The 128,324-nt window shown below is 51.7% G+C and overlaps 4 protein-coding genes across 15 annotated transcripts; 2 read left to right on the top strand and 2 right to left on the bottom strand.

Annotated features, from left to right (window-relative positions):
- TYK2 (tyrosine kinase 2) lies at positions 241-29,504 on the bottom strand. Of its 7 annotated transcripts, none has more exons than XM_018051041.1 (26): positions 29,315-29,504; positions 28,171-28,288; positions 27,966-28,032; positions 27,439-27,654; positions 23,528-23,651; positions 23,263-23,410; positions 22,779-22,942; positions 17,873-18,239; positions 16,960-17,169; positions 16,705-16,862; positions 11,897-12,005; positions 11,611-11,806; positions 11,418-11,521; positions 11,058-11,240; positions 10,895-10,982; positions 9,839-9,966; positions 8,520-8,655; positions 8,286-8,440; positions 6,797-6,947; positions 5,903-6,000; positions 5,438-5,630; positions 4,948-5,066; positions 4,388-4,560; positions 4,041-4,158; positions 2,451-2,561; positions 241-2,266 (listed from the first exon to the last, which is right to left on the bottom strand). In XM_018051041.1, exons 4-26 carry the CDS (start codon positions 27,632-27,634, stop codon positions 2,132-2,134), a joined length of 3,564 nt encoding a protein of 1,187 aa, XP_017906530.1. In that variant the 5' UTR covers positions 27,635-27,654; positions 27,966-28,032; positions 28,171-28,288; positions 29,315-29,504; the 3' UTR covers positions 241-2,131. The 7 variants fall into 7 exon arrangements, with proteins under 7 accessions (XP_017906530.1, XP_017906526.1, XP_017906529.1 ...); XM_018051037.1 differs by having other exon boundaries at positions 27,934-28,032; XM_018051040.1 differs by having other exon boundaries at positions 27,966-28,046.
- Positions 46,434-46,941, top strand: LOC102182120 (60S ribosomal protein L23a). The gene has a single exon (XM_005682357.3). The coding sequence runs from the start codon at positions 46,436-46,438 to the stop codon at positions 46,910-46,912; it is 477 nt and encodes a 158-aa protein (XP_005682414.2). The 5' UTR covers positions 46,434-46,435; the 3' UTR covers positions 46,913-46,941.
- CDC37 (cell division cycle 37) lies at positions 49,517-60,877 on the bottom strand. The gene is made up of 8 exons (XM_018051044.1): positions 60,644-60,877; positions 53,867-54,148; positions 53,409-53,517; positions 53,189-53,304; positions 52,724-52,846; positions 51,944-52,126; positions 51,782-51,853; positions 49,517-50,090 (listed from the first exon to the last, which is right to left on the bottom strand). Exons 1-8 carry the CDS (start codon positions 60,743-60,745, stop codon positions 49,935-49,937), a joined length of 1,143 nt encoding a protein of 380 aa, XP_017906533.1. The 5' UTR covers positions 60,746-60,877; the 3' UTR covers positions 49,517-49,934.
- On the top strand, positions 72,332-111,822 carry PDE4A (phosphodiesterase 4A). Of its 6 annotated transcripts, XM_018051046.1 has the most exons (16): positions 83,964-84,661; positions 94,809-95,000; positions 96,023-96,059; positions 96,183-96,253; positions 97,037-97,086; positions 97,246-97,358; positions 100,785-100,878; positions 102,377-102,600; positions 104,589-104,687; positions 104,799-104,963; positions 105,195-105,294; positions 105,424-105,578; positions 105,936-106,058; positions 106,921-107,103; positions 109,219-109,606; positions 109,704-109,932. In XM_018051046.1, the coding sequence occupies exons 1-16, from the start codon at positions 84,525-84,527 to the stop codon at positions 109,721-109,723; spliced, it is 2,151 nt and encodes a 716-aa protein (XP_017906535.1). In that variant the 5' UTR covers positions 83,964-84,524; the 3' UTR covers positions 109,724-109,932. The 6 variants fall into 6 exon arrangements, with proteins under 6 accessions (XP_017906536.1, XP_017906537.1, XP_017906538.1 ...); XM_018051047.1 differs by lacking the exon at positions 83,964-84,661 and adding an exon at positions 72,332-72,857 and having other exon boundaries at positions 109,219-111,822; XM_018051048.1 differs by lacking the exon at positions 83,964-84,661 and adding an exon at positions 82,997-83,279 and having other exon boundaries at positions 109,219-111,822.

The following is a 128,324-nucleotide window of genomic DNA, read 5'->3' on the forward strand; positions in this document are numbered from 1 at the left end:
GCTGGTAAAGAATCCACCTGCAATGTGGGAGAGCTGGGTTCAATCCCTGGGTTGGGAAGGTCCCCTAGAGAAGGGAAACGCTACTCACACCAGTATTCTGGCCTGGAGAATTCCATGGACTATATGACTATATAGTCCACAGGGTCGAAAAGAGTCAGACATGACTGACTTTCATTTCACAATGTAACTGACCCACCTCAAGAACACCTATTAAGTAGGAACAGGTTGGCAAACACCAGATTAATAATAATATCAAATGTTTATTAAGCACTTGTTTGCATATCTCTCTGCTAAGCATTTGATGACCTTACTAGCTCTTTACAGTCCTACAAGGCAGCATGATCTCCATACTGTCCAAGGGACTCTCAAGAGTCTTCTCTAGCACAATTTAAAAGCATCAATTCTTCGGTACTCAGCTTTCTTTATGGTCCAGCTCTCACACGGACATCATGCTCCTTAAAGGAAATCAACCCTGAATATTCATTGGAAGAACTGATGTTGAAGCTCCAATACTTCGGCCACCTGATGCGAGGAACTGACTCACTGGAAAAGACCCTGATGCTGGGAAAGACTGAAGGCAGGAGAAGGAGGTGACAGAGGATGACATGGTTGGATGGCATCACCGACTCAATGGACATGTTTGAGCAACCTCTGGAATATGGTAAAAGACAGGGAAGCCTGGCATGCTGCAGTCCATGGGGTTGCAAAGAGTTGAACTGAACAATAGTAACTGAACAACGAGGCAGCAAGCAGGAACATCCCAAGTTTATAGTTGAGAGCTCAGGCTCAAAAATGGGAAGCCATGTGCCTGAGGTCACACAGTGAGAAAAGGGTGAACTAGCAATCTTATCTACATGGCATGTGGTCCCCCAGTCCTTCGTTGATATATTTAACATATATCTTGAGGGCCTTCTGTGTTCTAGACACTGGTCTAATTGCTGGCTGGTTATTTAGAGGTGAGCAAAGGCTGAAGATTTGAATCTCGCTTCTTCTGCTGTGAGTGTCTGGCCCTAGCTGCATTCCTCAGGGGAGCAGATCCTTGCTGAAAAAGGGCCCAGGGACCACGGCTCTAGCAGAGGAAATACCAGTTTATACCCTGTTAGGGGAGATAGTGGGCTCAAAGGGCAGGAGCTGGGGAGGGCAGAAAGATCAGCTTCAGGACTGCCATGGTGGTCCAGTGGCTGAGACTCCACACTTCCACTGCAGGAGGCATGGGTTTGATCCCCGGTTGGGGAACTAAAGTCCCACATGCTTTGAGTGGCATGGCCGAAAAAGAATCAAATTCAAGGGCCTGGTCAGCTCCTTGCTTATCCTGGGCCCCTCAGGGGTCTGTGTCAAGCTCATGACTTTGGAAGGGTCCATGATTTGAATGTTTGTGTCCCTTTAAAATTCCTATGTGGAAATTCTAAATTCCAAAAATGGGGCTTCCCAGGTGGCTCAGTGGTAAAGAATCCGCCTGCCAATGCAGAAGACATAGGAGATGCAGGCTCGATTCCTGGGTCAAGAAGATACCCTGGCGTAGGAAATGGCAACCCATTCAGTACACTTGCCTGGAAAATTCCATTGACAGAAAAGCCTGGTGGGCTACAGTCTATAGGACTGCAGAGAGTTGGACATGACTGAGCATACACATGCATGTGTGTGCACGTGCACACACACACACACACACACACACAAAGTGATGGTATTAGGAAGTGCATAGGTCATGAGGGTGGTGCCTTCACGACTGTGATTAGTGCCCTTATAAAAGAGGCTCCAGAAAGATGCCTTGCCCCCTTCCACCTTGCAAGGACACAGTGAGAATGCATAGGCTATGAACCAGGAAGAGGGCCTTTACCAAAATTCAACCATGTTGGTGCCTTGATCTTGGACTTCCTAGCCTCCAGAACCATGAGAAATAAATTTCTGTTGTTTATAAACCACTCTGTCTGCAGTATTTTGTTATAGCAGTCCAAACGGAGAAAGTCTAGGAAAGTCTGTTCACTGGGGTGGGGTCTCCCGATGGCGGTAAGGCACAGGGAGCTGGTGAGGCTGGCCTCCCATCTCGAGCTCCACTTAGGTTAAGGACCAGGAGTTGCTCTCAGTGGGTACTGTCTGCTCCAATCCCCTCAAACAGAGCTGCTGGTGGGCTTCAGCAGACACTGAACACCGAGGGGGCCTGGCCTTGGTATTTCTCGTGGTATGATCTGAGGACGGGTACGAGGTTCTGGAAGGTGGGGCGGAGTGAGGCCTCTGCCTTCCAGCAGTCCTTCATGAGGCAATAGATCTGGGGAAAGGAGAAAGTTTGTTATAGCAGTCCAAACAGAGTAAGCCTAGGAAAGTCAGTTCACTGGGGCGGGGGCTCGGGATAGCGGCAGGGCACAGGGAGTCGGGGAGGCTGGCTTTGCCAGGTTGTGAACTCCATTCTCTCCCTGGTCCCATAGTGGGGAAGGGGAAAGGGAGGATCTCACCTCAGAGGGGCATCTCTCTGGTTGTGGCAGCCTCTCCCCTCGTTCCAGCAGCTCCATGAGCCTCAGCACAGTCATCTGCCCTTGGGTGAGGCCTATGAGCTCGATGAATTTCTACAGAAGAAACAAGAGTAGCTGTTTTTTAAGAGATAGAGCTGCCTCAATAGAGGTCAGGAGCCAGGAGCTGGATGGCAGGGATTCTAAGGGACCCTCAGGGGCTGATAAGAGGATGAGATGGTTGGATGGTATCACCGATTCAATGGACATGAACTTGGGCAAACTTCAGGAGATGGTAAGGGACAGGGAAGCTTGGCGTGCTTCAGTTCATGGAGTTGCAAGAATTCAGACATGTCTTGGCAAATGAACCACAACCATTTCTCAGCTGTATAACTTCAGACTTATGACTTCACCTCTTTGCGCCTTGGTTCTCTCATCTGTAAAATGGGTGATAAAATCTACCACCTGGGGTTATTGTGAAGTTGGATAAAACTTTTTTTTTGGCTACACCATGTGGCATCTGGGATCTTAGATCCCCCACCAGGGATTGAACCTGCACGCCCTACATTGGAAGCAAGGAAGTCCCTAGATAAACTAATATTCATAGTGTAAGTCTGGATTGGATTAGAGGTTTGGTGTTACTACTAAGCCTCCCAGCTAGCTGTTTTTGCCTGTTGAGAATCTTATTTCCTCTTCTCCAATATACGCACTCTGATTGGCTTTGGGCATAAAGCCCTCACACACTGCAGGCTCTGCCTCTCGGTCCAGAACTACACAGTGATTGGCTCCCCTGAGGGCACGTGAACCAAGCTGGACCAGTCAGAGAGTCCTGAATCATGCTGGAAAGAGAAAAATCCTCCTCCTCTCAGCTAGGTCCACCGTGGCCAAAGCAGAGGGCGGGCTTGCTTTGCTTTTTTTTTTTTTAAAGGGAAGATCCACTTGAGAAATGTTGTGCTGTGCTGTGCTTAGTCGCCCAGTCGTTTCCGACTCTTTGCCACCCCATAGGCTGTAGCCTGCCAGACTCCTCTGTCCATGGAATCCTCCGGGTAAGAATATTGGAGTGGGTTGTCAAGCTCTCCTTCAGGGGATCTTCCCAACCCAGGGATCAAACCCAGGTCTGCCGCATTGCAGGCAGATTCTTTACCGTCTGAGCCACCAGGGAAGCCCATGAATACTTGAGTGGGTAGCCTATTTCCAGGAATCGAACTGGAGTCTCCTGCATTGCAGGCAGATTCTTTTTACCAGCTGAGCTTCTTGGAAAGCCGTGAGAAACGCTAACAGTGGTTAAGACTCCAGGTCCCACTGCAGGGGGCACAGGTTCAGTCCCTGTCAGGGAACTAAGATCCTTCTTGCTGCATGGTGTGTGTGGGGGGGGTGGAGAAGCTACTACAGAGAACAGCAGAGTTAAGAGATGGAGAAAACTCGGTTCCTAATGACATCTGAGGATCTAGATCAAGCCATGTTCTCACTGTCCCCCTGGGGTTTGCAAATGACAGAATTAACTGTTCCTATTTGAATGAGTTTCTGTCACAGTGGCCAACTTTACAGAATAGGACTGTGAGGCACATGGGGTTGGTGTGCAGGCCTGGCTCTCACCGAGGGAGGGCTCTGGCTGGAGTCACAGTAGGTCAGCAGCTCATACATGAGGACCCCAAAGGACCAGACGTCTGATGCATAGTAGAACTTACAATCCTTCAGGCACTCCGGGGCATACCTGGGGAGAAAGGGCACTCAAGCCATGGGCCAGGCCAGACTGGAGTCCTTATCTGAGGCTTAGGAGCCCTGTGGCCCCAGTTAGGGCCCCCACTTAAGAGTGGAGGGGCAGGGTCACTGAACCCAGGCTTTGTTGTCTGAGGCCCCAGCATCCATCTACTCCACCCTGTCTACTCCGGGTGACCGTGGCACCGCCCACCCACCCCTTCCACTGGGTCCCGCCTACTTACCAGAACACAGGACTGTCCCCATCCTCGCGCACGCAGTAATACTCGTGGCCTTCGGGCACGGCCTTGGTGAGGCCGAAGTCCCCGATCTTGACCAGCCTGTTGTTGTCCAGCAGCACGTTCCGCGCGGCCAGGTCTCGATGCACGTAGTGCTGTGTATGCAGGTAGGCCATACCCTGGGGGCGGGGCGAGTCTGGATCAGTGGGGGCAGGGCCCGGCCTGAGGAGGCGTGACCAGGATGGCGGAGAAGCGGGCAGGACAGCAGATAGGGCGGGAGCAGAGCCGGCCGGCAGAGGAGGGGCCGCAAGGGGGCGCTCCCGGGCTGGGGGCGAGAGAGTTAGGAGGAGCCAGGCGCTGGGCGGGACCACGTCAGCGGTGAGAATTACGTGGGTTGGGGATCTGGGCCGGCGGGGGTGTGGCCCGATGATGGATGATCGGCTGGATGGACAAGGATGGAGGAGAGCCCGCCCAGGGATTGTGCGTCGAGGCCAGCAGAGGAGATCGGAAGCTCAGGCCAGGTCAAAGAGGGGGCAGGTTCTGGGAGTAGGGGCGGGCCGGCCCACCTCGCAGATCTGCAGGGAGAAGAGCAGCAGCTGGACCAGCCCGACATTGTGCCGGGGCAAGTAGTCTCGGAGGCTGCCCAGGGGCATGTATTCCATGACCAGCTGTACCGACTTCTCGCCTGACACCAGAGAGGGGCAGCTCATAAGGGCGGTGGAGGCTAGGACCACTGTCCACCCTCCACTCCCTAATCCCAAGGTGAGGAGGGAAAGCCAAGACCTGTCCACACTAGCACCTGTCCTCAGGGGGGACCATCAAATCTCGACTCGTCCCCTGGCAAGGGAGCTGACATGGCTCCCACCCATCCTGATCTCAGAAAAGTATCTCAGAATGGAAAGAAGGCAGCCCCGCCTCGCCCACCTCGGTGTCCACAAACTGCATCCTCCGCCTGGGACTGAGAGGCGGAGGTCATCACCAGATCGTGCTGGCCCCGCCCACAAAGCCCCACCCAAGCGCTAGTCCCGCCCCGTTACATTTGTGGGCCCCGCCCACCTTGGTCCTCGCAGCAGCCCTTGTACTTGACGATGTGCTTGTGGTAGAGCGCGCGTAGGATGTCGATTTCTCGCCTCCAGCCCGTCCGGAGCTGGGGACCGCAGCCTGCCTTGAGAGCCTTCACGGCTACCATCTCACCAGTGCCGTCGTTGGTGGGGTCGTAGCAATACAGGCTGACCTTTCCGAAGTGACCCTGGCCGGAGTGTGCAGGAGGGTCAGCCCCACCCCAGCTCCCCAAGCCCACTTTTCAGGCAGGTCTATTTGGAAAATCCTAGGCCCCGCCTGCTCCTTGTTGATGGGGGCCCCTGGGAGCCGAGGCCTCCCTTTCAATTTCCCAGGGCCTCCCTTGATGCTGAGGGTCTTTAAGGCCAAAGCTTTCTTACAGCCTAGGCCCTGCCCCCGGTCTTCCAGGCCCCACCCTGGGCATCCAGGCCCCGCCCCCAGCCCTCAAGGCTCCGCCCTCACCTCACCCAGATCCCGGATCTTTTTCAAGTATCGCTTGTGGAAAACCGTGGGATCTGAAGCCAGTGAATCCGGGCTCACAGACAGGACATCAGCGAGATCTGGAAGAGCCACAGTGGGTGAGTCCAGACGACCGCTCTCTCCCCCAAACAGCCCATACTTGCGGGCAGAGAGCCGATGACCGCTACCCCCCCCAGCTCTGATCCTCCAGACAAGGAAACTTTTTTTGCAAGGGCTGAAAAATTCCATTTGTCCAAAATGCATAGTTGACTGGACCAAAATCGACACCTGGGATGTTTCGAGATTGGGTTAAGGGCACAAACTTTTCATTAACAACCAAAACATTTGCCAGGGTCTAATTCATCCAAAGAAGTTGTCTCCCCAAGCAAAACACTGAGAGTGGGGGCGGGACGGGGAGGGGCTTTCCTGGTGGTCCAGAGGTTAAGAATCTGCCTTGCAATGTAAGGGACACTGGTTTGATCCCTGGTCCAGGAAGATCTCATGTGCTGCGGGTCAGTTAAGCCCCAAGTGCCACAACTACTGAGCCCACACGCTGCAACTCCTGAAGCCCATGCACCTAGAATCAGTGTTCTGCAACAAGAGAAGCCACCGCAATGAGAAGCCCAAGCACCACATCTGGAGAATAGCCCCTGTTCACCACAACTAGAGAAAGCCCACACACGCAGCATCAAAACCCACCACAGTCAAACAATTAAAAAATATATTTTTTCTTTAAACGGAGAGCTTGGATATCCCCTCCCCCCTGCTTAAGTGAATTAGAAACCCACACACACTCTAAGCCACTGTACCAAGACTTGGGGACACCATTCCTGTGTCAGCAGGGATCCCAGCCCCTCCCTCCCTCCTCCAGGGTCCCTGCCCTGGCGTGGTGCTTACTCTGGGGCTGTAGCTGAGTGAAGTCACGCAGGATGGTGCGGAAGGATGGCCGCTGGGCTGGCTCGTAGGTCAGGCACTGGCTGGTGAGTGTGGCCAGCTCTGGGCACGAGGGCTCGGGCAGTTTGTGCTGCTTCTGGTAGAAGCGCTCTTTCTGGTGGGGAGGAGACTAGGAGTCAGTGTACGCCCTCAGTCCTGGTCCCACAGGAGGCAGAGTCAAGTCCTCAGAGGGACAGGGTAGACCAGCTGGCTCCTTGTTCTTGTCACCCCCATTTTACAGATGAGGCCACTGAGCCTCCACAAAGGGATGCAGAGCTGGCCATCACTGCAGAGTCTGGACTGGAACCCAAGTCCAGCTGACTGCTGCACTGGAGCATCTCAACCTTGGCCTTTTCTGCTTGGATTTCCACCTGCCTCTGAGGATGGAAAGGAGGCAGCCAGGCCTTGCTCACCTTGGTGTCTACAAACAGTATCCTCCACCTGGGACTGAGAGCCTCTAATTGGCCAGGTCCTGCTGGCCCCACCCACCAACTCCCAGGAAGTTCCTACGGTCTTCAGCTCCCTGAATGCACTAAAGCCTCCCAGCCTTTGCACAAGCTGTGTCCACCACCTAGGCTGCCCTTCCCAGCCTGGGACATTGTGGTACTTCTGCACTTGAATTAAAAGTTCCTCTGGGAAGTCTTGTCCCAATCCTCAGCTGGGTCAGGGGCATCCTCTGGGAACCTCTCCTCTCGACAGCCTGTTTGATGGACTGGACACTGCCTAAAAGTAAAGCATGTGACCTGGGACGTCCCTGGTGGTCCAGGGGTTAAGAATCCGCCTTCCAGTGCAGGGTGTGTGGGTTCAACCCCTAGGTGGGGAACTAAAGATGCCACACGCCACTGGGCAACTAAGCCCTTGCGCCGCAACCAGGGAAGTCTGTGTGCTGCAACTACTGAGCCTGTGTACTCTAGAGCTCAAGTGCCAAACCAGAGAGCTGGCACATCACAGCGAAGACCCAGAGCACCCAAAATTAGAAAACAATAATAATAAATAAATACATTAAAAACTATCACTTTATAAAAATAAATGAAGTATGTGACTATCTGCTGTGACCATGACCTTATGCAGCTTCCCAGGTGGCGCTAGTGGCAAAGACCCAGCCTGCCAATTCAGGAGATGTAAGAGACATGGGTTCGACCCCTGGATCGGGAAGATTCCCCTGGAAGAGGGCATTCTCCCCTGGAAAATCCCATGGAGAGAAGAGCCTGGTGCGCTACAATCTGTAGGGTTGCACAGAGTCACACACGACTGAAGTGACTGAACATGCACAGCCTTATGAGGTCGGGACTGCAGTTCACTGCAGCTGACAGATGAAACTGATGGAGCCCCAGCAAGATGAGGCTGCACAGCCAGAGGGGAGGCAGCTCTGAACCCTGAAACGTGCCCTTTGGATTCCTTGGGGGGTGCCAGCCCTCTTTGTGGGAAGTGCCCAGGGCTGCTCCGGCCATACCTCAGAGGGACTGCGGCCCTGCAGGGGGGCCTCACCGTCGAAGCAGATCTCCAGGAGGGTGGCACCAAAGCCCCACTTGTCGGCTGCGGTGCTCAGGCTGTTGGCTCCACCAGATAGGCACTCAGGGGCTGTCCAGGGGATCCGCTCCACCCGCTCTGGGGGCCAGGGTCAGAGTTCAGCAAGGTAAAGGAGCGGGGCAGCCCCTCCCATGTCCAGCACCTCTTGGGTCCTCACCCTCCCTGGAGAGGGCACTCAGGCCCACACCGGGGTCACTCAGCTTGATGAAGGGGCTGGTGCCCTCCGCCAGCCCCAGCCGTGCCAGCAGGACGTTCCGGCCACACACGTTGCCATGAACCAGGCTTTTGTCTTCCTGGAGTGGGGTGGAAAAAGGGGGTGTGGTCACTGGGGGCTGTAGATCCTACCCCTACCCATCCCACATGGCCCATGTGAAAAAGACAATTGTGGTTATTATGGATATGGCAGTACGCTGTCACAGTGACGAGGCAGTCCAGGGTCCCCAGTGAGTCCTTCTTGTTTTCCCACCACTGGAGGCCAAGGCTCTCAGGGCAAAAGGCCAGAGGACCTCACTGTGGTCCTCAGCCCATGTCAGGCACACTCCTGCCCCAGGGCCTTCGCATTGTCTGCTCCCCCTGCCTGGAACGCACTGCCCCTAGAGGTCCGCATTCCCCCCACCCCTGCCCCACATCACCTCCAGGTGCCGTTAGTGAGACCTTCCCCGACCACCTATTCTAAGGCTTCACCTCTTCCCCAAACTGCAGCAAATCCTCATCTCCACCTCTGCTTTTTTTCCCCACATTTCTTGCTACTTTCTGACACATCATGTCATATACTTAATTATTACTGGGCTGGGCAAAAAGTCCATTCAGTTTTTTCTGTAAGAGGCTATGGAAAAGCCAGAACAGACTTTTTGACCAGCTGAATGTTTCTTGTTTATCTCTCCCAAGTAAAATGCCAGCTTCCCCCAAGAACAGAGACGTCTGCCTATTTTCTTCTCTCCTGGGTCCCCAGGGCCTAGGACAGAGCCTGGCACACAGAGGGTGTTCTGGAAATGGGTGACTGGACCTAAGGGGGCTGAGGATGAATGGCAAGAAAGAGCAAACAGAAACAACTCCCTTAGGGTCTTGGATATCAAGCTGGGGAGTCAGGGGGACATGGTAGCCACAGGGGTGTGTGAGCAGAGGAGGTTCATGGAAAGATCTAGGGGGTAGAGGGATGTGTTGAGGCCTCCATACCCAATGCGGGGGCTTCCCAGGTGGCACTAGTGGTAAAGAACCCACCTTTCAATACAAGAGACATCAGGGATGTGGGTTCGATCCCTGGGTCAGGAAGATCCCCTGGAGGAGGTCATGGCAACCCACTCCAGTATTCTTGCCTAGAAAATCTCATGGATGGAGGAGCCTGGCAGGCTACAGTCCACACAGGGTTGCAAAGAGTCAGAGACAACTGAAGGGACTTAGCAAGCATGCTCCCCTGAATGCAGGGGCTGCCCTGGCCCTCACCACCCACCCAGGCCCGGCCGGCAGGCCACGCACCAGGTAGCTGAGGGCGCTGGCCAGCTGCTGGGCCACTGCCAACTTCCAGGCCAGGGGCACGCGGCCCCTCTCCCGCCGCAGCCATACGTCCAGGGGCCCGTGCTCCACATACTCGGTCACCATGATGTCTGCAAAGGCCCAGTCACTTTAGATGCTGCACACCCGCACCCTCCTGCCGGGAGCAGGACCCAGGGGCTGAGGCTCCCCTGGGGCAGGGTGCCAGGGGAGACGTGGAGTGACTTCAGGGAGAAGAGAAACATGGGCTGGAGTGCTGGCTGAGGTGGGGGCAGGGTGAGGCCAAGGTGCAAGGTGGCACTGGGGTCCAGGGTAGGGCTGCGGCAGAGAGGAGGCTGAGAGTAAGTGATGGAGGTCAGGAGGAGCCTGAGGGGAGGCGTAGATGATTGGCTGAGAGTAAGTGATGCAGGTCAGGAGGGGCCTGGGGGGAGGCGTAGATGATTGGAGGGAGAGGAGCTGGAGGTTGGAGCCTGAGTGACACTTGTATCCCCCAGGGCTGGGGTGCCTGGGCACTGGGAGAGGTGCCGGGACAGCATGCGGGCCAGTACTGGGGAGAAAGCAGGAGATGGAGCTTTGGGTCTGGGGGCTGCCCGTGGCCGCCCTATACAATGAAGAACATGCAGAGGAGGCAGGGTGGAGGAACAGGGGCTGAGATCTGGGAAGACAAGGGGGCCAGTAAGGCTGGGGTTTGCATGGTGCCACGGCATAGAAGGGGTCAGAAGGTATACAAGGGTGGGGCTGTAGAGGTGTCTGGTGGTAAAGGGAGTTTGGGATGCAGTCTAGAGTCAGAGTGGAGGGGGAGGGTTGGGGAGTAGCCAGGGATCACGGTGCAGGTAAGGGTTAAAGTGTAGACAGGGTTCAGGGTGCAGGTGAGAGTCGAACAGGCACAGACGGGTGTGGTCAGGGCTTGCAGTGTAGTCAAGAGGTCAGTGGACAGTCAGGGATGAGGATGAAGGTCAAGAGTCTAAGTGGGGCTGGGCTGTCAACGGGGCAGGCATGTTGGGGGTCTGTGTGTCAGGGGCAGGGGACAGGGACACTCACTCTCGGAGCCGTGCACGAAGACGCCGTGCACGAAGGCCAGGTGCACGTGGGAGACCTGGCTCATGAGGCTGGCTGTCTCGTAGAAGGCCTGAGGGAACGGAGCGGGTTAGGGGGCCGCAGACCCCTCCACCTTGCCCCCTGCCCCTGGGCTGCGCTCACTCACCAGGGCGATGTCGTGGTGACTGGGGTCTAGGACCTTGAGCACCACACGCAGCTCCTGCCCACAGTCCCCAGCGGGCATGGGGGGTTCCTCGCCATCTGCCTTGTCCTCCTCGGGGCCTCCGCCCCCTACTCGCAAGAGGCCCTCATACACGTTGGTCCTTGTGCCCTGGCCCAAGTGGGACAGCTGGGGGAATGTGGAGGGGAAGCTCTCCATGACAACGGCGTAAGGCTGCCTCTCTGGTGCCCCATACCTGCAGGGTTCCTTCCCCCTCCCCCCATCCTACCCCCCATCCCCTATCCCAGTCTTATCCCCCCTTCCAGCCCTCCCAACCCCCCTCCCACCCCCACCCCTGCCACGCACCTGGGTGATGTCTTCCTGGCGGACTCGGTAGAAGCTGAGATGACTGAGGTTGAGCTGTCTGGTGCTGGCCTGAGGCCCCCGTGTGACAATGAGGTTGGAGATCTCTGAGGGTGGGAGTAGTCCCTGAGGGCTGTCACAGATGGGAGAGGCCTCCCCCGACCCCAATTCCCTCGAGGCGCCCCCATCTGTGTACCTCCCGGCCGGGGCAGGCAGCAGCGACGCAGGGAAAAGCAGTCGTCGCCAGCCCGCAGCGAGCAGTCCTGCAGGGCGGCCCGCAGGTCCCGCACGCTGGGGAAAGACCGGCCCCAGCCCTCCAGCATGACTGTCCCTGCTCGGAGCTCGATGGGGAACTTCCGCAGGCGCAAGCCCTTGGTGTCGGGAGCCTGCAGCTGGCGGCAGCAGGGGTGGCGGCGGTGAGCAGGGGTCCAGGCAGGGAGCGCGCCCAGCCCCGGCCCAGGACCCCCCGCCCCCACGCCCACCTGGTCGCGCTGGGCCACTGTGAGGATGAGGTGGTGGAGGTGGCTGGTGCTCCACTGGATAAGGTAGAGGCCAGCCTCAGGCTTCAGCTTGGCCAGCACGAATGGATCCCTAGGTGGGTGGTGGGTAGGGAGCGGGGGACCATTAGGGCACCTGGGGGCACTGCTGGACCCACGCCTGGCAACAAAAACACATAAAACCTGCCCAGCAGGCACTCCCAGCTGGGAGAAATGTCAGACACTGTGTCTGAACACACACATGAAATGTCACACTATCTCATGCATGAAAACTCACACACAGACACGGAGCAGACACTCATGCATAATAACTGTCAGACACCGTGGCAAACAAGGCGACACACACAAGCACAGAGGAAACAGCTGTCAGATGGCAGCTGGACCCACGCCCAGCCACAGGCCCCACCACTCCCAGTTCAGTTCAATTCAGTTCAGTTGCTCAGTTGTGTTTGACTCTTTGCGACCCCATGGACTGCAGCACACCAGGCCTCCCTGTCCATCACCAACTCCCAGAATTTACCCAAACTCACGTCCACTGAGTCGGTGATGCCATCCAGCCATCTCATCCTCTGTCATCCTCTTCTCCTCCCGCCTTCAATCTTTCCTAACGTCGGGGCCCTTTCAAATGAGTCAGTTCTTCGCATTAGGTGGCCAAAGTATTGGAGTTTCAGCTTCAGCATCAGTCCACTGAATATTCAGCAATATCCCAATGAATATTCAGGACTGATTTCCTTTAGGATGGACTGGTTGGCTCTCCTTGCAGTCCAAGGGACTCTCAAGAGTCTTCCCTAACACCATAGTTCAAAAGCATCAATTCTTCAGCGCTCAGTTTTCTTTATGGCCCAACTCTCACATCCATACATGACTACTGGAAAAACCATAGTTTTGACTAGATGGACATTTGTTGGCAAAGTAATGTCTCTGCTTTTTAATATGTTGTCTAGGTTGGTTATAACTTTTATTCCAAGGAGTAAGTGTCTTTTAATTTCATGGCTGCAGTCACAATCTGCAGTGATTTTGGAGCCCCCCAAAATAAAGTCTGTCACTGTTTCCACTGTTTCTCCATCTACTTGCCATGAAGTGATGGGACCAGATGCCATGATCTTCGTTTTCTGAATGTTGAGCTTTAAGCCAACTTTTTCACTCTCCTCTTTCACTTTCATCAAGAGGCTTTTGAGTTCCTCTTCACTTTCTGCCATAAGGATGGTGCCATCTGCATAACTGAGGTTATTGATATTTCTCCCAGCAATCTGATTCCAGCTTGTGCTTCCTCCAGCCCAGCATTTCTCATGATGTACTCTGCATATACGTTAAGCAGGGTGACAATATACAGCCGTGATGTACTCCTTTCCCTATTTGGAACCAGTCTGTTGTTCCATGTCCAGTTCTAAGTGTTGCTTCCTGACCTGCATACAGATTTCTCATGAGGCAGGTCAGGTGGTCTGGTATTCCCATCTCTTTAAAAATTGTCCACAGTTTGTGGTGATCCACACAGTCAAAGGCTTTGGCATTGTCAATATAGCAGAAATAAATGTTTCTCTGGAACTCTCTTGCTTTTTCGATGGTCCAACGGATATTGGCAATTTGATCTCTGGTTTCTCTGCCTTTTCTAAATCTAGCTTGAACATCTGGAAGTTCATGGTTCATGTACTGTTGAAACCTCATTTGGAGAATTTTGAGCATTACTTTACTAGCGTGTGAGATGAATGCAATTGTGTGGCAATTTGAGCATTCTTTGGCATTGCCTTTCTTTGGGATTGGAATGAAAACTGACCTTTTCCAGTCCTGTGGCCACTGCTGAGTTTTCCAAATTTGCTGGCATATTGAGTGCAGCCAGCACTTTCATAGCATCATCTTTTACAATCTGAAACAGCTCCACTGGAATTCCATCAAATCCTTTGTTCTTAGTGATGCTTCCTAGGCCCACCTGACCTCGCATTCCAGGATGTCGGGTTCTAGGTGAATGACCATACTATCATGATTATCTGGGTCATGATGATCTTTTTTGTATAGTTCTTCTGTGTATTTTTGCCACCTCTTCTTAATACCTTTTGCTTCTGTTAGGTCCATACCATTTCTGTTCTTTATTGAGCCCATCTTTGCATGAAGTGTTTCCTTGGTATCTCTAATTTTCTTGAAGAGAACTCTCGTCTTTCCAATTCTATTGTTTTGGTCTATTTCTTTGCACTGATCACCGAGGAAGGCTTTCTCATCTCTCCTTGCTATTCTTTGGAACTCTCCATTCAAATGGGTGTATCTTTCCTTTTCTCCTTTGCTTTTCACTTCCCTTCTTTTCACAGCTATTTGTAAGGCCTCCTCAGACAGCCATTTTGCTTTCCTGCATTTCTTTTCCATGGGGATGGTCTTGATCCCTGTCTCCTGTACAATGTCATGAACCTCGGTCCATAGTTCTGCAGGCACTCTATCAGATCTAATCCCTTGAATCTATTTCTCACTTCCACTGTATAATCATAAGGGATTTGATTTAGGTCATACCTGAATGGCCTAGTGGTTTTCCCTACTTTCTTCAATTTAAGTCTGAATTTGGCAATAAGGAGCTCAGGATCTGAGCCATAGTCAGCTCCCAGCCTTGTTTTTGCTGACTGTATAGAGCTTCTCCATCTTTGGCTGCAAAGAATATAATCAATCTGATTTTGGTATTGACCATCTGATGATGTCCATGTGTAGAGTCTTCTCTTGTGTTGTTGGAAGAGGGTGTGTGCTATAATCAATGTGTTCTCTTGGCAAAACTCTATTAGCTTTTGCCCTGCTTCATTCCATATTCCAAGGCCAAATTTGCCTGTTACTCCAGGTATTTCCTGACTTCCTACCTCCTACTTGTATCGCCACTCCCAGGGTGACACAGTATACAGTCTAGCACACACACAAAGGTCAAAGGTCACAGACACAGCTGCTCCCCCAGTGTAACATGACAGCCCAGGGGCTGGCATCCCAGACCCAGAGGTGAGCACGGTCATAAACACAAACAGGTACTGCAAGGTGACATAGCCCCAAGGGCCCCTGCAGCTACACAGACTGGATGTTTGCCTCCCCTAAAATTCCTGTGTTGGACTTCCCTGGTGGCTCAGCAGATAAGGATCCACCTGTCAACGCAGGGGACACGGGTTTGATCCCTGCTCTGGGAGAATTCCACGTGCTGTGGAGCAGCTAAGCCCACAAGCCCCAACCACTGAACCCCGCTAGCCCTAGGGCCTATGCTCCAGAACAAGAGAAGCCCCGGCTATGAGAAGCCCACACACCACAACTAGAGAGCAACCCCTGCTCGCTGCAACTAGAGAAAAGCCTGAGTGAAGCAACGGAGACCCAGCACAGCCAAAACTAACTAAACAAAGAGAAGTTTAAAAAAGAATACAATCAGTTCCTATGTTGAAGCTCTAACCCCCAAGTGATGGCGTTAGGAGGTGGGCCAGGGGGTAGGTGATGAGTCCTGAGGGTAGAGCCCTCACGAATGGGATTAGTGACTTACAAAAAAAGGACCCCAGAGCTCTCACTCACCCCTTCCACCATATGAGGACACAGCCAGAAGACTGAGCTTGCGGTTATGAAACAGGAAGTGGGGCTCTCACAGACATCGGATCTGTTAACATCTTGCACTTGGACTTCAGAACTTGAGAAATATCTGTGGTTTCTAAGCCACTCAGCCATTGGTATTCTATTTGAATGGACTAAGAGATGCTGACATGGCCCACAGACTTCCATGAGACCCCAGCCCCTTGAGAGGTGAGGAGGCCTCACCCTCCTCTGGTGTGCAGACTAGGCACCCACCCCCCCACCCCCCCACTGGGAGCTAGTCCCAGCGTCACAGGTAGGACAAGCGATACCCAAGGCCAGAGGAGCTGACAGTCACAAACCCCAACCTGGCAGCAAACAGGACGGCCACACACACACATCAATGACCTTATAAGCCCTGACACTCAACCTTCTCAGCCACACATGTCCAGGCAGGCATGCGCAGTGCCTCCCTGTGACCAGGGGTGAGTCACTTTACAACTCCAGGGGTGGAAACGCCCACGTGCATATCTCAATGGCCGCCAGCATCTGAGAAATGCACAGCCGCGCAGAAGTCACCAGTCAGGTGTGAAAACATACGCTGACAATTTAAAATGCAGTTGGGGGACTTCCCTGGGGGTCCGGCTGTTAAACTCTGTGCTTCCACTGCAGGGTGCATGGGTTCAAGGTTCAGTCCCTGGTCGGGGGGATTGAGTTCCCACAACCTCATGGCGATGTCAAAAAATACAGCAAGAGAAACAAAACAAAATCAAATGCAGTCACCAAAGCAGTGACACAGCTGTTAAACATCCAGACAGGCATGGGGACCCAGTCCCGAAGCCAGGCACTCTCAGGATGGCACACCACCCACGCCATTACAGGTGCCCTCTCTCCCTGCACACATGCATGGGTCACACGCGCACCCACGTGAGCACTCACTGATATGAACACATGTAAAACGTGGTATGAGTAAATCCTTACACAGTACACGCAGGCCCATACAGACATGTGTACACACTAGACGCACATGCTCCCACACACATGCATGTACTCAGGACACACACACTGATACGTACTCACTGAGACTTGAATGTCTGCACACAAGTGTGCACTCATACAGGTGGGTGGACACACAGGCCTTCACCCCAAGATGCACAGGCATACATTAAGACATCAATGTGCAGACACTTCGTTTAAACTCCACAGTCCCTAGAGCTCACTGTCCAGCTGGCAGCTGCCCCTCCTGCCCTGTCCCCACCCCCCACCACCCCCGAGGCACTCACAGCAGGGGGCCATGGATACCATCCTGGATACTCATCACCAGCCGTGGAGGAGCCACCTCGTGGCACAGGTAGTGGTTTGAGTCGGCGGTCAGGCGAAAGTAGCCATCCACCAGCGACACCAAGGACAGGGCCGCAGCCCGGGAAGGCAGGGTCAGCTCCTGCAGGTCGGGGGTGGGGGCGGGGGATCATCAGGCAGGCATCACAGGCCAGAGGCATCTCCCCCCGTCAGCCCAGCTCCACAGCCCCAGGCCCCACCAGGCACTTGTTGTCCTGACAATGGATGCTGACGTGGCATTCCTTCAGCACCATGTGGGTGATGTCCTGGAAGTCACAAAAGTAGGACCAGGGGGTCTCCCGAGGCCTGTCCACTGGCTCGCCGCCCGCCTCCTTGGCCTTCATTCTCTTCCCAGATGGGTCAGCATCAGGCATCGTACTGCTGCCACCACCACCACCATCAGCAGGCCCCTGGAAGCCAGCATGCGGGGCAGGTGAACAGAGCAGGGTTGTGCCTGTTCAGTCCTCCCGCTCTTCCCTCCCTGGGGAGAGGCAGAAGCCAGAAGGGCCAGGTTACCTATTCGGGCACCTATCCTTGAGTGCAGTGTCACAGGCTGGACGGGGGACCCATCCAGAGAGATAGTCACCAGAAGATGGAACTTTGGGGAGGGCAGAAAGGGGGCTCCTAGCCCTCTTGGCTCCAGAGGTCAAAGGTGCTCTCCAGAAGCAGAGACCCTAGCCATCAGCTCCCCAGGGGGAGCAGGCAGAGGATTTATCACCATAGGGTTGAGACAGCTGCTGTCCCTCTACTGAGGGCCGAGCTGAAGGAAATGGGCTTGGCCTGGAGCTGATCCAGGCTGACCAGGTAACCAAATATGGGGCACAGACTTTTAATTCCACTGCAAACTAGAAGAATGTTGTCTTATTGGAAGGGTTCTGGAACCAGCATGCATTGGAAATGCTTAGGCAGAACATTAAGACTGAAATTAATTATTGATTGCAGGCCTTATTAGAGCCTTTAAAACACTATCCAAGAAACAGACCCCCACACACAGACAAACATATCCCAGAGCCATGTAGGGAAAACCACCTTTGCCACAGCCACCTTCTGAAAGTGGTGGCTGAGCAGGAGCCCACACCCTCCACTGTTAGATGGTAGAGGCACCTCACTCACCTCTGCCGTTACCAGCCGCCACCGGATGCCTTTCGTGCCTGACACCAGCACCTCGTGGGTGGGGGGTCCGGCAGCAGACTCAGACCCGGGATCGGCAGGGGGCTGCCCACCGTCCCGGAGGTAGCAGGGCTCCCCCTCAGCCTGGGACAGCAACTCCAGGTGGCACACGGGCACACGCTCTGTGCCAAAGCGGGGTGCCAGTCGCTCGAGCGTGGCCAGGTACTTCACCATGACGACCTGCTGGGAGAGGCAGCCCGGCTGGAAGGCCTGCAGGAACTTGCGGAAGATGCTCCGTTGGCGCACCCGTGTCAGAACGTTGTGCTGCCGGATCTGCCGCCGGAAGGAGCGTGGGATGCAATCCTTGAAGCTGTGGGGATGACCAAGAGGGGCAGTTCAGGGGCCCTGGCTAGGCCATGACAGGGAAGTGGTTTAACCTCTCTGAATCTCAGCTGCCTCGTCTAGAAAACAGGCAACCTAAACGCCATCGACAGATGAGCTGATAAAGATGTGGTATACATATATAACGGAATACTAGGCAGCATGAGAAATAATGAAATCATGTCAGCAGCAGCAACATGGATGCAACTAGAAATCATCATACTGAGTGAAGTAAGTCAGAAGAGAAAGAGAAATACCATACAATATCACTTATATGTGGAATCTAAAACCCAACAGGGACTTCCCTGTTGGTCCAGTTGATAAGACTCTGTATTCCCAGCATAGGGGGCCTGAGTTTGGTCCCTGGTTGGAGAACTAAGATCCCACATACCACAACTAAGCTTGTGTGCCACAGCTACTGAGCCCCGTGCATTCTAGAGACTATGTACCACAACTAGAAAGGCCTACACAACACAAAGAAGAAAACAGTGCAGCCAGAAATTTTAAAAATTAATAATTCAAAAAAAATATGACACAGATGAACTTCTCTCCCAAACAGAAGCAGAATTATGGACATAGAGAACAGGCCGGTGGTAGCCAAGGGGGAGGGAGTTGGGGGAGGGACGGAGTGGGAGGCTGGGGTTAGCAGATGAAAGCTTTAGTATGGATAGACAAGATCCTACTATTCAATATCCTGTGATAAACTATAATTGAAAATAGTATTTTTTAAAAATATATAACTGAATCACCTTGCTGTACAGCAGAAATTAACACATGATAAATCAACTGTATGTCAATCAAAAAATATTAAACCTAAAAAAATATTAAAATTGAATAAAAGTACAAACAATAAAAAGCAAGCAGGCTGTCATGAAAGTGGAAAGAGAATGTGATAAAGCGCAAACATAGCAAGGACAAATGGTGTCAGGGCCAGGGCCCAGGACTCTGGAGGGGACTATGTGGCTGAAATTCCAGATATTGGGTGAATTCCTTAAGCTTTGAGGAGCTCCGTCTTTTCATCTGTAAAATGGAATCAGTACCCACATCTAGGGCTGACAAGAGAATTAGGACTATTGATTGGCACAAAATAAAGACTATATGAGGGTTGGCTATTGTTATTACTAGAGAAGTCACTATTGTTTTGATCATTAATATGATTACCAATGAAAGGACAGCTCTGGGAAGCCCCTCTGCTCCTCACAAAGCTGTACTCTTCACCTCTTCTGCCTGCACCACCTACCAGCAGAGCCCATTTATTTTATCATGTATGTATATATGTATTTTTTTATTTTTCGATTGTGCTGGGGGAATACAGGATCTACAAAGAAGACTCAGTAGTTCTGGCACAGGGGTGGCATGTGGGATCTTCCCAAACCAGAGATCAAACCCAAGTTCCCTGCACTGGCACGTAGGTTCCTAGACTAGCAAAGTCCCCATCATAGCCCATTCAGACTACAGGTTTCTACACCCCATCCTGGGTCTCCCCAGTGGCTCAGTGTGGTAAAGAATCCCCCTGCCAATGCAGGAGACGCGAATTCCATCCCTGGTTAGGAAGAGTCCCCTGGAGAAGGAAATGGCAACCCACTTCAGTATTGTTGCCTAGGAAATCCCATGGACAGAGGGGCCTGGGGGACTATAGTCCATGAGCTTGCAAAGAGTCGGACATGACTGAGCAATTAAACACACACACACACACACACACACATACACGCCTTATCTTCCATGTCCCAAGACATTTTTTCCATCCCTTGAATAGAGGGATCCTAAAGCTCAAGGTTCTAGTTGTCTTCTGCCCCTATTCCCAAGCTTTCCAGGGCCCCCTAAAGACCTGGAGGGAAAAAGACCCCCAGTTAGTGCCTGGCTGAGTCCAACACTTGGGCAATTGCATTCCAAGTTCAATTCCCCTGGAAACAGGCCTTTGCCGCCTGCTGCCTCTGGGCGTCTGTATATGCTGTTCCCTCTGCCTCCAATGTTTTGCCAAAGCAGTCCACGTCTGGATAAAGCCAACTCAACCTTCAGGTCTTAGCAGAAATGTCACCCCAGGAGCATCATCTGATCGCCAGGCTGGATAGGGTGCTTCCTCTGTGCTCCTCAGCATCCTGGCTTCATGGTCACGGCCCTGGTCCTCCACGGTGATAATACGACAAGGATTGAAAAATATGTGCTTTAAGAGTTGCAGAGACATGGGTATATACCTATGGCTGATTTGTAGAACACTGTAAGGCAATTCAGTTCAGTTCAGTCGCTCAGTCGTATCCGACTCTTTGCGACCCCGTGAATCACAGCATGCCAGGCATCCCTGTCCATCACCAACTCCAAGTTTACCCACACTCATGTCCATCAAGTCGGTGATGCCATCCAGCCATCTCATCCTCTGTCATCCCCTTCTCCTGCCCCCAATCCCTCCCAGCATCAGGGTCTTTTCCAATGAGTCAACTCTTCGCATGAGGTAGCCAAAGTATTGGAGTTTCAGCCTCAGCATCAGTCTTTCCAGTGAACACCCAGGACTGATCTCCTTTAGGATGGACTGGTTGGATCTCCTTGCAGTCCAAGGGACTCTCAAGAGTCCAACACCACAACAGTTCAAATGCATCAATTCTTCGGTGCTTAGCTTTCTTCACAATCCAACTCTCACATCCATACATGACCACTGGAAAAACCATACCCTTGACTAGACGGACCTTTGTTAGCAAAGCAATGTCTCTGCTTTTTAATATGCTATCTTGGTCGGTCATACATAACTTTTCTTCCAAGGAGTAAGCGTCTTTTAATTTCATGGCTGCAGTCACCACCTGCAGTGATTTTGGAGCCCCCCAAAATAAAGTCTGACACTGTTTTCACTGTTTCCCCATCTATTTGCCATGAAGTGATTATCCTCCAATTAAAAATAAATTTTTTTTTAAAAAAAGTAATTGCGGTCCTAGGATTTCCCTGGTGGTTCAGAGATAAAGAATCCACCTGTCAATGCAGGGGACAGGGGTTCAATCCCTGATCTGGGACGATTCCATATGCTGCAGAGCAACTAAGCCCATACGCCACAACTATTGAGCCTGTGCTTGGCAACAAATCACTGCAATGAGAAGCCGCTGCACTGCAGCTAGAGAGTAGCCTCTGATCGCCACAGCTAGAGAAAAGCCTACGCAGCAACAAAGACCCAGCGTAACCAAAAATAAGTAAATAAATAATTTCAAAAAGAACTGCAGATCCTAGGACTTCCCTGGTGGTCTAGTCATTAAGAATATGCCTTTCAGTGCAGGGGACGCAGGCTCGATCCTTGGTTGGGGAACTAAGACCCCATATGACTTGAGGCAACTTAGCCCACATGCTGCACCTAGAGAGAAGATCCTGAAGATTCCATATACCTCAACTAAGACTCGATGCAGCCAAAAATAAAATAAATAATTTTTGTTTTTTTTAAATGCAGGTCCTAGGACATTCCCTGGCTGTTTTCAGTGGTTAGGATTTGGCGCTTTCACTGCTGTAGCCTTGGTTTCACACCCTGATGGGGGAACTAAGATCCCACAAGCCACATAGCACAACCAAAAAAAGAAAAACAAAAAACTGCAGGGCTGCCTCCTCCAGGCAGTATGCCCCGATTGCTCCAGTCGTCACCTCAGTGGAGGTGAGTAACTCCCCAGACTTCTGCCTTCTCCCTTCCCTTGAATTCTAGGGAGTCATCCAAGCTCACTCTACTCCAGACATACTTCCTCCAACACATCAGGCACAGCCCGGGCTCAGGGCTTTTGTACTGGCTGATACCTCTGGAAAATTCTTTTCTCACAAATACCCACCTGGCTCCCTCCTTACTTCCTTCAAATCTCTGAAAGTGAATGTCACCTTTTCAGTGAGAAACTGATGACCCAGTTTTAAACTGTACACCCCTCATTCTCTGATACCCTCTTCCTCTTTTCCAGTTTAATTTTTCCCCATTGCATTCGTCACCATCAAAAACACTATATACATTTTACCATTTTACTTTTGTATTTTGTTTATTGCCTGTCTTCTCCATCAAATATGAGCTCCAGGGACTTCCCTGGTGTCCTAGTGGCTAAGACTCTGTGTTCCCAATGCAGGGGGCCCCGGGCTCGATCCCTGGTCAGGGATCGATGGAGTGATCGGTGGAGTGATGCCTGCACAGGGGAGAAATGAGTCAGGAAGTTGATGTCTGCTGCCATTAGCCTCGTGGACTCCCAGACCTGCTGTCTCCCTTCACAGCTAGATCCCATGTGCCACAACTAAGAGTTTGTACGCCACAACTGAAGATCCTGCATACTGCAGCTAAGACCAAGCACAGCCAAAATAAATACCCAATTTTTTTCTTAAGTGAGCTCTAAGAAGTCACAGATTTCATCTACTTGGTCTACTGTTGTGTGTCCAACACCCAAAACTAGTGCCAGCACACAGTAGGTGCTCGATAAATGTTTGTTGAATGAATGAAGGCATGGCAGTACGCAAGGTCTACCCTAGCCTTCAGATACCCGGGCATGTCCACCCACCTATGCAATGTCCCCACCCCATTCCCAGATACCTGGTCTTCTTGGCCACCTTTTCAAGGGGGACACCACTGCGGAGAGCGAGGTGGCAGAGGTGCAAAAGGGCCATGCCCAGGCTCTCATTCTGAAAGTGGTGGATCTCCTCCTCGCTGGATAGCTCGCATAGTGATGCCACGTCATTTACAAACTCATGCTTGCCCTGGGGATGGGGAATCAGGCAGAAAGGGAGGTGTGAGAACTTGTTCACTCCCCAGCTTCCGGTCACTTTCAGGAAGGGAGGGACCCCATATGTATGCCTCATCTGCCCAACCCTATGCCTGTGATAGACATCACTAATCAACCACAGTACTCTTACCCCTGCAGCCCTAAGAGTCCAAAACCCTTTTGTTCAGGCAGCCGAAGGATCCCAGATGGCATGACTGAAACCCACTAGCTATAGCAAATTGGGAGGGAAGTGGGGGCTCCTCAATTGCCCAAGGTCCCTCACAAATAGTCACGCCTCCCCAGCCCTGCTCACACCTGCTCAAAGAGGTACTCAAAGGAGGCAGGGTCCAGGAGTTGCACCCCCTGCTCTGCCTGTTCTGACGAAGTCTCGGGCCCTGGGGGCCCGCAGCGGTACACAGCCGGCTCCTGAGGATTCGTGCCATGCCAGTTTCGGAAATAAAACCTGCAGGAAAGGAGAGGGTGCAGTTGAGGGTTAGCATGGATTCAGGCCAAGTCTTGGCAGGTGGGGACTGGGGAGGGAGGGGAGAGGACAAAAGCCTTCTAAGGGGACTTTGCCCACCTCATGCGGAAGTACAGCGTCAGGCTGGAGTCCCTGGAGGTATCCAGGATGTGATTTGGAGGTAGCCAGACCTGGGCCTGGGCATCGAAGAGGGCAAAAAGATTGAAGCAGGGTGGAGTGATGCCTGCACAGGGGAGAAATGAGTCAGGAAGTTGATGTCTGCTGCCATTAGCCTCGTGGACTCCCAGACCTGCTGTCTCCCTTCACAACCTCTCCCTGGCCTCCTCCCCTGCCAAAAGAAGACAATGCAATATGTAGACCATGCTGTGGCCACACAGAAAAACTACATTTCCCAGTCTCCCTTGCAGCTAGGATGAGGGCATTGGACAGTTTTTTGACCAATGGGATGTGGGCAGAAGGAATATACATTTTCCAGGTCTAGAAATAAACTCTCCTGTCCTCTTCCCTACCCTAGGGATGTTGGAGACCCTTCATGCCTCGTGGTGAAACTACAAGATAGAGGGGAACCATTTGACCAGCACTAAATGCTAGGGCATCAGCATTAAATGCTTATATCTGGTGGCTCAGATGGTAAAGACTCTGACTGCAATGTGGAAAACCCAGGTTTGATCCCTGGCTCGGGAAAATGCCCTGGAGAAGGGAATGGCTACCCACTTCAGCACTCTTGCCTGGAGAATTCCATGGGCAGAGGGCCCTGGTGGACTACAGTCCATGGGGTTGCGAAGAGTCAGACATGTTTAAGCAACTAACACTTTCACTATCAGACTTACGGTAAATTTTCATTGTCTTAACCCAGGAGAATTTGGGGGATGCTACTTGTTACTAGAGCGAACCTAGCATAGACTGACTAACACAGCTCTTCAGACTGCTGGCACTTTGCCTGTCTCTCTCTGAACTCCAGCCCCAGAGAAATATCCAACTACCCTTGGCCGTCACACTGTGGATATCTCTGGCCCCCTGTGATGTGCTTTGTTCCAAACAGATCTCATCTGAGGTCCCCAGACCTGCCCCCTGTCAGCATAGTTCTCTAAGCCAGGATTTCATCTTTGTCCTTAACTCATCCCACCCCCTCAAAATCAGATTGGTCACAAGTCCTGTTCTTTCTGCACCCTTCATTCTCTCTAGGATCCACCCACTTCCTTCAAATACAAAACCCAGTCCCAGCTCAGCCTCCGGATTTATTGTCATTCCCCATACCGGCCACCTAAGCATCTTTTTTCATACGTATCACTTAAAAACTGTATATAAAATAGTTTTTTTGGAATAATTTATAATCACCTAAGTACCAGCCATTAAAGAAATAAAACTTGGCAAATCCGACTGAAACCCCCACCTACATCTACCTCCTCTGCCCTATCGCAAAGAGATAACCATACTCCTGAACTAGAGTTTATCATTTTCATATTTTCTATGACCTAGTTTTAAATGCTATAAACTTGAGTGTGGTATTATATCATAGGTATCCTTCAGCAATTTGTTTTTTCAGGCTATGATAGCTTTTAAGCTTCACACGTGATACATGTAACTTTGGTTGAATTTCTTTTTACTGGCTGCATAGTATTTCAGTGTTCAACCACACTGCAACTGATCTGTGCATTCTCCTCTACAAAGACTTTGAGATGGCCTCTTATTTCTCAGTGAAATAAATGAGGCTGCTCTGAACATTCTCGTGTGTGTCTCCTGGAACACATGAGCTGCGTGTTTGTAGAGTACGTATCTAGGAGTGGAACTGTGTGCCCTCAGGGAATGTATTCAGGTTATATGATGCCAAATTGCTCTACAAAAATCACTGCATCCAGGAATTCCCCAGAAGTCCAATGGTTAGGACTTGGTACTTTCACTGCTGAGAATCCAGATTGAACCCCTGGTTGGGGAACTAAGATCCCACAAGCCACATGGCACAGCCAAAAAAAAAGAAAAAAAAATTGTTACATCCAAGTGTACTGCACCCCAAAGAAGGAGCACGCCTCCCTGTGAGACAGCTTCCTAAAGAACCAATCTGTGGGCCTTCCCTGGTGGTCCAGGGGTTGAGAATCCATTTTCCAATGCAGGGGATGCAGGTTCAATCTCTGGTCTGGGAACCATGGTCCCAAATGCTATAGGGCAACTAAGCCCATAAGCCACAAGTGACGAGTTCCTACACTGCAGCAAAGATCTGATGCAGCCAATAAATAAATATTTAAAATAAAAACAAAAGACAAATATTAGAGGAAGATATTCTTTGAAAAAAAAGAACCAATCTATTTCACTCTCTGGCTTAAACCTTCCACGGCTCCCTCTTTGCCCCATAAGAAAGCTCAACCCCCTCAGCAGTGAACAACCATGACCTGGATCCAGACAGTCATGCTCGCTTTCAATTTCTAGTTTCCCTTCTAAATTCTTGAAACTGATTCTCCAGTTACTCTTAAGATCTTTTCCTTCCTCAAACAGATTAGGTTCTCGGGACCTTGACTAGGCATGATTCACACACTAGCAAACCTGTCTGACTTCTTTATGGTCAGAGACTTCCCTGGTGGTCAGGTGGCTAAGACTCTGTGCTCCCAGTGCAGGGGGCCCACGTTCTATCCCTGGTCAGAGAACTAGATCGAACATGTCACAACTAAAGATCTCAAGTGCCACAACTAAGATCTGATGCAGTCAATAATAAATTAATCAATTAAAAAAAAAAAGAATCAGCCATCAGTGGAAAAGTATGAAGTGTTATAGAAATCTACCAGACAGCCCCCATTCAGCTATGGGGCAGGGGGGCTGAGAGGGTGTCCTGGAGGAAGGGGAAGGTAAGTCCCCTTGAAGATGCCCTCTCCTCCTCTGGCAGAAGACATTAGACTTCTAAGCACATCCAATGCAAGCTCTCATGACCATCCATGTTTCCTTACTGCTCCTGGGAAAAAGTCTAAACTCTAGACTCTCCCTCTGGGGTTTAAGGCCCTTAAGCTTTAAGACCTGACTCTGGCTGACCTCTCACCCATCATCTCCCTTCCTGGAGTTCCTTGCTCCTAACCTCACCCACCACACTCTGCTTCCACCACAAGAGCCAGAGCATCTTTGACCCTTGAGTTCAACCATGTTCCTCCTTTGCTCACAGTCCTCCATGGCTCCCATCTCACTTGCAGTAAAATTTGAAGTCTTCCCTGAGGCTCAAAAGGCTCTGCACAACCGGCACCATCACCTGTTCACCCTCACCTATCCCTGTAGCCACGTGAGTGAAGGGAATGCCACGTGAGCGAAGGGAACACATGAGCTGAGTGTTTGTAGAGTATGTATCTAACTGTGTGGCCTCCTCACAGTTACCAGCAAGTTCCCACCTCAGGGTCTTTGCACTTGCTGTTCTCGCTGCCAGATGTCCCTGTGGCTTGCTCCCTTATCTCCTCAAGTTTTAAATCTTTTTTTTTGGCTGCACCATGCGGCTTGTGGCATCTTAGTTCCCAATCAGGGATCGAACCCTGGCTCCCATCCCCACAGTGGAAGTTCAGAGTATTAACCTTTGGACCACCAAGCAAGTCCCCAAGTGTGAAATCTTTTACCATCATCTCTCACCTCCTATTCAGTTTCCTTATTTATTGCGTTTCTTGCTGAGCCCTATAAGAATTCAGCTGCAATGCAAGAGACCTAGGTTTGATCTCTGGGTTGGGATGATCCCTTGGAGAAGGGAATGGCAATCCACTGAAGTATTCTTGCCTGAGAAATCCCATGGACAGAGGAGCCCGGCGGGCTACAGTCCATGGGGTTGCAAAGAGTTGAACACAACGGAGCAACGAACACTTTCACTTTCATTAGAATATCAGCTTTTTACAAGACTGATTGCAAATTACACACGCAGTAATTGGGGGCTGGCACACAGAAGGTGCTCACTCAACACGGGAGGCATGAATGGGCAGACAACTGGATAAACAGGGCCCAGTGGCTGCTGGCACCTCCACCTCACCATGGGGCTGATGGCCAGGACTCACCGACTTTGTGTGCGATGTGGATGCAGACATCCTCCGCGGTCAGTGTGGGCTCAGTGAAGGTGACCCAGGGCTCCCCACCACTGGGGCCAGCCCAGTGCAGAAGTACTTTCAGGCCTTCTCTGGTGGCCATGGGCTGAGCTCTGTCCCCATTGGGCTTCCTGCCCCTGGTGGTGGTCCTCCATTGGCACAGAGGCATGTTCTTGACAGCTGGCCTGCCTGTGGAGGAACATCCTATCAACCCCCCAGGCCTCAGCCTTGAGGGCCCTTTTTAGTACCTCAACCTTCCTACCTCCAAACTGAAGGGAAAGATTTGGGACCCCTCACTGTGCAAACTTAGGCACCCAATTCCCTTCCACGGGCCTCAGTTTCCACATCTGTTTGATGGAGCTGGGGTTTGCGACACCCTCCCCCCATGCTACATCAGTCATGAACAGCACCACCACCAACCCCTTTAGTGGACAAATTCACCAATACATAAGTCTGCCCAGAACCCACCTTTCCAAAATAACCTGGATGGTCAGACAGACCTGGGGGTGAATCCTGTGTCGACTCAAGCGCAAGTCATTTAGTCATGTTGGGCCTCAGTCTCCCCATCTGGAAAACACATGCTGAGCGTGTTGCCATGAAGAGACAGTTGTGACATTTCTACATTCCTTTTAAAGAAACTTTTATATAGAGTTGTAAGGGAATTATGCACTGCTGTTACCATATTGTGGGCAGGTAAAGACTTACTATTGCCATTTTGTTGTTTTCTGGTTGTTTTGTAGACGGGTTCTTCCCTGTTTCTTATCCTGCTGTCTGTCTTTGTGTTTGGATGAAATTACTACAGGGTTTTTCCCTTGTGGTTACCCTAAGTTTAATAAGTTAAAGATGTGTTATGAGACTTACAAAACCTACCTCACACTGACAATACCCTCTTTTAAGCTAACAGCTTCCCTTTAGCAGAACTTGTAAACTTTACATTTGTAATTCTCCACCTCACATTTTGATTACTGCTGTTACACTTCACATTTTTTATATATTGTAGTTATGGTTATTGTTTTCTACGTTTTTTAAAAACTAGAGTTATAAATCAATTAGGTTGTGATGGTTCAACACAGTTCTGTATGTTACACATTAAGAATCTTGATACAGGCATGACCAAATAACAAATATGATAAAATCAAGCATGAAGTCATTATCATTAATTTTATAATCACAATCGTTTCTCTCTTTCAGCCAATATTCCTGCTTCCCACATTTACCCCTACTAGTGACCCTGGTCCCTTGCTGGCTCCCTGAGCGGCGGAGGGGTTCTGTTCAGCTCTTTTCCTAACAACCTGGAACTTTTTGAGAGGCAGACCCAGGGTCCAGGCTTCCTGAGGTCTCCAAGTATTTCCGGAGAAGGACTGTCAGCAATTAGAGTGACGTTACTCATTTAAGACCGTGATGAGGGAAAAACAGAATACCGCAATTGCATAATGCCGGATTTGTCAGGAATCAACTTCTCTCAGAGTCTGTTTCCTCATTTGGAAAACAGGCATAAAACAGTCTCTCTCTCAAAGGGTTGTTGGGAGGATTCAATGAGCTTGAAGCAGAGAAAAGGCTCCGCGAGGGGCCTGGCAAACGCTTGGTAAGTGTTCGCAAAGTCGGACACGACTGACCTACTGAACAACAAGAAATGATTTTCTTTGAGATAAGACCCTAGGGATCGGGCTTTTGTAGTGGCCATCTCCTCCTTCCTCATCCCCTCTGGGCACAGATCTAGCTTTGAAGATGAGGTCGAAGATGAGGTCTAAGCGAGGTCCGCAGCCCCCAACCCCCTAAGCATCCCCACCTCCCCGCCAGAAACCTCCAAACCCTGCTGGCAGGGGCAGGAACCGTGCTGTGTACCCACCCGGCATCGATCAGTCACAAGGCAGTGTGGGGGCTTCTAACCACCTCCTGCAAAGGGCAGTTCCGCCAGCTGCATCCTTCCCAATGATCTCCAGGGCGTGCTCCCTCGCGCCCCCTTCCAGACTCACCCTTTCCCCGGAACTCGCTGCAACCCTGGACCCCACCCCGACGCCCGGGGCAGCCGCCTCTTGATCGCCCCTGGAACAGCACCTCCCATTGGTCGCCTGAAACGGGCACATTCATTGGTCGCTGTCCTGCTCCGCCCCTTCACTACTACGGTGGCTCCCCTATTGGTTCAGGCTTCAAGTTTCGTTCAGCCTCGGGCGGGAGAGCGTAAACTCTCTGCGGCTCCGCGACTTCAATTACCCACGCAGGAGTGGATCCAAGCAAGTCAGGCTTCCAGAGCTTATCCTGATGCAAGGTCAGATCGTCATCTCGGCGATCAAGGTTGCAGCTGGCTGCCATTCAGTCCTCTGACCCCGCTGCCATGTGGCCCTCCATTCCGTCCTGCCTCTCCTCCCTGTCTGCGTGGCCAGCCTTGCTTCTCAGAGCTGAGACACCCCACCAACCACCAACCACTCCCACCCCCGCCTTCTGGAGGAGGCATTCAGGGCCCACCCGCTCACATTCCTTTTCTGATCACCCATAGCCCTGACGCTGGGAAAGATTGAGGGCAAGAGGAGAAGGGGACGACAGGATGAGATGGTCGGATGGCATCATTGACTCAATAGACATGAGTTTGAGCAAACACTGCGAGATAGTCAAGGACAGGGAAGCCTGGCGTGCTTCAGTTCATGGGGTGGCAAAGAGTGACTGAAGAACAACAACAAAATCCTGTTCTCCGAGGCCTCTTTGCTCAAGGTAGCAGCTTGGGCGTCCCATCTGATCCAAGTTCTGATCCCTGCAAAACAAGTCGCTGCTATTTATATTTACAGAGAAGGCTGGGCACTCAGCGTTTCATACACATTATTTCATTTTGTTGCAGGAAGAGGGACCCCTTCCAGGGCCCGAGAGTGGGCTCTTGTCTAACACTTGGAAATGAATTACCAAGGAGACACATGTTCTGACAAAGCAAAAGACATTATTGGAAAGGGGCGCCCCGGGGGGGAAAGAGCAGCAGGGTAAGGGAACCCAGGAGAACTGCTCTGCTGCATGGCTGTCAGTCTCGGGTTTGATGGTGATGGGGTTAGTTTCTGGGTTGTCTCTGGCCAATCATTCTGACTCAAGAGTCCTTCCTGGTGGTGCATTCGTGGATCAGCCTAGATGAATTCTAGCAAGGATTCTGGGAGGTGGTCCGAGTATGTATTGGCATTTTCTCTCTCCTTTTGACCTTTCCCGAGTTCTTTCTGGTTGCTAGTAGTTTGTTAGTTCTCCATTCCTCCTGCTGTAAGATAACTCACTCAAGTAGTTACTATCAAGCCTGGCCAGGGCAGTCAGTGGGTTCCCCTAACAATCTGATGTTAGCAGTCTGGCATCTCATCCCCATTTCTCAGAGAAAGAAACCGCGGTACAGAAAGGTGACAAAGACTCTTTCCTTGCCCAAACTTTAGTCCTCTGAGCCTTCTTCTGTTTTTAAAAATAATTTTATTTATTTTTATTTTTGGCTGTCCTGAGTCTTCATTGCTGCATGGGCTGGCTTTTCCCTAGTTGCGGAGGGCAGGGGCTACTCTCTAGTTGTGGTGTGCGGGCTTCTCATTGCTGTGGCTTCTCTTGTTGTGGAACACAGGCTCTGGAGTGCTTGGACTTCAGTAGTCGCAGCACATGGGCTTCAGTAGTTGAGGCTCTTGGGCTGTAAAGCACTGACTTAGTAGTTGTGGCACACTGGCTTAGTTGCTTTTCGCCATTTGGGATCTTCCTGGACTGAGGATCAAACCAGTGTACCTTGCATTACATGGTGGATTCCACTGGACCACCAGGGAAGCTCCCCTCCCACCCTCCCCCATCACACCCTCATTCTGCTCTTTGCCTGGCGATCCCCAGATGTCTTTGCTGCATTCAGAGTTGAGCCCAGTGCTCTCCCCTTTTGCAGTCCCCCATTGCAGTTGTCCTGAATAGTCTCCCTTACCATTTTGTGAGTCAAAAATATTGCCTGCCATATCTGTAAACAAAGGATATTACAGTCATCCAGCCATCACATTGAATAGGAGCTAGATGGGCCTCAGGGTAAATGGCTGGTTTCTCCCCTGTGGATGGATACTCCAAATTAGCAGGAGACAGAAGAGCTAAGCTTTGCTCAGGTAAAAGATAGAGACCACATATTTCTCATTCTCCAAGTCATGGGTGGTGACTGCAGCCATGAAATTAAAAGACACTGCTTGGAAGAAAAGCTATGACAAACCTAGAGAGTGAATTAAAAATCAGAGACACCACTTTGCAGACAAAGTTCCTTATAGTCAAAGCTATGGTTTTTCCAGTAGTCATGTATGGATGTGAGGGTTGGACCATAAATAAGGCTGAGTGCTAAAGAACACATGCTTTTGAACTGTGGTGCTGGAGAAGACTCTTGAGAGTCCCTTGGACAGCAAGGAGATCAAATCAGTCAATCCTGAAGGAAATCAGACCTGAATATTCATTGGAAGAGCTGATGCTGAAGCTGAAGCTCCAATACTTTGGCCACCTGATGTGAAGAGACAACTCATTGGAAAAGACCCTCATGCTGGGAAAGAGTGGAGGCAGACTCATTGGAAAGACTGTCATGCTGAGAAAGACTGAGAGCAAGAGGAGAAGGGGCGACAGAGGATGAAACTGTTGGATGGCATCACCGACTCGATGGACATGAATTTGAGCAAACTCTTAGAGGGAGTGAAGGACAGGGAAGCATGGCATGCTGCAATTCATGGAGTCACAGAGAGTCAGATACGACCTGGTGACTGAACAACAAGCCAAGGAGACCCCAACTATACATGCACAGAAAGGCTCCTTGGAGGTCAAAAAGGAGGGGGTGTCACCTCATAGTAAGTGACGTCAGCCTACCCATAGGCCTCTTCACTGGAATCCATCTTGGCCACGACATGCATGCACACATGGGAGGACTGAGATAAACCAAATATGTACTCAGAAGCAGGCAAAGAAAGATGATTGGCCAAAGGAAACCTGGAAGACCTGCCCCATAAAAGTGATTCAACCTACCATAAGGGTGTGACTCTCTCTCTGAGCCTGCCTCTGTGTCTATCCACACATACTCTTTTTCCTTCCTAATAATCACTACTTGTTTCACTACTTCCAGTCTCTATGTGGAAATTAATTTCTGCACACTTGACAGGCCAGGGCCTGATGGTCTTAGTGGTGAGAATTCAGCGTTCTCACTGCCTCAGGCTGATTTCAATCTCTGGCTGGGGAACCGAAACCCTGCCTCAAACCGCTGCAGGTGGAGGCTACTAGAGATCAGCGTCACAGCCGCACAGATGGTGAGCCCTGAGGGAACTCAGGATAGAAACAGGATGCCCACCATCCACCCGTCAGTCACTGCAATGCATGGGTGCATGCTAGGTCACTTCAATCATGTCCAGCTCTTTGCGACCCTAAAGACTGCCTGTCCGTGGGTTTCTCGAGGCAAGAATACTGGAGTGAGTTACCATGCCCTCCTCCAGGGGATCTTCCTGACCTAGGAACCAAACGCGAACCTCTTACGAATCCTGCACAGGTAGGTTCTTTTCCACAAGCGCCACCTAGGAAGTCACTGCAGCCACCCTTGCAGAGATGCACCATGAGGAGACTCAGGATGAGAAAGCACAGGTCAGCTGAGGTCCTGTCAAAGGAATGATTTCAGTGAGCCCAGACTCTTGCATCTTCCCATACATAGAAAAGCACTAAACTCTTTAACTTGAGATATCTGATTTTCTTTTATTAACAATAACCTTGTTGTAAGAGCTTGAATATATCCTGGCTCCCCCCTCACCTCTGCAGAGCAATCTCTCAGAGTTATCTGAGATGCTGTGTCCCAGACTTCAGTCCTCAGTTTGTCTGCCAAATAAAATATAACTCTCAACTTTTAGGTTGTGCTTTTTTTTTTTTGTCCCAGTTGACAGTTTGTGTGTTTTTTTAATTGGAATAGAGTTGCTTGTCAGTGTTGTGTTAGTTTCTGCTGTACAGCAAAGTGAATGTTATGCATATACATATATTCCCTCTTTTTTAGACTTCCTTCCCGTTTAGGTCACCACAGAGCATTGAGTAATCTGTGCTCTACAGTAGGTTCTTATTAATTATCTAGCAATAACTAATCCCAGTTTCCCAATTCATCCTACCCTCTTTACCCACTTGGTATCGATAAGTTTATTTTCTATATCTGTGTCTCTATTTCTGCTTTGAAAATAAGTTCATCTGTACCATTTATGATAAGGGCAGAGTAAAGGGACAAAGTAGGTGATTAAATAGTTAATCCCACTAGGGGATTGTAAGTAGAAAAAATATGGGAGACCCCAGTAAGTTAATGGTCACTTAAGAAAACAGGTTTGCTTAACCACAAAACCAAGCAGGCTTGCTTAACCACAAAGCATGCAGTACAAACATGAGGCCAGCTTCAAAACAATGAAACAATGGCAGCATGAGACCCACAGCCTTCCCAGGGAGCTCAGCAAGGTCTAGGACATGCTTTCTGCACACATGAAAACAATAATTTATGGGAAAGTGACATTTCAAAGTAAATATCCTCATTGTACTGAAACCTGAAATAATTTTTCCATTATGTTATGACTTTCAGCTTAACCATGTGGGGACAAGAAAACACCTCTGCCCAGTCTGGAGGAGGAGCTGATGATCAAAGCACAGCACCTACTCAAGAATGAGGAAGTGGGACTTTGCTGGTGGTCCAGTGGGTAAGACTCTGCACTCCCAATGCTTTGGGCCCAGGTTCGATCCCTGGTTGGGGAACTAGATCCCGGGTGCTGCAACTAAGAGGGCCTGTGTGTGGCAGCTAAGACCAGGCACAGCCAAATAAATACATAAATTAAAAAATAATAAATAACAAATATATGACTTTAAAAAAGAATGAGGAAGAAAGCGGTCTTTCCCCTCTCCTCACTTTTCCTTTGATTATAAAACTGTAGCCCACTAAGTTGAGGGGCTCGGCACCCTCTCACCTGCCCACTGGTAAGCTTTACAAGCATCCTGTTCTAATAAATCACTTGGTATCCATCACTCTGACTTTTGCTGAATTCTTTTCTGCACCAAAACATAAAGGAGGACTGGTGATCTTCGGAACCGACCCCACCCCCCGAAACGCCACCTAAAAGTTTCGTTTAGTTAACGACTTTTAACAAGTGTCAGTATAAATTTTTCTTTAACAGAGGCTGAGGAAAGCTGAGCACAGAAGAATTGATGCTTTTGAACTGTGGTGTTAGAGAAGACTCTTGAGAGTCCCTTGGACTGCAAGGAGATCCAACCAGTCCATTCTGAAGGAAATCAGTCCTGGGTGCTCTTTGGAAGGACTGATGCTAAAGCTGAAACTCCAGTACTTTGGCCATCTCATTGACTCATTGGAAGACTCTGATGCTGGGAGGGATTGGGGGCAGGAGGAGAAGGGGACGACCGAGGATGAGATGGCTGGATGGCATCACCGACTCGATGGACGTGAGTCTGAGTGAACTCCAGGAGCTGGTGATGGACAGGGAGGCCTGGCGTGCTGCGATTCATGGGGTCGCAAAGAGTCGGACACGACTGAGTGACTAAACTGAACTGAGGAACTTTTCCAGGTCCCAAAGCACCAAAGGGCAGAGCCAGGTTTAATTCTGAAGTTGGAGCCATAACAGCTGTGGCCAAGAGCATGTGACTACTCTTCTCAGTCTGAGAAAATGGGGGAAAACAGACCCTTTTTCACAGGGCAGCTATGGAGATTTAATGTGAAGTTGTAAACAGAACTTAGCCTAGAGTCTGGAGGATAGTGAGTGCTGGGAACTTGGGGATTGGGGAATTAATAGTGATTCACCCTGACAAGAGAATCATTTGCAGCTGGGGAAAAAAAAAGCAGAATTCTGTGCTGGTATGGTGACATCTCCAGAGTGTCTGTATAGTTCCTAACAGAGAATGAAATATATAGAACATATAGAATAGGACTTTCCTGGTGATCCAGCGGTTAAGGCTCCCTGCCTTCAGGGGCCCTGGTTTGATCACTAGCCAGGGAACTAAGACCCCACATGCTGAGTGGCATGGCCAGAAAGAAAGTGTTAGGTAGTTAGAATAGGGAAAAGGAGTCCAGAATGGCGGTGGCTAAACGATAAGGAAGAGAAAAGCACGCGAAAATAGAACAAAGGGAGGTCTGAGGACCGGAGTGAGGACTTCAGGTTCAACAAACAGCACTCCTGGCTGGCCCGATTTACCCAGGGCAGGCCTGGGGGGTTGGGAGGACATAAAAAGAGGAGCCAAAGGGCTGGGGGGCAGAGAGCCCCCCACCCCACCCCCCCACCCCAACTCCGCGCATGCGCTGAGGCGCTCTTTGCTTCGCGACTTTGGGTCAACATGCCTTCACACCTGGAGGATGGATATTCCTGTTATTATCTAAATAAAATAGAGCTGTAACACTGATTTGTCTAAGAGCTATAACACGATCTGTCCAAGACCTGAGAACTGTGACACGCCGAGGGCTTTAACGTCGTCCGTCACTCCAAATCTTTGTTGTGATGAAACAAAACCCAGGAGCATACGCTCGCCTGACAAAAGAAAAAGAATATATACAATAAAAAGAATGTACTATATTTTCTTGTGTTTGCTCAGCCCATCTATGGAAGAACTCAAGAGAAATATAGAAATATTGGTTAGTTCAAGGGAAAAATTTTCAGAAAATCTCAGGAAGGACTTCCCTGGGGGTCCAGTGATTAGGACTCTGTGCTTCCATTGCTGGGGGTGCGGATCAGTCCCTGTGGAGAACTAGGATCCTACATGACCCGTGGTGCGGCAAAAACAAAACCAAAAAACCAACAGCAAAAATCAAAATGCAGAAAAGAAATCTCACGTTTCTCTCACACCCATCTTTGGTTCATCAGCAAAATCTCACCCCACTTGGTCCAGTCCCACCATCACTCTCCTGAACCAATGAAGTCGCTTCTATCAGGGTCTGAGGCTCCTCCCCCTGCCCCGCCCACCCCCACCTCAATCTGGCCTCCCTGCATGGCCCACAGTATTTGTGAGCATCTGAGCACAATCTCTTATCCTTTATAGATATGAGTGATCAGGCTCAGAGCCTGCTTGTATGGGTTACAGCACTGTAACACCATTTATGTGCTAACCTGGCAGCTCAGATGGTAAAAAATCTGCCTGTCATGCAGGAAACCCGGGTTTGATCCCTGGGTCGGGAAGATCCCCTGGAGAAGGGGATAGCTACCCACTCCATTATTCTGGCCTGGAAAATCCCGTGGACAGAGGAGCGTGGCGGGCTACAGTTCATGGGGTCGAAAAGAGTCGGACGTGACCGAGCGACTAACACTTTCACTTTAAATGCTAAGGATCTCTTATGCAAAGGTGAGAGCACTGACTGGGGAGGAGGGGGTCCTAGAGGTTTGGAATGAGAATATTGGGCAGACACAGATGGGCCTGAGAAGGGAACTTCCCTGGCGGTCCAGTGGTTAAAACTTCAAACTCCCAGTGCAGATGGCAAAGTTTCAGTCTGGTTGGGGAACTGAGATCCTGCATGCCGCACAAGGCAGCCAAAAAATTAAAATAAAATAAAAGATGAGCCTGAGAACTTTGACCCATCAGTACCCTTGTCTGAGGGAGTTGGCCCTTCCATGTGTGATACGGTGACATAAGAAGAAATATGCATTGATCTTCATCCCTAATTCCTGGCACAGAGCTTCGACAACTCTTGAAACTTCCTGAGCGAAAGAGGTGACAGCATCGTGATTCACTGTAGCATTTGGCTTTAGTCGCTGGCTCAGAGCTCCTAAAACCTTTCCAATATCTTGACTGATAGAGGTGAAGAGAACATCTTTTGTGTTTCATAATAAACCTGTGCAACCATACCTAAGTTTATGCTAATGAGGTGACATAGCTAAATCTGGAGATGATCATACTCAGCGAAGTAAGTCAGATAGAAAAAGACAGATATATGATATCCCTCATATGTGTGCCGTGCTTAGTCACTCAGTCGTGTCCAGCTCTTTGTGACCCCCATGGGCTGTAGCCCACTAGGTTCCTCTGCCCATGGGGAGTCTCCAGACAAGAATACTGGAGTAGGTTGACATGCTCTCCTCCAGGGGATCTTCCCAACCCAGGGGCTGAACCTAGGTCTCCCTCATTGCAGGGATATTCTTTACCATCTGAGCCACAGGGAAGCCCTTGGAAAATATGTGGAATATAGTTGGAATCTTAAAAAAAAAGAAGAAGAAAGATACAAATGAACATATTTACAAAACAGACACAGACTCACTGACTTAAGAGAAGGAATTTATGGTTCTAAGGGGAAGTGTTGAGGGGAGGGATAGACGGGGTGCTTGGAAATGATATGTACACACTGCTATATTGAAAACAGCACAGGCTCAGTAGCTGTGGCTCCTGGACTTAGTTGTTCTGCAGCACAAGGAATCTTCCCTGCCAGGGACTGAACCCGTGTCCCCTGCATTGGTAGGTGGGTTCTTAACCCCTGGACCACCAGGGAAATCCTAAAATTTAAAAAAAAAATTTTTTTTAAAGAAAACTTTGGGACCTCCATGGTGGTCCAGTGGTTAAGACTCTACACTCCCAAATGCACAAGCCACAATTAAAGATGTCACATTCCTTGACAAAGATCCTGCATGCAGCAACTAAGACCTGGTGCAGCCAAGAAAATAAATATTTTACAAAAGAAGAAGAAGAAAGAAAATTTTCATGAGCTTCACTATAGGCCCTGGAGAAGGAAATGGCAACCCATTCCAGTATTCTTGCCTGGGAAATCCCATGGACAGAGGAGCTTGGGGGCTACAGTCCACGGGGTCACAAAGAGTCAGACATGACTGAGTGACTAACACACACTGTAGGCCCAGTGTTTAAATGAGAACAACAACAAACCAAATACCCAGGCCCAGAACCCTCAGCCCTCCCAGAAGCTACTCATTCAGAATCTGCAAGCCTGTTTTCCTGTTTCCTTCACCAGCTACATTTGCTTAGCAGCCTTTATGATAGTCTACTTCACTGGAACTTTCTTTGAGCACTGATTTTTAAGGCCTGACTTCCATTCTAGAATGTCAGCTCCACAAAAGAGTGGGATCTGTGTGGTTCCCCACGGTGTCCTCAGGACCTGTAACGGTGCCTGGCACCCTTAGGTGCCAAGAAGCTGGTAGAGTGAATGATCTCCAGAGACATCTAGGCCCTGGGCAACTGTCCTGCCCTACTCGGGAAGAGCTGGCCATGGCCTTCCACCTCGACTTCCTCTTTGCCACTAGCACCCTGCAGTAGCAGGAAATGGAGTGGGCCAGATTCTTCAACAGCCAGCCCCAGCGTGATGAGATGGGGTGGCCTCTGCTGGGCCCAGAGGCCAGACCAACAGGAATTGTCAGGTGGGGTGATTAATAACATCAATGAAAGTGAAAATGTTAGCTCTCCAGTTGTGCCTGACTCTTTGCAACCCCATGGACTGTAGCCCGCCAGGCTCCACTGTCTATAGGATTTCCCAGGCAAGAATGCTGGAGTGGGTTGCCATTTCCTTTGCCAGGGGATCTTCCTGACCCAAGGGGTCAAACCTGGGTCTCCTGCATTGCAAGCAGACTCTTTACTATCTGAGTCACCAGGGAAGCCCAATAACAATAATAGTAATAAACCCAGTCATAACAATAAACTCTAATAATAGTTTGCATTTTCCCAGCCTGGATGCCAGTTGGGCCCAGGCCTAGGTGCTAAGAATTTTTTGAGCTCTCTCAGATTTTTTTTAATGTTTACTTATTTAATTTAGTTTAATTTATTTGGCTGTGCCCAGTCTTAGTTGCCTCATGTGGTACCTTAGTTGCTCAGTTGTGTCCCACTCTTTGTGACCCTATGGACTGTAGCCTGCCAGGCTACACTGTCCATGGGATTTCCCAGGCAAGAATACTGGAGTGGGTTGCCATTACCTTCTCCAGGGGATCTTCCCAACCCAGGCAGGCAGACTCTTTACAGTCACTAGAGAAGCTCTGTGACCAGGGACCAACCACAGGCCCCCCACATTGGGAGTTTGGGGTCTTAGCCCCTGGACTGCCAGGGAAGTCCCTCAGGTTCTTTTAAAGTGGGACCAGCACACCGCTTGACAGCTGGAGAGAAAAGAGGCCACGAACGCCACTGGCAAAGCTCACAGGCAACCCCTCATGCCTGTGACCTCTTTGCTGAACTCCTACATCACGGTGGGGGTCCAGACCCAGCACAGAAGCTCTGGGTTACCCCACCAACTATGGGGGTTTGCCTAGAAGTGAGGGGGAGTTCCCAGACCAGGGACTTTCCAGGCTAAACTTGAGACAACTAGTCACCCTGCCCCAGTGGGTTTTTTTAGGAGGAAGCTAGAACGGGGGGATTCCCTAGACTCAGCGGTCTTATGGGACCTTCCTAGAGCTCCCACCAAGCCTGGGAAAAGTCAAGGGCTGATAAATTAAAAACAAAAATCCCTTTGTGTCTTTTTGAATGGGAGGGTTCAGGGAACAGTCAGCCTCCTCCCCCAAATAACCTTGAGATGGGTTTAGAATCCCTCTAAGGAAACTCCACACCCTTCTCTGTGTATGTGTGAATACATGGCCTCTTAAACTTTCTCATGAGGAGCCACAGGCAAGTTCGTTTTGTGCTGGTTTCGAGAAGCAAGGGGGGCTTCCCTGGTGACTCAGTGATAAAGAATCCACCTGCTAATACAGGGGATGTGGGAGCCGCGGGTCGGGAAGATCCCCTGGAGGGGGAAATGGCAACCCACTCCAGTTTTCTTGCCTGGGAAAATCCCAGGGGCAGAGGAGCCTAGTGGGCTACAGTCCATGGGGTCGCAGAGTCAGACAGTACTGAGCATGCACCCAAACAAGCAAAGAATTTAAAACGGAGCCAGGTGCAGACCAAGTGCTATTATCTTCTTTATTGCACAGTATTTCTTAGAGATCTTTCTTTTGCACTGTGTGTAGATTTTCACCCCCGTGCCACGCAGCTTGTGGGCTCTTAGTTGTGCATCACTGTCGTCACTCAGTCACTGAGTCATGTCTGACTGTTTTTTGACCCCATGGATGATAGCACACCAGGCTCCTCTGTCCATGGAATTTCCCAGGCAGGAATACTGGAGTGCATTCCCACTGATCAGGGATCACGCCTGGCCCGTGGCAGTGAAAGCACTTCCTAACCACTGGACCAGCAGGAAATTCTCCAGAACTATTTTAGCATGACATATTTCAGGCATCCAAAAGTTCAGTTCAGTTCAGTCGCTCAGTCGTATCCGACTCTACAACCCCATGAACCGCAGCACGCCAGGTCTCTCTCTCCATCACCAACTCCAGGAGTCCACCCAAACCCATGTCCATTGTGTTGGTGATGCCATCCAACCATCTCATCCTCTGTTGTCCCCTTCTCCCGCCCACAATCTTTCCCAGCATCAGGGTCTTTTCAAATAAGTCAGCTCTCTGCATCAGGTGGCCAAAGTACTGGAGTTTCAGCTTTAGCATCATTCCTTCCAAAGAAATCCCAGGGCTGATCTCATTCAGAATGGACTGGTTGGATCTCCTTGCAGTCCAAGGGACTCTCAAGAGTCTTCTCCAACACCACAGTTCAAACGCATCAATTCTTCGGCGCTCAGCCTTCTTCACAGTCCAACTCTCACATCCATACATGACTACTGGAAAAACCATAGCCTTGACTAGACGGACCTTAGTTGGCAAAGTAATATCTCTGCTTTTGAATATGCTATCTAGGCTTTAGCAATACGTGAACCGTGAACTTCCAGATGTTCAAGCTGGTTTTAGAAAAGGCAGAGGAGCCAGAGATCAAATTGCCAACATCTGCTGGATCATGGAAAAAGCAAGAGAGTTCCAGAAAAACATCTACTTCTGCTTTATTGACTATGCCAAAGCCTTTGACTGTGTGGATCACAATAAACTGTGGAAAATTCTGAAAGAGATGGGAAAACTAGACCACCTGACCTGCCTCTTGAGAAATCTGTATGCTGGTCAGGAAGCAACACTTAGAACTGGACATGGAACAACAGACTGATTGCAAACAGGAAAAGGAGTACGTCAAGGCTGTATATTGTTACCCTGCTTATTTAACTTCTATGCAGAGTACATCATGAGAAACGCTGGACTGGAAGAAACACAAGCTGGAATCAAGATTGCCAGGAGAAATCTCAATAACCTCAGATATGCAGATGACACCACCCTTATGGCAGAAAGTGAAGAGGAACTCAAAAGCCTCTTGATGAAAGTGAAAGAGGAGAGTGAAAAAGTTGGCTTAAAGCTCAACATTCAGAAAACTAAGATGATGGCATCCGGTCCCATCACTTCATGGGAAATAGATGGGGAAACAGTGGAAACAGTGTCAGACTTTATTTTGGGGGGCTCCAAAATCACTGCAGATGGTGACTGCAGCCATGAAATTAAAAGACACTTGCTCCTTGAAAGAAAAGTTATGACCAACGTAGATAGCATATTCAAAAGCAGAGACATTACTTTGCAACAGAAGAAGCCGCCGCAATGAGAAGTCCGTGTACCACAACTAGAGAAAAGCCCGAACAGCAATGAAGACTGAGCACAACCAAAAATAAATTAAAAATAAATAAGTGAAATGTTTTTAAAGTTTTAGAAAAGAAAAGGAAAGGAAATCCCTGAGACTTCCCTAGTGGTCTAGTGGCTAAGACTCCATGCTCCTAACGCAGGGGCCCTAGTTCAATCCAGGTCAGGGAACTAGGTCCCCCATGCTGCAACTACAAATCCCACATGCCACAACCAAGACCAGACACAGCCAAATAAAGAAATAAATATTTTTTTAAAATCAGCAAGAAATGGTGTTGGTGAAATGGACAAAGGTGGTGAAATGGACAAAGGTGGTCGAAAGGTACAAGCTTCCAGTTATAAAATAACTAAGCCCGTGGATGTACTGCACAGTGTGATGATTAATAATACTGTATTGTATATTTGAAAGTTGCTACTCTGAATATTCACTGGAAGGACTGATGCTGAAGCTGAAACTCCAATCCTTTGGCCCCTGATGCAAAGAGCTGACTCACTGGAAAAGACCCTGATGCTGGGAAAGATTGAGGGCAAGAGGAGAAGTAGGCAACCGAGGATGAGATGGTTGGATGGGGTCACTGACTCAATGGACATGAGTTTGAGCAAACTCCGGGGGATGGTGAAAGACAGGGAGGCCTGGCGTGCTGCAGTCCATGGGGTCGAAAAGAGTCAGACAGGACTGAGCTGCCAAACAGCAACAAGAAGAAGATGGAAGATCTTAAAAGTTCTCATCACAAGAAAAAAAATGGGTATCTCTGTATGGTGACGGATGTGAATTGGATTTATAGTGGCGATCACTTCACAAGGTATACAAACGTCAAATCCTTATGTTGCTCCTGAAACTAACATAAATGGTCTGTATCGATTATATCTCAGTTTTCTAAAACTTAAAAAAAAAAATTGTATTCAATCCACTCAGGTCAAAAAGCAAAACAGCATCAAGCCCATGGTGGGTCTCAGAGTTCCACTCTCCGTTTTCATTCCTGGAGGGAAGTGGATGTTTCCCCTTCCACCCTCTAAAGCAATGAGGAAGGGTTGCTTTTCATTTCGTCAGTACCTACCTCTTGAGCACCTACTGTATGCTCGGCCCAATTCTAGGTCCTGGGAACAGAGTAGAGAGTAGATAAAATTCCCTGCACGTTTAGGTGGGACAACAGCCAAGAATGAGGATAAACAAGTAAAAATATATAGCGTAGCAGATGGTGACACGTTATAGAAGAAGCAAAGCAAGGAAGGAGACGAGGTCATTGGAGGTCTGGGGGTTCTAGATCCATCTTTCTGATCTGTGGGAGCTGAGGTGGAGCCACATGGATGTCAGGGCAGGGTGTTCCAGGCAGGGGGAAGAGCTGAGGCCAAGGTCTGGAGGAGACACTGTCCTTGGACTTGATGTAATTCCTATCTGTCTGTTGGGCCCCCTAACTTGCTTGTTCATTGGAGTTCCTGTTCGTGAATTTCACCCATCTAGGTGTGAATCACTCTCTTTAGCTTCACTGCTCTATCACGCAGTGTTGCACACATTCGTGTTTAAGTGCATGCGCTCAGTCATGTCCATCTCTTTTGTAACCCCATGAACTGTGGCCCACTAGACTGCTCTGTCCATGGAATTTTCCAGGCCAGAATACTGGAGTAGGTTGCCATTTCCTCCTCCAGGGGATGTTCCCGACCCAGGGATCCAACCCTCGTCTCCTGCATTGGCAGGGGGATTCTTTACCACTGAGCCACCAGGGAAGCCCCATTATACACTTTAATAGGCCATGGATAGTTGTGTGAGTTCCAATTTTGTGTTTTCAATGGCTCCGGGAAACAAGCTGATCCTGCTCTTCTTTCCCTTTCAATGTTTTTTAAAAATTATTTTAGATAATTATTTTTAAATAAGTAATTCATTCACAAATTTCTAAATCAAAAAGGCACAAAATGGGTTTGAGGACAAGTCCCCACTCTGCTTCCAGGCTCCTGACATCCAACTCATTACTGAATTCAAAACTTGCTTATGGTTTAGCGGTTCCTCAAAAATGATTAACATGTGATCCAGCAATTGCACTTCTGGGTGTATATAACAAAGAAAGCAGGAACTCAGAAAGATATTTGTACATCTATGTTTTTATTCATTTATTTATTTATTTTTACTTTACAGTATTGTATTGGTTTTGCCATACATTGACATGAATGTGCCATGTTTTTTAAAAAAATATTTGTTTGACTGTGTTGGGGTCTCAGTTGTGGCATGGGGGACCTAGTTCCCTGGCAAGGGATTGAACCCAGGTCCCCTGTGTTGGAAACTCGGAGTCTCAGTCCCTGGACCACCAGGGAAGTCCCTGCACGTCAAGAGTTCATAGCAGCATTATTCACAGCAGCCAAGAAGTGGACGCAACCCAAGTGTCCATCAGCGGATGAATGGATGGACATACTGTGATGTATTCTACAATGGAATATTATAAAGCCTTTTAAAAAAAGAGAGGGAGAGACCTTCTGACACGCACTGCTCCATGGATGAATCCTGAAAACTCTATGTTGAGTGAAATAAGCCGGGCACGAAGTTACAGATATTTCAGGAGTGAGGAGTTAAATGTTTAATGGGTACAGAATTTCTCATACTTAACACCACTGAACTGTACCCCCTCAAAGTAGTTAAAATGAGGATTTCCCTAGTGGTCCAGTGGTTGAGACTCTTTGCTCCCACTGAGTAGGGGGCTGCAGTTTCCATCCCTGAGTAGGAAAGTAAGATCTCGCATGCCGCGTGGCGTGGCCAAAAAAAAGATTAGCAAGCTCACTTCAGCAGCATGTATACTAAAATTGGAAAGAGAGAGAGAAGATTAGCCTGGCCCCTGCACAAAGGTAATATGCAAATACCTGAATCATTCTATGTTTAAAAAAAAAAAGAAAGAAAGAAAAAAAAGATAGTGAGATGAGCCTAGTGGATTCCAGGTAATCACAAAAGTCCTTAGGGACTGCCTGCGGCTCAGTGGCAATTAACCTGCTTGCCAATGCAGGAGACGTGGGCTCAATCCCTGATCCAGGGTGATTCTCTCACACCGTGGAGCAAGTAAGCCCATGCACGACAATTACTGAGCACATCTACTGAGCCCACGTGCTACAGCTCCTGAAACCTGTGTGACTAGAGCCTGTGCTCCGCAAAAAGAGATGCCCGGGCACCACAACTAGAGAGTAGCCCCCACTTGCCACAACTAGAAAAAGGCCTCACAGCAATGAAGACCCAGCACAACCAAAAATAAATAAGTAAATAAAAATAAAAACCATACATATATATATATTTTTTAGAAAAGGTCTTACAAATGAAACAGGAAAGCAGAAAAAGAGGTCAGAGTGACATGGTTGATGTCATCTTTGTCATTTTTTTTTTTTTTTGAGGGGGGTAGGAATTTGTTTACTTGGTTGCACTGGGTCTTAGTTGCAGCATATGAGATCTTTACTTGTGGCATGTGGGATCTAGTTCTCTGACCAGGAATCGAACCTGAGCCCCTCTGCATTAGCAGCTCGGAGCCTTAGCTACTGGACAGCCAGGGAAGGCCCCATCTTTGCCATCTTTGAAGATGGAAGGAGGTAGCTGTGAGCCAAACAATGGAGGCAGCCCCTAGAATTTGGAAACAGAGGAAACGGATCCTACCCAGAACATCCAGAAGGATCACAGCCTTGCTAGTGCCTAGGTTTCAGCACAAAGAGACCCACGTCAGATTTCTGACCTGTGCAAGTAATCTGTTTGTGATGAAGCCACTAAATGTGGTGATTTGTTACAGCAGCTCCAGAAAGTGAATCCACTCTGTTGGTCTCCTACCCCACTCACATCATCACACTTTAAAATATATATATTTATTTATTTTTGGTTGCACTGGGTTTTCGTGTTGCGAGTGGACTTTCCCTATTTGTGGCGATCCAGGGCTACTCTTCCATTGCAGCGGGTGGGCTTCCCATTGAAGTGGCTTCTCCTGTTGCAGAGCCCGGGCCCTGGGCGCAGGGGCTCAGTAGCTGCGGCACACAAGGATTAGTTGCTCCTCTGCTTGTGGGATATTCCTGGATCAGGAATTGAACTGGTGACCCCTGCGTTGGCAAGCAGATTCTTATCCACTGTTGTTGTTTAGTCGCTAAGTCATGCCGGATTCTTTGTGACCTCATGGAATGTAGCCCGCCAGGCTCCCCTGTCCATGAGATTTCCCAGGCAAGGATACTGGAATGGGTTGCCATTTCTTTCTCCTGAGGATCTTCCTGACCCAGGAACTGAACCCAGGTCTTCTGCTTGGCAGGCGAATTCTTTACCACTGAGCCACCTGGGAAGCTTTCTTATCTGCTGTACCACTAGGGAAGTCCCCATCGTTACACTTTGTTTAGTGAAACATTTGGGTGGGATTCTGTTTGCCGCTAAGACTCAGCCAATCCTGCTTCTGGGAGCTTACTCTTTAGGTAGGATGCCTGCCCTTGTGAGCAATGGTGCAGGAGGGTACTCCTCTCTGTGTTGCTTGTAAAAGTAGACGAACAGCCTTTTCATGAAGATGGCACCGAAGGCGAAGAAGGAAGCCCCTGCCCCTCCTAAAGCTGAAGCCAAAGCAAAAGCTTTGAAGGCCAAGAAAGCAGTGTTGAAAGGTGTCCACAGCCACAAGAAAAAGAAGATCCGGACATCACCCACCTTCCGGCGGCCCAAAACGCTGCGGCTCAGGAGGCAGCCCAAATATCCTCGGAAGAGCGCCCCTAGGAGAAACAAACTTGACCACTATGCTATCATCAAATTCCCCCTCACCACCGAGTCAGCCATGAAGAAAACAGAAGACAGCAACACACTGGTGTTCACTGTGGATGTCAAGGCCAACAAACACCAAATCAAACAGGCTGTGAAGAAGCTCTATGACATTGACGTGGCCAAGGTCAATACTCTGATCAGGCCTGATGGAGAGAAGAAGGCATATGTTCGACTGGCTCCTGACCATGATGCTTTGGATGTTGCCAACAAAATTGGGATCATCTAAACTGAGTCCAGCTGGCTAATTTCAAATATAAAAGTTTTCACTATAAAAAAAAAAAAGAAAGTAGGCCAACAAACCAGCAAGCGTTAATTCAAAAAAACTGTTGGTGAAATAAATGCTGAGACGAGCACAGACTACCAGAGTAGAAAGAATGAGGAAGCGCCGATGGACTGATAAGAAAAGAGCTGCGGGGTCACAGGGTTCAGTGAAAAAAGGAAGATGCGTCACTGACAGCAGTGTGTTCTGCTTTGTGTAGAAAGGAGCGGAAGGGATAAGATTACATTTGATCTTACAAAGAAAAACCCTGGAAGAAGTCACAAGACACCAGAGACAATGGGTTTCCGTGGTTGGGGGCAGGGAACCGGGTTTTTTTGTTTTTGCCCTGACTTGCGGCCTGTGGGATTTGTGTGTGTGTGTGGCTGTGCTGGGTCCTTGTTGCTGGGTGGGCTTTCCTCTGGTTGCAGCAAGCAAGGGGCTGCTCTCCAGTTGCGCTGCCTGGGCTTCTCTTGCTGCAGAGCACAGCCTCGAGGTGTACTGGCTTCAGCAGTTTCAGCACCTGGGCTCGGTAGCTGCGGTTCCCAGGTTCTAGAGCACGGGCCCAGTGGTTGTGGTGCATGGGCTTAGGGGCTCCACGTCGTGCCTGGTCCATCTTCCTGGATCAGGGGTTGAACCCTAGTCTCCTCCATTAGCAGGCATTCTTTACCACTGAGCCACAAAGGAAACGGGGCATCTGGGATCTTGGCTCCCCAGCCAGAGGTGGGACTTACAACCTCTGCAGTGTAGGCCCAGAGTCTTTACCACTGGATGCCAGGAAAGACCCTTTACTGTGTATCTCGATATCATTTGATGTTTTAAATGTTAAACAGTGCTAGGGTGAGGTACATGTGACATGAAAGCAAAGAGGTCACAAACTCAGTAATCAAGATAAATATTTTAATGTAATATTTTCCAAAAACACCATTAATGTGAAAAAAAAAATCCATGATGAACAAAATATTGAAATTTTAAGTCAAGGATCAGTAACAGCAGTGCTGAGTTGTACTGGAGGCCGAGGTGAAAGGAAATACCAGAAATACAGATTCTACCTCTGAAAGTTTTCGTGGTAAAGAATTGAAAAGTTCACAATTTTGAAATGATCTCAGATAAACGGGGTTTAGGAGGGTCTCTCCAACCCTCCAATCCCCCACCTGCCATTTTTAAATACTTTAAAAATCTTTTTCAGCCATGTATGTGGCGGATGGAATTTTAGTCCCCAGACCAGGAATTGAATTCGTCCGGTTTCCCGCCCCCGCCACCCCCCGCCCCAGCTGGAAGCACAGAGTCCTAACCATTGGACCACCAGGGAAGTCTCTGCCTTTTTAACCTCTATGAAAAGCATCGGGCAACACCACTTGTTTGCAGTTCACTATTGCCCTCTGGTGGCAATCACCTTGGGCACAAAGACATTCACTGAGGGCCAGAATCTGAGGGTTGCTGGGATCATTTTAGGACCAAGACTCTCTTTGTGTCCGGGTGGTGCTCACAGCATAAAAGAGACAGCGATACACAGGCTGGCAAAGCCAGGCAGGTGAAGAAGCAACATGGCTGGATGTAAGGGATGACTCAGAAGGCAGGTCAAGGAAACTTCCGTGAGGAGGTACCAGAGCTCTGGTCAGGCTGAGAAGCACTGGCCAGGTGGTGGTGTCCCCCAGAAGAGGTGGCTAGTGGGCTTCAGCTGGATTCTCGATTACCTCGTCTTAAAAACTGTGTCCTTGTTTATGATATTATTCTTTAAGTCTTTCCTGGGGCCCAAATATTACTTTGTAGAGGAAGACTGCAGGGAAGGGTGTTCAGGGTGAGGGACACGGACACGCCAGGGCCCAGATCTTGAGCATCCACCAGGTGCTATGCGCACCTGCTCATCATGTCTCACTCACTCATCACAGCCCTGGGAAGAAGGCACGAACATTTCTATCACTATACAGAGATGAAGGCTGAGGCTGATTAAGCTGTTCAAGGTCACACTGATAGAGAAGCTTAAAGTGCTCAAGGAGCAGAGAGGAGGGAGCTGGCAAGAGGGGCAGTGGGAGGCCACGAGGTGATGAGGGCAGGGCGGGGACCAGGCAGATGGTACAGGCCCCGGTGAGTTGCAAGAACTTAGGCTTCTGCTCCGGGGCAGGATGTGCTGGGACTCGTGTTCATAGGCGCCCCCTGCCTGCCTGTTGGGGTCCTGTGAAGGTGGAAGACAGGAGGCTGGGGACAGGGGTCTAGGCCAGAGGTGACGGGTCCTGGACCAGGGTGGAGAATGAAGGGCAGTGGACAGACTCAAGATCAATCTTGGAGGCAGAGCTGGCCCCGTGGAAGGTGAGACACAGCAGAGGGCGATGCTCCCAAATGGATGATGGGAGGGGCTTAGGGGAATGGGATGAGCCAGAGATTTCACGGGGGTGGGGTGAGAGCTCTGATCCAAAGGTGACCTGAGGAAGAGTTCCAGGTGATGGAAGAACCTGGAGTGTGGATGCGGGACACAGCCCATTTGCTGGAGGGCAAAGCCAGGGGTGTAATGGGCCCAACCGCCAACACTCACAGGTCCCTTCCCACCCCCCAGAGAAGAGCTGTGCCCACAGCCCTCGTGATGCTCCACAGAGCAGCTGAAATCCTTTATTGGAAGATAATTGTTGTTTACCATATAGAAGACTTGACGCGGGCAAACAGTGAAAACAGAGCCCACAGTGACTGGAGCAGGCCCCTTGGCTGGGGAGCCACCCCCAGCCCATGGACCAACCTGGCAACCTCTGCCCCTCCCTGGATCCCCGGGCCTTTGGCTTAATGCTGATGGGGGGCTGCAGGCAGTGAAGCCCCTTTGACTCAAAGCAAAGACTTGGATGAGGGCTGGGGAAGAGGGGGGCGATGGAAGGGGCATAGGGGGCCCCTCCGGGCTAGGTGGGGGAGCAGCAAAAGCAGAGGAAGCCCGGACCTGGGGAGATGGCATCTATTTTTGTTTTCTGAAAAGGGGCGCACGGGGGCCTGCGGCAGCCGGGGCAGGTCATGCGCTGACATCCTTCTCGTCGCCTGACTTGGAGGTGGCTTCCAGCAAGGGCTCCCCAGTACCCGCCTCCTCCCCCTCCTTAGCCTCGCTGGACTTGGAGTTGGGGACCCAGAGGCCTGAGTCGATGCAGCGCTGCATGTGGTACTTCGCGTCCTGTGGGGAGAAGGGTGGGTGGGTGAGGCTGGGCTGCCGCCTGTTGGTGGCACCCCCGTCCCCTGCGCATCCCCAAGCCCGCTTTCTGCTCTTTCTACATCAGAGCTGTCTGGGAGGAGGGTAAACTGTAATCTTTGTCTGTAATCTGTGCTATCCAACATGGCAGCTACCAGACGTGGGTGCCTACTGAATACTTCGAATGTGATTGGTGCAAGGCAAGGACAGAGCTTGAAATTTTACTTCATTTATTTTTTAATACATTTATTTGGCTGAGCTGAGTCTTAGTTGTGGCATGTGGGATCCAGTTCCCTTACCAGGGATCAAACCTGGGCTCCCTGTACTGGGAGCGTGGAGTCTTAGCCACTGGACCACCAGAGAAGTCCCTGAATTTTACGTAACTTTAATTCAAAGTTAACTTCCCAGGTGGAACTAGTGGTAAAGAAGTGAAGCGAAAGCTGCTCAGTCATATGTGACTCTTTGCGACCCCATGGACTATATAATCCATGGAATTCTCCAGGCCAGAATACCAGAGTGGGTAGCCGTTCCCTTCTCCAGGGGATCTTCCCAGCCCAGGGATGGAACCCAGGTCTCCTGCACTGCAGGCAGATTCTTTACTGTCTGAGCCACCTGGGAATCTGAGTGGTCAAGAACCTGCCTGCCAATGCAGAAGACATCAGACACCGGTTCAACTCACAGGTCGGAAAGATCCCCTGGAGGAGGAAATGGCAACCCACTCCAGTATTACTCCCTGGAGGATCCCATGAACAGAGGAGCTTGGCAGGCTACAGTCCATGGGGTCACAGAGTCAGACGTGACTGAAGCAACTTAGCACGAACAACTCAAATTTTAAAAGTGTAGGTCTAGAACAAGGGTCAGCAAACTTTAAAAAAAAAAAAAAAAAAAGCCAGACAGCAAATATTTTTGGCTTGAAGGCCCTGTAGTCCCTGTCAAAACCTCTCATTCCATCACACCTCAATATGGCTGCAGCACAAAATCAGCTACAGACAAGATGAAAATAACCCAGCCTGGCTGCTGCGGTTCCAGCAAAATTTTATTTACAGACAGGCAGTGAACCTTTGAGCCAGACTCTCTGAAGACCCTTGGTCTACATGCTTATCCCCATAGAAGCTTTTAGAAACCCTGAGCTGGTCTAGAAACTAGATCCATTTCACAGACGAGGGGACCAGTGTGGCCAGCCAGTGAGCCAAGCAGCAGGAAGGGGCTTAAACAGAGGTTCATTGAGACTCGGGGTACTCATCCACCAGCGCTGCTACTGCTCCAAAGAGCTGAGGTTCACCAGCGCCAACCACATACTTGGCCCTGCTTACGAATTTTGTGAGTTAATATGTTTTTTGAGAGATACTGGTTTGGTGGGGTAACTGAGACTGTGGAGCAGGCCACTCTGAGTTGCTGGCAAAGGTGGTGTCAGCTGGGTGAGCTCATAAACAGCCCACAGGGACAGGGACACTCAATCTAGATGCTGGGCACATAGCAGCTGCTCAACAAAAGTGAGAGAGCATGGGGCATGAAGCCTGGCTGTCTTGTGTGCCGGCCCCATGGGGACAAAACCTCCCTGGCTCTTTTGAGAAGCCCAGGAGGGGCAGTGCCAGCAGCAACGTGGTCAGCAGGGCTGGAGGAGGTGAGGGAGACACACTGCCTGACCAGGTGGGCTTGGGTGTGTGGTTACTCACGGTGGGGTCCATCTTGCTGATGGCGTCTTGGAGCATCTGCACATCCTTCGCGTCAAAGCATTTCTGAAGTTCCTGTGGGTGCAGGGGGTGGGGTCAGGGCCTGGGTCCCAGGGATCCTGCTGATAGCCCACCTGCCACCTGCCAGGGTCTGGGGAGCCTCACCTCAGGAAGGGACTCGTAGACCTCGACAGGGTCCAGGCCGCCGGGGCCAAGCCGCTTCTTCCGCTCCTCTTCCTCATATTCCTTCATGGCCTTCTCAATGCGCAGTTTGGCACGGCCCCGCACGCGGTCTTTGAAAGCCTCCAGCTCATCATTGAAGCCCTCCATGTACTGGCGGTCGGCGGTCTGCAGGGGAGGGACTGTGTTCACCAGGGGAGACTTGGGAGCCCAGGACCCTCCCAGTGCAGGTCCTCAGGGCGCCCCAGGGCCCCCCACAGCTGGTCCTGAACTAAATCACAGGTACTCTGAGGCTCAGGCCTCTCCTCTGCTCTGTCTAGCCTCCTCTGTCTTCTCTGAGCTCAGCCTTATACCCCTGTACTTACAATCATCTGACTGAATGTCCCCTTATACTGCAGACTCGTGGCACCCACCTCCTCCACATCCTCCTGTGGAGTCTCGAAGGCACCTCAAACTCAACACAGCTGCCCTTAATCATCCTCCGGTCTGCCCTGAATCTCCCCTAGCTCTGCTCTCCAGGTGTTCAGGTAAGAAACCCACAGGCGCTCATGACTCCGGCTCTCACCTAGGTTGGGATTTTCAGCACGTGCTGCCAGCTTAGCTTTCCAAATCTCCACTGGAGCCACCCACTACCCAGCTCCTCCACGGACTAATCCTCTGCTGATGGATGAGATTCTGATCACAGAGGCTTGAGTCCCCGTGGATCCGTGTCTGCCTCCCCCAGTGGCCCGCAGGCTGGATCCCTGAGGAGGACCACCTCCCTACCTTGATCTTGGTGAAGAACTGCCGGAAGCAGGCACGGGGGTCCACCTTGAGGCTCTTGGCCAGCTCCAGGATGAACTGCATGACGATGGTCTGGTGAGCCACCTGCTCCATGAGGGCACATTTCTGCCAAGGGAGGACAGCGTCACCGAGTGGCAGGCTCCTGTCCCCAGCCCCCACTGTGTGAAAACACAACTTGCACTTAAATCTTATCCGTGGCTTACTTGGACGCTGGTCTTAATATTTAACTTCAATATAAAATTAACGCCCTTTTCCCCCTAAGAGATAATGGTATGGCTTCCTATATTAGACTCCAGACAGTGTTTAAAAATGTATTCTTTTTCCCTTCATGCCTACTGTAATGTTCTGAACAAACATAAACGATGAAGATAATTTTTAAAATATGAGAAAAAAAAGGCAGAGCCTACTGGGCCCTCCCGACCCCCACTCAGCATTGTCTGCACGCACCTCCTCCACCTCTAGGTCAATGCACCAGATGACCAGGTAGTTGGCTGTCTCCTCGCATACCAGGTGGACGTTGTCTGACAGGTACTTCTGGCTGTCGTCCCAGCGGCGCAGCATGCCTGCCAGAAGGTGATGGTGAGGTGCTCCAGCCCCCCGGACGCAGAGGGCCAGCCCTCCCTCACGCACACCACCCACCTGGAGCCCACGCCTGGGCCCAACTCACCGAAGTGTTTGATCTGTTTCTCATACTTTTCCACGAAGGTTTTGTGTTTCTGCTCTCTCACCTCTTCCGACTCCTCCTCTGCCTGCTCAGGCTTGGTGTTGACCATGCTCTGTGGTGAGGCGAGAAGGGGAGTGGGCTGGGGCGAGGCTGCGGCCGTGGGGCGCCTCGAACGTGGCCGGGCCGGCCGCGGCCGCAACGCCCATCCCATCCACAGCGGAGGCGGTGACGGCGCCGTGCACATCAGTGTGGCGTGGGCATGGCAGGTGTGGCCTCGGACTGGGGCCTTCGGGCAGATCAGAGGGAGGGGTACTGGTGGGGTGCCTCACTGGCCAGGCCCCCCCACCCCGCTCTCTTCCCCTCCAGCACTACCCCCCTTTCCGCCAGCATCCATCCACTCCTGGACCTGCGCAGCACTCCCCGCCCCTGCCCGCTGCCCGTGAGGCCCAGGCCCCGCCAACCTTGCTGAAGCCATCCTTGCTGAGCGTGTCCACGTTCCAGGGCATGCTCTTCTCCTTCTTGCGCATCTCCTCCAGCTTTTGCTCCCAGCTCCGCTCCTCCTTGCGCAGCTGCTGCGCCTCAGCCTTCAGCCGCTCCAGCTCGGCCTTGCCGCCCTCGCCCTCGGCCACCTCCAGCTCCTTCAGCTTCCGCTGGCACTCGGCCACCTTGCGCTTGCACTCGCGGCAGCCCCTGTCCAGCTCCTCCTTCTCTTTCTGGAACTGCTCCATGCGCTCCACCCGGGCCTGAGGGTTGGGCATGGCCCGTCACTCTGGGGAAGAGCCTGGCCCTGTCCCCGGCCCCGGGCTCTCTAGTCGCACCTGGGATGACCCCAGAGAAGGTCCACACCGACCTCCACGCACTGGATGCCCGGCTCCCGCTCTCACCCCTAAGGTAGGCCTGAGCAAGGGCGGGTGCCTTCTCTGCACTGAAGCTTCTATGGCTGCCGTCCCCAGCGGTCCAGTGAATAAGAATTCGCCTTCCAACGCAGGGGAAAGTGGTTTGATCCCTAGTTGGGGAACTAAGATCCCACATGCCTTGGGGCAACTAAGCCGGGGTCACAACTAATGAGCCTGTGTACTGCAATACACAGAATCAAAGATCTTGCAGCACAAAGATCTTGTGGGCCACAACTAAGACTCAAATGCAGCCAAGTATATAAATAAGTGTTAAAAAAAAAAAAAAAAAGAACCTTCTATGACTCCTACCTCACTCGGAGCAAAAGCCTAAGTCCTCCCCGGAGCCCATAAAGCCAAGCACAACCTGTCTGGTCTCCTCCACAGCCTCGTCTCCTCCTGCTCACCCCCTCCCTCCAGCCACATTGGCTGCCTCACCTTTTCCCGAGCTCACTTCAAGCCTCAGGGCCTTTGCACTGCCTGTGTGTTCCCTTGGCCTGGAACGCTCTCTCTTCAGAACCACCCCACCTCCCCAAACCCTGCATCTTCATCATCTTCAAATGTCTCTTACAGGGAATTCCCTGGTGGTCCAGTGACTAAGGCTCTGAGGCTCCACTGCTGGGGACCAGGGTTCAGTCCCTGGATGGGGAACTGAGATCCTGCAAGTCATGCAGTGCACTCAAAACAAATGTCCCTTCCAGATGAGGCCTTCCTTGATACTGCTGAGGATCACGACTGCCCCCTCTCCCGCTCTGCCTGATCTTCCTCCTCAGCACTTGTCACCTGACAACATTCTGTGACAGTTCTCTCTCCTGTTTTGGGTGCTGTCCACCTCCAAGGAGACTGGCTCCACAAAGGTGGGGATCTGATCACTCTTGTGACTCTAGAGCCAGGAACCTGGTGCACAGCAGCGACTTAAGACTTGTTGGATGTAACAATCACACGCTGGAAGAAGGCCTCCCCCCTCCCCAGGGTCTCAGGCTCCCCTCCTGCCTGGAGCACCCTCGGTAACACTCAGGCACCCTACTCTGGCCACATGGCCCTCCAGCCACTGCTGTCTCGGTGTGTTACAGGCACCACCAGCTCTGTGCCCAAGACTGAACTCCCCAACTCAACCCCCAACCTGAGCTCCCCCAAACCTATTTTTCTGCTGTGTCCTCCCTCAGGGAAGACCCTCGCCCCTGCCTCCTGCCCCCAGCTGAGGCCTGCTGTGAGTCATTCCCTCCCTCTCTGCCACCAAATCACCACACTTTTCCTTTCCAGTCGTCCCTCTAATGTGCTCCACCCCACGGGCTGCACCTGGATCCGCAGGGCCCACTCAGCTATCTCCAGGCCAGCATGCCTCTGGAGCCCAGCGTGGGGCAGACCCACCAGACTCCTGTATACCCCCATCCTAGACGCTGCTCCTCAGAACTCTTCTGCTGAACCCCAAGCTCAGTGACGGCACGTCAGCTCAGCTTCCTCATCCAGACCCCTCAATGGATCACAGGGCTCTGTCACTGTCCACCCCTGCCCCAGTTCCCCATCACCTCCCCCAGCTCCCTGCAATGTCTGCTCAACCCAGAGCCACGGCCTGAACACTGAGAGGTGCCACGGCTTTCCATCACCTGCCCCTGGTTCCCCGCAGCATCTGCTCAACCCAGAGCCACACACTGAACCCTGAGAGATGCTATCACCATCCCCCCACTCCAGGCTCAGAAGCTGCCAGAGGATTCCTGGAAACGCACCCATCTGACCACAGCCCTCCCTGTTCAGAGGGGACCCCAAATTCCTGCCCCAAGCTGCCCAGACGGCACCAATGTTCCTTGAGGGGCTGGGTCTCAGACCAACGCCGGCCCTCGTGGCTCCCCAAATGGACCAGCTCTCTCCTGCTTCTTAGCCTCTGCACATGCTGTTCCTCCTTGCTGGAACTCCCCTCGCTCCATCTGCTTTGTCCATAAGTCTCAGCTTCAATAAAGCCTTCCCCAAGTGCAAGACCCCTAGAGTCACTGAGCCGCAAAGGCCCCTCGGTGGTCATCAGGTGACACGATGAGACGCTGACGGAAAGCCTTGAGACCCCAAACCGGGGGTCATACCCCACGGCCACCACATAATGGCCAGGAGTCTCTGGGCCAATCCCCAAACCTCAGTTTCCTCATCTGTCAGAGGCAGAAAACAGTGCCAACCTCAAGAGCTTGCACTGGAAGACACAAAAGAGGCTGTACAGCCAGAGCTGTGCTGGACATGCAGTCAGCCCATGACCACACTGGCTGCTGTCATCACTGTCTGTCCAACGGGACGGTCTCCCTTTCTGGGGATGGTACTGGGGCTCAAACAAGAAAGTGCACTTCAAGTGCTTAGCTCGATACCCGGTACATGCCTGGTAACTGGGAGCAGTTGCTACTGCATCAGAGCACCCAGCTCCACACCTACTGGCAGTGTGACCTTAGCAAAGTCGCTTACACCTCCCCCTGCCTTGGTGTCCCCCTCTATGAAATGGGTGTGCTAAATCGCTTCAGTCGTGTCCGACTTCTCGTGACCCTATGGACTGCAGACCGCCAGGCTCCTCCGGATTGCCATTTCCTTCTCCAGGGGATCTTCCACAACCAGGGATCGAACCCACAACTCTGGTGTCTCCTACACTGGCAGACGGGTTCTTTACCACCAGCGCCACCTGGGAAGCCCTATGAAATGGGGCCTCACAGGGTTGTTGTGAGGATTAAATGAGTTACCTCAAGGAAACCGCTTGCAACATCCTGTCCTCACCACCGTCATGGCCACGGTCACCAGAATGGTTTGCTAACTTACTTCTCTGCTTTACTCGAGCTTGCATCTCCAGGCTCCAGCACAGGCCAGGCACTCATGGGTGAGAACCGGGAGACCCGAGCCCTTCTCTCACACCCCACTGGACTGACATGGCCAATCATGAGCCTCACTTTTCCCATTTGTTTAAGGGGTGGACAAGATCCTTAAGGCCTTGCAGCCGCTACTGCCTCCCTTTTTTCACGACAGGCCTGTGTCCTTCTGAAACCTTCCCCCTGCCTTTAGAGGGGTTATTGGCATCACCGCTGGCCTCAGGGGATAGCAGGAACCTACCACACTGCTGGTGTCTGCTAGGTGGCCATCAAAATCCTCCAGCATCCTCTGAGCAGCCGCCAGGGAGGCCAAAGCTAAATAAAGGCCTCGTGGAACTGCTGGGTGTGGCAGCCTGCCCGACCTGGGCTTTACACCTCCGGGAGAGGCTGTCAGGCTGGGCAGGGCAGAAAGCTGTGGCGAGAAGGGGCCACAGGCGTCCCTGTTCCCTGCCTTACACAGAAACGGGGGGACCCAAGGCTCACAGAACCTGGATGCCGCCTGGCTCACTGAAAGGAGCCACAAGAAACCAGGGTTGGCAGCTGTTTCTGGCCAAGGGAGCCAGGGAGCTGGAACTGGGAAGACTCACTTGTCCCTTTCTGGAGCCTTGGGATTAGTTTTTATTTTTTACCATGAGCATGAATTATCCAAGCAATGATGATGACAGGAGCTAAAGTTTCCACAAAGCTTATTATGTTCCAGTGCTGTCCTGCAAGCAGTACACATGTTAAATTCATAAGGTGGCTCTCACAAGCCTATTGGGTGGGTACTATTAAGACTGCCAACTGGGGAAACTGAGGCACACAGTGATCAAAACTCACTTCCGGGGACTTCCCTGGTGGTTCAGTGGCTAAGACTCTGTGCTCTCAATGCAAGGGGCCCCAGTTCGATCTCCGGTCGGGGAACTATTAATAGATTCCACATGCTGCAACTAAAGATCCAGCACACTATAACTAAGACCCTGTGTGGTCAAATTAATTTAAAAAAAAAAAAAAAACCCTCACTGGATCACAGCAAGTCAGTGATATGCAGAAGGAGCAGGATATGAACCCAGTCGGGCAGGCCTGCGCTCACAAGGGTACCAGGCTACCATTTGGCTAATCCCCTCTTCCACTCTTGGTATTGCTTACTCTTTCCTCCCAGGCCCCGAGCCAAGTTCTTTCCAGATCTAATCTCATTTCATTTTCACGACAGTCTCATGGAGGCGGAGGGCTCGCTCCCTCAAAACAGTGATGGTCCTGTGGCAGGGCTGGAGCCCAGGCTGCCAGTCACTGGCAGCTGAACCTCATGCTGGAGACACGAGGCTCCCTGCCTCCACTCATCTCCAGGACAGCCCTGGGTCCTCAGCGGTTGGACAGGGAAAGGTTTTGCGCCAGGAGGGAGTAGGGCGTGGTGAGAGGAGGACGCTGTATGAGAGCGGGCATGGCCTCCCAAACCAGCAGGACCAAACCTGGTGATAGAGATCAACTTCGTGACAAGAATAGGTGTTCCCGAGAATGGGCTTTAGAGCTTTGCGGAGAGCTTCAATATTTCATCATAAAATGTCACACGTGGCAAGAGAGAAATACTAGAACTTTCTTTTTTCACTCCAGTGGCTTGCCCACCAGGTAACACTAGCCAGGTGAAAGGGTTAGTCGCTCAATCGTATCCGACTCTTTGCAACCCCATGGACTGTAGTCCACCAGGCTTCTCTGTCCATGGGATTCTCCCTCCAGGCAAGAATACTGGAGTGGTCACTATTCCCTACTCCAGGAGATATTCCCCACCCAGGGATTGAACCTGGGTCTCCTGCACTGCAGGCAGATTCTTTACCATCTGAGCCACCAGGGAAGCCCTAGCCAGGAGGCTGCTGCTTTAAGTAATGGGTTGGACCCAGAACCGGGACTAAATGTAGGCACGGATACTGTGTCTCAGCAGGATGAGGAAGGGCGCTTCTAGGTGTTTCTGGATAAACAACTGCGAGCTGATACATGGGAAGACAGAATGAGGTTTTCCTAACTGGAAAGTTCTAGAAGGTATATTCCATAAGTGTGAGAGCAGAGCAGCCCCTGGAATGTGGGTGTAGGAGCTCTGAGTTGGTGGAGCAAGAAGTTAGCACACAAGGTCTCAGGAGAGCCATTCTGTTGGCCTGTGAGCACAGCTGAGCGGCTGCGGGGGGTGGGGGGGTGGGGGTTGCAGGTTGTCGAAAGAACATACAGACTTGGGATTCTGGGGGTCTGTATTTGGGGGACAATAGATAAAAGAAGGGGTGGTGAATCTGGAATCAGGATGGGCGGGTTCCTTGTAACAGCAGGGTCATTGTGGATGTCTGAGAATAGCACACCAAGTTTGGGTCAGAAGGGAGATGGGGTGGATTTGGGTCCTGGACTTGGGTTTGAATGTGGCATTCTGAAGCTGGCAAAGGTTCCCACTGGAAGTCTGTCTTGGGGGTGGGCGGGGACTGGGTGTGAGGTACCAAGGAGGGGCAGGGGTTCTGGCTGGGCAGGAAGCCACGCGGGTAGGGTTTCCTGATGTAATGGGAAATTGGGTCTAACAGTACCAGAGGCTAAAGGAGAGCCTCCGGAATTGGAGGCTCCATCAGGGTGGAGGTGGTGGTTCATTCTGAACAGGACCCAGGTTTCAAAATTCCAGGCCTAGATGAGACTGAGGGCCTTGGGGGAAGGGGGTACCAATCTTTGTTCTAGGGGAGGGGTCCTGGGTGTGGGTTGGAGTCCCAAGCCAGGAATAGAAATCTCAGGGGAAGACAGAATTATTTTATTCAGAGGAGTAAGACTTCTGGATCTGAACCATAAGGATCCAGAAAAGCAGGTCGCAGAACAGACTTAAACTATTGGGAACTCTAGGGTTTTGGAGGACTTCCAGAAGGGGCCAGTAGTAAAGAGCCTGCCTGCCAATGCAGGAGACATAAAAGACGCGGGTTCGATCCCTGGATCGAGAAGATCCCGTGGAAAAGGAAATGTCAACCGACTCCAGTATTCTTGCCTGGAGAATCGCACGGACACAGAAGCCTGGCGGGCTACAGTCCATGGGGTCACAGAGTTGGACACGACTGAAGCGACTGAGCACAGGGGTTAGGAGGGGCCATGGAACAGCCAAGATCTTAACTAGGTACCCGACTAGGTTCAGGATCCAGATTCTGAGGTAGAAATCTGGGGGTAAATGTAAGATCCCAAGCAGGATTGGGAGGCACGTCAAAAGCTTGTCTTGGCAGTCTAAACTCTAAAAAGATACCGTACAGGTCAACCTGGCGTTTCAAGAAGAAACTGGAAGCGCGGGGCGGTGGGGGTGGGAGTGGGGGGGGGCGGCGCCGGCATCGCGGGCAAGGAACTCAGGGGTCCCGGCAATTCTATGGCCCCGGAATTGAATCGAAGAACCCTAGGCTATTCGGAAAGTCCAGGCTGTAAGGGGCAATCCCAGGTATCAATGGCTGGGGCCCCCCGGCAGTATCAGGGGGTCAGAACTCTGAAGCGGAGTCCCGGGAGTGGGGGAAGGGGCTGGGCGCGCGAGCTCTACCTGGTGCCGCCAGCGGAAGAGGCTAGCGGTGTCGATGTTGGGGTGCGTCTCGTCTTCATCATCAGACACCTCGATGTGGTCCCACACGCTGTAGTCCACCATCTTGCCTCGGGGCCCAGCCCTCCAGGGTTCTGGTAGCGGTGGCGGCGACGGCGGCGGCAGCAGCGGCAGCACTGAGACTCAGCCCCCGGAGCCCCGCCCCTTCCGCTTCCGCCCTGACGCTCACACCCCGCCCTCGCGTGACGTCATATCCTTAGTAACCTCAGCAGCGGCGCTGGCGACCAAATTCTTAAAGAGCCCTGCGCACGTGTTCCGGCTCTCGGGAGTCCGCCGAGACCTCATCCCATCCGGCTTCCGGCCTCCACTAGGCCCCTCCTGGGGACTTACGGGTGGGTTCTCCAACCTCGAGCCCCCCTGATCTCCCGCTACCCTAGGGTGGGCGTTTACGGCAGCCTTGGGAGAGGGGGCAGTTGGCGAGACTGAAAAAGAGGATTGTCCTCTTAGCCACGCCACAGTGACGTCAGCCTGAGCCCACTACTGGAGCTCGGCCTCGGCGAAAAGACCTCGCTCCCGTCTTTTGTGAAGAGGGACTTAATTTTGTCCTGGAGATGGTGCCTGATGGGAAAGGACCTTCCCAGTACAAGGGGTACAAGGCCCTGCTCTAGGAGGGTCTAAGTGAAGGAAGGTTGTGGCCCTGCCCTCGAGGAGTCGAGATGGGGGCGATGTGGCCCTGCCTTGAGAACTGGTGTTTCCCTGGCTCGGACCACAGCTTCCCCTCTTGCCTCCCCCATCTTCTGCCACTCCTTAGCGGGGATTCGCGCATACACGCCCCCTCTGGAATCACCCGACCGCACTTAACGAGCCTCAGGAGCTTGTCTACGGCGGCTCCCCATGCGTCCGCTGGGTGTCGCTAGTGTCTAACTAGCGGCCAGTGCGGGTGCCCCGCGCCAGGTGGGGGAGGGGTGGAAGAGCTTGGAAGTGCGCACGCAGGGGGTCTTTCTCCGTCGAGGTACTCTGGGACTCCTCGCAGTTCCTCCCTCTTTCGTCTGGGATCCCCTTCCTCGTTCCAGACTCTAAGAACTCCATTACACTGAGCTTGGGCGACCGCAGCCACACATTTTCATGTATCCCTACCCACGCTTTGATACCGGGATAAAAGGCTGCGTTGCAGCCTAGGGCCAGGATTATCTCAGATTAAAGGGCGTAGGGCGGGGGACAGGGAGAATGGGTAGAGATTCATCACTTGAGTGAAGGGCGCCTCTTCCAGACTCCCCCCAACCAAGCAGGCGTTTGGGGGGGCGCTGGAGAGGAAGGAGTAAAGGTCTTTAAATTGGTGGGGTGTGGGGGATTCCCCGGCCCCGGGAAGGGGTGGGGCCATCCGGACAAAAGCGCCCGCCCGCCGCTGCCCCTCCCCCTCACGGTCCATTCAAACCCGCGAGTAGGCGGGCGGGGGCGGGGGAGTCCCCCTTTCCTCCTCCTCCTCCAACCCTGGCAGTTCAGCATCACAGCGGCCGTCAAGGCCCGGGTACGCGCGCGCACGGACCTACATCCCAGCGGGGCTCCCGATCTCACACATACACACACACACACACACACACACACACACACACACACCCCGGCAAACAAAGGGTCTGGACACCCCGGTCCCCTCCCGCCCCCCAGGCCGGAGAGGGCGGGGCATCCCCTCCCCAGCCCCCCTGCAAGGTAAGCTTTGGACTACGACTGCGGCCGGGAGGGGGACCTGGCCCCTGGGAGGGAGGGGCTCCGAGCGGGGAGGGGGGAATTCCATCGCTCCCCAAGAAAGGCAGGGTCCCCCACGTAGCCGGTTGAGGGCTGCAGGCTGGCCTCCAGGCTAAGGGTGTATAGGGAGGACCCCGAATCGGGATTCCCGGGTAGGCTTGGGGAGGGGGGGGAAAGGTGGGGGCGGGGGATGTCTCTACCCAGCTTCGGAGACTGGAGCTGCCCAGCCCCAACGAATCAGGGTCCCAGGAGCCCCAGCTCCCAGAATTGGGGACAGGGCGCCGGAAGCTCCCCGATCAGCGCCAGGCTTTTACTAATCTCCTGCCAACACAGCATCTCCACTCCTGGGGACTGAGACAGAGACCCCTGAGTTGCTTCCCACTGTCCCTCGCCCTCCCAACCACCCACCCCCCATCAGCGCATCTCCAGCTGGATGTGTGGCATCTCTGGGGTGGGGGTGGGGGTCTGGGAATGCTCCTCTGGGCTCCCAAGCTTCCTCTGCTGCATCCCACAGCCACACACTGCTTAGCTGCGGTTGTGGGACTGGGCAAACGGTTTGCCTTCCTGAGCCTCAATTTCCTCATCTGCAAAGTGGGTGATGACTCACCCAGGATTAGGGGAGGTCTTGTTTTCCAGTCTACATTAGTCAGTCATTTATTTTCAAGCTCATTCCACACGTATTTCCCAAGTGCCTACTGTATGTCAGGGCCCTGTGGCTGGGTGGTCAGACTACAGCAACCAAAGAGAAGCTGGGTCCCGGCTTGGCTGACCCTGGAGACTGCTGAGGGAGCAAGATCAGTATGTGAACAGAGAAATCCCCTCAGTGATTTTAGACTGTGAAGACTAAAATTCCATGAGGCATGGAGAGTGATTTCAGGAGAGGGTGTCCAAGATTCAATGAGATTTTATGGTTTGTATCTGCCTTCATCATTCACTTTCTGCTCCACGGGGGCAGGGCGGGTCTAGAAGAGTGCCTGGTACACAATAGGTGCATAATAAATATTGAATTAATTCAAGAGGGAATTTGATTGAAACTATTTTCATAGTGCTTTAGGTCAAATAGGAGGCTGGTCATGAACCAACCCATCCTCTCTCCCATGTTACAGATGAGGCAAGTGAGTCCCTTAGACCCAGAAAAGGGGAAAGATGTCATCAAAGGCAGTACAAGAAGTTGATCGGACGTTGTCATTCCCATACAGTGAGGACGGCTGAAGAAATGGTTGTGAACAGCTGGGAACGGAAGAGAATAGAGACCCGACTTGAGCACAGGTCCCTCCAGTCACCCATGACATCTATCAGCCCCTATCTCTCTCCTCATACCACACAGACACAGCCCTATGTTCATCCATTGAAACGGTATTTACTCTGTCTACTGTGTACCCAGTGCTCAGGACACAGCAGTGAACAGATCAAAACCCCCTACCCCCACAGAGCTGACATTTAGTAATCAGTGAAGAAACAGCAACATATATATATAACAACAAACTGTGCTTCCCCAGTGGCTCAGCAGTAAAGAATCACAGGAGACAGTTCCCATCCCTGGGTCAGGAAGATCCCCTGGAGGAGGAAATGGCAACCCACTCCAATATTCTTGCCTGGAGAATTCCACGGACACAGGAGCCTGATAGGCTGCAGTCCAGGGTCGAAAAGAATGGAACCTGATTGAGCAACTGAACGACTCAATTCACAAAAGAGAAAAATTGAGGCTTCCACTTTGGGATGGGTATCCAGGAAGACCTCCCAGAAGAGTTGTATTGCTCCTCAAACACACACACACACACTTTGATCCAGACAAACGTAGGCACACAAACACCATATACAGGCTGGAGAACCAAAAGTGCCTGAGGCTGCATAGCTACTTGGTGGCTGTGCAAAGATCTGAACCCAAAATCCACATTTCTGACCAGTGTAAAATGTTGCATCCTTACGCAGGCACCCTCCTCACATGTGTGCGCACACACACACACACACACACACACAGCCAGCCTTATGCCCACATAGACTGATGTGGTATCATTTTGTCACGTACACACACTCCTGGCAAGTATGATCTGCTTTCATCTACACAATACTGACTCCCAGCGAGTTCTACCCGTCCAGCTGCAAATGGACAACCATATACAAAGTCTCATGTTCACATACATGCACGTGCACACACACGTATGCCCCATGGGGAGGGGGTGGAGCTGAGGGCCCTTCCCAGCTCCAAGGCATGGATCTTCGGTAGTCACTGTCCCTCCTTAGGCCTGAACGATCTGAGCAAGCTGCAGACAAGGGCATTTATCGTCATTTCCGTCCCTCTCTGGCCACCCATCGCCATGTCCTCCTGAAGGTGGTGGGGGCTGGGTGAAGCCAGTGCTCCTGTCAGGCCAGGCCAGGAGCACTGAGCAGCTGGATGAGTCAAGAGGCCCCTCCTCAGCCTGAGCCTACTTGGCCATCTGGACCCCTTCCCCAGTGGGCTGCTGCCCAGGGTTGGGGGAAGGCAGGTTTAGCGGCTCCCCCACCACCTGGGCACTCAGGCCAGTTTCTGAGGACCTGCCTCTCATGCCCAGGTTTCTGCCAGGGCTGATTTCTACAAAGCTGCACAAGTGTCCAGGCAGTGGTGGCATGTGTGTGTCTCCACCTCCACCCCTTGGCCTCCTCCACTCCTTCCTTCATTCCACAAATCCTTGAACACCTACCATGGGCTGTTCTGGGCACTGGGGATACAGCCGGAATCAGCTACAGAATTTTGCAGAGCCCAGGGCCAGATGAAAATGCAAGACCCCGGTTTAAAATTATTATTATTAAGAGATTTCTCTGGCAGTCCAGTGGCTAAAACTCTGAACTTCCAGTGCAGGGAGAGTAGGTTTGATCCCTGGTTGGGGAACTAAGACCCCACAGGCTGAGTGGCCAAAAATTAACTTTTAATTAAAAAAATTTTTTTAATGTAAGAATTTAGACCATGACAAGACCATGACAGTAGCGCATTAAACCTTCTAAGCATGGGGCCCTGTGTGACTGCTCAGGTCATGTGTCCATGATGCTGGTCCTAGAACAAGACAGAAAAATCCCCTGACCTCATGGAACTAAGGGGTAGGGCAAGCAAAAACAGAAATACATAATACCCCAGGGGCGATGAATGCTAAGGAGAGAAACAAAGCTGAGTGAGAGGCAGAAGGAGATGGGGTAGGGGGAGGCGTCCATGTCGGAAGGCCTCTGAAAAGAGGTAACTTTGAGCAGAGAGGTGAAGGAGATAAGGGAGTCAAGTGGTTTTATTCATCCACTCAAGAGACATTTGTTGAGCACCTACTGTCTACCAGCATTGTCCAAGATCCTGGAGATTTAGCAGGGGACAAAACAGATCAACATATTGACCTCATGTCTTAACCAAAGGACAGGCAATAGCTAATAAAAGAATAGGTAAATTATATATCTTGTTAGAATGTCATAATTCTAAAACAAAATTAAGGTGGAGTCAGGGAGATTGGGAGTGGGAAGAGCACAGGATATCTGAGGGTGGTTTTCCAGGGGAGGGAAGATCAAGCCGAAAGGCCCTAATATCAAAATATGCTCAAAGTGTTTGAGGAACAGGGAGGAGGCCAGTGGGATGAGGGGGAGGATGGGAGGAATCTCTGTTAATGTGCTGCTAAGTCGCTTCATTCGTGCCCAATTCTTTGGGACCCTATGGTCTGTGGCCCTCAGGCTCCTCTGTCCATGGGATTCTCCAGACAAGAATACTGGAGTAAGCTGCCATGCCCTCCTCCAGGGGATCTTCCTGGCCCAGTGATCGAACCTGCATCTCTTATGTCTCCTGCACTGGCAGGAGGGTTCCTTATCACTAGTGTCACCTGGGAATATGTCTATAGGTCCACTGAATCAACAACAGTGATAATATTATTATGATAGTGGCTACTGTTCCATGAGCACATACTCGGAACCAGGCACTGTGCTCAGAACCTTACAAGCATTACTTCACTTCATCTTTACAACAACCTCCTCAGGTAGGTAGGAATATTATCTCTATTTTACGATGGAAACTGAAGATCAGGAAACTGACCCTCAAAGAGGCCGGGAAACTTGCCCCCAGATAAACAGCTAATGAGGAGTGGTAGAGTCAGGATTTGAACACAGGTCAGTGTTAACACTGGAGCCGAAGCATGGTCCTTACTACCTGACCCTCTCTCTGCCTGTCTGAGCATATGTGTCTGGTCTATCTACATACAGAAGAGAGGGTGCCTCTTTCTCATTATGCTAGTTTGTTGCCTTACTTATTCTTTCAGCATTCATTGAGACTATGTGCAGGGGACCATGATGAATGGGTACCATTTCTTGCCCTCACCGAGCTGAAGTGGGGACTAAAAATATAACCTCAAATGATGAGTGCTTTAATAGGGGCAGAATAAGCAGCAGTGGGAGCCCAGGGCACCGACTGATTGAGTCTGGTGGCAAAGTGAAGGTGACCAATGAACAATATTCATACATACATCCATTTGTTCAACAGCTGTCTGTCATGAGCTTGCCTGGTGCTAAGCACTGCATGGGTGAGATGATGTTTCTATTCATTTCTAGCAGTTGACATTGAACTGAAGTGCTATAGCTCGAGCTATAAGGCAAGAAAAAGTAATAAGAGCCAAGGTAGGGAGTAATGTGGCCAGTCCATAGTAGACTTGCTAGGAACTTAATAAATATGCTCTTGAGTCCAAAAATAATAACCAGACATTGAACAAAAACTTATTAAGAGAATACTATGTTCCAGATTCAGTTCTAGGCACTGGGCATATAGTAATTAATAAAACAGATAAAACATTTTTGCTCTCCTGCAGCTGATATTCTGGTGGAGAACAAGACCAACAATACATGTAATAAGTAAATTACATAGTATGTGTTTAGGTGATAAATTCTATGAAAAAAATACAGCAGGATAAGAAAATTCAGGAATCCTGAGGGGCTAGCAACTTTAAACAGCAGTGGGGAGGCGAGAAATACTGAAAAGGTGAGCTGTTACAAAGACCTGAAGGATGTGAGGGACCTGTGGATATTTAAGGCAGAGGGAACAGAAAGTGCAAAGGTTCTGAGGTTAGAGAATGCCGAGTGTGTCCAGAAGCAGTCAAGGGGCCAGTGTAGACGGAGCAGAGTGAGCCTGGGGGAGAGTGGGAGGAATGAGGACAGAGAGATTATGCAGGACTCTGTGATCCTCTTGTTGAGGACTTTGATGTCTCCTCTGAAGAAGGTGAAAGCCATGGAGGGCTCTGAGCAGAGGAGGGTCATGATCTGATGTGGGTTCTAACGGGCTCCCACAGGCTCAGATAACTTTGGCCACCTGATGCAAAGAGCCGACACACTGGAAACGACCTGATGCTGGGAAAGACTGAGGGCAGGAGGAGAAGGGGGTGACAGAAGTTGAGATGTGTTTGGATGGCATCACCGACACAATGGACATGAATTTGAGCAAACTGTGGGAAATGGTGAAGGACAGGGAAGCCTGGTGAGCTGCAGTCGACGGGATCGCAAAGGATCAGACAGGACTTAGCGACTGAACAGCAGCAGGCTCGGATGTCAATAGCATTTATTAAGCAATTACTGAGTGCCAGTTCTTCAAGAATTCAATATGGTCTGATCTCATTTCATCCTCATATAGAACCTGTAAGAATTATCATTCCTTTTCGCAGAGGTGAAACAGGCTCAGAGAGTTTAATGCACTGACCTATGGCCATGCAGCCATAATTTGCAGCGCCTGGGTGCAAAGGTAGAGCGAGCCAGGCTTCCCCTCCCCCAAGCTTTTAGATAGGGATTGCCGGCAGCAGAGCGCACTCATCACCGGGAGTTGCGTCTGTGTCCCTGTCTGTCTGTTTCTATTTCCATGCGTCCCTGTCTGTCTCCGCGCGCCTCTGCCTGCGCGTCCCCCATCTGTGCCCAAACCGCCGTCTCGCTGAGCCCGGCCCCCGCACATCGGATCTATTTCGGGTTTAGGCATAAAATCCCAACAGCTCGGAGGAGACGCTTCCTCCGGCCCCCAGCTCAGACCACGCGCCACACGTGGCCGGCTCTGGGAGCTCCCGGTCTTCTCTGAGGGATCCCCAGGCTGCGGAAGCCCCCGCAGGAGGACCGGTGGGGGCTGGGGCGACCCGGGCCCGAGGCTCCCGGCCCCCCAGTGGCCAATCTAGGCATTGACACTGTTCAGAGCCCGGCCATGCGTCAGCTGTTGCTCTGGCAACATGCGTGCGACGTCACCAACAGGCAGTGCGTCAGTCACCCGCTGACGTCACGCCCCGGGAGAGGCAATTGGCTTGGGGCGGGGGTGGATTCCATGCTCAGCCCGCAGGGGGAGCCCCAGGGCCCCAGGGCGCTAATGGCAGACGCCTTTGGCCTGGTCCTGTAGGAGGCACTAGCTGGGGCATGACATGAAGCCGGCGCGCTAGTTTGGCGAAATGAAGAGGAGTCGCAGTGTCCTGTCGGTGGCCAGAACCGGAGACGAGGTGCGAGAGGCGGGGCGGGGCTGGGGACGAGGTTTGAGTTGGGTTGGGGATCGGGAGCCCCCTAGTGACCACAGCTGCTCACTAAGCCTGGCCCCACTTCTCGAGGCAGCAAGTCTTGTCCCCTCGTGCCTCAGTTTACTCCATTGACTTCATTATTCTGCTGCTGCCCGGATTAAGAGGCTCTTAGCCCAGGGGTAGAAGGCAGGGCCTTCCAGGGATTTTCCCAATAGGGGAGAGGATTGTAGGGTGGATGCGGAGAGTTGCTGGGGGTGAAGGTCTTGAGGATCTCAGATGTAAGGAAGGGAGGAGGCCACATACATTTAGCCTCCTCTACGAAGGAGGCTTCGTAGACGTGGAAGGTTGTGATGTGTTAGAAGGGTTTCGTGGTGAGGACAGACTACAGACATGAGGGCCCAGAAGCCCCAGGACGGAGACATCAAAAGGGAACCCCACAAAAGTTATGGCTGAGAAAGGGCACCTTTCAGATGTAAGAACTGGGAACGCCCCCACTGTGAGAGGGATGCTAAGATGGGAGCAGGGCACAGAAGCCTTAATCCCCATAGGCGACCCTCTCAGATGGCCAGGGAGGCACGTTATTGCGGGGAGGGGCTCAGAGCTGCCTGACCTGTCTGTACCCCTATCCCGCCCTTGTCTCACCTCAGAGGCCTCGAGAGACCCCTGAGCCGGGCCGAGCCAACATGCTGGGGGCTGACCTCCGACGCCCTCGCCGACGCCTCTCCACGGGTCCAGGCCTAGGCTGGGCTGAGCCTGAGCCCTTGGACCCTGGGGTCCCTCTGCCTCCCCGGCCCACCACTCTGCCGCTGCTGATCCCTCCACGAATTTCCATCACCAAAGCTGACAGGTAGGCGGGAGGTGGACCAGGCTGGGAGGTGGGATGGAGAAACAGGGCCAGCTGGGCTAACTCCAGCCACCAGCCCTTTCCTTTGCTCCGGGCTCCTGGCTTCCTGAGTTTTGCAAAACCAGCTGAAAGTTCTCCTGGAGCTTGGTGGGTCAGGTTGTGACATCCCGCCGCCCCTAAGTGGCTCCTCTTGCAGCCTTTAGAGGAACCCCTTCTTCCATTTTGCAGCTGCCTTGGCCAGCAAGGGGCAGGATTTCAGAAAGGGTTTGGACCCTCCAGTCTGCAGGAACGCTCCCACAATCAGAAAGCTGGGACAGGTTAGGGAGTACACGTCCCACCAATCCATGTGCACCTCTATTTCCCTTTCTAAGAGGATGTCATTTCTTCAAGGCGTTAAGAGGGGATGGTGGGACGCTGGAGGCGGTCTGGACTGGCATTTTTCTTTCTTCTGAGCCTAGCTTCACACTGAACTTCCCTGCTGTTTCTCATCTGGGGCCCTCAGAGGGTACTTCAACCCTCCTCTTGGCCCAAGGATGAATTTGAAAGCCAGACGACAGCTAGTCCTGGCAGCTGGCGGGGCCTGTCCCCACTGCCCTCCTTGGGCTACTATTCTCTGCAGCCTCAATCTCCCCACCCGCCCCTTTGTCTACTCAGTCAGAGGGCTCCAGGGTCTCTGCTTGGATCATGCTACAATGATTCATTTCCAGATGAGGGAAGAAGTGACTGTCATTCTCCTCTCCAAATGGCTTAACGAACCCCCCCCCCCCCCAACCTCCTCCAAATCCCTCTAGCCTCCTTCAGGCCACAGATCCAGTGACCTACTCTGGCCCACTGCCTTGGGCCTTCCTTTTTCTGCCACCCCCGCTGTGACCTGATCCCCCCTCCTCCATTTACCCCACTCTGAGCTTTGGCCAACCCAACAACACCACTGACCCCAAGAATTTGGTCCAACCCAAGACCCTCAAGTGATCTGGGGAGGACCCACAGCCCTTGTGAATCCCCTAGAAGCCTTTTTTGGGTATGCACTTGTGGGGAGGGTCCCCGAGAGAAGTGGGGGACACAGTTGTGGCCTCTAGGACATTCAGCGGCTGCTAATGGCAGGGCGGTTCTAGCTCCGCGTTCGCCCACGCCCGGAGCCCCCTCTGGCAGGGAGAAAAGCGGCTGTGGGGGTTGGAGCTTTCTCTCTCTCTTTTTTTAATAAGAACAGTGCAGAGGGAGGGCGGTGGCAGACGGCACGGCCTGCCCGGGGGAGCCCTTGAGGGGGGCGCATGGGGGCGGGGCCTGGTTTCGTGGACTGGCTTCCGAGCTCCTTAATCCGAGCGCGCATCGGCCCGGGCACGGTTGGGGGATGGGGCACAAGGGTGTGTACACGGCCCTCTGCCCCGCAGCCTCCTTCACCAGGGCTCGGCCCCGGACCGGGGCGGGGGGGTGGGAGAGCTCTCGGATCCCGCTAGCTCTTTGCTCGCTCGCGCTCGGCGCGGCGCTGGGGGAGGCGGGAGCGTGAGTCACGGCGACTCCCGATTTAGGTGCCGGAAGGGGGGCTCTGCTGGCGGGGGCAGCGGGGAGGAGGCGCGGCTGTTTACTCGCCTGAAAAGGGCACGGGAGTGCGTCCCGCGGCTGCCCGGGACCTGCCTCAGTTTACCTCCTGCAGAAGCGCTTTAGAAGAGGCAGAGACGCACAGAGCGGTGGGCGGGCAGTCGGAGTATCAGCCACCGGGTATCCTCCCGGAGCCACACAGAAACCAAAGGGAAACACCTCAAAGCGGCCCCAGGTCGACCACATACACACACACCAACACACGTTGACTCTCTGAGACACCAGTCAAACAACAGAGGCAGAGTCGAGTGCAAAACTCCGCAAGCGCGGACCGACCACAGTACACACCCAATCGCGTGGGAAGACAGGCATAGCTCCCAGGCCACCAGAACAGACCCTGTAGAGGCGCACACCCTCCAAACAGGCGGCACACGTGCACACACTTCCTTCAGACACATACACGCACAGCGAAATCCAGATAAACAGGCAGATTGCAGCAGCCAACCACGTGCGCACACACACTTCGAGCAGACAACGAAAACACAGACAAACCCTCGGAAGAGGCCACGTGCGCGCACATCCAGCCCCAGGCACACACCATCGCCATCCCCTGACCCACCAACAGGAGACTCCCCGAACACCTTCGCAGCCCGCTGCAGGGACCGCGGCCGGGTTACCGGGACCACTCCTCACCAGCTCCCCCTGGCCAGGGGTAGCGGCGAGGACAAGTCCGCACTGGGCTCCGCCCCCACCGTGATGGACAGACTGACTGACACACCGGCAACCAGTCGGGTGTCTCCTTCATGATCGGATTAACCGTTTAACTCCTTGGTACCCGTGTGCACCGCGACTAAGGCAGGGAGCTCTGGAGAGAGCCGAGTTCCGGCTCCCCCTCCCCGCGGGGAGCGGGGCTCTGCGTGGGCGGGAAGGGCCCCCTCCTTGGGTGGCTGCCCCCCACTGGCCCGGACGGAGGAGGAGGGGGGCGGTGCTGACAGCCGCGGCGGGCGGGGGGCGGGGAGAGGAGGGACGGGGCGGGGGAGCCTGGGCTGGCTCCGAGCGGGACGCTGAACGCCGAGAGCGCTGCCGAGCATCGAGCGGAGAGCCAAGGCGCCGACAGGAAACCTCCGCGCCCGGCCCGGGGGCGATCGGCCCGCAGCGCCCCCGGGTCTCTCCCTGGGACGCCATGGCCCCACCGAGGCCAGGCGCACCTGCGGGACCCCGGGCGCATCAGCTCGCGCGCAGCTGAACAGGGTTCAGCTGTTTTGGAGAGGCCAGGGGCCCCTAGGGTGCAGGTGGGGGCCGGGGCCATGGAGCCCCCGGCCGTCCCCTCGGAGAGGAGCCTATCTTTGTCTCTGCCTGGGCCCCGGGAGGGCCAGGCCACCCTGAAGCCGCCCCCCCAGCACCTGTGGCGGCAGCCGCGGACCCCCATCCGTATCCAGCAGCGCGGCTACTCGGACAGCGCGGAGCGCGCGGAGCCCGAACGGCCGCCACACCGGCCCATAGAGCGCGCCGACGCCGTGGACACCGGCGACCGGCCCGGCCTGCGCACATCCCGCATGTCTTGGCCCTCGTCCTTTCACGGCAGCGGCAGCGGCAGCGCGGGCGGAGGCAGCTGCAGGCGGTAAGACTCCGAGCTGCGGACGCGCGCGGAGCGGATAGGCGCGCAGAGAGGACGCAACTCTCTCCACTGACCGCAGGGGGCGCTGTGCTGCGGGTGGGGTCAGTGTGACTGACGGAGACCGAAGGGGAGTTCTGCGGGGGCGTCCAGGACCTGGGCCCCCTGATCGTGCACCGCAAGCGAGGCGTCCAACTGAAGCTGATCCTGGGGTCAACTTCGGAGGCGCCATGCTGCGTGTGTTGTTAACGGGGATCTTAGCTGAAGGCTGCAACTTTAGGTGTCTACGGTGACAGAGCGAGACAATGGCTAGGCTGGGAACCACTTGACCGGGCTTTCCTGGGGATGCTGTTTTAAGGGCTAGATTCACTGTGTTTGGGGAGCTCTGTAGCGGGGGGTGGGGGGGTGGCGTGCCTGCTAGGACCACAACGCTTCTTGCAGACTGGCGAGCTCTCAGAGTCCTTCTAGAGCTGGCAAGAGCCTATTGGGAGTGGGGTTCCTGGACTTGCGCTGCAGCTGGGGTCAGTCATCTAAAGGGGGCCTCTGACGGGGCCCTGTGTTGGGGGCTGTGCGCGATGTGGGAGCCCCTTCTCAGGGCAGGAATGTTAAGGCTCAGTAGCTGCCTAGAGGGAGGGAGCAGTGTTCAGGGGGCGCACAGTACCAACATAGGGTGAGGGAATCCGTGCCTCCTCTGATGACAGTGATGAGTGCTGGGTACCCTCTCACTGACCTGAGTTGGTCATCCAGCTATTGGGAATGGCCAGCCATGGCTGCATGCTCTGCCTGGGTTTCTGGGGTCCTGTGACTGTTACAGCATAACTGTGCATGTTTCCAGGATAGTGTAGTTTGTGACATGCTGACTGCCTACTCCCAGGACAGTGATTGTTGTCTGTGTGGCTTGTGTGCTTCAGGGACATGGTGATGGGGGACCCTGTGACTGTGTGTGCTTCTGGGTCTGTGCTTATGTGACTGTGTGCTTCTGGTACAGTGACTGTGATGGTGACTTCATGTAGCCCTGGGGCACAGTGACTTTGCAGGGGTGACTGTGTGTGCTCCTGGGATGCTGTGATTATGACAGCATGGCTGTGCATGTTACTGGAACACTGTCATTGTGACAGCATGGCTGTGTGTGCTCACAGGATATTGCGATTGTGTCACTGACTGTGCGTGCCCATGAGTGAGTGTCACATAGTGACTGTCTGCTCCTGGGACAGTGATTATGACAAGGTGATGGTGTGTCTCTGGGGCAGTGATGGTGACAGACTCAGGACAGACTCCTGGGACCGTCATTAAGACAGAGTGACTGTAGGGCAGTGATTGTGACAGGGTGTCTCTGGGATGCAGTGATGGTTACCCTGTGATGTGTATACTCCTGGGGGCCATGTGATTGTGTCAACAGGACTATTCGTGCTCCCTGGGACACTGTGATGGAGACACTGCTCTAGGCTACTTGTGTGCCCCATGCCTGGGTGTTGGTGCTCTGACTTTTGGGGTGTGCATCTGACTCCCTGGCGTGCCGAGCTCTAATTACCTAATGTTCCTATGTGCTCTGGTGTCTGACCTTGTGCCCTGGTGACATGTGTGACTCATGGCTTTGACTGTGTGCTTTGTCTGACTCCCATGGGAGTTTGGAACATCACTGGGACAGTCAGATGCAGGCCTCTCTCAGAGTTCCTGAGGGAGGCCCCTCTAGGCTGGGACCCTCCTATTCTGGCCTTCTCTGGGGACCTCCAGCTGGCACCACAGCCTCTAGATCACCCACCCACCTCCATTCAGGGAACACCCCAGCCTCAGCATCCCTGACCCCATCCCAGGAAGCAAGTGTCATGGATCGAGTACTCACAGCCTGCTATTTCCCAGAGGGAATTGAAGGAAAACAAAGCTGGAATCAACAGGAAATGCCAAAGACCAGGGGCAACTTGCCAAACTGGCTCAGGTCACTGTCCTGAGATACCCACAAGGGGGTGGGGTGCAATAGGAACAGATCGTTATTCCCTTTTTAGGCCCCAGAGATTCCTCCTACCCTGGTCTCTGGGGTGCTGACTCTTTTGGGACAGTGACTGAGTGATAATAACCATCATTATCCTAGTGGCATCCAACTCATAATGGCTTGCTCTTGGGCTCCATGCCGGGAACTTTTCCACACTTCATCTCCAGTGACCCATGAGGTATTCCTGTTGGACACATGGGAAGCAGAGGCCCAGAGGGGCAAAGCCTGTTCTTCTTCTTACCCAGGTTCATACAACCAGGAAATGGCAGAGCTGAAATTCATTCCAACACAGGTCCCCTCTGATTCCTGTGCACCCTGGCCCAAGTGTCTTGACCTCTCTGAGCCCCAGTTTCCCCATCTGTACAGCGAGGCTGTTCCTGGAACTGCCTTGTGGGGGTCATTTGAAAAAATTACATTTATTTATTTTTGGCTGCTTCGAGTCTTAGTTACAATGCAAGGACTTCTCTTTCCTTGTGGCTCTTGGGTTTATTTGCCCATACAGCATGTGGGATCCCAGTTCCCCGACCAGGGATCAAACCTGTGTCACTTGCATTGGAAGATGGATTCTTAACCTCTGGACCACCTGGGGTCATTTTTAAAAAATATTAATTAATTAATTTGGCTGTGCTGGATCTTAGTTGCAGGATTTGGAATCTAGTTCCCTGACCAGGGATTAAATCCAGCCCCCCTGCATTGGAAGTGCAGAGTCTTAGACACTGGCCCATCAGGAAGGTCCCCTGTAGGGCTCATTTTGAGAGTTCTGTGAGACTGGGGATGTGTGTAAAGTGCTTGGTAGATAGTCACTCAGGGACCGGGATTTGGGAGAGGAGCTGGGACCTAGGTAGACCCTGCTCCTCTAGTGTGTGTTAGTCGTTCAGCCATGTCCGACTCTTTGGGACCCCATGGACTAGCCGACCAGGATCTTCTGTCCATGGAATTCTCCAGGCAAGGATACTGGAGTCGGTTGCCATTCCCTTCTCCAGGGGATCTTCCCGACCTAGGGATCAAACCTGGATCTTCTGCCTTGCAGGCGATTCTTTACCATCTGAGCCACCAGGGAAGCTTGCCCCTCTAGTACAGGAGGGAAAAACAGGAACCTCAACCACATCCCGGCAGGGGCTCAGGTTTCTGTTCCGCTGTGGGCCTGTGCAGCCTCTGGCGACTGGAGGGAGGGCAATGGTGCCAGCGTCCTCCCCACCCCCAGGCAGAAGGAAGAAAGGGAAACAGAGGCGGCCAGTGGGAACTGCGCTCGTTTGAAATGGGCATTCAGCCAGCTCAGTTCCCCAGAAATGGTGCGCACACGCGGGATTCCAGTACCACCCACATTAGAGTTCATGCAGTCACTGAAAAAGGGATCCGGAGAGCCCTTTAGACTTGAATCACAGGAACCTCCAAAGAGAGGGCACTCCATCCTCCATCTGAGATGGCATGCGCAACCCCCTCCAGACCTGGGACTGTAACAGCCTGAGCTCCCGGCGCCCTGTGGGGCTGAGTCACGGCACCACCACGAACTGTCAAGAAGCAGATGGAGCGGGAGGAAGAGGACTCTGGTGGTGCGGTGGGGGAACTTGAAATTAGGCACGAGGCCAGTGTAGAGACCCCTTTTGGGTACCTCCACACGCTCCCTGCCGAGAGGGGCGCTGCCTGGTCCCAGGAGGGGTTGAACGAAGCCGGATTGGGGTCTCTCTCTGGCCAGTGGTTTCCACTTGGGCTTCGCCTTCCCCAGTCCCTGGCGCCCCCACATCCCTGCGTGTGTGTTTTGAGAGCAGGTTTCTCCTCGCGCCCCGCCCTCCGCGCGCCCTCTGCTGGGTGACGAGGGAGGTACAGGCTGAGTATGAGCTCCGAGTCCGGACCTGCCCCCGGGACTCTCGTCCCCCAGAGTCGAGTAACATCGCCCCCGCCGCCGCCACTGCTGCGGAGCCCCCGGATTATTATTGCATGTTTATTGAGCGCCCGGGAGAGCGGACTCCAGGCCGGCTGACCGCAGGCTCGCGAGTGAGGTCCTCGCCCACCCGAGGTTGGGACCAGGCTACCACCTCCATCCTCCACCCCTGGCCGAGCTAGGTGGAGACAGCCGCCTGGCGGATGCAGAGGAATTTGGCGGCGAAGTTGAGGACGCGGAGTTCCCGGCTCGCCCCCACGCGCCCTGGTCCAAGCCGATGCAGATGCGACGGCCTCCCAACACCAACCTGCGTCTTAACTCCCGGCATCTTTGGCTTTGCATTCCTGTCGAGGAAACCGAGAGATGAGTGATTTGCCCAAGGTCACGGGCAAGGCAGAACTGATGTTAAAAACCAAGTCTCCAAGACTCCAGACCAGTAGGTGAGATCCAGATTGTAGCCCTAACCGCTGACTCGCTGTGTGACCTCGGACCAGCATCACGGCTCTCTGTGCCTCAGTTTCCTGTTCAGTAAACGGGGGCTGAAAAAGATCTGCCCTGGGTAGATCTGGGTAGGGCTGTGGTAAGGCTGAGCTGGCTGACACTGGGGCCATGCAGTCTGGAGCTGGTGTTTTGAGAACTTGCACTTCCTCAAAACGCACTTCCTCAGTAGAGAGAGAGAAAGGGGGCATCCCCCAAACCTCAAACCCTGGCTGCCAGGGTGCCCCCTCGCTGACCAGCAAGCTCCTCTTAGTTGGAAGAAACTAGGGCCTTGAGAAACTGCAGATTTCAGGGTGAGGAGAGAGTTTGGGGGGGTACATCAGAGCCTGCTGTTTCCTTACTTCTAAGAGCCCAAATCCAGCCTTTGCCCTTGACTCACTGTGTGACCTCAGTAAAGGATTTCCCTTGTCTGAGCCTCAGTTTCCTCATAGGCAACAGGGCCATTCATTCCCCAAACACTGATTGAGCATCTTCAGCCTGTGGTGAAGAATGCAATGGACCCAGTCCTGCCATCCTGGAGTTCTCAGACTAGCCAGTGAGGAGGAAATCTCACGGAAAGGCATTTGGTAATTTCAGATGGTGACAATGGGACATGAAGAGAAGAGGGACCCTGAAGTCAGGGAAGGTCTCTTTCAGGAAGTGACTTTTGAGCAGAGACCTAAATGAAGTGAGAGAAGATGCTATGAGGGTAACAAGCAGAGGGAACACCAAAGGTTCTGAGGTAGGAACCCATTTTACATGCTGGAGGAAAAGCATGGAGGGCAGGTGTGACTGGCACAGATCGAGCAAGGGATGCTGGAAGGAAATGAGGTGGGAGGTGATGGAGCAGCTCATGTAGGGCCTTGTAGGTCAGGGTCAGGGTTGGCTTTAGACCAACACTTTATTTTATTTATTTTGAATATTATTAATTTCTCTGGCTGTGCTGGGTCTTAGTTGCAACATGTGGGATCTAGTTCCCTGACCAGGGATTCAAGCCAGGACCCCTGCATTGCAAGCACAGACTTTTAGCCACTAGACCACCAGGGAAGTCCCTAGACCTCAGTTTATATCTGACTTCCTAGGAAGGATCAAAGATCAAACGGCTGGAAGGAAACTGAACCATGAAGGCCCTGTTGGGCAGAATTCCAGTCTCCGACTCGGACAACTCAGCACATAATTGAGGGAATTCCCTGGTGGTCCAGTGATTAGGATTTGGTGCATTCACTGCTAGGGACCAGGGTTCGATCCCTGGTGGGAGAAATAAGATCCTACAAGCTGTATGGTGTGGCCAAAAAAAAAAAAAAAATCATAATCAAGCTGTGCTCCTTCCAGGCTGAGTGACTCCTGCCAAGTCACTTCCCTTTCTGGGGCTTGAGCTTCCCTATCTCTTTCTTTCTTTTTAAACACTTATTTTTATTTGGTTTCACCAGGTCTTAGCTGAGGCACACAAAGGTCGTTAGTTGCAGTGTGCGGGATCTAGTTCCCTGACCAGGAATCAAACTTGATCTCCCTGCGTTGGCAGTGCAGAGTCTTAGCCACTGGATCACCAGGGAATTGGTGGCCTTGACTTCCCCATCTCTGAAATGGGCCTAGTGTGAACCCTATTTTCTCAAAGTCTGGTTTGAAGAATCAGCAAAACAATGCAAGGAACCCCGAGGGCAGGTAAGTTAAGTATGAAGGCCCTTCCTTTTTGTTTGTACCTGGACTGAAGGGTCCTGGTGGCCAGGGCATGGGTCTTAGTGGGTTTAGAGCAATAGTTCCAAACCAGGGGCAATCTGCAATGGCTGGGGACATTTTAGTCTTTGTGACTGGGTGTCGGGGCTGCTACTGGCATCTAGTGGGGAGGCGCTAGACTGTCTGCTGCTGCTACTGTCTCATAGGACTGCCCCCCAGGACAAAGAATCATAGGTGGTAAATGTCAATAGTGTCAAGATAGGGAAACCCTGCATTCTCAACAAGGTGACATCCCCTCCAAGGAGGTGAAATGTGGTTCTTGGAGCGGATATGTGAAAAAAAAGCTTAATGTATAAAGCCTGGATGTACACCCAGTATGTAAATAGATAGACAGCATATCTATGTCATTAACATTATTACATGGAGGAGGCAACTGTCGGGGGGAGGGGAGCATCTAAAAAGACACTCAGGAGGACTTCCCTGGCAGCAACCCACTCCAGTATTCTTGCCTGGAGGATCCCCATGGTCACAGGAGCCTACAGTCCACAGGGTTGCAAAGGGTCGGACACGACTGAAGAGACTGAGCACACAGCACCAGGGGTGAAGAATCCACCCGCCAATCCAGAGGACACGAGTTTGATCCTGGGTCCAGGAAGATTCAACATGCCGCAGAGCAACTAAGTCCATGTGTCACGACCTCTGAGCCTGCGATCTAGAGCCTGTGAGCCACAATTACTGAGCCCTGCTCTAGAGCCCATGCTCCCCAGCAAGAGCAGCCACTGCAATGAGAAACCTGTGCACCGCAAGTAGAGAGTAGCTCCCACTGACAGCAAGGAAAGAAAGCCAGCATGTGGCAACGAAGCCCCAGCACTACAACAACAACAACAAAAAAGACTCCATGCTTCCAGTACAGGTGACCTGGGTTCAATTCCTGATCAGGGAACTAAGATCCCACATGCCATGCAGTGTGGCAAAAAAAAAAAAAAAGGCACTCAGGGGGCAGTCATGAAATAAAGAGAGACAGCCACTGACCTAGAGCCTGGCTCAGCCACTCATTGGCTGTGTGACTTTTTGAGCAGGCTGTTTTTCTCCAAGACTGAGATGTCCCATCTGTAAAATGAGATACTAGTGTCACTTCATGGTGGTTTTGTGAGAATTAAATGAGATCAGAGCTAGAGGCGGTGAATGCACAGGAAGCGTTCTGAAGGTTAGCTGCTATATCATCATTATCATCATAACCATTGTCTATATCCTCTGCTTAGTGCACGGCTTACCCATTATAAGCTCTCCATAAATGTTTCTCCAATAATAATCATCGTTGCTAGATGGTTCTTCAGGGCATGAGTTCACCATCCCCTTGGCCTGCTGACTTTCCAAATAATGTCGATATTTCTTGCCCCAACAACTCATCTCTTAATTTACTGGCCTGTTGTGTGATGAGGAGTCCAAGCTTGGACTCGGGAACAAATTTTGGCATGGGTGTCATGAGCTTTGTTGCCCTGCTGCTGCTGTTAAGTCGCTTCAGTCGTGTCCGACTCTGTGCGACCCCAGAGATGGCAGCCCACCAGGCTCCCCTGTCCCTGGGATCCTCCAGGCAAGAACACTGGAGTGGGTTGCCATTTCCTTCTCCAATGCATGAAAGTGAAAAGTGAAAGTGAAGTTGCTCAGTCATGTCGGACTCCTAGCGACCCCATGGACTGCAGCCTACCAGGCTCCTTCGTCCATGGGATTTGGCAGGCAAGAGTACTGGAGTGGGTTGCCATTGCTTTCTCTTTGCTGCCCTGGTGGAGCGATTTTGGGGTAGAGCCATACCAGCTGCCAGGACCGCTTGTTCTAAGGATCAGCCCTTCAAAATTCCCTGAAGTGTCACCGGCTGCCCCATCACTTGTTAGTTGGAACAAACTTTAAAAAAGAAAAAGTAACTAACATTCAGTGAGTGCTTATTATGTCCAGACACTTCTCTGAGCCTTTTACATATCCATCCCTGAAGTGTGTCGTGTTATTGAACCCATTTTACAGGTGGGGAAACTGAGGCTCAGTGAAATGAAGTGACTGGCTCAAGATCAGATGAATAAGAAATACTGGAGGCCAGCCTCAAGCCTAGGTAGTCCAGCTTTGGGCCCCTTGACTTGGGAGCCAACAGGTAGAAAGGGGAAGAGATTCACAGAGATGATTTAGATTTAGAGATTTGCCCCATTTTCTTATTTTAAACAAACTTCTCCCCCTTCCCTAATCCCAGAGTCACAGACAGGAGGGGTAGGCACTGGAATTATAACTAGTTAGCTGATTTTCACGGAGAAGGCAATGGCAACCCACTCCAGTACTCTTGCCTGGAAAATCCCATGGACGGAGGAGCCTGGTAGGCTGCAGTCCATGGGATCGCTCGGAGTCCAACACGACTGAGCGACTTCACTTTCACTTTTCACTTTCATGCATTGGAGAAGGAAATGGCAGCCCACTCCAGTGTTCTTGCCTGGAGATTCCCAGGGACAGGGGAGCCTGGTGGGCTGCCGTCTCTGGGGTCGCACAGAGTCGGACAAGACTGAAGCGACTTAGCAGCCAGCTGGTTTTCAAGCTTCCCAGGTGGCTCAGTATATAAAGAATCTACCTGCCGATGCAGGAGATGCAAGAGACCTAAGTTTGATCCCTGGGTCAGGAAGATCCCCTGGAGAAGGAAATGGCAACCCACTCCAGTATTCTTGCCTGGAGAATCCCATGGACAGAGAAGCCTGGCGGGCTACAGTCCATGGAGTCGCAGTCCGACGTGACTGAAGCGACTGAGCAGAGGCAGAACTGACTTTATTCAAAAATCTTCCCCTCTCAGCCTCAGTTTCCTCATCTGTGAAAGGGGATAATAGGCCACCGCAAGAGTCACAGTGACTGCACATTCAAAGCCACCACCACTGGGCCCCATGGAAATCACTGCTGAGGGGAGGTCAGGTTCTTGGAGCCACCTCATGAGCTGAGGGGGCCCTGATTCTAAAGAATACCTCAGAGAGTCTAAGGAGTAGCAGGACTGGGGGAGCCCTAGGAGTGTCTGCGGGCTGTGAGCACACTGAGTTTCCTGGGGTGTCTTAAGAGTTATGAGGCATGTCTCGGAGGCTGTTGGGGGTATTCTGGGGCTGCCCCAAGGATTGTGGGTACATCTTGGATTCCAGGGGTAGCACAGGGTGTCAGGACTGTCTCAAGAGCTGTAGAGGAATCTAGTTGTGCCTCTGGGGTCCATGGGGCACCCCAAGATTTTGGTGGCATCCCCATAGTTACGGAAACATCCCCTGAATCCTGAGCCACCCCTGAGTTTATGTTGGGGTCTCGGCACTAGAGACATCTCAGGGGTGCTGTGGAGCTATGGGGGCGGGAAATCTGAGGGACTGTGGAAACATTCCTGAGGTCTGTGAGGGACCCTGGGATTTGGGAGGCCTTCATGGAGATCTGTGGGAATGCTCTAGCTGTCAGAGTTTCTTGGGGTGTTTGGAGGGTCTCAGCATGATGCAGGGATGGTGGGAACGCTCTAAGGGGTTTGGTGGGCATTTGAGAACCATAGAGATTTTCCTAGGATCTGAAGGGGTTTCTCCTGGGCTCTCAAAGCACCTCTGATATTTGTGGGTGCTTCCTGAGATTCTTGGGGTGCCCCTGGCATTGTGGGAATGTCTCAGGAACAAAGAGCAGACACCAGAGGGGCCATGAGAGTGTGTGTGGGTCTATGGGACTCAGGGCATCTGGATTTTGTGGGGGAACCCAGGAATTTGGGGGTATCTCAGGTTGTGTGGGGGCACTCCCTGGGATAGTGGGGCTCTGGGTCTCAGGCCCCTGAGGTCTGTGGGGGCCTCTCAACATCGTGGGAGGTGTGTGTGAGTGCACCCCAGAAATATAGGGGGCATCCCCAGAGTTTGTAGAGACGCTTCCGGAGATTGTAGGGGAACTGCGGGGGCCCCCGGGGTGTGTGGGGTGTCCCCGCCGCGGCCGCGCGGGGCCCCTGGCCCGCCCCGCCCCAGGGGCGGCCCCAGCGCATAGCCGGAAGGGCCGAGGCGGCCGGGAGGGAAGGGGAGGGGAGGGGCCCGTGGGCCCCGCGGTAGGGCGGCCGGCCTGCGTGGGCCGCGCGGGGCGGGCGGCGCTGCTCTCCAGCGCCCGCCGAGGCGGGGCCGCCCCGCGCCCCCCAGGCCATGGCGCGGCCGCGCGGCCTGGGCCGCATCCCTGAACGACAGCTGGAGGCCTTCCCGGCGGCGGCAGCGGCGGCCACCGAGGACGAGGCGTTCCTGCCCGAGCCCCTCGCCCCGCGCGCGCCCCGCCGCCCACGTTCTCCGCCTGCCTCGCCAGTCTTCTTTGCCAGCCCATCCCCAACTTTCCGCAGGCGCCTTCGACTTCTCCGTGGCTTTCAGGATTTGGGCCGCCAGGCGTGGGCCGGGTAAGTGCGCACCGGTGGCTGTGGGTTCAAGTCCCCACCCTGGCCATCAGGGCCGAGCCGCGCGCGGGTTTTGGGGTTCGCAACTAGCTCGCTCAGCCTCACTTTTTCCTCTTCCGTCACAGGGCAGCGATAAAAATCATCTCTGCCCGTCAGGGTTGCCGTGGAGACATCTGATAAGGCATGCAGTAGGCGCTCAATAAACGCCACGTGCCTCCCACTTCCTGTGCAGACCTGAAGTTGCGGTCGGGCTTTGGGGCCGAGTGGAGCCCACCTGCCATCCAGGATGGTCTGGGGACGTACGTTGGGTTGTGTTATCCTTAATGGAACGGCCTGTGAAATGGGGCCAGCGCTGCCCTTATGGGGGCTGCCTTGCCAGGAGGCACAAAGAGGGCAAATGAAAGTTCCCTTCGTACCCAGACCCAGGGTGGGCCGCGGGGGCGGGAAGCCTGCGGGGTGCGGAGCCGAGAGGCCACATCCGGTGTGACTCTCCGGTGTCCCGTTTATCTTGGAAACTGCAGATTGGCGGCCCAGAGGTAGGCGCGGGGCTGACGGGGGCGGGGGGCGCTTCTCCGGAGCCCCCATCATGCTCTGTACTCTCCGGCCCTGTCTTGTTTAGAACCCGAGTCAGGGGACTTGGGGATGAGATGGGGCGGGGCACGGTCAGGAGGAGGGGTCGAGGTCCCTGGGAGCCAGGCTTGGGGCTGGAAAGGGCTGGGCGGGGCAGTCAGTGCCTGCCTCCGGGTTCTCTCTGTGTCTCTGTCTTCACCTCTGCGCCGCCCCCCAAGCCCCCAACTCTTCCTCCCCCGCATCCATGTCACCGGACCCTGTACTGCACCCGCGGGCAAGTCGTTTGCCCCCGGGGAACACGAGGCGTTCAGAGACCTCCAGCGGGCCCAGCTCGACGTCAGGGAAGCGGGAGAGAAGGCGGGGTCAGAGGCGGGCTCGGAGCCCGGGAAAGCGGAGCCTGGGGCACCCTCCGAGGCCCGGGGGAAGGGAGGCAAGCGGGAAGTATGCGCAGAGTTCCGCAGGGCCCCTCGCGGGAGGAGGCAGGCGCGGAGCCCTCCCCGGCGCAGCGGACGAGGGGACGCCCGAACGCCCGGGGACGTCCCTGGGGGGGTCACCGGGAGGGCGGGTGTGGAGGCGGCGCCGGCGGTAGCCGCCGCAAACACCTCGGGCCTGGCGAGCAGTGCGTGCCACCCCGCCGCGCGGTCGTACCCATGCGCACGCCGTCGGCGCTTGGCACTCATGCGCTCCAGTGCGGCACCCCGGGTCCGGCCCCGGCCCCCTGCCCTGGCACTGCCTCCCGCGGGCCCTGAGTCACTGGTCCACTTCTCCTTCAGCGAAGAGGACACCTGTTGGTACCCTCCAGGCAGATCTGTCAGGTGGGTGGCCCGCGGCCAGTCCCCTCCTTTGCCACCGGAGGGCTCTGACTGCTTTTTGTGTGTGTGTGGGGCGGGGGGTGTGCAGGGAGCAGTCTGCCTTGGAGGAATCCCCAAAGTGGTTCTTAGTTTCTGCCTGGAGCCTCACCCTCTTTCTCTGGCCCTAAACTGTCTGGGTGCTGCCTAGGGCTTCCTGCAGGTGGTGGCCCCCAGAATGGGTGCTGGGTCCTGCCCCCTTCCCACCTACCCAGGATTCCTCCACGCTCCTTGTGCCCCTAAACCTGGGCTTCTGGCATTCACCCTGGCACCAAATATGGGTGTCCTGCGTCACCTGGGCTCCACTCCCAGGCCACTGGCTTCAAGCCAGGTCCCTCCGGCCCTGTCTGCTCAGTGCCTCCAACCTTACCCTCTCTCCTTCCTTGCTGGGGCTACCAGGCTTGAAAACCAAGTTGGGTGGGGGTGGGGAGGAGGTTCCTGCTGGAACTCCTGGGGTAGGGGGGCATTTCGAATCTGCTGGAAAGCACTGGGGCAGAGAAGTGGTCTGTAGGTTCTCAGAATTCTCAGAGTACTCCAGTCTTGTTCTTGCTGCGCTGCATCGACCCCTTCAGACACCCAGACACACACATGCACTCTCACATGGATGCACACAATCCACAAACGCAGCCACATAAGACACAAACACAGACACACCCCCACACAGGGTAACTGAGGTCACCTGGTGTGGTCTGTGCAAGGCATGGGTCTTGTGGCTGATGGAGCACAGGTGAGCTGTGGCTGTGGTGACAAACACACCCCAGAAACCCAGGTCTCACACCCCCTTGCACTCACTACACTGACTGCAGCACACTCGCACTGCAACACACACTCAGGACCGATTTCCACCTGCCCTCTGTTACACACAGGAGCATCATGTCTCATACCCCCTGAGGAGTCGGGGACAGTCGCAGCACACAGGTACCCTCTCCCAAGTTCACACTCACATAGACACACAGATCCATGCAGACTCCAACACAGAGACCCCGCACACACACACAGACGAGTGTATGCACATGGGGGCTCCAGAGCATGCACACACACCCCTGGACTCCCACATATACAGACCCTCCTTGCAAACCAGCCCCACACACTGCCGAGTCACCTGGCACCATGCGCTGGCCTGGCAGACACACACCACCGCCCGCCCCCAACCTCCGTGTGACCTTCACAAAGCAAATGCCAGGCCTTTCCATGAAGGCTGCCTGGCACCTCTTGCGAGGGAGTCAGGTGGAGTGGGGCAGGGAGCCCGGGGAGACGCCAGGCCTGCCTGGGGGAGACAGACACCCAGTGATTTACTGGGCAGCAGCCTTGTAGCCTGGTGGCCCTGGTTGAAATCGTGCTTTACCATGAGCCAAGTTACTTATCCTATTTGTGCCTCAGTTTTTATCTGTGGAAAATGGGGCATGAGGACCTGTCTGGGCATACCAGAGTGCCTAGCATGTGACATTTGATAGCAGTTGGCTACTGTGATTGCTATGAGTCTGACCAACGGGGACGCGTCTCCTCTCCTGCCCCCTCTACCTCCACTGCTTGTTTGTTTCGTATCGGCCTGTGCGGCAGAACTCCAAAGCCTGGATCTGTCCCTGGGCTGCCCAGTCCTCCAGGGGCCCAGTTTGATGCTCCAGGAGCCCAGGTGGGTGGGCCCTCAGAGGAGCAGAGGCAGGTAGCAGCTCCATCTGAATGCCATCAAGTGGTCAGCCTGTCCAAAGGAAAGTCTTGGGCAAGTCCTTTTGTTTTTTGTTTTTTGTTTTTTTTTTGGCCTCACCGTGCAGCTTGTAGGCTCTTAGTTCCCCAAGCAGGGATTAAACCTGCTCCCCCTGCATTGGAAGTCTTAACCACCAGACCAACAGGGAAGTCCCTGAAGTCCTTCAGTTTGCTTTCTGATGAAGTGTCTGGGTATGTGCCTGTGAGGTCAGGGCCTGTTGGCTGTCCTTGACTTGGGTTTGCGGCTTTGGGTCCCATTGGGACATTGCTGGAGCCACCTCCAACCTGACTTTGGCTACTGTGAGCAGTAGCAGGTCAGGGAGGAGTGAATGCCAACAGCTCTGGGTCTGATTCTGATGGGTAGCTGAGACACCTGCCTGCCCCCACCCACCTCCACACATACACTCTCTTTCTGTCCCTCTCAGGCTGCTGTTCAACACACCTGATCCTCTCTCCTCTGTCCTTCCACAGCCCAGGGGACATTCGCTCCTGGAAGCAAAAACAGCAGGGCCCCAGAGAACCTCTTCTTCCCATCTGGGCCTCTGGGCTCCTGCTTACGTGAGCTGAGTCCCCCTGGGGCTGTGGGATCTGCCCACAAGTCTAGTTGAGTGTCCTCTGGGCTTGAGTCTCAAGTCCCCCCAACTGCAGCTTCAGTTCCTGGGGTGGGGCTGAGGTCCTCAGGATGCAGGTATGTGTCCCTCTCCTCCCCTCCCCAGTGGCACTCGGCAGAGCCCCAAAATCCAGGCAGGGCCTTGGGAGACAGGATCTCATTCACAGGCAGGAAGGCCACCAGCCCCTTGCTCCCTCTCTGCACCTCAGCCTGCATATTGACCCAGGACATTAATAGAACCCGACTCACAGGATTGGTGGGAGACCTGATTGGGTTCATGTGTACAAAGCACTTCGATGGCACCAGGAGGGACATCCCTGATGGTCTAGAGATTAGCTCCTGCGCTTCCAATGCAGGGGACATGGGTTCAAGAACTGGTCCAGGAACTAAGATCCCACGTGCCATGTGGTGTGGCCAAAAGATAAAGAGCAAAACAATGACAAACACACAAAATTACAGATAGTACCAGGCACAAGGCAAATACTGAGTATCTTATTATTGGGGCTTCCCTGTTGGCTCAAGGATAAAGAATCCGAGTGCCACTGATTTGATCCCTGGGTGGGGAAGATGCCCTGGAGGAGGGTATGGCCTCCCACTCCAATATTCTTGCCTGGGAAATCCCATGGACAGAGGAGCTTGGCAGGCTATAGCCCAGGGGGTCGCAAAAGAGTCGGATACAACTGAGCAACTAAACAGCAACCTGATTATTCCTATGAATCTAAAAGGATCTAACCTGGCACTCAGTACACAGCAGGTGCTCAATAAATGGGCATTATCATCAAAGGCCAAAGTTCATGATCTAAGAGTATTTTTACTCCTGTTTTTTTTTTAATTGACTTAAAAATTTAACATATAGTAAAATTCGACTTTTTCCCCCCCTTTGGCTGTACCCTGCTGCTTGTGGAATTTTAAATTCCCTGACCAGGGATTGAACCCAGGCCCCGGGCAGTGAAAGCACCGATCCCTAACTACTGAACCACCAGGGGATTTCCAAAATTCAACCTTTTTAGTATGTGTTGCATGAGAGGTTTGTTTTTTTTTTTTAATTGTGGTAAAATATATGTAATAAAATTTACCACTTTAACTTGACTGTACAATTTAGTGTCATTAAGTACACACACATTGTTGTGCAAGTGTTCGCCCGCCATCCATTGCCAGGACACTTTCATCTTCCTAAACCGAAACTCCGTCCCCATGGAACACTCACTCCCATTCCCCTCCCTCAGGCCCCGGCCCCTACCATGCTTTCTCTTTTCTATGAATTTAACTCCTCCAGGGACCTCATGTAAGTGGGATTGTACAATATTGTCCTTTTGTGTCTGACATTTCATTTAGTGCGATGTTTTCAAGGTTCATGCACGTTATAGCCTATGTCAGAATTTCCTTTCTCTTTAAAAAAATTATTTATTTGGCTGCGCTGGCTCTTAGTTGCCACATACTGAATCTTTTAGTTGCCACATGTGGGGTTTAGTTCCCTGACAGGGATCGAACCCAGGGCCCCTGCCTTGGAAGTGTGGAGTCATAGCCACTGGACCACGAGGGAAGTCCCCAGCTTTCAATTCTTTTGGGTATACGTACTTGGAAGGCATATAGCTGGATCACATGGTAGTTCTGGACTTAAAAGTTTTTGCAGAGCCGTCAAACTCTTTTCTACTGTGGCTGCACCTTTTTATATTCTCACCAGCTGTGTATAAGTATTCTAGTTTCTCCACATGCGCGCCAACACTTGTTATTTTCCTTTTTTTTTTTTTTTAATAATAGCCATCCTGATGGGTGGTATCTCATTGGGGTTATTTGCATTTTCCTAATGACCAGTGATGTTGAGCATCGTCTCATGTGTTTATTGTCCATATGTATGTCTTCTTTGAAGAAATGTTTAAGGGATATACCTTTTTTTTTTTTTGCCATGCCCGTGACTTGTGGGATCTTATTTCCCTAACCAGAATGAATCCAGGATATCAGAAGTGAGAGCTCCAAACCCTAACCACTGGACCACCAGGGAACTCCCTCCCACTGTTTAATTAGGTTGTTTGTTCTGTTGTTGAGTTTTAGGAGTTCTTTATATAGTCTGGACACTGCATGTGCACTTAGTTGCTCAGTCGTGTCCGACTCTGTGACGCCATGGACTGTAGCCCACCAGGGTCCTCTGTCCATGGAATTACCAAGGCAAGAACACTGGAGTAGCTTGCCATTTCCTTCTCCAGGGGATCTTCCCTACGCAGGGATCGAACTCAGGTCTCCTGCGTTGCAGGAGTTGCATTGTATTCTTGACAGTCTGAATTATCAGGGAAGCCCAGTCTAGATATGAATCCCTTATCAAATATGTTATTTGCAAAAATGTTCTCCCAGAAATTCCCTTAGTCCGGTGGTTAGGACTCCAAGTTTCCATCCACTGCAGGGGCACAGTTTCAATCCCTGGTCAGGGAACTAAGATCTCATGTGCCCCGTGGTACGGCCAAAAAAAGAAAAAAAGGACTATTAAAGAAATATTCTCCCATTCAATGGATTGCCTTTGTACTCCCTGGATAGTCTTCTGATGCACAAAAGTTTTTAACTTTGATGAACTCCCTAATTTATTTTTTCTTTTGTTGCCCATGCTTTTGATGTCATGTCCAAACAATCATTGCCAAATCCGATGTCATGAAGCTTCTAACAGTTTTATAGTTTTAGCCCTTATATTTAGATCGTTGATCTACTGGGGGTTAACTTCTGTGTATGGTATAAGGTAAGGATTCCACTTCATTCTTCTGTAAGTGGGTAACTAGTTTTCCCAGCACCATCTTTTAAAAAGACTGTCCTTTCTCCATTGAATGGTCCTGGCTTCCTTGTTGACAATCATTTGACCACATATATGTGAGGGTTTATTTCTAGGCTCTCTATCCTTTCCAAATTTATGTATTTATTTTTGGCTGCATTGGGTCTTCGTTGCTGCTCAAGGGCTTTCTCTCGTTGCAGCAGTCAGCTACTACTCTCTAATCACGGTGCACGGGGCTTCTCCTTGTGGTGGCTTCTCTTGTTGCAGAGCACATGCTCTAGGGCGTGTGGGCTTCAGCAGTCACATCACAAAAGCTCAATAGTTGCGTCTTGTGGGCTCAGAAATACAGGCTCAGTAGTTGCGGTGCTCGGGTTCAGTTGTCCCGTGGCATGTGAGATCTTCCCAGACCAGGGATCCCCTGCATTGCAAGGAAGATTCTCAACCACTGGACAACCAGGGAAGCCCTTGGCTATCTTGATATTTTCAATTTACAGTGGGTTTATCAGGACATACCATAAGTCAAGGAAATCACTGACTCCTCTCCTTCATCCTATACAAATAATTCAAAAATAAATCCCTTAGGTTTTAAATATAAGTTCCAAATACAATAATTTCTCAGTAACTCACCACAACCATCTTAGTCCAAGCCACTAATAAAACACCCCATTTTAAAAAGTCAAAGAAGGTCTGTAGTTTATTTTTGTGTTTTTTTTTTTAATTGCTGAATGCCCTTATAGCTCAATCAGTAAAGAGTCTGCCTGCAATGCATAAGACCTGGGGTCAATTCCTAGGTCAGGAAGATCCCCTGGAGAAGGAAAAGGCAACCCCCTCCAGTATTCTTGCCTGGAGAATCCCATGGACAGAGGAGCCTGGCAGGTTACAGTCTATGGGGTTGCAAGAGCTGGACACCACTGAGTGACATTCCATGGCATGGATCTGCTACCATTTATCCATTCATCTGTTGATGTATGTTTGGTGTGGCTGTTTCTAGTTTTTGGTGATTATAAAGAGAACTGTTATAAACACCAGTCAGCAGGCATATATATATGTACTCATTTTGGCTGTGCTGGGCAGGTCTTAGTTGTGGCATATAGGATCTTAAGTTGTGGCATGTGAACTCTTAGTTGCAGCATGAGGGATGTAGTTCCCTGACCAGGGATCGAACCGGGGCCCTCTGCATTGGGAACATAGAGTCCTAGGCTCTGGACCACCGGGGAAGTCCCTAGTCAGCAAGTCTTTGAGCGGATATGTTTCATTTATCTTGGGTAAATATAAAGGACTGCAGTTGTCAGATTGTACAATTAGGGTATGCTCAATTTCATAAGAAAGTAACCAACTGTCTTCCAGAGTGGCTGTACCACTTGGCATTCCCATCAGCGGTGAATGGGAGTTCCAGTTGCTCTAAATCCTTGTCATCACCACTTGGTATCCTTGTCAGTTTTTGTTTGTTTAGCACCCTAGTAGGTGTGAAGGGATAGTTCATGGTTTTAATTTGCATTTCCCTGAGGAGGAATGACGGAGAAGGCAGTGGCACCCCACGCCAGTACTCTTGCCTGGAAAATCCCATGGATGGAGAAGCCTGGTAGGCTGCAGTCCATGGGGTCGCAAAGAATTGGACACGACTGAGCGACTTCACTTTCACTTTTCACTTTCATGCATTGGAGAAGGAAATGGCAACCCACTCCAGTGTTCTTGCCTGGAGAATCCCAGGAACGGGGGAGCCTGGTGGGCTGCCGTCTCTGGGGTCGCACAGAGTCGGACACGACTGAAGCGACTTAGCAGCAGCAGCAGCAAGGAGGAATGATGTTTCCTGTGCTAATGTGCCATCTGTGTATCTTCTTTGGTGAACTCTCCATACTTCTGCTCATTCTTTCATTGAGTTGTCTTCTTTTTAAATTTTCGTTTATCTATTTTTGGCTCCACTGAGTCTTCGTTGCTGCACAAGGGCTCTTTCTAGTTTTGGCGCGCCAGCTCCTCATTGCAGTGGCTTCTCTTGTGGAACACAGACAGGCTCTAGGCGCGTGGACTTGGTTGCTGTAGCGCATGGGTTTAGTTGCTCTGCGGTTTGTGGGATCTTCCTGGATCAGGGTTCGAACCTGTGTGCCCTGCATTGGCAGGCAGATTCTTAACCACTGCACCACCAGGGAAGTCCAAGTCATCTGTCTTCTTCTTATTGAATCTTCAGAGTTGGTTATATATTCTGGATACCAGTCCTTTGTCAAATATTTTCTCCCAGTCTGTGGCTTGTCTTTTTATTCTCTTGACAGTGTCTTTTGCAGAGCAGGGTTCAGTGTTTTTAAAATGTTTTCTGAAGTTTGTTTTCAAAAGAAGTTTGCATTTTCAACTATTTAAAATTTCCGGTTTCTTTCCTAAAATTGGAACCCAGGGCCCCCAGCCCCACTCTGCTTTTTATGTTGGCTGCCTGGCCCCTGGAAAAATTTGCTCTAATGAGAGGAATGTGCCCTGAGGGGTCGTCAACAGAGGGCAGCAGTTAACATTTTGATCTGAGGAGTCCCAAGACTTGGGGTGGAATTCTGACAGCACCATGACCTTACTGTGTGACCTGGAACCAATCATCCTCTCTGAACCTTAGTTTCTTCATGTATAAAATGGAGGCAATGAAGTCCCGCCCCCCCCCCCCCCATCCCTCCATCCCAGGGCTGGCCCAGGAAAAAGAGTCCATGTATAGAAGCTGGTGGAAAAAGGCAATGGCACCCCACTCCAGTACTCTTCCCTGGACAATCCCGTGGACGGAGGAGCCTGGTGGGCTACAGTCCATGGGGTCGCTGAGAGTCGGACATGACTGAGCAGCTTCACTTTCACTTTAATGCATTGGAGAAGGAAACGGCAACCCACTCCATGTTCTTGCCTGGAGAATCCCAGGGACGGGGGAGCCTGGTGGGCTGCCATCTATGGGGTTGCAGAGTCAGACACGACTGAAGCGACTTAGTAGCAGCAGCAGCGTAGAAGCTGGTATTGCTACCCTAGTCTAGGAGATTTCAGATTTTTTTTTTTTTTTGACTAGGCTACATGGCATGTGGGATCTTAGTTCCCTGACCAGGGATGGAACCTGGGCCCCCTGTGGTGGAAATGCAGGGTCCTTACCACTGGACTGCAAGAGAATTCCCTCAGATTTATTTCTTAGCAGAGGGAACATTCAAATAAAATCTTAGACCGACATTCAATAGTAGGACCAGAAAGTGCAGGGAGGATTCTATTTCCTCTCTCCCTGCCCGGTTGTACTCACCAGAGCACAGCCTGAAATCTGCTGACCAGTCTAATACCCTCATTTTAACAGAGTCACAGACCAGAGAGGGCAGTGACCTTCTCGAGGTCACACAGCATGTCACAGGCACACAGCTCCCCACGCTTATCCTCAAACCTTCATATCAATTGCCTAGTTGAGTTCCCTCCCCAGGGATACTGATAGATTTACAGTTAGGGGGCTGATAGATTTACAGCTGCCGGTGTTTCTTGAGCTCCCTTCCCTGTTAGGCACCATCCTGAGCATGTTACCTGGGTTAACTGTGGTTACCTGGATGACCTGAGGCAGGTAGTGGTTGCCCCCATATTGCAGAAGAGGAAACGGAAATTTGGTCTTTCCCCCCAAGTTGTACATTTGGGAAGTGGCATAGCCAGCTTTTTCCTACCTCATCCAGAGGCTCTGTCTTGCCAGTGTCAACAGAATGGAGTCCTGCTGTACCCTCTGTGTAGCTGTGTCTCTGTTATCTGTCTATATCTCCACTCCAGTGACACCAATTTCCTTGCTGGTCCTCCAACAAAAAACAGATTCTGCCACAGGGCCTTTTCACTTACTGTTCCCTCACCCTGGAGTGCTTTCTCCCACCTCCTGACCCATGGCCTGCTCCTTCTCATCCTGCAGGCCCTGCTCAGATATCACCTCCTCAGAGAGACCTGCCTCCACCACAGCAGCTAAAAATCACCTTTCCAGCCACCCACCTAGTTTTAATTCCCTGGATGGCACCATCCAGCCTGTGTATTCATTCATTCATTCATAGATTGATTCATCCATTAAACATTTGTTGGGCGTCCAGGCCATGATCTTAGCCAGAGATCCAGCAGCGAACAAAGCAGACCAAAATCCTTGCTCTGTAGAGCTTAGTTCTGGAAGGGAAGGCAAACAGCAGAGAAGTAAAACATAGAATGTGCTGGGTAAGTAGTATTTATTTTAAGGAAGGGAAATATAAAATATAAGGGCAGGGGATGACATTTCAGATGGGTTGGTTGAGGGAGGCCTTCCTTAAGAGGCCACATTTCAGAGGAGGCCTGAAGGAGGTGAAGGGGGAGCCCCTGGAGAGCTGGGCCAGGGAGACAGCCTGTGCAAAGGTCCTGAGGCAGGAATGTTTCTGGAATATTTGAGGACCAGCCAGATAGCAATTATGGCTGCACCAGAGTCCATGAAGGGCAGAGTGGGTATGGGGGCAGGGCCTTGTGGGCTACAGCAAGGACTTTCGGCTTTGGCTCTGAGTAAACTGGGAGCCAGAGAAGGTTCTAAACAGAGGAGGGATGTGGCCCAACTCAGGTATTCACAGGCTTCCTCTGGCAGCTGAGGGAAGCAGACAGGGGTATAGACAGAAGAAGCTAGGGCCCAGAGCAAAGACAAACGTCCTGGCCCAGGCAAGTGATGGTGGGGAGGCTGGCCAAGGAAGGGGTATGAAGCAGACGGATTATTCTTGAATAGATTTGATTGCTTTGAGGTACAAAGGAAAGAACAGAGCAAGGAGGACCCCACAACTTTTGGGGGTGTGCAGTGCTGCTCAGCTAGCCTGTTTCTAGACCAGCCCTCCTGGTGTCCTGTTTGTGAGGGGCACAGATCATGGTCCGTCTGGGTCATGGCAGTTTCCCTTAGCTCTGGCAGCAGGACCAGACACCCAGAGGTGGTCTCTCTAATTTTCTGTCTCCCACCTTTTCGGAGGTATCTGTCTCTCTTGTCAGGAATTTCCTGGGTCCCCTTATTCCTCTCGACTCTCCCCGACCAATGTCATCTCAGCCCCCTGACCCCTCTTCCCACCCACCCCTTGCAGCTTGGAGGCAGAGAATGGACCGACACCGTCGCCAGGCCGCAGCCCGCTGGACTCGCAGGCGAGCCCGGGCCTCGTGCTGCATGCCGGGGTGGCCACCAGCCAGCGCCGGGAGTCCTTTCTCTACCGCTCAGACAGCGACTATGACATGTCACCCAAGACCATGTCCCGGAACTCGTCGGTCACCAGCGAGGCGTGAGCACCCGCCATCTCCCCCCTGGCTGGCTCTTCCAGGCCTCCTGGCCCCAGCAAGGGGGGGCAGGGGCTGCCCAACCCCCACCCCACCCCATGGTCCTTGGCAAAAACTAAACAGCACCCTTATTCCCTATTGAGGACTCAGCCCCCTTATAGCATACCCACCCAGTGAGGTATGAGTGCCCACCCTGTCTCTGCCCTGCCACCCAGCCACTCTGAGCCCAGGCCCAGCCCCACCCATGTGCCTACACTGCCCACCCACCCAACCTGCCCATGCCCACTCCTACTGCTTGGTTTCAGGGGCCTGGTGCCACCTTATCCCATCTCTCCAGCAAGGGAACCCCACTTGAGCCCCTCCTGGTCACCACTTCCAGAGGGTCCACCTCGGCTGACCCTCTTCTTCCTCCCCATGTCTAGGCTTCCCTAAACCAGCCCCCCTTATCATGACCACCTATAGTGGTGTGTGGAGAAGGAAATGGCAACCTACTCCAGTATTCTTGCCTGGGAAATCCCATGGACAGAGGAGCCCAACGGGCTACAATCCATGGGGTCACAAAGAGTCAGACACGACTGAGCAACTAAACAACAGTAGCACAGAGGTGTGAGCACCCCGTCTCCTCAGCCCGCTTCCTTCTCACTGAATCCTCCAGCCCTGTCCGGTGAGGCATCCGTTTCTCACCTTCCCCCCAGCTCCTGTCCTCCGCCCCCTCCCCAAGCTCAACCTCTGAGGTGTATTCACCGCCCTCCTTTTGTCTCTGCGCCACCTCACCTTGCCCCACCTGAACCCTTCTCCCTGACCATTTCCTTCAGAACGAGCCCCTGCAGCGTGACCATCCTTGTGAGGTATAAGCACCCCTCCCCCACCCCACAGAGCCCCCTTCCTGTCCACCAGCCTTCCGGGGGCCAGTCCCCCACAGAGTGACACCCTAGGGACTTGCTTTTCTGGTAGCCCCAGCCCCTGTTCACCCCAGACCCTTGGGAGCCCCACTGTGAGGACCCCTGACCTACCCCTGTCCTTGCAGGCATGCAGAGGACCTCATCGTCACGCCGTTTGCCCAGGTAAGACCTCCTTCCCTAAGAAGGGAAGGGGCTCTGACTCTCCCCCACACCTGGGGACAGGGGCCCAGCCCCAGCTCCCCGCTCTGGGTGGACCCCTCTCCTCACCCTAGCTCCCCCACCCAGGTGCTGGCCAGTCTCCGAAGCGTTCGCAGCAACTTCTCCCTCCTGACCAATGTGCCCATTCCCAGCAACAAGTAAGTGGAGGCTAGGCCCCAGGGCCTGTGATCATGAAGCTCAACATACCTGGGACCAACTCTCACAGCTGCTGTGTGACCTCAGGCAGGCACTTGACCTCTCTGAGCCTCTGTTTAGCCAACAGCTGCCACTGAGCCAGTAAACCATTGTGATTCAAATTCTTAAGTCGGGGAAACTTTTATAAACAAAGATGGAGGGGTATGGACACTCAGGGCTGAGGTCATGAGTGGCCAGCCACCCCAGCCTCTGGGCCACTCCTGGCAGTGATGCCAGCTTGCCAGGCAATTAGCCTCCTGTGTTGCCTCTGTCAACTGGAGACCGCTGTAAGAAGTTGAGAAGGTGATGTATAGAAAGTGCTAGAATATTGCCCAGCACATAGTAAGTGCTCACTGAATAGAAGTAGTTCTTATTTGGGGGCAGGGGTGAGGCTGAGAGCTGCTGGTTCCTCTGGGAGCCCTGTGGGGAGGGGGCAGAGTTATCCTGGGGTTCAAGGAACTCGGGGGAGGGGTGCTTAGGGAAGCAGGGACTTTGGAGACACGGAGTCTGACCCAACCAGCCATATAGTCTTGAAGAAGCTGGCTCCAACTTCGTGAACCTCAGTTTCCTCATCTGTAAAATGGGTTTTTGTGAGGCTCTGTGAGCGGCAGCGGGCACAGTAAATGGCAGCATGCCTGGGACACGCAGAGAGGGCTCAATAAAAGGAAGGTCAGTACTCTTCATGCAGAGAGGAAGGCAGAGATGCGGGGAGGGCCAGGCTGAGGTTGGGGCCCGATTTTTTGCAGGCGGTCCCCGCTGGGCGGCCCAACCCCCGTCTGCAAGGCCACGCTATCAGGTAACTAAGCCCGGGGCAGGAGAAGGGCCCCTCGTGGTGCCCCAGTGCGGGGTCCCTCAGCCCCTTTCCCAGCACCCTACTCATCTGACGGGCCCCCAGCACCTCTGGGGGCCTCCACGCGAACCCTCACAGTCACCACCCCGGCTGCCCCTTCTCCAGAGGAGACGTGTCAGCAGTTGGCCCGAGAGACACTGGAGGAGCTGGACTGGTGTCTGGAGCAGCTGGAAACCATGCAGACCTACCGCTCCGTCAGCGAGATGGCTTCCCATAAGGTGTGTAGGAGCAGCGGGGTGGAGCCAACTGCTGGGGGCGGGGTTAGCTATGGGGCGTGGCCAGTGGGCGTGGTCGACCTGTGGTTAGAGCCTGTGGGGTGGGGTCAGACCCTGGGTGTTATTTATCTGACTTTGTATCTCCTGTAGACCTGATGTGTGTGGGGTGTGTGTGTGTGTGTGTGTGTGTGTGTGTGTGTGTCCGTCCCTAGATGACCTTCTCTCCTGGGGGGAGCAGGTTGTATGTTTGTATGGTCTATGAGTGTGTATCTGTGGCTATATGACTGGCTGTTGGTTGGCTACACAATTGCAGTGCTGGGAAGGGAGGAGGGGAGGGGAGTGGGGGGTAACCCAATAAGATCCATCAGGAGTGGCATGCACAAGTGTATCTATGGAGAGTGTAAAGGTATGCACAGCTGACAATGTGGGGCTGTCAGTGTGGGGGGCTGTAGCAGGGGGGGTGTATGTCTAGAGGTGTGAGTTAGTCCAGATGTGAATCTGAGTGTGTATCTCCATGTGTCTGTGACTCTGTGTGTGTGTGTGTGTGTGTGTGTGCGCGTGCTTGCAAGGCCACAGGAGAGAGTGCAAGGCATCCATGTACAGTTGTGCTGACTGTGCACTGCACAACTCCAGGGGGCGCCATTCAGGAAGCGGGCAATGTGAATGATGCCGCCTGGAGTTGTACAGCTTGGTGGGAGGGTGCCTGTCAGGAAATGAATGTGCAGGTGGGGGCGTCTGTGTTGGGAGGTGCGTACACCCGTGGGTGGAGGTTTGTCTGGGAACATGTGAGTCTGAGGGCAATTGTGTCCCTGAGGGTATGTGTGAAGCATCTGAGAATGTGACTGTGTGTCTGAATGTAGGTCTGCGGGTGTATTTCTGCAATGGGGTGTGCCTTGTGGAGCCGTGGGTGTGAGTGTGCGTATTCCCTTATAGATTAGTCAGGGCACATTTGTGTCTGAGGCCATAAGGGTATTCATGTTTGTTTACAAGTGTGTCTGTGGGTGTGTTGAGTGTGCCTGCAAGTGTGTCCAGTATCTGGGTGTTTATCCCTTAGTGTGTGCCTGCACTTCTGGTTGTGAGTCCATATTCTGGGAATGGGTGTCTAGAGGTATTTGTACCTCTGTGTGCTCAATTTTACACCTAGAAATGTGAACAACAGAATTGTGACTGTGTGTGTGTGTGTGTTTGTGTGGTTAGCATAGGACTGAAAGCATTTGGGTGTCAGAGTGTGGTCAGGTCTGTCAAGTGTCTGATTGTAGTGGTGTGGAGTGGAGTTTGTGTCTGATTGTGTGTTGGTGTGTGGAGCATGTGGGTGTGTGTGTCTGCCGCTGGGTGTGTCCACGGCCGGGTGGGGGGCATGCCCTCTGCCAGGTGCGTGTGCCTCCCTGCCCATCCCTGGCAACCTCACCTGGGTCCTGCCTGAGGCCCGTGGGCTCCAGTGCCCCTTTAATGCCCCCCCACCCCCAGCACCACCTGACATCGCATGCAGCCTGCCAGTGCTGCAGTGAGCACGCACACGCACACACACAGGCGAACACACGGAGCCCAGAGCCTCCGAAGCCTCCTCCCGGGACCCTCGCCCTGCACCTTCCCCCCATGGGCAGGGGTCCCCGGCCACCTCCAGCCACTGCTGCTGCCGCAGGGGGCCCCAGCAGGGCCCACGGCAGGCGGACCATGTAACCAGGGCTGCTGCCGGGAGCGCGGAGGGGAAGGGAGCCCCCCAGCCCTGCTGGGCCGGCCCGGGCCCCTCCGCGGCTCCCCCTTCCACTGCCCAGCACCCCGCCCCCTGCCACAATAGCTGCTAACCCCGGGACTCCCCAAGCCCAGCCTCTGTGTGCGGCAGCCCTGAGCGGGGCCAAGACTCCACGATGCCCTTGGTGGATTTCTTCTGCGAGACCTGCTCCAAGCCGTGGCTGGTGGGCTGGTGGGACCAGGTAGGGGAACTCAGGGTGGAGGATGGGCAAGAGACCCAGCTCTGGCCCTCCCACCTCGCACCTTCCAGCCCCCAGTCTGGGCTTGTGTGTGCATCTGTGCACGTGTGTGGCCTGGAGATGAAGCCTGGTGACTGTGTCTCTGTGTGTGGCCCGGGGCTGGGCGTGGAAGGTGGGTGGCTGGGGGTGTGGGTCTCTCTCTGGGTGTGACCGTCAGCGCGCATGTGTGTGTGTGTCTGGAGTGGTGGGGGGCTGCCTGAGGCCTGTGGGCTTGTGTGCCTGGGTCATGGACCGGGGGATGGCCCTGGCCAAGATCACATGGTTCTGATTGTGGTGGTGTGTTTTGGGCCATGTTTATGAGCCCAGAGCTGCATGATTTTTCTAGGGCATGGGACCCTGAGTTCAGTGACTGCTTTATTGTGTGTGCTCCTTGATGTGTGTGTCTGGGGGCTGTGTAGCACTGTGTAAGTGGGGAGTCTGTGACTCTGTGCGGTTGTGTGACTTTGTGGGTCCATCTTGTGTGTGGATGTGTGTCTCTCTATGGGTGCCCAGGGCCTCTGGCAGCCCTGGGAGGAGTGAGTGCCCCTCCCGATGTGGGCCGGCCGGGCGGGCTCACCCTTCCTGCCAAGAGTCCCTCCTGCCTCTCTGGACAGTCGGCTCCAGCTCAGGGGGCGCTTTGGTGGAGCTTGGGGGTGGGGAGCCGATGCCCTTTCTCCTCATGCACAATGTCACAGCAGCCACTTGTGTGAAGAGAGACGGGGAGACCCAAAGGAGCCCCCAGGCCTAGTTCTAGGCATCCCCTGTCCATCTGTGCATCTGTCCACCCCTCTGAGGTTGGGGGAGAGGGGGCTAAGATGGGAAACCCCCATCCCCTAGTGACTGAACTAGGGTTTTCTCTGCTCACTCTTCTCCCTGCCCCGGCCAAACATCTTCACCCAGAATTTCAGGACTTCATTCCTTCCTTCCAAACCAGGCTGAGGGTGGGGGGCCAGGACCCTGGGGTGTGGGGTCCCTGTCTGGGAAGACCTGGTACAGGGGTAGGTCTGGGAAGGCAGGGGTTAAGGGGCCCACGGCCTGCCCCCTTTTCCCCAGCTCAGCAGCTGGTTGGAGGGGGAGTTGCTAAGGAGACTCCCATCACCATGGTGACGGGATTCTCCTGGCACCCCATTGGCTCCCTGTTAAGCAGGAGCCCCTCCCTTCCACAGGTGCCCCTCTGGCTCCTCTTTAGTGGCAGAAAGAGGGAGTATGGTGAGAGAAAGCCCCCTTCCTCAGAGAGGGAGAGCTGCACTCCCCAAGCCTGGGGACCCCCATCGAGAGTTGGGAGGAGAGGAAGGACTGACCCCTCCCCTCTCACAGCCTGCTGAGGGCTGTGCTGGCTGAGCAGAGAAGTGAGAGGGGCTCCTGGGTTCTTCAGAGGTTTCTTGGGAAGGCCTGACCTTACCCCCCCAACCCCTGCCATCACCCCATCATGCCTTCCTTCTTGCCTCCTTCACCTTAGTTCAAGAGGATGCTAAACCGTGAACTCACACACCTGTCAGAGATGAGCAGGTCAGGAAACCAGGTCTCTGAGTACATCTCCACCACATTCCTGGGTGAGTGAAGGGCAGCACTGTGTGTGTGTGTGGCGGGGGGAGTGCATAACTGGATTGTTGGGGGGCACCCCAGACCCTAGGTCTTGTTGCACACATTTGGACCCTGACTCACCTCCCCAAAGGTCAAAGTCTCCACATCAAAAGTTCCTACACTCTGATACCGTCAAATTTAGTGAGACCCCCCCAACTCCTGTAGAACCCCTACATTTAAAGCTACAAAGTCCCTCCAAACTCAGTGGGATCCCATTGGAACTCTCAAACTCAAGGACCCCAAGAAACCCTCAAACTCAAATAGAACTCAAAGTCTCCCAAAATTCAGTAGAATTTCCAACCTTGAATTTCCTTGCCCCAAACTCAGAAGACCCCTCAAACTCAAGAGAGATGCCTGGACTCAGTGGAATTCTCAAATCCTGCCCTCAAAAGCCCATAAAGACCCCCAAACCTTTAAAAAAAACCTCCAAGCTGAAATCTCCCCAATTTAATAGAATGCCCAAACTTGGTACAATACCCCCAAATTCAGTAGACCCCCAAACTTTAGATACCCAAATTCAGTAGGATTCTCTTGCTTAGCTTAAACCTATACAGTGATTCCCCAAACTCTGGAGAATTCCTTAACTCAGAAACTTAAAGGTAGAATACCCCAGATTCACTGCAACCCTTCAGCTCACAAGGACCTCCAAGGTCAGCCTTCCCCTCGTCCTGAAGCCAAGGGCCTTAACTGAGACTATCCCTGACAAAGTCAGGGTAATTTCACCTTCAGAATTGATCACCAAAGTTCCCCAATTCAGGCTACCTGCCCCCCCGCCCCCAACCAAGCTGGAAAGAAGGTTTCAAACATTCCCACCAGTGAGTGTGTGATGTGCCTGAATGCCCAAGACCCAGCCAATAAGAGCACAGCATGCAAATGAGCCCTCTTGAGCCCTGTCATTGACTGCTGGGACCCAGGTCACAATGGGTGGCCCTGGCTGGACTCTGGAAGGCCTAAAGAGCTCCGGGAAAGAGACTTCTGGGGCTGGCCCCCAGGCAGGCTGATGTCCAGGGCGTAGGGGTGGCCCCATGGAGCCAGAGACCACCCTTCCTTCCCGCCTCCCAGCGCTGTCCACCCCCACCAGCCCTCTGGTTCACCGTGGGGCTGTCTTCCCAGCCCGAGAAGGGTCCTTGCCTATCCGAGGCAGGCAGAAGCCCTCTCTAGCGCCCCCACCCAGCCTCCTGACTTCCCATGCCACCCCCTCGCCAAACCTGGTGATTGGACTGGGGCCACCCCACAGCTCTCGTCTGGCCCTGGGGTCCCCACTCCAGCCCACCACCTCCCAGAAGAATTCCTACCTCCGCTCTGGTTTCCAGTCTATAAGCAACCAACAGCATGACACCAGGACTAGGTCTGCCCTCCTGGGTGAGAATTTTCAGGGCTTGAGGGGGTAAGGCAGGCACGGTCTGAGAGCCAGATGAGGGAGCTTCAGTGGGGTAACTATGTTTGCCTCTCCTCTGTCTTCCGCAGACAAGCGGAATGAAGTGGAGATCCCATCACCCACGATCAAAGATCGGGAAAAACAGCAAGCGCCAAGACAGAGACCTTGCCAGCAGCCCCCGGCCCCTGGGCCACAGCTCCAGCCCATGTCTCAGATAACTGGGGTGAAGAAGCTGATGCATAGCAGCAGCCTCAACGATTCCAGCATCCCCCGCTTTGGTGTGAAGACTGACCAAGAGGAACTCCTAGCCCAAGTGGGTGGGGCCTCAGCGGAGGCAGGGCTGGAGGGGTGGGGGCAGTGAAGGACTGGGCTTTGGGTCAGACTGAGATGAGGATTCCGGTATACCTGCCTTTTGAGACTCTCAGGAAAGGAGGAGTGAAGGAAACAGTATGCGCTGTGTGCCTGTCCATGGGATTCTCCAGGCAAGAATACTAGAGTGGGTTGCCATGCCCTCCTCCAGGGGATCTTCCTCACCCAGGGATCAAACCCGAATCTCCTGCATTGATAAGTGGGCTCTTTACCACTAGCGCTTTCTGGGAAGTCCAGGAAGCAGTTTAGGAAGGAGCCAATGAGCAGAGAGGCAGGTGGTCTCAGCTGGAGTCAACGAGGCTCTGGAGTATGAACAGCACCACTGAGCTGAACCACCCGGAGGCAAGCCTGCTGGCCTATTTTTTTTTAATTAGTTAATTTTTGGCTGCACTGAGTTTTCGTTGCTGTGCACTGGCTTTCTCTAGTTGCAGTGGGGGCTACTCTTTGTTGCGGTGCATGGGCTTCTCTTGAAGTAGCTTCTCTTGTTACAGAGCACAGGCTCTAGGCACACAGGCTTCAGTAGTTGTGACACGTGGGCTCAGCAGTTGTGGCACACGGGTTCAGTAGTTGCAGATCTCCGACTCCAGAGTGCTGTCTCCGCAGTTGTGGCTCACAGGCTTAGTTGCTCCATGGCAGGTGGGATCTTCCCAGACCAGGGATCGAACCAGGATTGGCAGCAGACTCTTATCCACTGTACCACCAGGAAAGTCTTGTGGTGGCTGCACTGTGGTGGAGGCTGTCCCCAGGGTGAATGCCCTCACCCCCTCTACATAGCTCTAGCACAGAAAGAGCAGTTTTGTGGAGGGTTTTTTTTTTTTTTTTTTGACCACACCACACAGCACATGGGATCTTCATGCTCCCCCCAGAGCAGATTTATGAGAGGGGACAGCTGTGAGAATGTGTAGCAGCTCCAGCAGCTGGGGGATGGACATGCTTACCAGTGGAAGGAATCTGCACAGAATCCAACAGCATCCACTACAGACCAAACCCGGATTCGCCTCCTGGCTTTTCTGTGATATCTTAAGCCAAAGGACTCCCACATTGATTTGTACAGTGGACTCGACACAAGCTCAGCAGCTTACTCAGCTGACTTTTCTTGTAACCCTTCATGTGCCAGCAATGGCCAGTGCTATATGCAGTTACCCAGTGTTGAGCACTTACTGTGTACTGGCACTTTTTTTTTTGGACATGCAGTAGGGCATGAGGGATCTTAGTTCCCTGACCAGGGATTGAACCCACGCTCCCAGCAGAAGAAGTGCAGAATCCACTGGACCACCAGGGAAGTCCCTGGCACTGTTCTGAATTCTGTGAAGACATGAAAAATTAGTCCATGTTCCTTTCCTCCCGGTGCCCAAGAGCAGTTTAACTGAGGTTGAACCGTGCTTTTGGGTCAGCCATACTGAGTTCACATCCCAGCCTTGCCACTTGTGAGATGTAAGGTCTTGAGTAAGTCTTGTCACTGCTTGGAGTTTGGGTTCCTTCACCTGCTATGTGAAATCAAGCACTTAGTGCAATGCTGGGTAGCTTATAGGCACTCAGTAGACACTGGGGTTGCTTTGTTATTTTCTGGCCCAGTAGGACCTGGGTGGTAAATTCTATACTGCTGAGCACATCACCCACTGGTTGAGTGATAATGGTCCCATTATTCGGACCAGGGTTCTGAACACCTGGCTCAGATGGTAAAGCATCTGCCTACAATACAGGAAACCGGGTTCAATCCCTGGGTGGGAAAGATCCCCTGGAGAAGGGAAGGGCTACCCACTCCAGTATGCTTGCCTGGAGAATTCCATGCACAGAGGAGCCTGGCTGGCTACATACAGTCCATGGGGTCGCAAAGAGTTGGCCAAGACAGAGCAACTAACACCTCTGAACTCCTAGAAAAAGAGTCTAGAGGGTCCTGGCCTCCTGACCTGTGGCCTCCATCTCTGCCAGGAACTGGAAAACCTGAACAAGTGGGGCCTGAACATCTTTCGAGTGTCAGATTACGCTGGGGGCCGTTCCCTCAGCTGCATCATGTACACGGTATTCCAGGTAGGGTGAGATTCCTGGGGGGCAGCCTGAGTGGGGCCAGCTTCGAGGGAGAGGGAGGGCTGAGGAGCTGAGGGCCAGGGAGGGTCACTGTCCCCCGACCTCTGCCCGCAGGAGCGGGACCTGCTGAAGAAGTTCCGCATCCCGGTGGACACTATGGTGACATACATGCTGACCCTAGAGGACCACTACCACCCGGACGTGGCTTACCACAACAGCCTGCACGCAGCCGACGTGCTGCAGTCCACCCATGTGCTGCTGGCCACACCTGCGTTGGATGTGAGCACCACCTGGGCACCCCGTCTCTCCAGCCTCCCCTCCCCCACTGCCCATCTTGAATCTCCTGTTTCTCTCTCTTACCCTGGGTCCCTGACCTCCCTTCTCTCTTTGACCCTGTTCCTCTCTCCTGACCCCCATCTTTCTTGATTCTCCCGTTTCTTTTACCCTGTCTCTCTGACTCCCCATCTTTCTAACCCCTGCCTTTCTCTGACCCCCTCGCTCCGCCCCCAGGCCGTGTTCACGGACCTGGAGATTCTCGCCGCCCTCTTCGCGGCCGCCATCCACGACGTGGACCACCCTGGAGTCTCCAATCAGTTCCTCATCAACACCAGTGAGCGGCCCTCCGGGGGGGCGGGGCCTGCTGGGTTGGGGGCGGGGCCTATGCTGGCCCCTCCCTGCAGGGGGCATCCTGGGTTGGTCGTCCCTCCTTCTGACTGCCCCAACCTGACCTGGGCCCCAGATTCAGAACTGGCGCTCATGTACAACGACGAGTCGGTGCTGGAGAATCACCACCTGGCCGTGGGCTTCAAGCTGCTGCAGGAAGACAACTGTGACATCTTCCAGAACCTCGGCAAGCGCCAGCGGCAGAGCCTGCGCAAGATGGTCATCGACATGGTGGGCGGGGCGAGGGATGGGGACAGTGCGGAAGGTCGCCTTTGGGCCTAGGGAAATTTGGGGAGGGTGTGGTCTGAGTCTGGGATAGACAGGCCCCGAGTAGGAGAGCCGTCCTTTGGGAGGGGGTTGTGGGGGTTGGATTTTTTTTTGACCCACTCCCTGCATAATGTGGGATCTTAGTTCCTTGACTGGAAATCAAATCTGTGCCCCCTTCAGTGGAAGCTGAAGGGGTGTCCTAACCACTGGTCTGCCAAGGAATTCCACAGGGGCTGATTGTGCTCAGTGAAAACTTTGGGTTGGGTGGGTACAGAGGGTGGCCAGGCTTCGAGGGCCCCCATGACAGGTCCTTGCCCACAGGTGCTGGCCACGGATATGTCCAAGCACATGACCCTCCTGGCTGACCTGAAGACCATGGTGGAGACTAAGAAAGTGACCAGCTCAGGGGTCCTCTTGCTGGATAACTATTCTGACCGCATCCAGGTGCCCTCCCCACACACAATATAAGGGCTCTTTCCCTCCCTTCCTCCCTTAGGTCTGGGTCGCTGCCCCTCACTCTGCCCCCAGCCCCCAGGTTGCCCATCTTCCTTGTCTTTTCTCTCCTCTGCCATCTAACCCTTTCCAACTCCCATCTCCCCCATCTCACTCAATTCCCTCTTCCCTTTCTTTTTCTAACATAATGTGGGTGTTTTTTTTAATTATTAATTTGTTTGTTTATGGCTGTGCTGGGTCTTCATTGCTGTGCAGGTTTTTCTCTAGCTGTGGCAAGTGAGAGCTACTCTCTAGTTGCAATGCACAGACTTCTTATCATGGTGGCTTCTCTTGTTGCAGAGCGCAGGCTCTAGGGTGCGCGGGCTTCGGTAGTTCCCGTGGCATGTGGGCTCAGTAGTTGAGGCTCCCGCGATCTAGAGCACAGGCTTAGTAGTTGTGACGCACGGGCTCAGTAGCCCTTCAGCATGTAGGGTCTTCCCGGACCAGGGATCAAACCTGTGTCTTGTGCACTGGCAGGTGAATTCTTGACCACTGAGCCACCAGAGAAGCCCCCCTTTTCCCTTTCTTCATCAAGCCCTGTCTCCATTCCTCCCACACCTCTGTCTCCCCCACTGCCTCTTTTCCCTTCCCTCCTCTGCCCTTTGCTCATCAGTCACCTTTCATCTCTCTCCTCCTCTCTTCCACTCATCTCCCTTTTCCCTTACCTCTTCCTCCTCCCTCCATCTCCCCCCTTACCCACCGCCCCACCCCCGCCCCCTTCTCCTACTATCTTTCCAAAGGGAAAGTAAGAAAGCCTGGGGCCTGAAACTGGGTCGGGGGCCATGGCCTCTAAAGCTCCCCTCACCCCATGCAGGTTCTGCGGAACATGGTGCACTGCGCAGACCTTAGCAACCCCACCAAGCCGCTGGAGCTTTACCGCCAGTGGACCGACCGCATCATGGCCGAGTTCTTCCAGCAGGGCGACCGTGAACGTGAGCGAGGCATGGAGATCAGTCCCATGTGCGACAAGCACACAGCCTCAGTGGAGAAGTCTCAGGTAGAGCCTCGGGGTGCTGGAAGGGAGCAGGGAAAGCCCCACTGCCTCACATCCTGGCCTCAAGCTCCAAGGCCCCCAGGAGGCCCTAAGCTGCCCATCCACAGTGTCAAGTTTTTCTTTGTTTTTCCCTTCTCTATCATGATAAGAAATACGTAATACTTTCTGCTCCACAGAACAACTGAACTGAGCCTCCAGCTCCTTAATTTGTAGATTTGTGCCCAGACAGTTCTAACTCATTTGTTGCAACTGCTATAACATCAGTAATAATATTCGTCTGACCGTTAGTTACAGACCTCATGTCCATTCAGCCTCTTGGTTTCCCTGTGATCTGGCCACTCATTCTGGGCCTGAGTTTTGGTGGATTTTTTTTTTTTTTTTGGTCACATGGATCCTCATTGGTGCTTGTGGGCTTTCTCTAGTTGCAATGAGCAGAGGCTACTCTTCATTGAGGTGTTTGGGCTTCTCATTATGGTGGCTTCTCTTGTTGCGGAGCACGAGTTTTAGGCGTGTGGGCTTCAGTAATTACAGCACACAGGCTCAATAGTTGCAGCTCATGGGCCCTAGAGCCATGGACTCAGAAGCTATGGTGCACCAGCTTATTTGCTCCATGGCATATGGAATCTTCCCAGACCAGGGATCGAACCCATATCCCCGGCATTGGCAGGCAGATTCTTATCCACTGCGCCACCAGGAAGTCCTGATGGATTTTGAAATGGAATGGAATGACTCAGCTTTGTCATCTGCCTGTTTAACAAAAGGGACAGAAACACGGTCTTGTAAGAGACACCACTTTGGGGACCTCCCTGGAGGTCTAGTGGTTAAGATTCCATTCTCCCAGGGCAGAGGGGATGGGTTCCATCCCTGGTCAGAGGGCTAGGAACCCACATGCTGCACAGCTGGCCTAAAAAAATAAAAAGGATAAAGCTTTTGAACATGAGAGTTTCTCACTCTCCCTGCTTCTAGCCTCTTCCCTGGTGAGATCTCCTCTTCCTGTCTTGGTGTGTGTATATTTCCCACGCAGGGTTACCCAGCCCTCAGCACTATTGAAGTTTGGGGATGGCTCATTCTCTGTGGTGGGCCCACCCTCTACATTGTAAGGTGTTGAGCAGTATCCTTGGCCTCCACCCATGGGATCCGAGGAACACCCTACCTTTCCTGTGGTAATAACCAAAACTGTGTCCAGACACTTCCAAATGTCCCCTGGTCATCCACATAGCCCCCTAACCCCTGATGAAAACCAGATTTATTTGTTTTGTTACGCATTTATATTCACAGGTAACTTAACAGGAATAGTTTGTGGGCTTAGCTTTGTTAAAAGTATAAATTGTATCAGTATATACTTATTTTTACATAGCTTACCTTTTCTTCCCAACAGTGACTTAGACATCTATCCACCTTATTACACATGGATTAAGCTCATCCTTTTTCCCTGCTATGTAGTATCCCCACGGGCTTCCCAGGTGGCTCAGTGGTAAAGAATCCGCCTGCCAATGCAGGAGACAAGGGTTTGATCCCTGGGTTGGGAAGATCCCTTGGAGAAGGAAATGGCAACTCACTCCAATATTCTTGCTGGGAAAATCCCATGAACAGAAGAGCGTGGCTGGCTACAGTCCATGGGATCTCAAAGAGTTAGACACAGTTTAGCAACTGAGAACGCATGCATTCTGGGAACTAAAATCCTGCAAGCCACACGGCGAGGCAAAAAAAGGGGGGGCTTTCATGAATATCTGTGATTTACCACCATTTTTAAAAAGTAATTCCTGACTGATGTATATATAGAGGTGTTTCCAGTTTTTGTTTACATCTCATATGTGATTTTTTCCCCTCTTACTTACACAAGAGTTTTTCCAGGGATGGATCTGGAGAAGCAAACTTGCTAAGTCAAATGGTATCAGTATCTCTTATTTTTGTTTAGTTTTTGCTGCACTGCGTGACATGCAGGATCTTAGTTCCCAGATCAGGGATCGAACCCTGTCCACCTGCCATGGAAGTGCAGAGTCCTAACCTTACCTGGATGGCCGGGGAAGTTCCCTGCATCAGCATCTTTTAAATTTTATCAGATCCTGCAGCATGGAGGTGCCATCTGTGGTTTATGCTTCCTTCCCGCTCCCTCAGGTGGGTTTCATCGACTATATCGTACACCCGCTGTGGGAGACGTGGGCTGACTTAGTCCACCCAGACGCCCAAGAGATCCTGGACACTCTGGAAGACAACCGGGACTGGTACTATAGCGCTATTCGGCAGAGCCCCTCGCCACCCCCCGAGGAGGAGCCTGGGGGACCGGGCCACCCCCCCCCACCAGATAAGTTCCAGTTCGAGCTGACGCTGGACGAGGAAGAGGAGGAGGAGGTGTGCAGTGTCCCAGGTGCGGTTGCAGTTCAGGAATTGTACATGGCCCAGGATGCCTCCCCACCTGAAGACCCTTTGGAGGTTGATGGCCAGGATCCATCTGCGGAGGTGGAGATAGAGGAAATGTACTTGACCCAGCAAGTGGACTCCACAGGTAGTGTGGCAGCTGGCCAGGATGTGTCTGTGCCCCGAGGCGTGTCCGTGGATGTCTGTGTGGGCTGCTGCAACATCCCTGCCCTGTCTCCTAATAGCCTTGCTCCGCTTGCCTTGAGGACACCGCCCCCTCCAGAGGACGACCCGGGCCTTCTGGGCCTCCCCTCCGTGGCAGCCGAGGTGGGGGCCCAAAAAGAGCATCAGGCTGCCAAGAGGGCATGCTGTGCCTGCACGGGGACAGCCGGCGAGGACCCCACTCCTGGAGTGCTTCCAGCTCCTGGAGCTTGGGGGTCAGCTGGTGGCCCTACCTGAGCGTCGGCCCCTGTACCCGGTTGGCCTCCGTGCCACCCGCCACCGCCACCACCATCACCCCCTGACCTCCTCCACTGCCTCAAAGACTCTTGGGCCTCCTGAGAAAAAAGAAAACAGAAAAGTGGGTTTTTTTTCTCTTTTCTTTTTTTCCTCTTTCCTCCCCACCCCCACCCAGGGGCCTCTTTTTGGAGGTGGGGGCTGGGGAACCAGGGGCTGAGGTCCCGGAAGTGATTTTATTTTTGGAATTTTAATTGTTACATTTTTAGAAAAAGAAAAAAAAAAAAAAAGGATGAAACACAGCAACTGTAGACGCTCCTGTTCCCGGCTCCCCTTGTCCAGGTTCAACCACCCCCCCCCGACCCTACCTCGCCAGCCCCCCAACTCTCAACACCATCACCCAGGTTCCAGGCTTAGTCTTCCGGCCTCTTGGGGCTCTTTGCCTGGTGTAGAATCTCCCTCCAGACTTCTGAATTTTGGGAGGGTCTCTAGAACCCAGCCAGGAATAGCCATTCTGGGTGGGGGCCCTAGGGGTGGGGAGGGGTCGCCCACTGTAGGGGGGAGCCCAGCTCCAGTCCTGCTCTGGCTTTCTGCCCTCCCCTGCCCAGAAGTCTTCCGCCTCATTTTGCACAAACCTGGCAATACTGACTCGAGGGAGCCATGGGGCTTCAGGAGGCAAGGGGTCAGAGGGACGTTCACACCACCAACCTGGGATCTGAGGTTTGAGGAGGGCCTGATCCCACTCCCCCCTCTACCCGTCACCCCTTTCCTCTTCCACTCCGGGTTTCAGTTTGAATTTTCTCCGTTTGGAGAGGGGGGATGATTTGGAGCCGCCCCCTTTCCTTCCAGCTGCTTCTCCTCTTGTTTTTGCCTTAATGGTTCCCATGGCCATAGGAGAGGGGGTTGCAGTGGCTCCCACTTGCACCCCGAGTGGGGCGGGGCCAGGCCCAGAGTTCCCATCCTGGGTATGCCTCCTCCCCAGCATCCTCCTGCCCTCCCCCAACTCTTTGCCCTAGGAGGAAGCAATAACGGTGTACACCCACATCCCCTTTCTGGGCAGCCCACCCTACCCTGGCATCAGAGTCATTTCTCCTTTCATCCCCCACCTTGCCAAGCCTCCCTGTCTTCCCCTAGCTGTTCCCTGGAGCAATACAACGGACAGATGCAAGGCCATTTTTCTTCAAGCCATGGGGGCACTATTTGGAAGGAAAGACCCCCACTTCCCCTATCCGCTCTGCCCCTCAGCTTGGTTCTGCAGCTGGGCAGGACTGGCCTCTCTCATCTTCCTCCCCTCCGATTCTGAGCACACGGTACTGTAGCCCCCAGCTCCCCCCAGCCTTCCATCTGTCTGTCCTTCCCTGTGGGGAGTACCACCCATTCCCACCCCCAAGATGCTGTACAGGGTTCATTTTTGTAGCGAAAGTAGTTTCAGTCCCAGCCGGCGACCGGAGGGGGCCTTTTCTTTCGGTTCTCTTTCTTTCTCTTCTTTCTTTTTTTTTTTTTTTTTTGTACATATTGTAAGGTTGGTTTATAAATTATTCTACAGAGGCAAAAAGGGAAAATAAATTTGCCCTTCCCCCCCACTGACTCAGTCAGGGGAAAGAGGGGTGGGGGTCTCCCAGGGGGAGTCTCCATTCCTGCTGTATTATACAAACTGTACCATAGACCCCCAGGAGTGTGGACTCAGTGCTGTTTAACAGGGAGTCATGTGATCAGAGGGGGAGGTGAGGGCTGGGCAGTAGCTGCCCCTCTCCCTGTTCCCAGGGACCCAGGGGAGGGGAGCCCAGGACGACCCCTGCGCCCCGGAGCTGCTCAAGTGTTGTCCAGTTTAACAATCAATCAGTCGGTCTGCTGATCGATACTCAACCCTTCGATCTTGTCTCCAATTAAACCAAGGCTTTCACTGATCTTCATGGCTGATGTGGCTTCTTTTTCCATCCTATTTCTCAAGGTGTGTCTTTTGAGTTGTCTGTCTGGGCCAGGTAGGAGTAAGGAATGGACTCAGTCCCTGCCCTTCCTTGGGCAGATAGAACTTGAGGGGGTTCTGAGAGCTTGGCAAGAGGCAGCCCCCGGGCCTGGGCCAGATCCAGATACAGGGACTGCTGCGGGTTATAAAGTGTGGGTTCAGACCACACAGTTTTTGGAAGCTAGGAAACCCAGGCAAAGAATCCATCTGCCAGTATAAGAGAGAAGTGTTTGATCCCTGGGTCAGGAAGATCCCCTGGAGGAGGGCATGGCAACCCACTCCAGTATTCTTGCCTGGAGAATTACATGGACAGAGGAGCCTGGCGGGCTACAGTCATGGGGTCACAAAAGAGTCAGATGTGACTGAGCACACAGACCCAGGTAAGCCTTGTTTCTCTGAACGTGCAGCGTATCTGACGCAACTCGGGTCCTTCTGGTACCACGAAGTTGTTCCTGGAAACCGAGAGGATCTGATTGACCATGCCTCCAACATCTGGTGGCCAGGTCATGATAAAAGATCTTGGGTCAAATTCTGCTGTGAAGACAGTAAACTTGATGCACCAGCACAAGAGAATTGACATCTGAAAGTTCCATGAGTTCCAGTCATTATGGTGTTGCAACCATCGATGCTGTGGTAAGTCATTTCAGTCCTGTCTGACTCTCTGTGACCCCATGGACTGTAGCCTGCCAGGCTGCTCTGTCCATGGGGATTCTCCAGGCAAGAATACTAGAGTGGGTTGCCGTGCCCTCCTCCAGGGGATCTTCCCAACCCAGGAATCGAACCCGAGTCTCTTATGTCTCCTGCACTGGCAGGTGGATTCGTTACCACTAGCGCCACCTAGGAAACCCCCCTCAATGCTGCATTAAAACAAAAATTAATACCCTAAAGCCTGTGAACCTTAATGCTGTATATCAGGCAAGCTGAATCCTCCCAAGTTCACAGAGGACCGGCTCGGCATTTTAGCTCTTTTTTTTTTTTTTTTAACTTTTTATTTTGTATTGGGGTTTAGCCTATTACCAGTGTTGTGATAGTTTCAGGTGGACAGCACAGGGACTCAGCCATACATAACACATGTATCTATCCTCCCCCAAACTCCCCTCCCATCCAGGCTGCCACATTTTAGCTCTTGTTTTTCTAGTGTCTTCATACAAGGTTGGGAGTGAGTGAGTCTCAGATATATTTTAAATAATCCACATGTTTGAATACTGTTAATCCCACCCATGGGAGCCCATTTTCCAATCTCTATCAGGATAATTAAGAAGCCTCGATTTCATGAGTAAAACTGTTTCTGCCATTCATTATGCTAACGAGCAAAACTTCCCTTGTGGATAAAGATAGAGGAAGTGTTTGTGATGCAGGCTTTCAGGTTAGAATACTGGCTGCCTCTGGTGTGTAATACACACGTGTACACACATAGTGCTTAAGCCATTAAGCACAGTGGGATCAGTATATATTCACAGCATGAGTGTTCTGAAACAAAATGATGGCAGCTTCCCTGGATTTGAGGAAAGATTGACAAGCCTCCCTGGTGACTCAGTGGTAAAGAATCCACCTGCCATTGCAGGAGATGCAAGAGACTGGGTTCAATTCCTGGGTTGGGACGATCCCTTGGAGTAGGAAATGGCAACCCACTCCAATATTCTTGCCTGGAAAATTCTGTGGACAGAGAAGCCTGGAGGGCTATAGTCCACGGGTTCACAAAGAGTCAGACACGACTGAACGACTGAGCATGCACGCGTGACCACGTATTCTGCTAGTTGTCTCTAGTGGCCAAGGATTAATGTGAATCTCAACTCTAGCTGTGTGACCTTGGGTGTGATCTCTCTGTCCTTCAATTGCTTCATTGGTAAAATGGGAAGAACAAAAGTTCCAGACTAGAGAGAGCTATCCTGTAAAACTTCTTGTTGGTGGAAATGTTCTGTGTCTGCAGTATCTAACGGTAAGCACTAAGCCCCAGGTGGCTGTTAAGGACTTGAAATGAGGCTAGTGCAATCAAATTGGAGTTTTAATTTTCTTTTACATTAAGTAGCCACATGCAGCTACTGGCAACTATATCCGAATGTTCCTTATTGGCACTTAGCAAGAGAGTTAATGTAGAGGATGGAATGCACACAAAGCTTTGCCTGCTTCACTTTGGCTTAAAGATTCGTGTAGATATCGTGGCCCAGAGGAGCAGGGACCAACCTGGACCCAGAGGGGAGGAACGAAGCTGGAAAACTAGGCAGAAGTTGCCAGGGAATCTGAATTTTGCGCAAGAAGCATTGAAGAGACATGGATGTTTTCCCGAGTGTGTTCCAAAGGCAAGCAGAGTCGGGGAAAGGGTGTCAGGCTGGGGGTCAGGAGGCGACAGTATCAATCCCAGCCTGCAGCAATTAGCAATTGGCTGAGCCTCCTTGTGCCAGGCCTCAGTTTTCCTCAGAGTGTAAAAGGGAAGGTGTGATGTTCCATATGCCTTCTGAGTTGGGACTTGGTGACAGTCAGAATGTGGGTCAAAGGACAGAGGTAGCATATGACCGTCAGCTGCCTCTTTAAAATTCTCCTGTTGGGAGTTCATCTTTCCTTGGGGAAAGATGAGCAAGGTCAGAGAAGCTCTGTAATCTGAACAGGACAGGGGCCCTGGCAAGGGGTGGAGTCAGTTCATTCTATAAAGTTGACATCAGCCACTTGCAGGCTACAGGGTTCTGGGGCAAATGGCTCCGCCTTGCCCAACCTTTAGAGGGCCCTGCCTTGTGCTCAACTCATCAGACTATTTTATCAGCTTTTGGGCTGTTCTTGAGATACACACTGTCATTTTGCCGATGAGGAACCAGGCTGAGACGTGATCTCACAGTGTTGAAAAAAATCGGGGAAATAAGGTGGGAATCTTACTTTACCCGATGCCTGTTTGACAATGATAGCTGCCTGATCTGTGCAGTCATGTCCAACTCTTTGAGACCCCATGGACTGTAGCCCACCAGGCTTCTCTGTTCATGGGATTCTCCAGGCAAGAATACTGGAGTGGGTTGCCATGCCCTCCTTCAGGGGACCTTCCCGACCCAGAGATTGAACCTGTGTCTCTTCATATCCTCCACTGGCAGACAGGTTCTTTACCATTAGTGCCACCTGGGAAACCCTAGCTGCCTGGTACTTTTATATTATTATTGCTATTTTAGTTCACATGCACAAAATCCTGAGGTGTGGGTAATATTTCTCCCTTTCTCAGCACAGAAAATATGAGGAAGTAAAATGAAGACAGTTTTCCTTTTTCACTAACTGGCAAATAATGAAAAAACGGATCATTCAGGGGGTGGGTGAAGCACTTTCATAGCTCATTAGTGCTGGTAGAAATTGGCACATATAGCTTTCTGGGAGTGGTCTGACAATCTATTAAAAACGTAGCTGCATGCATTCAACACAGATGTTGCACTTTTAAAACTACGTATCCTAAAGAACCAGCTGGTACCTAAAATTGCAAGTACCAAATGGTGTTTTGATCAGAATAGTGAAGAATTAAAAACCCAAATGTCCAAACTTAGGAAGTCATTAAGTTATGTTTCCTGTATGATGGAATAATATACACTTATTGAAAACAAGGAGTTGGGTGTATATTTATTGAAATGACAAGATGTTCACAGTGAGAAGAGCAGGCTTCAAAATGTTCTGCATCATACCATCTTACGTATGTGCATAGAAAAGACAGTTTGTTCATCCAAATATTAAGTGTCTCCAGTGATGGGATTAAAAGAGTGTTTTCTGTTGTGTAGTCCCCGATATTTTCTGAATTTTTCAATGGGCATGTGTTACTTTTATAATCAAGAGGAAGTTATTTCATAATCAGAGGAAAAAAATAGCCAGCATTTGTTATCGGGGAGCCACAAAAGCATGGTAGATAAGCACACAGACTGGATTCTGGTTGCCACTGCCAGTTAATGACTTAGTTTTGAGCATATTACTTACTCTTTCTGTGCCTCAGTTTCCCTCGCTGTAAAATACAAACAATAACCGGTTTGCCAGGCAATTACTTTGTGCCAGGCACTGTTTATTTTACATAAATCATTGCACTTAGTACTCGCAACAGCCCTTCAAAGTGTGTGCTGTTATAAAATGGGTCACAGGCGAGGGAGGTAGGACTGGGCGATAGAACCCCCACGCGCCCCCCAGAGTGGGTCTGAGGAACTACAGCAGGCAGAAAGGCGCACGCGCCGACTGGGTAGGCGGTGTGGCAAGGACGCGCGGGAGGTTTTCTTCCCCCGCGCTACGACGGACTATCTAGTTGTCATGAGCCAAGAAATCAGCCAATGACAGGCGCGACCGCTTAGCTTTTCGCACCTGAGGACTGAGAGGAGCTGAGGAGCTTGGACCCCGGCAGGTACGAGGAACCCTAAGGGAACCTGGCGTCACTCCCTGTCTACCTTCCTGGGAGTGACCCCTGCGCCGTTCCCACTTTCTTAGGGGGACCCTGGCATCATTCCCCTCTTCCTGAGGGGGCCGCAGCATCCTCTCGCCCTCCTGAAGTGTGAACCCTAACATCTCTTTTTTCCGAGAGCGTCGCCAGGGTCTTTCCAACTTCCTTACGGAATCATGGTGTCGGTCCCCTCCCTGATGGGTCCCCCAGTATTATCCTTCCTGAGGGAGACCAACGCTCTTTTTGAGGGACCCCCTCCCATGTCATCCTTTCCTAATGGGACCCCTCAGGGTCATCCACCCCCTTCCTAAGGGTCCTTATTGCTTCTTCCTGAGAAAGGGTCTGGCATTGCCCCTCCCGTCCTGATGGTTTGTCGTCATAGTCATCCCCACACCCTGACAGGACCCATAACCCCCTTCTCTCTGAGGGTAATCTCATCCTCCCTTGCAGTTCGAGAAGGATCCAAGGGCTTCCGTGGTCCCCATACATAAAAAGTTCCAAAGCTCCCTCCTGCGCTTGGGGACAGAGGGAAGGCAAGATTCAAATCACCCTCAAAATATATGAGGGAGTAGTGAAATTAGATAAAGGAACTCACCATGTCCCCTGAGAAACTTTTTAAGGAACTGCGGCTGTTTCTCCTCAAATGGGAGCTGGAGGAAGGATCTAAAGTTGCCTTAAAATATTCCTTAAGAGCTTCTCACGGTTCTGACATTATCAGCAGGTACTTACGGAGCTGGATATGTGCTGGCCGCTACCTTAAAGAGCAATTCTTCTGTTCCCTGAAGTTCCAAGGAATCTGATGGTAATGATTAAAGAAAGGTCCAAAGGACTTCTTGGGTTGAACTAAAATCAGAATAGGCTAAGTAGTTCTGCTCCTGCACACAGTTGGTGAAATTTACCCCCTTGGAGGCCTCACCAAGTCCATCCACAAATGTTTCTTATACATCCATTGTGATCAAGAATTCATCTACTTGGGACTTCCCTGGTGGTCTAGTGGCTTAGGCTCAATGCTCTCAGTGCAGGGAGCCCAAGTTCAATACCTGATCAGGGAACTTGATCCCACATGCCACAGCTAAGAGTTCTCTTGCCACAACTAAAGATCCCATGGGTGACAACTAAGACCTGATACAGCCAAATAAATAAATTAAATAGATATAAGTATTTTTAAAAGAATTTACTCAGCGTTCAAATATGGGTGAAGCTCCTATTGTGTGCCAATAAATAAAATAGTGAACAAGATGAAGAATAGAAGAATAATCATGAATACAAGGCCAAAAATAGCTTGCTTATGACTTCCGCAAGCTACTTTCTCCTAGAGCAATCCTCTAGGAGTTTCTGGTTGTACATTAATGAAATGCAAATAACTGTCCACTACCCACTCACATTGACCACAGGCTGTGTGTTTTAGTTGTTCAGTTGTGTCCAACTCTGCGACCCCATGGACTGTAGCCTGCCAGGCTCCTCTGTCCATGATATTTCCCAGGCAGAATACTGGAGTGGGTTGCCATTCCCTTCTCCAGGGGATCTTCCCAACCGAGAGATCAAACCCGGGCCGACCACAGGCTACTGGAGGGCACAAACCATGTCTTCTGCTCCCAGTTGTATCTACACAGTGTCTGGAATATGGTTCAGTTCAGTTCAGTCGCTCAGTCGTGTCCGACTCTTTGCGGCCCCATGAATCGCAGCACGCCAGGCCTCCCTGTCCATCACCATCTCCTGGACATGGTTAGTACTGAAATATTTGTTGCTCCTGCCTCATCTCTTCCAGAGCAGGCAATGGCAACCCACTCCAGTACTGTTGCCTGGAAAATCCCGTGGACGGAGGAGCCTGCTGGGCTGCCATCTATGGGGTCCCACAGAGTTGGGCATGACTGAAGTGACTTCACTTTCACTTTTTACTTTCATGCATTGGAGAAGGAAATGGCAACCCACTCCATGTTCTTGCCTGGAAAATCCCAGGGACGGGGAGCCTGGTGGGCTGCCGTCTATGGGGTCACACAGAGTCAGACATGACTAAGCAACTGAACTGAACTGAACTGATACATATGTCGCCTCCCTCTTGAAACTCCCTCCCACCCCACTCCCCATCTCCCACCCCTCTAAGTGGTCACAGAGCACTGGGTTGAGTTCCAAATTTCCACTGGCTATCTATTTTACATATGGTAATATATGTGTTTCAATTCTACTCACTCATCTAGGAGAGTCCTTTAAATAGGTAACTTCCTGGACATATTTGAAGTTGTTTTTCATTTATAAAAATGTAATTTTCCCAGAGGTTTTGGAGAATCCTAATTTGGAAAAAAAAGAAATAGGACCAAGACAAGGTCAGGGCATTCTACACTCTGGGGGTCATCCAATCTTGCTTGTGTTTTTCTCTGTAAATAGTTTCTCTTCTCACCTAAGGGCCCACAAGAGGGAGCTGTACTCTTTTAGACCACACTTCTGTATCAGCCCTGAGGTTCTTGGTGATGGTGGTTTAGTTGCTGAATCATGTCCAACTCTTGTGACCCCATGGACTGTGGCCCACCCGGCTCCTCTGTCTATGGGATTCTCCAGGCAAGAATACTGGAGTGGGTTTACATTTCCTTCTCCAGGGGATCTTCCCAACCCAGGGATCGAACCCGGGCCTCCTGCATTGCAGGCAAACTCTACCGACTGAGCTGAGGGTCTTGGGGAGCTACAAAACCAAAATAAGATGAGTAGGTTGGTGGAAGCACTGGTTTTTCACAGGTTATGAGAGCCAGTGAGGAGTTTTAAATAACCCAGGTATAGTGCACTGAGGTCATTACATGTTATCATTATTATTCTTTTGAAAAAAGTATTTGTTTTAAATTGGAGAATAATTGTTTTATGACATTGTGTTGGTTTCTGCCATACATCAACATGAATCAGTCATAGGTAAATATCTGTCCCCTCCCTCTTGAACCTTTCTCCCACCTCTGCAATCTAAATTTCAGTTCAGTCCAGTTCAGTTACTCAGTCGTGTCTGACTCTTTGTGATCCCATGGACTGTAGCACACCAGGCTTCCCTGTCCATCACCAACTTCCAGAACTTGTTCAAACTCACATCCATCAAGTTGGTGATGCCATCCAGCCATCTCAGCCTCTGTCATCCCCTTCTCTTGCCTTCAGTCTTTCCTAGCATCAGGGTCTTTTCCAATAAGTCAGGTTAATGTTAGCATTTCAGGTTTCTAGTACTCACCTCATTCCTATTCAATATGATTATATTTATTGTTATATATTGCCAGGCAAAATGTCAATAACCTCAGATATGCAGATGACACCACACTTATGGCAGAAAGTGAAGAAGAACTAAAGAGCCTCTTGGTGAAAGTGAAAGAAGAGAGTGAAAAAGTTGGCTTTAAACTCAACATTCAGAAAACTAAGATCATGGCATCTGGTCCCATCACTTCATGGCAAATAGATGGGAAAACAATGGAAACAGTGACAGACTTTATTTTTCTGGGCTTCCAAATCACTGCAAGTGGTGACTGCAGCCATGAAATTAAAAGATGCTTGCTCTTTGGAAGAAAAGCTATGACCAACCTAGACAGCATATTAAAAAGCAGAGACTTTGCCGACAAAGGTCCGTCTAGTCGAGGCTATGGTTTTTCCAGTGATCATGTATGGATGTGAGAGCTGGACTGTGAAGAAATCTGAGCGCCAAAGAATTGATGCTTTTGAACAGTGGTGTTGGAGAGGACTCTTGAGAGTCTCTTGGACTGCAAGGAAATCCAACCAGTCCATCCTAAAGGAAAACAGTCCTGAATGATTCATGGGAAGGACTGATGCTGAAGCTGAAACTCCAGTACTTTGGCCACCTGATGCAAAGAACTGACTCATTGGAAAAGACCCTGATGCTGGGAAAGATTGAAGGCGGGAGGAGAAGCGGATGACAGAGGATGAGATGGTTGGATGATATCACCAATGTGATGGACATGAGTTTGAGTTGGCTCTGGGAGTTGGTGATGGACAGGGAAACCTGGTGTGCTGCAGTCCATGGGGTTGCAAAGAGTCAGACATGACTAAGCGACTGAACTGAACTGAACTGATATTTATTGTTTTCTTACTGTGTGCTTCCCTGGTGGTTCAGTCGGTAAAGAATCTGCCTGCAGGAGACCTAGGTTCAATCCCTGGGTCGAGAAGATCCCCCTGGATGAGGAAATGGCAACCCACTCCAGTATTCTTGCCTGGAGCATTCAATGGACAGAGGAGCCTACAGTCCATGGGGTCACACAGAGTCAGGCTTGACTGAGGGACTAACACTTTCACTATTCCAGGTGCTAAATTCTGTTGCTATTTCCCATCTTACAAAGGAGGAAGATGAGGCCCAAAGAGGATTAGCACCTAGTAAGTGACATTTATGGGTCTTAAACCTAGCCTCTTTTCTCTACAGTATTCTTTTTTCTTTTAATTTTTCTTAAATTCTACTTTCTGTAATACTATATATTCCCACTAACACTTTTATTTTATTTTAGTTTAGTTTTGGATGTGCTAGTTCTTTATTGCTGCATGGGGGCTTTCTCTCGTTGCACCAAGCAGGAGCCACTCACTAGTTGTGGTGCAAGAGCTTCTCATTGTGGTGGCTTCTCCTGTCAGGGAGCACAGACTCTAGGGCTCACAGGCTTCAGGAGTTGCAGCAGGCAGGCTCAGTAGTTGTGGCCCACGGGTTTAGTTGCTCTGCAGCATGTGGGATCTTAGTTCCTGGACCAGGAATCGAACCCATGCCCCCTGCATTGGCAGGTAGATTCTTAATCACTAGACCACTAGGCAAGTCCCTAACATTTATATTTTAAAACCAGGATCCCTAATATTCTTCCTTGTGGCAAGTTATAAATCCTTCCTTTGCCTGATTAAAAAACACCAACCAAAAAAAAAAAAAAAAAAACCCAAAACACCAGAATACACTCCCAAAGGAGAAGATTAGTCTTTGAATTGAAGGCACATTGTACTGCACAAAGCAAGATACTTTAGCATCCAGAACTATACTGGCCTTCACAGAGCCGAATGGTATCTTCGACATTGCCCAGTTAATTCAGAGTGGGAAGTTACTTGCTTGTCATCACTATGAGTGCATTCTGTCTTTCACCATCATCTTCATTTTCTCTTCCTGTCCTGGGGCTTCCCCTCAGTTATAAATACACTCTGTTTTCTGAATCGTAAAACAAAACCCCAAGCCCTCCCTGAAACCTTTGTTCCTTTCTAGCTGTCATGCATACTCAGGCATCCCTTTTTTTGGCCTCTTCTCACCCAAATGTCTCAAAAGAGATGTTCCTTTTTTCAGCATCCTTTACGGGTTCAGTGTTGTCTCCTTGGCAACAGTGGCTGTTCTAATTTTTCTTTCTCTGCTGTACGTCCTCAGTCATGTCCAACTCTTTTGTGACTCCCCCCTGGACTGTAGCCCACCAGGCTCCTCTGTCCATGGGATTTCTCAGGTGGCACTTAGTAAATGTTTACAAAATTTATTGCTTAACCCTCACAATTCTACTGAAAATGCTCTTAGTAAAGTTACCGTCTGAATGCCAAATCCAGTGAGCATTTGAACCTCTTTGTATTGATTATTTTTTAAAAGATTTTATTTATTTATTTTTGGCTACACTGGGTCTTCATTGCTGGGCGTGGGCTTTCTCCAGTTGTGGCAAGCAGGGGCTATTCTCTAGTTGCATTGCGTAGGGCTCTCATTGCAATAACCTCTCATTGCCAAGCACACGCTTTAGGCATGGGATGTAGTTGTGATGCACCAGCTTAGTTGCTCCAAAGCACGTGGAATCTTCCCGGACCAGAGATCGAACCCACCTGTGTCCCCTGTATTAGCAGGTGGATTCTTAACCACTGGACCATAAGGGAAGTCCAACCTCTTTGTATGCAGTGTGCTGTGCTGTGCTTAGTTACTCAGCCGTGTTCGACTCTTTGTGATCCCGTGGACTGTAACAACCCTCCAGGTTCCTCTGTCTGTGGGATTCTCCAGGCAAAAATACTGCAGTGGGTTGCCATGTCCTCCTCCAGGGGATCTTCCCCACTCAGGGATCCAACCCAGGTCTCCCACACTGCAGGCTGATTCTTTACCAGGGAAGCCTCTTTGTATTCAATAGTGTGATTCTTTTAAACTTTTGTGCTCAAATTTTTCACCACTTGGCTTCTGTGACACTGTACTTTTCTTGATTTTTCTCATAATTTTATGCTGCTGTTGAGTTTCTATCAGGACTTCTCTTACTTCCCTCTACTCCTTAAATGTCATTTCTCAGAATTTGCCTTTAACCCATTGTTCTTGTTCTATACCAGTGTCTCCAAATATGGTTCCTGCACAAGCCACATCAGCATCAACTGGGAACTTGTTAGAAATGTAGTTTCTTGGTGTCCAACTACTGATTGAGAGATGTTTAGAAAATCCAACACCCGTTTATGATTTAAAAAAAAAAAAACAAAACTAGATATGGGGCCTCCCAAGTGGCACTAGTGGTAAACAGCCCCCCTGCCAATGCAGGAGATGTCGGAGATGCAGGTTCGATCCCTGGGTTGGGAAGATCCCCTGGAGGAGGGCATGGCAACCCCCTCTGGTATTGTTGCCTGGAGAATCCCACGGACAGAAGAGCCCAGAGGGCTACAATCCATAGGATCGAAAAGAGTCAGACACAACCAAAGCAACTTAGCACACACAAAGCAAGGGGGAGCTTCCTGAACTTTAAAAGTTTCTGGCAAAACTTAAAGCATGGATTACAGAAAATCAGATTGAACGGTGGGACATTAGGAACAGTAACATTATAGCCAGAAATAAGACAACAATGCACACGATTACCCTTACTCATCAGCAATGTACACAAAGTCATAACTGGGACTTCCCTGGTGGCCCAGTGGTTAAGAATCCCCTGTGTAATGCAGGGGGTTAGGGTCCAACCCCTGGTTAGGAACTAAGATCCCACATACCAATGAGCAACTAAGCCTGATCACTGTAGCTATGAAGCCCGAGCACTCGAGAACCCACACGCCACAGCTAGAGAGTCCATGCACTGCAACTAAAGATCCCATGTGCAGCCGCTGAGACCCAAAGCAGACTGATGTGTTTAAAAAAAAAAAAAAAAAAAACAGAAAAGCAGTGCATAAACAAAGCTTATATTTTAAGAAATATTTTTCAAAATTTCTTCTTATCTCTATCTTCTTATCTCTATTAGTTAGGATTCTTGGTTCTAACACAGAACCAACAGAAAACTAACTTTGGTTAACTTAGGCAGAAGCAATGAATTTATGGGCAGAAGACAATAAATTAACAAGTAAGTAGGAAGCTGCAGAAAAGGTCAAGATAAAAATGAACACTTTCATGCCACAAAAAGAAGCAGCATCAAGAAAAAGAGTGATACAGTCGATTGTGTGTAGATTTTTTAAATTTTATTTCTAGTTTTGGCTCTGCTAGTTTTCCTCTGCTGTGGGCGGCCTTTCTCTAGTTGCAGCGAGCAGGGGCTACCACCTAGTTTCATTGTGGGCTTCTCACTGCAGTGGCTTCTCTTGTTGCAGAGCGCAGGCTCTAGGGTGTACAGGCTTCAGTAGTTACGGCACGTGGGCTCAGTAGTTGTGGCTCCCGGGCTTCAGAGCGCAGGCTCAGCACTTGTGGCACACCGGCTTAGCTGCTCCATGGCACGTGGGCTCTTCCCAGATCAGGGATCCAACTGGTGTCACCTGCATTGCAAAGCAGATTCTCAGCCGCTGGACCACCAGGAAACCCTGTGTGTGTAGATTTACAAAGAGCTGTGAATCACTGTGCTGCACTTGGAAATTAACATGATGTTATAAATCAGATATACCTCAATTTTTATAAAAATATGTAAAACTTAAAATTAAGTTTAAAAAAGAACTTGCAGAAATAGCAGGAATAAAAAGGACTTGGAGGGTCATCTGCCAGCATCTAGGAAAGCTGGGCTTACTCCATGACCTAGTAAGTTCCACCTCCTAGCACCCATCTGGAGAAAGGAGGCATGATTAAGAGAGGGTGTTGCTGCCTTATCTGTAATTCTGAGAAACTAGAAACAACCTAAACATCTGTCAATAGTGAAAGATAAAACAGAACATCCGGTAGCTGGTAAAAGGAACGTGACATCACAGACAGAGCTTACTGAGAGAGGAAAAGCTCTGTATTGCAGAGTAATACAAGCACCATTATGCCATTTTTTGTAAGGAACTACATAAAACATACAATATTGAAGATTGTTAATTTTTTTTTTTTTTAAGATCTAGAGGGGCTGGGATGGAGAGAGAGTAAGACTTCAGCTTTATCTGTAATGTTTTACCTTTTTAAAAAAGTATTTATTTTTGGCTGTGCTGGGTCTTCGTGGCCATGAGGGCTTTTCTCCAGTTGCAGTGCTCAGGCTTCTTATTGCAGTGGCTTCTCTTGTTGCAGAGCACCAGCTCTAGGGCACACAGGCTCCAGCAGTCGCGGCACCTGGGCTCAGGAGTTGTGGTCCCTGGGCTCTGGAGCACGGGCTCAGCAGTTGTGGAGCACTGGCTAGCTGCTCCTCGGGATTTTCCCAGATCAAGGATCGAACCCTTGTCTCCTGCATTGACAGGTGGATTCTTAACCAGTGAGTCACCAGGGAAGTCCTGTAATGTTTTAACTTTTTTTTTAAGGCAGTTTTTAGGTATTTAATAAATGAAAATTATGTGGTGCACTGGGCTTGCACGGTCTGCCTCCCTCACCTCTGTTAAGCCTCTTCTGGCACCATGTTCCTCCTCCCTCTCAGAGCTTCACCTAGGCTTGCTTTTCAGTGCCACAGGGCAGATGGTTCCTCTGTCCAGAATCTTACCCCTCTTTTCCCTCACCTAGTTTACACTCTGAACTTCTGTGAAAAAACCACTTCAAGAATGCTTTCTCAAGGCATCTGACCTAGGTTGAGCTCCAGCCCTTCAGAAAGCTTACCTAAGAAATTAAATACATATACTCAATGTGATTATTTTATTGTTGTTTAGTAACTAAGTCACATCTGACTCTTTTTTGACCCCATGGACTGTAGCCCGCCAGGCTTCTCTGTCCATGGGATTTCCCAGGCAAGAATACCGGACTGGGTTGCATTTGCTTCTTCAGGGGATCTTCCTGGCCCAGAGATCAAAGCCGAGTCTCCTGCATGGCAGGAGGATTCTTTACTGTTGAGCCACCAGGGAAGTTGGATTATTTCATTAGCTCTATGAAAACAGACCAGTGTCATGCTTGCTCCTCATTGTATCTTCATGTCTAGCACAGAGCAACCATTCAAGAGCTATTTGTTGGAAGCAGCAAAGATTGAGGGTTTGAAAAATCTGCTTCAGTACTTTCCAAAAACAACCGTTATCTTGAGGCTACAAACCTAACACACTCCGAACCATCGTCACTTCCTCCTGTAACAGCAGATTCCTCTAAGGACCCCTCCACTTGGCTTCTTAAGCTTCAAAACCACCCGGGAGCATTCCTGATGATTCATCCATCCTATCTAAGCAGTCTATTCTCCTGTAGACTCTCCTTTATTCCCATAGGCACCTGCCTGATCCACACCACCGGCCTGTCACCCAGCTACTGCGCCAGCTGCTTACCCTTTCCCACTGTACCTCTATCCGCAGCCATTCCCACTTAGCTTCCAGAGCTATCAAATGCAAACTTAATCATGTCTGTCACTCAACACAGTTGTTAATATATCTGGTTTACCTGGAGAGTAACCAATGAACCTGGTTTACTGGGACTAAATGGTTCCTGGGATGCCAGCCTTTCAGCGTTCAAACTGGAAAAGTCCCAGGCAAACTAGGATAAGTTGGTCACCCTACTCCCCGACTAGGCTGTAATTTCCATGAGGGCAGGGATCTTTGGGGGCTCGTTCACTGTCAGTCCCATTGCCTGGAAGAGTAAGGCATAAAATCAAGTTGTCTTTTGCAGAGATAGAAAGTGAACATAAATACTCACCTTTGGAAGTATCACCTCACACCGATCAGAATAGCCATCATCAAAAAACCTACAAATAATGAATGCTGGAGAGAGAGTGGAGAAAAGGGAACCCTCTTGCACTGTTTGTGGGAATGTAAATTGATAGCGCCACTATGGAGAACAGTATGGAGATTCCTTTAAAAACTAGGAATAAAACCACCATATGACCCAACAATCTCACTGCTGGGCATATATATACCTTGAGAAAACCGTAAGTGAAAAAGGCACGTGTCCCAGTGTTCACTGCAGCACTGTTTAAAGTAGCCAGGACATGGAAGCAATTTACGTGTTCATCAACAGATCAATGGATAAAAAAGTTTTGGTACACATACACAATAGAATATTACTCAGCCATGAAAAGGAACACATTTGAGTCAGTTCTAGTGAGGTGGATGAACCCAAAGCATGTTATACAAGGTGAAGCTAGGTCAGAAAGAGAAAAACAAGCGTCATATATTAACACATAAATATGGCATCTAGAAAAATGGTATTGATGAAACTATTTGCAGAGCAGGAATAGAGATGCAGACATAAAGAAGAGACTTTGGCCAGCAAGGGAAGGAGAGGTTGGGATGAAGTGAGAGAACAGTATTAAAACATACATATTGCCATATATAAAACAGGTAAAGCTAATGGGAAAAGTTGCTGTATAATTCAGGGAGCTCAAAGCGCCGCTCTGTGACAACCTAAAGTGGGGTCGGGGAGAAGTTCAAGAAGGAGGGGACCTATGTGTACTTATGGCTGCCTGATTCGTGTTGCTGTATGGCAGAAGACCACACAATAGTGGAAAGCAATTATTCTCCAATTAAGTTTTTAAAAAATACTCACCTTTGTTGGTCCAGCAGCTCACATAGGGTCTAGCGCCAAGTAGCATCCAGGTACTGTTTTTTCAGACAGGAAACTGTTTACCTGACTTCTAAACTGTTTACCCAAACTGCCTTACTGAATCAGGTTGACTTGACATCAAGACCATGGCTCTAATGCCTCTGAAAGGAAACAGCACTCTGGGGTAGGCTGTGGGGCTTCTAGCAACCACATTATACGTAAATCCCTATTCTAGATTAGATCGTTGTTTCTGGCTATGCACACTGATCCCACAGGACCTACTTACGTATCTACTTATTTACTTACTTGGGCTTCCCTGACGGCTCAAGTGGTAAAGAATATGCCTGCAATACAGAAGACACAGGAGACATGGGTTCAATCCCTGAGTCAGGAAGACCCCCTGGAGAAGGAAATGGCAACCCACTCTAGTATTCTTGTCTGCAAAATTCCATGGACAAAAGAGCCTGGCGGGCTACATATGCCTCCATAAGGTCACAAAGAGTCAGACATGACTGAGCACACGTGTGCATTTATTTACTTACTTATTTTGGCCAAGTTGCATAGCATGCGGGATATTAGTTGCCCGACTAGAGACTGAACCTTGAACCTGTGTCCCCTGCAGTGGAATGCAGAGTGAATCTTAACCACTGGACCTCCAGGGAAGGGCTGCCATGGGACTTCTGTAACACCCGCTTTGACAAACACACAGGTGGAGCAAGTTATAGCCGAGAGGGACTGCTTTCAGGTACCACAGAGGTCAAGTCTGCACCCCACCACTTGGGAAGGTCACTTCTCTGAACCTCTTCTTTTCATCTGTAGAGTTCCGGGACTTCCCTGGTGGTCCAGTGTCTAAGACTCCATGCTCCTGATGCAGGGGACCCCAGGTTGGATCCCTGGTCAGGGATCTAAATCCCACATGCCACAATTGAGTTCACATGCCACAGCTGAAACATCCCACATGCCTCAACGAAGATCAAAGATTTTCCACAACCAAGATCCGACATGGCCAAATGCATGAAGGTTTTCAAAAAAGAACTCAGGCTTGCCCTTAGCTCATAGCACCATTGAGGATCAAATAATGTGTAGAAATACACTGCAAATGCTAAGACTATCTAGATGTGTTTACAATTTCCCCATCCACTCAATGCAACCAACTTTTTTTTTTTTTTTGCCTCACCACATGGCTTGCAGACTCTTAGTTCCTGGACCAGGGATGGAGGCTGGGCCCCAGCAGTGAAAGCCCTGAGTCCCTAACCACTGGACTGCCAGGGAACTCCCAGATTTATTTTCTTGTTCCA

Source organism: Capra hircus, chromosome 7 (genome assembly GCF_001704415.2).
Source record: "Capra hircus breed San Clemente chromosome 7, ASM170441v1, whole genome shotgun sequence".
Taxonomy (NCBI): Eukaryota; Metazoa; Chordata; class Mammalia; order Artiodactyla; family Bovidae; genus Capra; species Capra hircus.

What these genes read in the sequence shown, in the direction of transcription:
- TYK2 (XM_018051036.1), bottom strand. Translation starts at nt 27,634, where the DNA reads ATGCCTCTGTGCCAATGGAGGACCACCACCAGGGGCAGGAAGCCCAAT. An exon ending in ACGCTGTACTTCCGCATGAG is followed by an intron (nt 23,411 to 23,527) that starts GTGGGCAAAGTC and finishes CCTTTCCTGCAG; the next exon opens with GTTTTATTTCCGAAACTGGC. An exon ending in AAGGTGGCCAAGAAGACCAG is followed by an intron (nt 18,240 to 22,778) that starts GTATCTGGGAAT and finishes TCATCCCCACAG; the next exon opens with CTTCAAGGATTGCATCCCAC.
- LOC102182120 (XM_005682357.3), top strand. Translation starts at nt 46,436, where the DNA reads ATGAAGATGGCACCGAAGGCGAAGAAGGAAGCCCCTGCCCCTCCTAAA.
- CDC37 (XM_018051044.1), bottom strand. Translation starts at nt 60,745, where the DNA reads ATGGTGGACTACAGCGTGTGGGACCACATCGAGGTGTCTGATGATGAA. An exon ending in GCAAGGATGGCTTCAGCAAG is followed by an intron (nt 53,518 to 53,866) that starts GTTGGCGGGGCC and finishes GCCTCACCACAG; the next exon opens with AGCATGGTCAACACCAAGCC. An exon ending in TTGACCTAGAGGTGGAGGAG is followed by an intron (nt 52,847 to 53,188) that starts GTGCGTGCAGAC and finishes CTCCCTTGGCAG; the next exon opens with AAATGTGCCCTCATGGAGCA.
- PDE4A (XM_018051047.1), top strand. Translation starts at nt 72,544, where the DNA reads ATGGAGCCCCCGGCCGTCCCCTCGGAGAGGAGCCTATCTTTGTCTCTG. An exon ending in GTGCCCATTCCCAGCAACAA is followed by an intron (nt 96,254 to 97,036) that starts GTAAGTGGAGGC and finishes GATTTTTTGCAG; the next exon opens with GCGGTCCCCGCTGGGCGGCC. An exon ending in ACTATTCTGACCGCATCCAG is followed by an intron (nt 106,059 to 106,920) that starts GTGCCCTCCCCA and finishes CACCCCATGCAG; the next exon opens with GTTCTGCGGAACATGGTGCA.